Source organism: Cryptomeria japonica, chromosome 3, assembly GCF_030272615.1.
Source record: "Cryptomeria japonica chromosome 3, Sugi_1.0, whole genome shotgun sequence".
NCBI lineage: Eukaryota > Viridiplantae > Streptophyta > Pinopsida > Cupressales > Cupressaceae > Cryptomeria > Cryptomeria japonica.
The window spans coordinates 950,623,743-950,727,357 of NC_081407.1; the positions used below are offsets into that span (position 1 = coordinate 950,623,743).

At 35.9% G+C, this 103,615-nt stretch overlaps 1 protein-coding gene across 11 annotated transcripts; it reads left to right on the forward strand.

Moving 5' to 3' along the window:
- The first annotated feature begins 21,842 nt into the window (after positions 1 to 21,842).
- LOC131038927 (APO protein 4, mitochondrial) lies at positions 21,843 to 102,936 on the forward strand. 11 transcript variants are annotated; one of them, XM_059217035.1, is made up of 7 exons: positions 21,843 to 22,053; positions 28,652 to 28,932; positions 41,184 to 41,246; positions 84,079 to 84,839; positions 101,975 to 102,215; positions 102,313 to 102,408; positions 102,542 to 102,936. In XM_059217035.1, exons 1-5 carry the CDS (start codon positions 21,976 to 21,978, stop codon positions 102,103 to 102,105), a joined length of 1,314 nt encoding a protein of 437 aa, XP_059073018.1. In that variant the 5' UTR covers positions 21,843 to 21,975; the 3' UTR covers positions 102,106 to 102,215; positions 102,313 to 102,408; positions 102,542 to 102,936. The 11 variants fall into 11 exon arrangements, with proteins under 11 accessions (XP_059073018.1, XP_059073019.1, XP_059073021.1 ...); XM_059217036.1 differs by having other exon boundaries at positions 102,313 to 102,368; positions 102,509 to 102,936; XM_059217038.1 differs by having other exon boundaries at positions 102,036 to 102,215.
- Positions 102,937 to 103,615: the final 679 nt, after the last annotated feature.

The following is a 103,615-nucleotide window of genomic DNA, read 5'->3' on the forward strand; positions in this document are numbered from 1 at the left end:
AAATGGGCAGAATACTTAGAAACAAATATTTGACGAATAATCATAGGGAGGCAATATTCAAGGATATGGACCCTCCCAAAGGATCTAGGATCTGGAATTTCATGAAAGACTGCCACATACTCATTTCCAACAACCTGTCTTAGGACATTTACGATGGCAAATCTGTCTTGTTCTGGGAAGACTCCTGGGGGGACATCCTTCAATAGACAAACTTATGGATACCACCGAAATAAAGGAGCAATTGAAAGACCTATGGGGCTGCACGATTGTGGTTACCTGCCATGTTACGTAATTATGTAAAGGAATATATAATAATGGAGCCAAACTCGGCGGTTGGATGGAAATGGAAAGATATGCATCCTTTCATGCTGGATGATAAATTTCAAGAACTACATCAAATACTTAAATGTAGGATGATAATCTTCAGACATCGGTCGGATGAACTGATATCGTCTAAATCTAAGGATGGGCAATACAATTGTAAAGACGACTTCAAAACCATATACGATGAGGTAAGGATATGCAAGGATCACATCCCGACTAAACTATGCTAGGACAAATTATGTCTCCCAAAAGCGGGTTTCTTTGCCTGGGCTACAATTCAAGGAAGGGTTCTCACAACAAAATAATTCAAACATAGAGGATATGAAGGACCATCAATCTTCTTCTTATGTAAGGAGAATGAGGAAATGAATGATCACATCTTTACAACCTGCAATTACTCACATAAATGTTGGTATTGGTTGATGGCCCAACTGTCAGGCGCTCTAATTCCCTCCCTAATGGAGTGGTTCAAAGGTTGGCCGATCATCAAGAGAAATAGTGTGTTCCACGACTTATGGACTTGCAGTCCAGCTATAGTCATCTGGGAGATTTGGAAGGAGAGGAATAAGAGAATATTTAAGGATACATAAATGCAGGTGGAAAATCTCATAGCAAAGATAGAAGCCTCCATCACTGAAATAACCAACAACAAGAATTTGACTATCCCACAACATGATAAGATATTTACAGACCGGGATAACTTTATTAGAAAGAAGTGGAATGGAATTAAGATCCCTCCCTTCGTCGGGAAGGAAGGCACATATAAAATTGTTGTGAGGAAAGCATGTAAATGGCAACCCCTGAGGAATGGGTGGTATAAACTCAATTTTGATGGAGCATCCAAAGGAAACCCAGGGTTGGCAGGGGCAGGTTGTATAATACGTTTGGACAATGGTAGTTGTACTGGCTCTAAATCCATACACTTAGGACATTGCACTAATAATATCGCAAAAATATTTGGCCTAATAGAAGGATTAAACCTATGTAGACAATTGAAAATATCCAAATTAAAAATTGAAGGTGACTCAACCATTATAATTAATGCAATTAGAACCAGGAAAATGCCAAATTGGGAACTTAAATGCCTCTTGGACAAAGCTCTATCATTATTAGAAAGCTTCTCAAATTACACAATAAACCATATATACAGAGAGGCTAACTCATTGGCGGATAATTTAGCCAATATAGGGGGAAATGGAGTAAATAGAACTATGACCAACATCCTCGTATACTCAGAATAGGATAAATGCCCTAACACAGGTAGCCGGATGCATCCTACACATATACCCAGAAAGTCAGATGTACCCTTATTTTCTCCTTCATTATTCTGAGCAGATCTTAGTATTTATTTATATACATCCTCTACTCTCATATTTTCATATACATTCTTTACTCTCATATTTTCATCCTCATGCTCTCATCGTATGTATGTATATATATGTATGTACATATATATATATGTACTATATGTATGTATATATATGTACATATATATATGTACTATATGTATGTATGTGTGTACATATATATGTGTATGTATATATATACATATATATGTACCTATATATATACATCTGTGTGTGTGTGTGTGTGTCTATATATATATATATGTGTGTGTGTATGTATATATATACATATATATGTACCTATATATATACATCTATGTGTGTGTGTGTGTGTCTATATATATATATATATATATATATACGTATATATGTATACATACAAATTATGTATTTATGTATATATATATGTATACATACATATATATGTATACATACATTTGTATGTATACATATATATATATACATATACATATATATGTATGTACACACACACACACACACATATATACATATATATACATACATATACATATATACATAAAGACACACACACACATGTATACATGTATATATTATGTGTGTGTATATATATATGTATATATGTATATACATATATACATATATATACGTATATACATATATATATATACACATATATATATATATGTACATATGCATATGCATATGTACATATACGTACATATATGTACATATACATATGCATATGTACATATACATATGTATATGTACATATACATATGTACATATACATATGTATATATACATATAGATATATATGTATATGTACATATGATATATATATATATCTATATGTATATATACATATGTACATATACATATATATATATATGTATGTATATATGTATATATGTACATACATCTATATATATATGTAAAGCGGAAAATCGAACCCTAGATGTTCCCCCACTCCAAGGAGAGAGAAAGGAGGTCACTAGGATTGACGGTTTTCACTTAGGAGAGACTTTACATTCAAAAGAGGGGTTGAAACCCACAAGATCCAATCTCACACAATGCAAGACTGGATTCTAAATGAGTTTCAAGGGTTAAGACATCAAGGATACCCTCTTTTGTAAAGAATGTAGATAGAATGATTGAACTAGGAATGCATGTAAAGTAAGAAAGATTCGCTTATAAACGGAGATAGGGACACGGGATGAAGCTGCGGACCTGAAATAGCAGTAAAATGTCGAGAAAATGCTGTCCTGCAAATTTGAGCGAAAGTTGACGGGACGATGGCGCCCGGAGTGCACACGATCCTCCGAAAAATCCGCGGAACGAAGGGGGATCTGTTCGTCTCTGCACAAGGATTCCAGATCTTCAATTACAGTGGCGTACCTGCAACCTACACACAAAAAAGAGAGGACGATTGGGGGGTTAGGGATTAGGGGTTTGCCTTTAGGTCAAACCCCGGTTTTGGAATTAACCAAGAAATGAGAATGTTGTAAATGTAAATGTTTGTAATGTAATCAAGTATTGATACCTTGTTGTAAGAATGTTTGTATTCTTACATGCGAAGGTGTAATGATGTTGTATGTTGTATGTGATCTCTCTTCAATGGTTGAATCCTTGTCTTGAATGCAACACCTAGCCTTGAATGGAGACTTAGAATGCTCAATTTCTTGAAGGAATGCTTGAATGCTTGAATGTTTGAATGTTTGAATGTTTGCCTATCGCTTCCGCCTCTTGCACACATATGTTTTTCCTCTCTCCTTCTGGGAGGGGAAATGTAGTTTATATACTTGTCAATTAGGGTTAGGAGACTGATTTTTCCGATCTTAGGCCGACCCAGGAACATTATTTTCCAAATTGCAAACTTGAAGACCCGATGCCCAACAAGAGACCGGGCCCAAAATAGGGCCAGGGACCAGGGCGCTGGGCGCCATGGTCCTGAGGGACCAGAGCGCTAGGCGCCATGGTCCCACCTCCCGAGACAGCAGGGTGCAAGGAGGATCAGGCCAAGGTGCAGAAATATGCAGTTTTTGATGTCGCAAACAGGTTTCGGGGTCTCCATTCAGGTTCAACGTTGCGCCGCCATTGTGAAGACCCAAATGTAGTCGAAATTGCCAGTGTCGCAATTTTAGGATGCTACATTTAGCCCCCACTTTAGCGGGAGTATAAGCGTACGCCCATACTTCCAGTAAAGTACAAGGAAACAACATTGAAAGACTTTCACCACGTCAAGGAGGCAAGATACACCAAGCCCCCAGTGGACTAAGGATCTTACGACTTCAATTGACAAAGTAAAAGGGAAGATTATGAGGGAGAACCATGACTGTCAGTAGTAAGGTTCCCTCACTATGAGTCATGCAAGAAAAATACCAAAAATTTTCAAGGCAAAGCTAAATTCGCCAAGAAATTTTCAAGTATCTTGAAGAGATATGAATGGAGTGTATGCCCCCCTACGTTAAAGCAATCGCACATGCCTCATCGGGGGTGATTGCTTTAAGGTAGTGATACATATAAGAAATGAGAAGGGAAAGGAGCACGTTATCACAAGGATTTAGCCCCCAAGTGTGAGATAAGCCCAAGGATAATAGACACAAAACACAAAGCACGAGGTGACTTCGCTTTCCTTGGGGTCAGTATGCTGTATGATAATTCATGTATATCATATGTATGTATGCATAATTGTTCTTCATTCCCCAATCAAGGAAGGTCACCTAGAAGAAGGGAACACATGTGTCTTTTGAGTCAACATGAGAGAGACCAAAAGAGATCTCAATGCTTTGCATCATCCTCAAGTAGAAAACACTAAGGACAACAAATAGAAGAATGAGAATAACACATAGAAGAAGTAACAAAAGAGATCAAGAGAGGAGGAGAGAGTCTGCTATGCTAATGAAACTAGTCTAGCACGCCATCTACCCCCCGATCTTGCTGTTCAATATTTCGGGAAGGCAGGAAACACACTAGAGGAGGAACATCCAACACAACAGATGGAGCTATCACAAGATCCAAACAAGGGCTATGTTCATGTTCCAAGCCACGTCGTTCTTGTCTAGGAGCTAGGATAAGTGCTTTAGAAAATTCGTTAGATAAATGGTTATCAACATCAACATATTCATATTCACTATCAGAAGAAAGATGAGTAACATTTTCATCCTGAATAACATTTTCATCTATATCATCATCAAGATTTATAAAAATAGGATCTTTAACTCGCACAGGATCAAGACCATCATGCATCTTATGTTTAGGAGATTTTGGCTCAATTTTCAGCTGAGGAGAAAATGGAATAATACTAGCTGAAGGTGTTTTTGGGGATTGCAAAGTTTGAGAAGTAGCTGTCTGAGCTCTAAGACGACGCTTTCGTCGGCGTTCACGTGCAGAACGATTTCATCTAGTCTTAGTAGGAAGTTGAGAAGATTGAGGAGGAGGAATGTTCTCATCCTTATCACTTGGGTGTTTAGGTTGTGGTCTCTTAGGTTGAATAATAGGAGAAGAGGGAGGTCTCTTCTCTCTATAAGAGGAAGGAGGAGGAACTACTCCATATAAAGGAGGAATATTTGGTTTAGGAAGGAGACCAAGTCCATCATGACGAGGAGGTATAGGTCTACCTTTAGAAAGTTTATTAGTCATAGACATAGTCACATCCATAGGGATGGGTTGGGAATCTTCTTGAGGAAAGACATTAGTTTTATCTTTCAAAGGAAGAACTTCCTTCTCGAGAATGATAGGAATATCAAGTTTGGGTGTTCTAGGTTCACTTAGAGATAGGATCATATCTTTTTTCCACTTTTGATAAGATTTGAAAAGATGATCACTTCGCGGTGGAAGCGATTGAAATTGTTTAGGCAAAAAATAATCAATAGGAACGCTAGAAGTTCTTTCAGCTGGTTTAAAGAGACTACGATTGATAGTAACAACTTCACCATTATGGGGAAATTTCAAACACTTGTGAATAGGAGAAGCAATAGCTTTCATGGAAGATAGCCAAGGATAGCCTAGCTTCACACGAAATTGTTCGGACGATGGAATCATAGCAAAGTCCACATCAAGGGGTTTGTTATGGACCTCAATAGGTAATGTAATAGAACCAATTGCAGGAGAAGAAAATGCATCAAATAATTTCACAACCACATTTGTTTTGTCATAGATCACTTGATTCAATTGCAAAGTAAAAAGAAATTCTTCAATAATGACATTAACCATACAAGAAGGATCAATAAGCACTCCACGACAAGGTGTATTCTTGACTTTTGCAACTATATATAAAGGACCATTAGGTGCCTTGATAGTTTCACTGGAATCAAATGTGAGGGAAGGTTCTTTAGGGAGTTTCTGTTGTTCTACAAAGTTAATCACATTCGGAGTCATAGACACAAGACTATCAGGTGAGAAAGAGGAATCATTAGTCTCAATCACATTAGAGGTATGAGAAGGTAATGGATCAGTAAAAATCTTAAGATTTTGGTTAGGAGGAGCTACAGATGTGTTGCCTTTATCATTCACACCAGAAATAGAGATAGTATTATTATCAATCAAATCTTGAATTTTACCCTTTAAAGCAAAACATTTTTCGGTATCATGCCCAGGTTGATGATGAAATTGACAAAAAGATTTGTTATCAAAATAGGGTGAATTAATCTTTGTAGGATCTATTTGCTTTATAGGAGTGAGGGTAAGCACATTTTGTTCCAATAACTTATTCATAATACTATGCAATGATTCATTCAAAGGAGTAAACTTTCTTTCTTTTTTGAAAAACTTAGAAATAGGAGGCACACCTGATGCTGCATTCACATTGTTGTTGATGATGCTTTCATTGAACTTAATGACCTCTCTGTTCGGTTTAAACTTCCCAAATGGTTGTTGACTACTATCACCCTTATCGCTCGGAGCCATAGGATTTGCTTGTTCCATTTGACTCACAGTCAGTTGATAATTGTGAAGAGTTGCGCACAACTGTTGGAAAGAAGTAAACTCAGAAAACAAAAGTTTTTCTCTAATATCTTTTTGTAAATTAGAAATAAAGATTCTTTGAATATCATTGTCAGGTACTGGAAAAGAAATTTGAGCATACAAATGCTTATATCTACCAATGAAATCAATCACTTTTTCTTTAACACCTTGTTTACAATGCATTAAATCAATCAAAGTAACTTTAGGACCTATATTGTTTTGAAATTGTTGAATAAAAGCATTTGCAAGTTGTTGGAAAGAAGTAATAGAATAAGAAGGCAATGAGCAATACCATTGCAGAGCTTTATCTCTTAATGTTCTAGTAAACAGTTTTGCAAGCAACCTTTGGTCATGAGCAAAACCAGTACATATTGTTTGAAAGGTCTTAACATGTGTTAGAGGATCACCTTTACCATTATAAAGCTCCAATTGCGGGATTTCAACATGCTTAGGGGGGATAGCTCAAACAATGTCAAGAGAAAGTGGGCTCGCAACATCAAATGTGGGCACACTAGACTTAGATTGATTCATAGAGGCAATTTGTTGTTGTAAAGAAGAGACAGTTTGTGCAAGATTGTTAATGGTCGCTTCAGTCGAAGAGTTCATATTAGACATGTTAGATTGTGATGGAGGTATTATGTTATTGAAAGAAGGTATTGATTGAGAGTAAGGTGGTGGGACACTATGATAGTTAGTCATAGGAGATGATTGGAAAGGAGGAACACTACAAGGAGGAATGGAAGGGTTAAATGAATTGCCCCCTTGCGTCATGTTCATTTGTGGAGATGTAATAGGGACACTCATTGAAGGAATGAATGAGGAAGTCGGATTGAATGAAGGGAGAGGGTTGATTGAAGAAGAGGGATTGCCCCCATGACTAGTGATCATAGGTGGAATGTTTTGTATTGAAGTAGTCATTATGTTTGATGTGAAAGTAGGTATACTAGCAATAGAAGTTGTCAAAGGAATAGAATGATTGTCTTGAGTAGGAGGTTGTGTATAACCTAAAGTTTTGGCACAACTCTTCATAGGCATCACATTCAAATCCACAATGTGTGCAATACCACGCAAAATATCAATTCCATTCTTATCACTTTGAACCATACGTTTTAGACCCTTAATTAATGAAAGAGCTTCACTATCGGGGTATTCTTGAGACATCCATTGCTGAAAATCATCAAATTGGTTATCCAATTTCGAAAGTTGTTCTACAGGAACCTCATGGAGAGCTTCTTCATCATTAAGAGGATCAGAGGAATTACCCATGTCCTCGTTAAAAAGGCCATTCAAATTAGGTTCCATCTCCTCGGTAATTAAACCTTGGAAGGACTTAATTGTAAGGCTTCGTCTAACGGGAATAGTGTAAGTAGGGCTTATTGTTGTAAAACTCATGCACTAAAGAGAGAGAGAAGATTTTGAATTTAGAAGTAGGAAATTTCAATAAAATCAGCCAATCTCCTGAATTTAAGCTGTTAAATGCAATCAGGACAATCTCCCGAAATTTCAGAAAAAATGTCGGGGACCGTGGCGAACGGAGTGCACACGGTCCTCGCAACTTTTTTCGAAATTTTCAGAGATGAAAGTTATGATGATTTTAAAGCTAATCTGAAAAAATTGAGTGATTTTACGATCTGTAGATAGGCCAAATTAAAGTTGCAATCTCAAAATTAAACCCTACCAAGATTGTTGAAAAATGCAAAATTTGAATCTTGAAAAAGAGAGGGAAACTGAAATTTTGAATTTTATGATTTTAGAGGGAATACTGAAAGCAATGCAAGCTTTGAAATTTAAAAGTTGACTCGATTTCATGCAAAATTCAAATTTGAAAGTGGAAATCAAAGTTGCTGCAATTAAACACTTAATTTCAAAAGTCACAAACTGCAAGAATTTGAATAAAACACTGAAATTTCGAATGAATGCCAACACACTTTTCAGATTTAGGACTGTAAGAAACACAATTTTAACACAAATTTCAATTTCAACAATTTTTGAATGATTATAAGCCCTAATCCAAGCCATCACTAGACCAACTTTGACTTTAATTTTGAAAGTGTTAGAATTAATGAAACTAGCCAAGATTCTGGATTTTAGCAGAAAAATACAGTAAGATCTAGCTCCCAAAATTTCAGAAAAAATGTCGGGGACGATGACGCTCGGGGTGCACACGATCCTCGCAACTTTTTTCAAAATTTTCAGGGATGAGAGATATTGTGATTTTGTTGCGGAATCCAAAGTTACAGCCGATTTGGAGGTGTTTTGATAAGTGAAATCATCAGTCAAAGGTTGAATCAAGAGGGTTTTAAAAATTAGGGTTTTGACACTTAACCACTTAATTTTCAGAATTAAAGCACAAATATGAATTGATAATTTGCAATAGAAGGGTAGATCTGAAACAAGCATTAACAATTAAACATTTCACAAGCTCAATTACTAAAAAGAAAATTTAGGGTTTTTATGCAATTAACCTCTAAAATTTGCAAAAGATCAAACATGGAAATGTACTTAAGGAAGCCAAAATTCTTTTTTTCAGATCTAACCATGAATAATCAGAATTAGGATGTTCATGTCGGGTTCACCAAAATGTAAAGCGAAAAATCGAACCCTAGATGTTCCCCCACTCCAAGGAGAGAGAAAGGAGGTCACTAGGATTGACGGTTTTCACTTAGGAGAGACTTTACATTCAAAAGAGGGGTTGAAACCCACAAGATCCAATCTCACACAATGCAAGACTGGATTCTAAATGAGTTTCAAGGGTTAAGACATCAAGGACACCCTCTTTTGTAAAGAATGTAGATAGAATGATTGAACTAGGAATGCATGTAAAGTAAGAAAGATTCGCTTATAAACGGAGATAGGGACACGAGATGAAGCTGCGGACCTGAAATTAGCAGTAAAATGTCGAGACGATGCTGTCCTGCAAATTTGAGTGAAAGTTGACAGGACGATGGCGCCCAGAGTGCACACGGTCCTCCGAAAAATCCGCGAAACGAAGGGAGATCTGTTCGTCTCTGCACAAGGATTCCAGATCTTCAATTACAGCCGCGTACCTGCAACCTACACACAGAAAAGAGAGGACGATTGGGGGGTTAGGGATTAGGGGTTTGCCTTTAGGTCAAACCCCGGTTTTGGAATTAACCAAGAAATGAGAATGTTGTAAATGTAAATGTTTGTAATGTAATCAAGTACTGATACCTTGTTGTAAGAATGTTTGTATTCTTACATGCGAAGGTGTAATGATGTTGTATGTTGTATGTGATCTCCTCTTCAATGGTTGAATCCTTGTCTTGAATGCAACACCTAGCCTTGAATGGAGACTTAGAATGCTCAATTGCTTGAAGGAATGCTTGAATGCTTGAATGTTTGAATGTTTGAATGTTTGCCTATCGCTTCCGCCTCTTGCACACATATGTTTTTCCTCTCTCCTTCTGGGAGGGGAAATGTAGTTTATATACTTGTCAATTAGGGTTAGGAGACTGATTTTTCCGATCTTAGGCCGACCCAAGAACATTATTTTCCAAATTGCAAACTTGAAGACCCGATGCCCAACAAGAGATCGGGCCCAAAATAGGGCCAGGGACCAGGGCGCTGGGCGCCATGGTCCTGAGGGACCAGAGCACTAGGCGCCATGGTCCCACCTCCTGGGACAGCAAGGTGCAAGGAGGATCAGGCCAAGGTGCAGAAATATGCAGTTTTTGATGTCGCAAACAGGTTTCGGGGTCTCCATTTAGGTTCAACGTTGCGCCGCCATCGTGAAGACCCAAATGTAGTCGAAATTGCCAGTGTCGCAATTTTAGGACGTTACAATATATATGTACCTATATATATATATATGTACATACATATATATATGTACCTATATATATATATATATATGTACATACATATATATATGTACACACACACATATGCATATATATATATATACATATATGTACATATATATATACATATATATATGTACATATGTACATGTACATATATATATGTACATATATATATGTATACGTACATATATGTATATATGTACATATATATGTATGTATACATGTATATATATGTGTGTGTGTATACATATGCATGTGTATATACATATGTATGTGTATACACATATGCATATACACTTACATATGTATATACACACATATATATATACATATATGTATATGTATATACACATGTATACATGTTTGCTTGATGCAAGACCTTATTATATATGTTTGTCTTTTATCCCTTCTTATATATATTTCACCCTTTGCTTTCCCTCTGGTTATTATCATATTCATTTACTCGTGTCGCCAGAATGGATGGTCATCATTAATAGTTACCTAACTACAAATTCTAGAAACGATCCATCCTGGCAACCTAGTCACGAATACTTGCCAAACTCACCCAATAATTATTGTCCTTGTCTATCATGAGATGAAGAGCCACTCATGGTAGGATAGCATATCTCTTAGCTATGGATTCTATTGATTAATCCCTGAAACGAGTGCCAAAGTTTGTCATTAAAGGCCTTATATATCTAGAGGCGGTATTACCACTCTAACATATCGAACTGTCTTCAACAATGGATTTTGGTATTTGCTTGTGTCTGGATAAACGAGAGATGACCTTTGTTGGAGAGATCTCTAAGAAATGCTGGACAAAAATTCTAAGATTGGAGGATGATTTGGTCATCCATGCGACCAAGAGAATTCTGGGTGATGAGCTCCTAAACATAGAACATAGGAAACGAGTAAACAATGACACCCCTGTTGGTTTCACAACCATTCTACTCACAATAGGAGAGGACAAGGTAATTGCAGCTTCATTATGCAGGCTAATCTTTAACAATAAATACTTGGTTAATCTTGAGATGACCATTAATTGTGTAGATGACAAACTCCTTATCCCTTATCCGGAGGACTATGTTAGGGTCTCAAAGGCTATTGATAAGGGTGAGATACTCATAATAGACTTAAAGAGACCCATTCTCATGATCAAGGACCATAAATCCTTTTTACATCGGAAACCAGATATAAGGAGGAATATCAAATTCCTCAAGCAATGGCTTAGTGTGGTAAAAGAGCCAAAAGGAGAGTGGTGGGTAGACTATATGATCGATGAGGGTTGGGTATCGATGCAGGTCAAAAACCCCAATGTCATGGGTGCTTCAAAGATATAGGCTTCTGGAACGAAAGTCGTAGAAGAAAAAGAGGAATAATGGTATCCTCACATCAAGGCATTTTCAACCGGGGAAGGCTCAGGCTTTGGCTTGGGCATAAGAATGGCGGGACTGATCCATATTTAGTTAGGGATGAACCTTTATAGTTAGTTGTGTCATATATAGGCATGACACACTTAAATTGGACTGACTTGAGCTATAATATTATAAGTTGGTATAGTTATGTCACGAAATTCTTATAGTTTATAGTTTATAGACTTTAAGCCTAATCTTCGATTCTGTTTTCATTTAGATAAATGAGGATGTCCTGTTATGTCCTCGGTTATGCTCTCTCTTGAACTTCTCCACCCACTAATATATATAATGATACTTATATTGATTTCATTTTGATAACTGGGGATGTCCTGTTATGTCCTTGGAGTGATTATAGTTTTAGTTTCTGCCATATTCTTCTGGGTGCTTTTCCTTTCTCACATCATACATCGATGCATATATTCGAATGGTAGTACTCATGTCTTTACATATAGATATAATTTCTCATGTATGGCACTTTCTGTGTGGCTCTCCATGGCTACAATTACTCTCAGTATGTAGGCGTAGTTAGAACCATTGTGCTTCAGCCTGTACCATGGAATTAACATACCTAGTGATGCTCTGCAAAATGGGCAACCTTAGACTAAAGTTTGTGGTCGTATAACACACAAAAACACAAGAAACCGTTAGTGTTAATCAACCAAAAACAAGTCTAAGTAGGCATGCCAAGAGAGACACTAAAAACAATGTAAAGCATTTAACTATGAATTTAAATGCAACAAGGCATCTCCAAATGCCTTCTACCATGCTCTTAGCTCCTTCTCCCTTGTTCCTCTCCTCTCCAAGTTCTAAATTAGTGTAGCTCTCATCAGCTTTTTGCACTATGGATGCTTATGGAAGTTCAAGATTGTAGATGATTATGAAAAGTATGCCAATGCAAGCTTAATAACCAAATAAGGATGAGTTATCTAAATGCTATTTGTTAATTTTAACCAAAAGAGCGAATATGAGTAAGATATGCTAAATGCTCTCTAAAATTCTCTATAACTTAGATGCATACAAGTTTTCAGGATCTGGATTATGAAGAAATGGGCTCTATTTATAGAAAAAAAGAGCAATGGATGGTTGAGATTGAGTAATCTCAACAAGGGTCGGGATTGAATGATATTCAATCCATCCGAGGGCTTTCAACCCAATCCCAGGATGACAAGTGTCAACATGAGAGGGGTTGAGAGGAGAGGGAATAAGCATTAAATGCTTGACATGACCTGAGAGTTAACTTGGGAGTTAAGGTCAAGGTTGGGTTGAGTGAATAATTTCTTTATTCAAAGAATAAAGCTTTTATCCAATGGATAAACTCTTGTGCAAAGGTTAAATGGATAACCATGGTCAAAGCAATAGATGCTTGAGGAGACACATGAGTCACACGAGGGTTGAGTTAGGGGTTAACCATAAATGGTCATGTAAGAGCCATAAGTGGTTTGGAAGACTTTAGAAGTTAAATTGTTGAACACACAAAGCATTAAATGCTTTTCAAAGACTTTGAAGTTTTTGAGAAGTGACTCCAAGTTGCTTAGAAATGTGACAATAATTAGGGGATGGATTAGGTTAATTAGGAAGGGTTTAGAAGAATCTAGAAGGGGGTTTAGGAGTGCAAGTGGATTTGGTGGGTGAGGAAAAATAGGATTTTAATTAAAATAAAATAAATTTATTTCAACTTGTGGTTGCAACTTGCATTTGTAGGAAAATGGAAGTGGAGGGGGGGGGGGAATAAATGATTTAAATAAATGTTTTATTTAATTTATTTAAAAGAGGAAAGAGGATTAAATAGAATTTATTCATTTAGTTGATTGTGAATTTGGTTTAATGAATTAATTAAAATAAATTGAATAATTTATTTAATTAATAGGAGAATGTTTGAAGATGAATTAATTAAATATTAATTTAATTAACTGATGGCTAAAGAATTTTTAATCAAATAAATAGCAAATATTCATTTAATTAAAATGGACATATTTATGTGACTACACCTGGTTTATTAAGCTTTTCGTTGATTCTTCTCTCTCAAGTTACTCCACTGATTATATTTTTCGAGTGGCAATATTAAGGTACTAACATTGAAAACAAGATAGATGGAAGATGTCGGCTTGAGATGTGCAGGTTGCAGGTAGTCAAGCTTTGTAAGCTTGGTAGTGCCAGAGATGGAGGGGTTGGGGGAGATTGCCTATCTTGACACGAGTTGATGTATTTCTCCCCATTATAATACATATATATTTTCATGTATCAACAACCCAAAAGGGCAACTACATGTATGGTTTCAACATAATATGTAAAGAAGAATTTTCTCCTATTGTCCACATGGATGGATAAGGGGATGCTTTGTAATTATTTAAGTTTTCATTTTCGGGGCTAGACTAGAGGTTTTCTCTATCCAACTCTTTCCTACTAGTGTCCCTAGTGAGCTGGGCTGTATTAGGTCTTTGAAAATAAAAAAAATTATTTGGCTTTGGCCGTTTACCAATAAAATAAAAAAATAAGGTTATTTTAATTATTTTAAGTTGTTTAATTTAATTCATTGTTTTATTTACACTAATTTAAATAAAATATAGTATATATTTTATTGATTTCTATTTATATATATATAGTGTAATATTATAAATTTTTAAATATTTAATTTGAGAACTCTTATTATAATTGGTTGACCGGATTAAGGTTATTTAAAGTGTTTTTATTACAATAATACACATGCAATTTATTTTAGTATAAGTTATATAATTTATTTTAATTTAAGTTATTTAATTTAGTTTTGTTTAAATCATTCAATTTCATGCACTAATAACTGGATATAGTAGAATAAAATTAAATATTAAACTAATTCTAACTTGTTACAATACCAAATATGCAATTTATTTTCATTTAAGTTATTTAATTTCATTTTATTTATTTATTTTAATGTATATACTAGATTTTATTTAAATTAATGTAAATAAAATTATTAATAAAATTAAACAATTTTAAATAATTAAAATTAAATTAAAATAACTTAAATTAAAATAAATTAAATAACTTTAATCAAGTGTTAAAATATGAAATATTTATATATTCAATGATAAAGTATGAGGTGCAATTAAAGTCAATGATAGATGATGTTTTTAATTTAATTTTGGTTAAATTTGAACGAGCAGTAAAAAAATTGTTAATCTAAATGTTTCATGTGAGGTTTTCAAACTTGTAGTTGTACATACTGAAGAGAACAATGAATATCAAACAATATATCTCATTGATGGATATAAAACAAGGCCTACTTCTATGGAAGATGTCTCATTGCTTGATACGGTTAGATCATGGATATATAATCCTAAACGAAAAAAGAGACAACAAATGAGAGAAAAGGCAAAGTGCATCTAATATTGCTAGAGTTATCCCTAGGTTTGTATCTATTCCTCCACGAGACTCAGATAAATGAATTGACTTCTGTTTCTCAGAGTTATTATTATACAAACCATTTCATGACATAGAAAGAGATATTTGTCATGATAACGACTCCATAATAGCAATGTGGAAGTCACTCAACTATAATCCTTGGCTTGTGTAGCAAACAACAATAGTAGAAAATGTTGAAAATACCAATGATTCTGAAATTGAAGGCAATGAACCTATTCAAAAGAATACCACAGAGCATGAATGGGAAATTTTATCTAGATTGCATCAAGGTCAAAATATACATGTTTTTGAAATAGATATGTTGGGTAGAAGAGAGATTGATAGACATATAGATTGGTCTCACGAATATCAAGGTGAAGAGTACATATTTCAAACAATCAATTTCATAAGCAGTAGGAGAGATCATGAATGTCTCATACATTATGATATACCGCGTCGCATCAACTACACAACCCTCAGTACTAAAGAAAGAAAGGAAATCAACATAATTATGGCACACTACCATACACATCAAGATGGAGAACCTTTATTCATGATAATACAAGGAACAACATGAACAAGAAAGTCATATCTAATTGGTGGCATTAGTCAAGCTCTTGAAAATGCAACAATGCCATGTCATTCTCCCCTTCTACTACTTGCACCAACATGAGTTGCAGGATTCAGTAAAGAGGCCTCTATAGTCCATTCAAAATTAAGAATCTCAGTATGAGATTTTGCTTAGTTAGAAGGAACAAGACTTACAATTTTTCAAGAAGATATAACACATATCAAATACAATTTGATTGATGAAGTGAGCTTCATTGGTCAAAACATGTTAGAAAAGATAGATTCTTGCCTTCGACAAGCATTCCTACAAAATGCATTCCCACAAAATGCACACATAAGTGTTGCAGATAGACCTTTTATTATGACTAATGAAGATAATTATTTCATATAATATTTAATATAATTCATATCTACAACATTTATATAATATTACTCCACAGTTTTAAAATACATTTTGTCAATCATCTTTCAGGTATATCTATGATTTTGGTGGGAGATTTGGGCCAATTGCCTCCAGTCAATGATATACTAGAATATGACAACAACCAACGAGCAAAGTTATTATGGGACGAATTCAAAACTATGGTTACATTAGACAAGATGGAGAAAACAACCAACAACAAAGATTTCGTCAACTTTTGACAAATCTAAGATCTATGTGCAAATCCAAAAATAGATGACTGGAGGTTGCTTATGACGAGAACCCCAAGTAGCATAGATGTTGTGCAAGTAATGTTGAGTTTGAGAATACTGTCCATTTGTTCTCCACAAATGAAAATGTTCATAATCATAACAAAAAAAATGCTATATTCTTTGAAACATCCTATTGCACAGAGTCTTGCAACAAAAGTAGGAAGCGTACATCAAACATAAGATTTTTCTAATGATGAACTTGATCTAGAGATTTTAATCAGTGAGAATTCAAGAGTGATGTTGACTTCAAATATTTGGATACAAGTAGGACTTGTAAATGGAGCTCTAGGATATATTCGAAAGATTATCTATAAACCAGAAAGTTCTCCACCTGAACCACCAAAATATGTCATGGTTGAATTTGACAATATTCGGGAATACCATTTGACAATCATCATCCAAATAAAATTCCAGTAACAACACTACAAAGCGGCAAAACACTTCAATTACCATTAAGATTGGCAAGGGCACTAACAATACATAAATTTCAAGGGTTGACTCTATCAAAAGTCATAATTGATATAAGACCACGAGAAAGAACAAGATTAACATTTGTGGTAGTGTCTCATGTGAAGTCTTTGGAAGGTCTCTGAATAATGTTAGCATTCACATTTGATCATTATGAAAAAATGGAAAAAAGGTAGACAAATTGCAAAGCGAAAGGCCAAATAAAATAGATTAAAATATTTAGAATATAATTGATGCAATATATCCTTCTTCAAATAATATGAAATAAATTATCATTAACAAATGTGTGATTTTCAACCATGATTATAATTGCTAAAATCCTTGTATTGCTTCTCCATTTGTAATTTTTACAAAACTATCTACACATTCTCATTATATATATATATATATATATATATATATATATATATATATATATATATATATATATATATATATATATATATATATATATATATATATATATATATATATATATATATATAAAACAATAATTAGTCTTAATGGATTTTTTTTCCATGGTGAAGAGTTCAATAGAAATATAAAAATATAAAAATACAAAAGTATAGTAATATCTCAATAATACTTTGATATTGATTAATATATACAATTTAATTAATATCTTAATAATAATTTAATATTAAAGTATCATTTTTTTTGTTATGTTACATATATGTTGTTCTATTCTATTTCCTATTTAACTACATATATTTACTTCAAATGAAGAAAGTTTCAAAATATGTAAGATTTTCTAAATATACATCATGCAACCTTGCATCATTTTTTTTGTTATGATAAGAGAAATGCTAGATATATGTTGCTCTACTTTATTTCCTATTTAACAACATACATTTACTTCAAATGAAGAAAATTTCTATAAATTTATCTAATTACCCCACCTTAACATATATTGCCTTTAAGTTTAAAATATTCATATTCTACTATTCAATATTGATTTAAAAGCTAAAAATAATTTCATTGCAAGTAAGAAAAATGTCACATAATGCACATGCATGAGCATCCAATTGGTTGAAAAAGTACCACTACCGTCTTCCACTTAATGCCATCCTTTGTATAGAGGAATTAAGTGTCCGCAACCGGTTGAGAGAAAAAATGATCAATAGAATGGACAAAAATGGACCAAAGAATAATCAAAGAAAATTTGATAATTATGTTTTATACTTAAACTTTCTCTATGGTTCCAAGGTGAACATGAAGTTAGCTGTAAAATTTTATAAGTAAAATTTTATAATCTACAAATTGAGATTATAAATTTACGTGGCTGGCTAATTTCTCAATACCACGAGCTTCGAGACTTTTACCTTGCTCAATGTATATGGAAGGTCACTATTAGGCTAATAGTGACAATAAAAAAACACAACCTATCTGAACAACTTAGTATGAAGTTCATGAGATTTCTTAAGGGACAATCATGAATTAGTTTTCACATAGGACCACTTGAAAAATGGTTGCTTGTCACTCTTAAGTTTAATTTTTCAATTAGATTCACAATTCATCAACTCATGCCATCATTCAGGTTGTTACATGCTCACTATGGGATACCTACATTATATGCTGTGAAGTCCAACATAAGAATCAAAGTTCAGGATCTTCTTCATGATATTGAAAATGAAGAGATATTACTAGTGCATAAATGGTTAACAAAGTAAAACTTGATACAAATTTTGAAAACCTATTTACACATTGTATCTATGACTAAATTCAATGATTATAATATAGTACAGATGTTTAATATTTATTACTACTCTGTGAATGATAAGTCAAGTGAATTTTTTCTCCTTTTTAAAATATCATTTTGATAAATGATTCCAAAATTTTTAATTTGCATAATATTTTACAAATGTTGTTATTATACCTCTAAAAAGTATGATATTGATTTTATCTCATTTTAATTATCATTAATTCAAATTTAACCAAAATTAAATTAAAAACATCATCTATCATTGAATTTAATTGAACCTCATACTTTATCATTGAATATATAAGTATTTCATATTTTGAAACTTTATATCTCTTGGTGTACTTTACTTAGATATCTAAAAATATAGGTAAGCTAGTTATTATTAAATTCTTTCGAATTTAATTAGGCGATAATTTTTTGAATTAATGTTTCAAATCACATTATAATCCATAAAAAAGAAAAAAAATAAACCAAGAGGTCCCTTGAAATATTACCCTAAACCTAATTGAGTCCAAATCCTAAAATAAATCGATACTTAACTCTAACACTAAACCAAATAAGATCCTAACCCTCAACCAAATTTAATTGTAACCCTAATCCTCAATTGAACTCTAACCCTATCTTAATTACATATTGAACCTAATTAAACTTTAACCCTAAACATGAACCAAAATCTACCTTAAACCTAACACTAAATCAAATTGAATCTTAACCCTAAACCTAACTAAACAATAAATCAATATTAACCCCAACCCTAACCCTAATCCTAATCAGATCAAATTGAATCTTAACACAAAACCACTTTGAACCTTAATCCTATCCCAAATTGAACCCTAACATTAAACTGAATGGAACCCTAAGCCAAATTCTATTCAAAATCAAATTAAAACTTAACCTATACCAAATTTAGCTCAAACCCTAAATCAAATTAAACCCAAATCTTTAGGTGATGGAGAATCGTATTGAAAATATAGAAATAATTGACCTTGAAAAACAAATTAAACTTTAAACCAGATTGAATGCTAACCTTAACTCTAAACCAAATTACACATCAAACCAAATTGAACCCTAACCTTAACACTTAACCCAATTGAACCGTAACTCTAAACCTTGAATTGAACCCTATACTAACCCAATTTTAATGATTTTTTAAATTAAATGACAACCTTAATTAGTGTCTTATTAAACGATTTCATTTGTGATTAATATGTCATCATTACATATTTTTAAACTAATAGAATCTAATCCATCATAAATCTTAAACCACATTAATTGTTGAGCTTAACACCAAACAAAATTGAACCTTAATACTAAACCAAATTGAACCCTCACTCTAAATCCGAACACAAATTGCACTCTTGCGCTTATAAAACCTTAACATAAATTAAACACTAACCTTGAACCAAATTGAACATTAAATTGAACTATAATGCTAAATCTTAAAACCATCATCATCAAGCTTATCTACTTTAAGGTTTAGAGTATTTAGCTTTCTAAAATCTACTCTCATGTTGGATGAATTTTTAGAGTCATTGTAAGATTCAATCAAGTAATATTAATAAAAAAATACAATCACGTTATAAATGAAATGATATAATATTTAATTTTGTATTTGATATGATTGAATCATGAATTAAGATTGATTAATTATTATAATCAAATTTATAATACAATTATAATAATGATAAGAAAAAAACATAGAGCATAGTGATTAATCAGTTAAGTTTGATTAATTATTCATTTGAAATTAATATTTTATTAGGTTCTATTGTTAAGTTGTAGGTTTTATTACATTCAATTTCTTGCATGTATATCTATCTTGCAAATAAGATTTCAATGTCTCATCAATTAATTAAATACAATATGTTCTTTATATTTGTTTTAATTGTTTGTTCCTACCAACAGGCAGGATACATATGCATCCGTTCGATGCATTTTCCCTTTTTAACTGCCCAATCATTTTCCAGAGTTTTAAAAATTTGAGTGTCATTCTATAGTTTTTATATTTATGTATATTTAAATGATTTAAATAAAATTATTTGTCTGTTTTCTTATTGGCTAATAGGAGTAACAGTAGTGTAAAAATTATATTTATTTGCTTTTATTTAAAAATAATAATAAGTTTCCAAACTTTAGACATTTACTTCAATTATTTGTTCTTGCCATTATCTTGGTTTACGTTCCAATTGCTCCATGTGGGACTCGGTAATTCCATACCTTACATAAATGCATTTAACTCTCATTAATAACCAAAACATACTTCATCTATAAAATGAAGCCACCTCTATTCCATTTGTATTATAGTTAAATTTATAATAAATTTTTTTATTTTCATAATTTTTTACTAATAATTAAATTATATTTAATAATTATTATATTTTAAAAAGAAATTAACCAATATAAATATTTGATTTTTTATTATATTCTTTTTAAAAATATTTATTTTAAATTTTTTAATAGATTGTATTTCATTTTTTTACTTTTTAAAATTTAGTTTTACTAATAATTTTAAATTCAAATTTTATTTTGTATATTTTTAAAATGTTCTGTTTGGAGTATAGTTCAATTTTATAATATTTTATAATTTGTTAATATTGATTTTATTAATTTATTATTTTTTAATTTTCATCTTTTTTTTTTTTTTGGTAGGTAATAGGGCGAAGCCGATTATTATTATTATTATGTTTGATTGGATGTGAGAACCCATTGTTTTAACCAATTAAGCTCAACCCCTTGGACTAATTTTCATCTTTATTAAGAATTGTGGTTCAAAAATAATTATAGTCAATTTTAACATCTATTTTAATTATTTAAAAATGAATAATTAGGAAGTAACAATTTGTAATTTTATAATTTTTTTTTTAACAATTGAAAGATTAAATTTATAAATAAGTTTATTCTATATATCCATTTACAAATATTCCAATGTATATATTGACATGATAACTCAATCAACATATTATATAAATTTTGTAATAAATTTTTAATTTTAATTGAATTATGGATAAAATTTTAAAACATTATTTTTTATATTTCTCTCTCGCTCTAGTCGACTCTTTGAGTTCTTGTTTTAAATAGTAAATCCTATCATTTATTTATTTTTATGAATGTTAAAAGATTTAATAATCACATTTTTAAAATGTGCATATGATATAGACAAATTTTATATGCTGTCCAGTGAACATGCTTTTATTTGCATTTCTGTGACACTCAAAAATTATGGAGACATATGTTGGGTATGTTCCCTTCCATCTCGACGGGACCTTTCGGAGAAGTGTGTTGCCCACTCTGCGTTGGGTTGCAATAGCATGAGGGAGACAATTTTTGATGAACAAAATAGAAGATCATACATGTGTGGATTCGGATTGCAAATGCAGTATGAAACAGTAAGGGGACTCGTCTTAGTTGATAAAAGTTATTCTATGTCCTTGGTGCATATGTTGTTAATCCTTCAATCTGCTATATCAGAGGTTGATAAGGTCTCGTGCTTGCAGCTAGTGTAGTGTTGGTCCAGCATCACTCTGGATATGGTTGTAAGGGTTCAATGAATTGTTTATCACTATGACTGAATACTCTTTAACATCAAAATTCCCATTTTTATGAATATATTTGGCAAAAACCTGAGTGTTTAGTGCGAACAAATAGAAAAAATAAGGGTAGATTTTTTTGTGTTTTCAGCGAATTTTTTTTCTGAGTACAGTGTATTAGAGATTGACATCCTTGTTCGAATGAATGTTTTCTCACATTCAACTGTGCCTCTAGCGCAAACTATAGTTGAATTTGCGTACTTTTTTGAAAATTGAATTGTTGGTTTACAGGCAGCGTTAAGATTAAAATTGATATTCAAATGAATGTTTTCTCACAAACATTTTTGAGGTATAGTGCAAACTAGGGTTGGATGGGTTTATGTTCTGATGAATGTTAGTGTGACTACATATTGCTCTTAACAACAAAATCACATTCAAATGGCTCCTTTTGCTAGAATTTGTGAAATTTTCGCAATGAATTTCTGTAGGAATACAAATAAATTGAAGAATAAAATCCTCGTTAAAATGAATTTCTTCTTGCAAAAATTTGTGGAGTATAGTGCGAATCAGGCCTTGTGTGATTTGATTGATCTGTGACCATCCAATTTTAGTTAAGGATCATAAATACTGACGCATTTGATTTTATATCCAGTGATTGGCTACTTGTAATAAATAAACCCCAGGCTGTTTGTGGACCCAGGTATATTAGCACGTCCATCATATCATAACATTGAGCAGGGTTTTTATGGATTTTTGGGCAATTGGGACTTTTACACAATATTAAAAAAACAATCTATCACGTAGCAGGTATTTTATATAAGTTACACCATTTTGAAATAACTTGGTCAATTAGAAACTTGGGCTCTGTTTATATGGGCTAAGTTTTGGAAATTGGGATTTTTACACGAGTTCTACAATTTTATCTACTATGTAGTTGTTTTTTAAAATTAGCTTAGACATTTTTTGAAACAATGCACACATTGCTGTACATAGAATCATGGGTTCATATAAGTGTGTCTGTTATACCATACCCATTCTCACATTGCTAGGTGACTGTTGAAATGTGTCACAATCAAACACCTACCCTTATTCATATACTTACATACTTTTTCCCAACAACGTCATAATCATATACATCTCACTTCCTCTACCCACTCTCTCTTAGTGGAGGAACTATGTGCACATTCTACTTAGCCTCAACCTTATCTTTGTGCTAGACTACTTCACATTTGGCGCTGTGTCTGCATGCTCGGAACTCCTGCTTTGATACCACTGATGACGGGAACCCCCAATACACACCCAAATGCATACTAGATGAAGGGTTACTCTACCCAATATTCATACATAGCATATCAAAGAGAATAACTTAGAAAATTGTAAGAAATAACTTGCCTTCTATTTCAATAAAATGAAATACAAATTCTTCAATTACAAAAAATTAGCCACTCAGGCATCACAACTATGTAAGCTGGAGCTACAAGATACTCTTCTACACCCCTTAGCTACTACTCCTCTTTATCTTTGAAGAGAAGAATTCAACTCTTAATGAATAATCTCTAGCCCAAGCCTCCCTTTTATAGCATCCTTGTGCCTCTTGGAAATCCCACTTCCCCTCTTGATGAACACAACACATGCCTATCAATAAAAGCAACACATAGCCAATAGATGACCTTTCAACTTCCCTAGGAGGGCTCCTTAAAGGTGTCTTTTCAATTTTTCCAAGTGGGTGCCTAAAAAGGTGTCTTTTCCCATTTTTATATAACCATTTGGTAAAACTAAATATGAGTGCATGACTCTTTCCCTTGTTCCCATGTCCAAAAGGGTATTTTTATGATTTTAGCATTATAAATGATAGAAAAAGGTGTCTTTTCTTGAAAATTACAGTTGCCATTGAACATAGGCCACAAATGTTAAATAATTTTCACCCCCTATGTCTCCTTGGGCACTTTCCTAGGTACATGGAGACCTATATATGCTTGCATTTATTTTTAACCACCTAAACATTATAGAAAATAAAAATAACAATATTTTTTTGGGAGATGTAGGATTGTCGTACACCTCTGGATGCTCCTGTATCAATACTGCTCAACTCAGAAACAACATGCCGATATCCTCACTAAGCCTCTTGCACGTGTGAAGTTTGATACTTTTCAGGATTTTCTTATTAGTACCTTAAAGGAATGATGTAATAAGGGGGTAATGTTGGATATTTCATCATTATCCGTATAGTTTGTCCTATTTCGTGTTTATTTTATGTTTGTTATTATTTGTTTATAAACTTAGCATATTTGCATAGTTTGTTAGTGATTTGTTAAAACCGTAAGTGCTAGATAAAGCATACGGTTGCAGTCATGCTCATGTATAAATTTCCCCATAATGCAAATGAATGTACTCGATTACTTTGCAAATTCTGATATGTACTTGGATGGTAGCATTCATGTTTTGCATTGTTTGCAACATTTGTGTCAATAGTTGGTGCATTTGTTGCTGTCTTTGAATTAAGATATTGAGTTGGGCAACAAAAATCCTTTCATCTCTATCTTCCTAGTAGACTTCAAGGTTCTTTGACTAGAATGCATCCACTATTAACTTAACCCACAGTATGGTAGAGTCTAGGCTTTGATACCACTATAGTGTCCCCTTCACATGGTTTTGTACTTTTTTTTGTATTTTTTGATCTTTTTGAAAAAAGAAGCAAATTGAAACAATGAAACTATAAATTGAAAATAATTGATCAAACACTAAAATTTTCATAAGCCAAATCTGAACCAAATTTTGATAAATTCAATGGCTTGTACAAATCCTGCTCAGATCAGATTGAAACATAAGTTTGGAAGCCCTCAAAGTTTGATTTTATTTATTTTTGCAATGATTAAGAGCTAGAAATTGCTCTAAAACCAAAATCAAATTGAAATTACATTTTTCAACTCGCATAGACCTTATTGGAGTGGTACGGTTGGATGATGCAACTAGGTTATGTGCTGTAGGTTAGACCTCAAAGTGCCAAATAAGCATGTATTGACTGTCTTCATAGTTGGCGCCTGCTTATTGCTTTATCTAATAAAATAAATACATGAATTAATAATAGAGATGACAATGAAGAGTCAAATATATCTTTATTTGCACATGAAATTATTTTAGGAGGTTAGAGATGGTCAGCCAAGGATTAGAGTTGAATCGACTAGATCATACTATTCCCTTGACAAAACACAATCTATTTAAAGGACTCGATGATTGCCAAGAGGAACACAACTATCAATCGATGCTTATAACTACTCAAAGGTGACAAACAATTAATACTGACAATTCCAATATTATCAAAACATAATAATAGACATTGTATGCTGACTACATCATCCCCCTCAAAAGAAAAAGTCATCTTCCAAATGACAAGTAAACATCAAGCAATATTAGGGATGATTGTAGACGAAGACTTGTACATGGAATTGGAAGTGTACCTTGCAAACTTAGACTTATAGTCTGCTTGGCAAATCAAATGAGTGCAGCAGCTGGATGGTGCAACGCCCTTAGTGGAGTCAAGGGGCAGCGTCTTGTGGGGGTTTGAGGGTGTGGGTTATGACCTTCAGAATCACATAGATCTTCATGGCACACATCATTTTCGTGAATTTTTAAGAAGCTAAAAGAAATGACGATGGAGCTAGAAAATATATATTTTGGAGTGTTTAGCCAACATATGATGTCAACCAAGAATTGAATTGCTTGTTGTATGCTCTCCCCAAGATGATGTTCGATGTGATCGACCACTTATGAATGTTGTTTTACCATGTGTGAGTGTTGCTGTGTGATGGAGGACTGTAGTTGCTTGACAATGCCACCAAGCCATACAATGCAGAAATGGAATGTTGAATGATGCTGTACCACACTTGTGTGGGATTATGTTCCTTGGACAAGGAATTGATGCCTAGGCTGTATTGTGAGAATTTTCCTTGTCCGCCCATTTGATGAGTGTCATGGACGTACGCCTTGACTAGGCTGTATGGTATGTAATGATGAGTGGAGGAAACTGTGTGTTGAAAAAAAGAACCAGCTGGCATATGTTGGAGGTTTGTCTGTTGATGCACGTTGCTTGCCAAGCGAATTGATGCTGCCGTACAGTGTGTAGGGAAAACCATATGATGTAAGGTCACCACACACTCAAGAATCGTTGCTGTACTTCACTTGTCGATGGTGTAAAGATTGCCATACATTGGTTAAATACCCTTGACAATGGAGCTGTACATTCTGCTATATGTTGGTTGAATGCCCTCGACAATGGAGCCCTACGTTCTATGAGGGGATGATGAATGCTGAGAGTGAAATAACCATACCGTATAAGTGAAACAACCATACCGTATAAATGAAACTTTGCCATATGAGCAGAAACAGTGAAGGCCATACGATGTGGAAACATTGTCAAATGAGTGGAGATTGTGGGCATACAATGTAATCAGAAACCTATGATTCTTTGTCATTTGCCGATGCCATATGATATGAGGAAGTTGTATGGTTTGTTGTGTTCCCTTTACTGATTGAAGCCTTACTTTATGTTGCCATGCAATAAGATAATAAAGTGGTTATACCTTGTTGTGTTTGACAAACTTGTTGAAAAAGGTTCAGGTCACTGCACATGTTACAAAAGAGCCACCCAGCTTTCCCATCGTTACAATCTAAGTTGCACAGTGTATAGGCAAGATGGCAACATTGATTGTTGCTTACACGTGGATCTCCTTCAACAAATCTTTCTAGAGCACGCAAAAATTACATATGTACAATACAAAGATGACATTTCACCAATAGTGTTCTTGTTTTCTAGATTCCAAATGCATAGAATATTTACATTGTCAGTAAACAATTCCATTGTCAATGTTGTTAAGCAACGAGCTTCTTATTACTTATCTATATTAAACATGGACAAACCATACAACATTGTATATGCTTAGACTGTTTTTCTCTAAGTATGTTAACTGAAGACCATTTAGCGTAAATGTTATCCATATAATACAAATATTAATGCTACTACAAGTAATTTTTGTCAAATTTATTATATATATTGTATTTGATGTTTCTAGCTATATACATATATTATTATCGAGGAAGAAAACAATCAGGTATGCTCTGTTGAAAACAAAATTTCTTAAAAAATCATTTTGATTTTTTTCTATTCTTATTTTTTATTTCACTTTTAAAATTAACAATTTTTATATATTGTATGAGCTCTTTCTGAAATTCATTAAAGCCTATGTATTTAATTTTGTTTCATTGTTTACCATGGTCCTGTAACTCCTGTTTTCTAACCAGTGTAGTTTTATATTTCTTGGGGCTATGTGGCCTTTTGCCAGTGGGTCGCATTGATTCCATCAAACCTATATTCACATAAACTCAAGGAGTGCTATTCTCAAGCTCTCCAATGTGTAACATCCCCGTAGGGTGTGTGGCTACTAATACAAAATTTATATGGGCTACACTCAAATGAATTGTGAAGAATGAGCTGTAGCTTGTTGTTTATTGTACAATTAATGTCCATTTACTGCAAGCTTAACTTTCCTTTCTGATACTCACAATTAATACACTTTTGCATGGAGCATTAGTTTCCAGTGATCTGCCTACCCTGTCTAGTTCACTTATGTCAATAATCATAAATGGTGTTTTTATAGCCCTTTTGCCTCATTTAGGGCTTCAATTGATTTCTAGTCACTGGGACATGGCATTTGTGTTAAATTTTGACATGAATATATAATTTTCTTCACTAAAATCTGTATTTCCTCTTAAGCGAATATTGGTTTTGTTGTTTCTAGCAACCATTTATCTGAAGTCAATATTACCAACCACTTTTAATAGACTGGCCTTGATTTCTGGGAAGCATGAGATTGTTGAACTTCTGGAACACAAGTTCTCATCCGCATCATAACTGTCAAGAAAATGTATTAAGACATGTTTCTTTTTTGTTTATTTATTTTCCATAGCGCGAGAGGATGCTGGTGAAGGTTGAGGAATTTGAGTTTTCTATATATTTTATTAGTTTAGAAGTTTTAAGGTCTTTTCAATGTACACATTTCAAGCATATCCTACAATGGTGACATTCCATGAAAATGGTCGTGGAATCTAGTTTTGCATGTGCCAGTTATTTAGTTTAAAAGTCACCAAAGATTTAGTATTTGATCCACTCTCTGCATATCCTTCAATCATTTCCTTCCATGAGACAACATTTAATTAGACTTTATATTATATAGCTCATGTACTTTGACAATGGTTCCACATCTTACATGCAGATAATTGTATATTTGAGGCATTTTATTTAAGCATTCACGTACCTTGCCTATGTTTCCACATTACTAGTTTGCCTATGTTTCCGTTTTATTTAAGCATTCACTTACCTTGGCTATTATATTGTAACTCCTATATTGTGAACTATTTTGCAATATAATAGTTTTTGATAATGTAGTGTCTTTTATTGCAGATTGCAGCTGCTTTACAATTTAAAAACAAATGGTCGTACCTTCAAGGCAAGGCTCATAACTGCCTTATGTATGTAAGGTCTTATAAGTCAAAGGTAGATTACAAATCTAAGGGAGAATGGAAAAGGCTTCGTCCAATGATATTGGAAAGAATAAAACAACGTGCAAAGTATTACCCAATTCCATATATGGTTCCTATTGCTCATGAGGTCTTAAAAGCAAGAGCTGTCCTTATTGAGGGAGTATCCAAGCTTTTGAAATTAATACCTGTAAAAGCATGCCGGTGAGGTTACACACATCTGTCCACTGTTTTGCAATTGATTTGTTTGTGTCACTTTGTATGCTATTAAAGCATAAAATAATCAGTCATCTTGTGCACAATTGTTTTTTATATATTTTTCTTTTTGTAGTAATAGGAACAAATTTATTTGTTTTTAATTTCTTGAATAAACACGCCTTTAATTGTTATAAGGTAGTTTTTATAAAACTCTTGTATTTTCATGATAATAATCCATGTGTTTCTTTGATAAATAAGTGGGGTTTTATTTGGGACCATGCCCCTTGAGTGTTCCAATGGGTTTTAGAAGGTTGGATGCTCAACTCAGCCCGAGGCAACTATCAAAAGGTTATATTATTAGCTAGCTGATCCTTGTGTGCCAAAATACACTATATAAAATATGATAAATTTCATTCATAAAACATATGAAAGAGATTATACATGTTAGCATTTTAATTCACACCTTTTAGTGTGGCACAAATTGAAAGAGATGTATGGTAGAACCGTTCTTTGAATTAGAGGAGAAGCTCCTTTGTAAACAAAAACTAACATAATTTGAACAATATGTACTTGCTATTTACAATCTATAGAATGTTTTTTGGGTGGTTCGTGCACATGCTAGACAAAACTAAATGTCTATTTTTTTGGAGTTACTCGGGGCAAAGGAAATTGAACACTTCTTCTACATTAGATTGGAGATTCTCTGTTTTATGATTACATACTATAGAAAATGATCTAACACAATTTATGAACACTTACAACTTTTAAGTAAATGTAGAGACAAAAAGGTACAAGTAAAACTCGATTGGATTGACATGAATACAAACACAAAGGATTATGAATTAAGCATGTCAAACTACATACTAGGCCACAATACCTTTTTAAATAAAATCTGCAAATACAATTTCATCCAAATTCATAAGACAGTCAACTCAAAAGGCATTTACATAGTGAACACCAATTTTAGCAACAAGTGCAAATGGCATTTAGTTATAAGGTTTGTAAAACTCTACATGATAAATAAATCCAAAAGCTAATTGCAACTTCTACCCTAAGAATAGACTGTTTGCATATAATGCAAGCTTTATTACAAGATTATCCACCAATTCTAAAATTGAACTCAAGCAATCTTCAATTAGACTCCCAGTACAAATTACTACAAACTAACATTAGAACTTTCATCTCTTGCATGATAGGAGATCTAAAAATAGACTTCTAAAAATAGACAACTTCTCAAAAAGCAAGTTAGGCTAAAACTAGATACAACTAAATAGCGTTGGCTATAAATAGTTCTAGCTAAAATAGACTTCTCAGAATGTGCTCTTCTTATTAAAAAGGTGATGCCTAAAAATACCACAAGCGGCTTTGGAAACAATTTTGATGAAGCTTTTCTTTGTTTTGCTCATGATGGATCCTCCAATGAAACTCTGAAATTTTGACAATTCAATTTTGATGTCTTGAATCTGAAAACCTCTGTGTGAATTCTACCATCTATCCATTGTCAAATTTGCGAACTTGGCAACACCAAATTTCTTTGGCAATATCCTTTGATGAAAATCAAGTTATTGTATTGAAATATGTGAATGATGAATATAGGGAATAACAATTTATCAATGTTTTTGTTCTTGTAATGATTGAAATATTATTGAGGATCATTTCCAGACTTCCCTACATTGAATGTGTTGGTTGAAAATTTTGTACACTTGGGGAAATATACAAAATTGTGGTTTCAACCACAGCACGAGTAAAAACTCTCCTAATTAAGGGAAGGCTCCCGCTATCTAACTACAACTTGGAAAATAAAATAGGATGGGACAGCAATCTTTCTTTTTTTTTCAAGAAAGACAATATCCTTTTCTCTTCACAGAAAATGATAGCTATTGAATAACAACAGTAACCACTTTCAAGTGAAATAAGAGAAAGGAAATGAAGTTTCTTGAAAGCGCAGACTTCCGTCACTTCCTTCGGGACGGGACAACAATATCAAGCTCAAAGACTTGACTATTGGAAGTCCTATCTACCCTTTGCTATACTAAATTTTACAATGAATAAAAGATAATAGCTCACAGATTGAAATAATCTATTCTTTCAACACAAAGACAAGAACTAATGCAAGCTCAAAGACTTGCTGCTATTTCTTATTATACAGTAATTTTTCCTCAAGAATAGACGCAAGCTCAAAGACTTGCTGCTCCTTCAAGAGAGTTTCCTATTTTAATTAATCTTCTCTACTTGCAGCTCAAAGACTTCAAATCAGATTGGATTAAGCTCTTTTAGAAACACTTGGGATAGAAGAAATAAAAGATTCAAACTCAAACATGTAGCTCAAAGACTCAAAACTTGAGTAATCCTTATTTATTATTCTTAAAAAAACTTTCAATCCACATACATAAGCTTAAAGACTTCTTGCTGTAAATTTGGCTGAGTTTTTGCTTGCTTTCCAAAAGATAAAAATTACAATAGACCCCTCAAGTATTTATAGAAGAGGAGCCTTGAGAAAAAGGTGGGAGGATCCTAACTAACTTGAGAGATTCTCTCAACCACCAAGACTTATTCAATAACTAACTAAGACTTCAATAACTAACTAAGACTTACTCCAACTACAGTCCTAATCGAACACAACTTGTAGTTGCCTTACATGTAATTACAAAAGTGCAAGTAATGTGTAACTTGCATTTTACAAAAAATACTTTTACATGTAACTTGTCAAAACAAAATTACAAATGCATAACTAAAACTATTCTATGTGTCTAAAGACACGACTCTAACTGCATCATCCTTTGTCTGTGATGATCTTCATGTCACTTCAGGATGCTAGAACTTGAAGTATTCTGGATTGGTAAAGACATCTTGAATCGGAACGGGAACTTGCATCCTTGTCTTCTTGCTTGGGGTAGTACTAGCTTTTCAAGAGGGAACGGGCTGCCTTCCTCTTTTCATGTCATGACCATCTTTGTCTTGAAAGCATTTTATGCTCTCAACCATGAATTGTTGTTGTATTTCTTCTTTCTATCATCCTTCATTCTTGAAATTTGCTTGCAAAATAAGGTCCATGCCTTAATCCATTGATTTGGTAGATCGTGTGTGTAAACTGGACTGACAAGGGAAGAGAGAAATTGATGCAAAAATGGGCTCACAAGTGAATTTCGGGTTTTGGAAGTTGCATTACATGTGTGGGGAAAACAAGAGCATTAACTTGCAATTGTGGGGAACAAACATGCAACTTCACATGTGTAATGGATAACTACAAGTTTGAACTTGTAATTGGACCTTTAGAACTCATTTACAAGTGTTTTTTTTGGACCAATTTCGGGTTCTGGATGGCTGGCCGTAGGTAGACTTTTAATGGGGAAAATGAATGAAGGTGTGAAATGAGTGGATGAAATGGTATGTACGGATGATGAGAATGAATATGAAAAGATTTTGGGAAGATCATCTTCAAGAAAATGGGAAGAACTTTCAACATGTAATCCGGTTCTAAAAACCCCATTTTGAAAGAATGGGTATTTCTCATCTTTGAAACTTGGAATTTAAACGAAAGATGGTTAAATCTTTTATCCGTAAGGGAAGAACAATTATTTTCATCCAACTTGTAATCGGGATTTAAAATCCCGAATACAATTAAAGAGAGAAAATGGGGAAGAACAATGCAATTCTAAAATTGCTTTACAAAGGGGAAAATCTCTCTCACAAAATCTGATTTTTGGGGAAGAACCAACATATTTGAAAACAAGAAAAATGAAACAAGAAGAAAATAAGAAAACAAAAAAGACAAGAAAAATGAAACAAGAAGAAAAGAAATCTTACCTTGCTCCAAACTGAAATGCCTTCTTCAAAAAGATGATTAATCTTTGAAATAAAGAAGAATATCTCTTAAAAAAAAATTAACCGTATTCCAAAACCCTAGCCACGTTTTTGAAAAAATGCCCAAAAATGAAAAACGTGGCAGCAAATGCATGAGAAATGGCATGGAAAATGGCCAAGACTCTTTCTAACCTCAATGCCTTAGCATACCAAGCCAAAATGATTCATAAGATTGCTGATTCATGGCATTTTTAATGAAGAAAAATGTGGTTTTTTGGCAAAAACGTGTTTGCTGTTATAAACCTAAAAACCAGCAAACTTAACCTCCATGTGGCGTGAAAGGTGTCTAAAAATGCATGGAAATAGGAAGGAATCCTAAACGCCTTCTATCTCCCAAAAAATCTCCACAAAAATTTGCCTAAAATCCTCAAAAAAAACGTTTTTCCTTGCAATTCGGGTTGTTTGGAACAAATAGCAAGTTTAAAATGCATGAAACAATGAAAATCGGGTTTTTTGGAGGATATAACAAGTTTAAAATTTCACTTTTTCAACATGTTAGGCAAAATCGGGATTTTTTGACCAAATAGCAAGTTTAAAATGTCAAAAATGCACTTTATAAGCAAAATCGGGTTTTTTGGACTAAAGTGCAAGTTTTAAATTGTCACTTTTTCACTTACAAGGCAAAATCGTGATTTTTAAGACAAATAGCAAGTTTAAAATTCACTTTTTCACTTACCAAGCCAAAATCGGGATTTTTAGACAAATGACAAGTTTAAAATTGTCAAAAATGCACTTGCAAGGCAAAATCGGGTTTTTAAGAGAGGAATACAAGTTTTAATTACTTGTAAAAGGGGAAATAAAACCCCTACAATAAGTTATAACTTACTTGCACATATGTAATAGGGGTTTAAAATCCCTATTACATGTAAAAACCATTAAAGTAGGGGTTTTTGGAGAGAACTACAAGTTTACTTGTAATTTAGCCAAAAAATCCCTATTTTAACTAAACAAGACCCAAAACAATAAAAAAGATAAAAACAACAAAAGGGAAATTTAAAACAAATTACAAGTAACATCTTTTAAATAAAAGTGCACATGTATTAAGTCAAAAATTCCCCTACAAAGACCAAAACAATGAATATCATTAAAACTTGTAGTTTGAAGAAAATTCTCCACCTGCAGTCGGGATTTTAAAACCCGATTGAAGGAAAGACATAGCAAACGAACCCAGAATTCGACGAAATTCGAAACATAGTTCGAGGATGGACTGAGGATTAAGCCAATCCAAGGATTAGTCGAAATTCTGCATCGGGAAGCGTGCCATAGAGTAAATTTTTTTCCCATTTTTTCACAAAAATTTCAAGTAATGGTCCTTCATTTTTGAAAACAAAAATGAGGACAACAGAATGACACTTGACTATCAATAAATTCTCAACCATCTTATGTGAGAAAATAGGAATATGCAAAGGACCCTTGCTGTTCTGTTCTCAAAACTTTATCCTAATGACTTGTAATGCACACTTCTTGTTGGTTGCTAATACTTTTCTGATTCAAGAATGAAGTTGCACCTCTGCTGTTGCTTGCTAATAGACTGTTCTGCTGTTTACAATCCCTACTCTGCATCAATCCTTTAGCAAGAACTCACAAATCTCAATTTTGATTATCTGTTGGTATGTCTGAATTTGCTTTATTCATGACAAATGGGGAATATCAGAAAAGTCTTTAATCCTGCTGAAAAATTGAATTCCACAGCTGTTATGACAAAGTATGAAGATCACAAACATATTCTACTTCTGCCCTTAGGTTTTCCATGCAAAAATCTCACATTTACCTTTGGAATTTGTATAATTAAAACTGCTTTTATCTTAATCTGATCGAACATCTATTTAACAGTTGATTTCCTATTTTTGAAAAGTTGGTAAATGAATGCCTTTTTGTCATGTCCCCATTCAAGACCTAAGACTATTGGCAAAGACGACAATATATTCAATAGTAGCACTACCAATCATACATGAAGTTACATGAAAGTATTACTCCTTGCTTGGATCATGTATAACATAAGGACCTACTCCCAGTTGCCACAGGATAAGCAACACAAAGGGATTAGTTATCAACGTCGAAACACCATACGTTTACTAATAAGTAATAGCGGATAGATTGAATTGAGAAGGGTCTATGGTGATCACATAGTAAGCATGGTATCAGCATAAAGTGGAGGTACATGTTGTGACGTATTCACACATCGCCCCATTGCAAATGGGGACCCCTACTTTTTGCTTTTTAGGGTTAGTCTTCTTGGTTTAGTCTTTTAGGTTCTTGGCTATTAGTCTTTGCATTGAAGGGTCACCAGAGGGCTCATTAGGATAGAATGGTTTGCTTAGGTTCAAATTGGTCAGTAGGTGGTCCAGGTCAGGGTTTCTATTGAAAGTTTCCTCTTGGTTAGACCTGGGAGCTTGTTAAGACTTGATTGGGAATAGAGGGATCTTTGTACCTTGCCATGAGTCTAAGTGAAAATCCAAGGGTGGCCTTGCCTTTAAGACCTAGGACATTTAGTCATGAAAGTGATGAAGAATTTGAGCACAATTGCCAAATTCGCTCCCGACCCTTCCAAAAGGACAGGAGCGAATTTCCTTTGAATCCTCTTTTGCTCCCAGTCTAGACCTCAAAGCTTACTCCTACGCCTTGACTGAGTGAGGAATGACCTATTTTTTTGCCTATTGAACAAGTTGGAACGAGATGGGATGAGGAAATTGAACCTAAAACATGAATTTCGCTCCTGACCCTTCCAAAGGGTCCAGAGCAAATTTCTCTAAAAACCTCTCCTGCTTCTAACATGGGTTAAAATCCTTGATTCCACGCCTTGATTGAATGAAAAATGATCTATCTATGCCTTTGGAAATGAGTTGCAACCAAGTGAAATGAGGAAAAGTGAGGAATTTATGCAAAAAAGCAAAGTTTCGCTCTTGACCCTTCCAAAGGGTCCAGAGCGAAATTCCTAGATAGGTCCCGTCCTTCCAAAGGTACCTAGGCGAAATGGTTAAGATGCACTTTTGATCCAACGTTTTGAGCTAGGCATCTCCTTAAGGTGATTTGTTAGCATATCTTGAGGTGAGAAAAATGCGAATGAGGGTGAAGATAGAGTGTTTGGAAGGTATTTAAGACTAATTCCTCAAATTCGCTCCTGACCCTTCCAAAGGGTCCATAGCGAATTTCCTTATATCTCCCTTCTTGGTCCTAATTTGCCTCATAAACCTTATCCCTATGGCGTAGTTGAGAGAGTATTGATGTGTGAAACAAAGTGAAGTGATGAAAAGTTAAGGATTTGAACATAATTGCAAATTTCGCTCCTAGCCCTTCCAAAGGGTCTAGAGCAAAAACTTTTTTAAGCTCCCGACCCTTCCATAGGGTCCAGAGCGAAATTTTTTTTAAGCTCTTGACCCTTCCAAAGGGTCCAGAGCGAAATTATTTTTAAGCTCCTGACCCTTCCAAAGGGTCCAGAGCGAAATCCTCCAAATGGCTTGTTTCTTCACTAGGGACATTGAATGGTGGTCATGCATGGCAGAGAAAAGGATCAAAGATCAAGTCTAAAGCAAAGCTAAGTGCAAAAGGATGAGAATTGAGCTAAAAAGAGCAATTTCGCTCCTAACCCTTCCAAAGGGTCCAGAGCGAATTTCTCCATAAAACATTATAGCTTGCTCAAACCTACGAACTAACTCATTCCCAAGCATTTTTTGAAGGCAAAAGACTTGTTTTTGATGATTAAAGGATGAGAAATGGAGTTTTGTGAAGGAAAATCAAGCAAATTGTAAATTTCGCTCCTGACCCTTTCAAAGGGTCCAGAGCAAAATTCTTTCTAAGCTCCTGACCCTTCCAAAGGGTCCAAAGTGAAATTCTTTCTAAGCTCCTGACCCTTCCAAAGGGTCCACAGCGAAATTCCTAGAAAGACACTCTCAATTTCACCTAGTGCACTAAGGGAGCCTTGTTTTGATAGCGAATTGACTTGATGGTGATGGGAGGAGGTGTGATAGGTTAAATTCAAGGCAAAGAAAGGATGAATGGATGAAGAAATTGGGCCTAGGAAGAATTTCGCTCCTGACCCTTCCAAAGGGTCTAGAGCGAATTCTCCTAAAACACATATTTCCTCCTTGTTCAAAACAAAGTTTTGTTCCTAGGACATGGTTGAGGGGGGATGGATATATACTTGCCTTAAGAACTGAATGGAAGTGAAGGCAATGATGGATTTGAGGGTAAAAGACAAAATTCGCTCCTGACCCTTCCAAAGGGTCCAAAGCGAATTTTCATAGAATCCTCCCTTTGCTTCAAATTTGGACTAATTTTGTGCCTTGGAGCCTTAGCTAGGATGTCATCTTGCCTTTGAAAAGTGTTTTGAGGCAATGAGATGATAGAATTTGAGCTAAAATGCAAATTTCGCTCTTGACCCTTCCAAAGGGTCCAGAGCGAAATTCCTAGGAGGTCTTTTGTTTTGCCTAGGCCCTTGAATGATCCCATTGCTAAGCAATTTTTGGGAGCAAGCGACTTGTCTATACCTAGAAGGAGCACAATTATGAAGTCTAATGCCTTGAAGAATGAGTTATGATTAGGGAATTAAGTGAAATTGCTAAATTCGCTCCTGTACCTTGCAGAGGGTCCAGAGCGAATTTCATTATAGGGCCTGTCCTTCCAAGGGGTCCAGAACGAATTTCATCCTAATGCCTTCTTGTTGATGATTTAAGGTAAGAAATGCTATGTTAGAATGAATATGTCATGTATTCTTAATCATCTTTTGTTTGTTTTGCAGATCAACAAGATCGGGCTAGAAGGAAGAACAAACAACAGCGACCTATTCAAGTTCCATCATCATTTAAGACACCTCAAATGCATGGAGGAGGACTCAAGGTGCTTCTAAAGTGTTGGAAGACTTCAAGTGTTCAAGGAGTTGCAAGCTATCCTCAAGATCTTCATTCTTCCACATGGAGAAACCAGAGGATGTCAAGAAGAAAGATCTTATAAACATTTCAAGGCTATATGAGCTACCAGAGGAGGAGTGACTTGACCATGAAGGGGTTTCATCAAACGCAAGAGTGCCAAGGAAGGGTGCGCCACTCATCAAGTACATCAAGGACAAAGGAGGATCAACCAAGGCTAGTGCAAGGGTACGTTGAAGAAGCTGATGGTTTCAGAAGAGTTAATCAAAGTTAGCTTTTCATCACATTGAATATCGAGCAATACAACGTTCATTGACTAGGCAAGTGTGAGATAAGGTGGCATCCCAGTCACTGTTCCTCCAATCAGATAGGTCCACATCAGCATGTCCAGATTCAATGTACCTGACTCACCAGTGATGACTCAAACTTTGAGGCACCTACCCTTGCTTCCTATTGGTTCTCAAATATTGAATGTAATTTTCTCATTGGCTAAAGGAGTTTGTTGTAACAAACCCTAATTAGGGTTTCCATCTTGTAATCCTAGCCGTTGATTGTAAATCAATCAGAGCCATTGAATTGTAAAGAGCTCTCTATATAAAGCTCTGGCTCTTCATTTGTAAAGGTTAATAGTTAGAGATTAGTCAATAGTTAATAGTTGGTTGATAGCTAAGAGTTAGTAGCTAGAATAGTGAATAGAATAGCAATTAGAATAGAATAGGAAGAGAAGGCAAGAAATTGTTGCCTTGATTGTAAATGAATTCCATTTTCATTGAAGTTATGGTGAAATGTGTCGTTTCTTTGCAGTATGCATGGTCTCTTGTTGAATCTTCATTTTAGATGATGGTTAATTAGATTGAATGAAGGAAGTTACTGAATGCACTCGCATGGAATCTGCCCAGTCCAAACCACTAGCCTCTTGCTGATTGTAAGGGCACCCTGCGTGGCCAACTGGCATGAAATAAGCTTAATCTCGAGTCGTTACACGTCTATTGTTTATGCATTAACTTGAATGGTGATCAGTGTCTGATGGTGTAACAATTTGAACATCTTCAAAATTCCCTTAAAAGATTGCACTGAGTTGGTGTCGAATTGTTCAATCTGATGGTGAGACCCAGCCCAGTAGGACTCCATCTAGTTGTTCATCCATCTTCTTGCATTCTAGGCCTTAGATTAGATTCTCCAAACCCTGTATCTTTTGATATTTCTTTATCTTCCAGCCAGTAGATAGGACTCAAGTTCCAGCAGATTAGACGCTCAGGCAATCAAATGTAAGTCCCCTTGTGATTCCAGCATAATCACATCACACCATAAGAGCTTATCCACACGTAGAGACCCTACATAGAAGAACCTTGGAGTTGCCTCGATTGATCCTTAGGCGAAATCTTCAGCATTTGAGGAAACTTTGTTCAAGAGAGGATAAGATACCTTGGTATTTTATTCTGTGTTCGCATGTGCTTAAAAAACACATCAACAGTACACAGAAGGAGCCCTGTCAAGTTATATGCAAGATGGACACTACATTCAATACCCGATACTATCAAGTATCGCTACCAAGGATATTGACCAGTCATTGATGGAGAAACAGCGATTATAATAATAACTAAGCCCCGAACATTCTGACGTAGCTTACACATCAGCTAATAGCTGTCAAAATATGTTAAGATTCAATATCGATCATCACTATCAATACACAATCATTAGAATATAGAGATGAGCAAGGGAAGATAAAAGGATATAATTACAAACGATGATAAGTCCATCATCAGCAATCACATACTAAGAAAGATTATCAATGATAAACTAATTAAAGGGCACACTAAGTATAGAGTTGATGTTATGATGGAGAGTCATCGAGATTATGGCTGTGACTATAATACTACTGTGTAATTTGTAAAAAGGCATGTAGTAACCAAGAGAGCTATTCTATTGATGGAGTTATGAAGAATTCATAACTACGATTACAAAGTGACTAATTGGTATAACAAACTGGTACTAAGGAAGACAGCAGACATGTCTCTTGGAGACAACCCATCCTATGGTAAGATATAAAGAGGCAATCGATATCACTTCATTAGGCATCATGGTGTATGTTTATCTCTTATTTATCCTTTATTGGATCTGCTCATTTAAGCATAAACCTTTGGCGTATTTCGGTTGCATAGATCAAAAGAGAGTATTAGAGACAGCGTCATTGTTGCAAGTGCAAATCGTATACATCAGAAACAGCATCATTCTCTTGGTGCATTAATATAACTACACATCTGAAACAGCAACATATCGCTACTAGTGATATTAGTATCATATGTACATTGCATATACTCAAGTGTTAAATCAGAAATAGCAATTCATCGCTCTAGGCGATAGAAAGACATATATAGCATATTTTCCATTGTTAAATCAGACGAGGCTAACATCAGATTGAATATCAAGATCATCTTGCATAATTAATATCAGACGTGTCAGGTATAGCAGAGATAATCTCATCAGTGTGAATTGTACTAAGTGCAGATATATAGATTAGATCATCTGGCATATAGGTAATTGTTCAATCAGAGATAGCAGTGATCAACATATAATCTATATATATATTGTTCCTTGCATAATCTTATTATTGTATATATACTATTATATCAAATGCATAATTCTAAGTGTTATCATAGATCAAATTCATAGTAATAATTGAGACTTAAAGGAAAGAAGTCTCTTGCAATTGACTTTGCAAGACAGTTGTCCCAAATTCACAAGTTATTCTAAAAGGGGACATTACACTTTTTCAATATATAAACCATAACTATTAATAAAACCCTACTCAACCTCTTACAGAGTATGCTGTTGTGTATTTGTAGGCTTGATTTTTATCGTCTAAAATCCTAGTTGGTCCTACTGAAATATGCCTATGACAGTATATGTTTTCTGAAAATCTATAGTCCCTCAGACCTTTTAAGGGTGCATGCCACGACACTTGAACACATGCTTTAGAGCTTGCAAAACCATCCTTCCTTTGCTAAGTGTGTGCTTTACATAGGCATGTGTTTGTCTATAAGAAACCCATTGTCAAATTGTTTATAGAGGCATGTGCCTATGTAAATGATTTTGATTTTTGATGCTTTAAGGTCATTCTAACTTCACTGGGCACACACTTAAGTCCATGGTCATAATTATTAGCAAATAAAAGTTGCTTTTTTCCCTCTATTCACCCATGTGTCTCTGTATGATCCCGATTTTTGCAAACAAAATTCTTTTATGTCTTGTTTGTATACAAGAAACCTATGTTCTAATTTGTAAATAAAATTTTGTTTATAGAGGTGTGTGGCTGTGTAAACAATTTTAATTTTTGATGTTTTTACTTCAATTTAACTTCATCGGGCGTGCGCTTAAGTGCATGTTTATAATTTTAGCAAGTATCAACTCCCGTGTCTCTGTATGACTGCTATTTTTGCAAACAGAAGTCAATTTATGCCCTTGATAGGCATGTGATAGCATCATGATTTGGACTTCGATTTTTTTTTATGCCTTGCCTGCATGCAGGACAATCAGGTGCAATTTTTTTGGATTTGGAAAATCAGCGATCTCCTCCATCAGTGCACACTGGTATGTGTTGATGCATGAATTTTTTAAAATAAAAACTCTTGTCATTTCCCTTTTATTCTGCATGACATGTAAGTTGGCTGCAACTTTGACATGAAAATCTTGTTTGATCCTCACATAGGCATATGGTTAATTGTTGTTTCACATGATTTTATTCTTATCCAAAAGTTTCTATGCCCTTTGTAGGGTGCATGCCCTGCTGCTGAATATTCATGTTTTTATCATCACTTGAACTTGTCTTCTCCAATAGTTGGTGCACTTGACTGTTCATCTTCATATATTTGGATAAATTTTCATTTCTATGAATCCAACTTTTGTCCTTTGTCTTAAAAAACAATCACTTTGGCTTGACGAGTTTTCATAGACAAACCTCTTCATTGTTTGAAACTCATTCAAGTCTTTCAGACGCATTTCAATGATGCTGAAAGCTTTGTTTATTAACCCTACAAAGATATGAAAGAAAGATGAAAAAGAACAACATAGGACAAACAAGACTTTCAACTTGATGAAAGGTGGAATTGAACTTGATTTTTGGCATATGAAAAATCTCGCATGTTGTTGACTAGGTTTGGGGACCATGGTGTATACTTGTAGCGAAGAACTACAAAGTCTTTGATTTATAGCTTGCAGACTGGTGCTTTATTAGTTTTTGTACAAAGCCAGACTATATTTAAAATGCCTAATAGAAGATCACCCAAATGGAAAATACAACACATTACTTAAAGGGGAAACACAATACTGCATAACAATTATGCCATGAATTAAGAAACACAATATGATTTAACTTAGAAAACAAAATCATGTTTTTTACAAGTAGGAGGTAAGGGAAACAAAATGGGTTATACAAAAACCATTTTACAAGTTAGGAAAACCAAGAATTTCTCCATGTAAGCAGAGAATCTAGTGATGGTAGTGTTGACGTGTATTTTGTACACGATCATACACAGAATAAAATACCCAAAGGCATCTTATCCTCTCTTGAATAAAGTCTCTAACTGCTGAAGATTCGCATGAAGGATCAGTTAGGATGACTCCAATGTTCTTTTGGTAGGGTCTCTACGTGTGGATAAGCTCTTTATGGTATGATGTGATTTGCTGGAATCACAAGGGGACTTACATTTGGTGATTGAACTTCCGATCTGCTTTGCTGGAACACAGGCTCTGACTAACTTAGATTTGAAAAAATGGAAAAAGGATAAGGGCGAAGAGAAGATCTAATCCTAATACTAAGAATGTAGGAGCAATGATTTGATTTTTGATGAAACTCTAACTAGGTCTTGTTTTGACATCAATGGACCATCTCCACAAGGCTAGTGCGATCTTCTAAGGGAAGCTTTATGAGGTTCAAATCATCAACGCAGGCATAGACACCATCAAGTTGATGCATATCAATGAAGAAGCGACAAATTGAAATTGAGCTTAAGCTGAATGATTCCAGTTGACTACACAAGGCAAGTCTGCAATCAACAAACTGCTAGTAGTATGGATATACGAATTTCCACCATTAATCAATCACATTTCCTCCATTCATCTAATCATCTACCATCTAGGATTGAAGACTCAACAAGAAACCATGCAAATTGCAAGAAACGACACACTTCACCATTACTTCAATGAAAATGGAGTTTGTTTACAATCAATGGCAACAATTTCTTGCCTTGTCCTCCTATTCTACTCTAATTACTATTCTATCAATTTCTAACTACTCTCTATCTACTAATTGCTTTCTATTATTTACAACTCTCTCTAATTGCTAATTAGCCTTTACAAATGAAATGCCTGGGCTTATATAGTGCCCACAATACAATTTGATGGCTTAGATCAATTCAAGATCAATGGCCAAGATTCAACAATGAAAACCCTAATTAGGGTTTGTTACAACCATTACATAACATTTAATGCTTGACCAATGATAAAATTGTATTGCTTGGACACATGTCCCTTCTAGAAAAATCGACCAATGGATAGCCGGGGTAGGTACATCGGAGTTTGTGCCACCTTCCATGAGTTAAGTACATTGAATTTGGACATGCTGAGGTGGACCACACTGACTGGAGGAGTGATGACTAGGATGCCACCTCATTTGACACTTGTAGCTTGCTAGATATTCAATTTGATGTCGTTGAGAGGCTATCTTTAATTAACTCTTGTCCTAACTCCTTTTGTCCTTGATTTGCAAGATGATGATGTACCTCGCCTTGGAACGCTGGATTGAAAGAGGTCGCCCCTGTCCTGGCTTGATCGTCCCGACGAAGATCGTCCTTGATTCGGCTTGATTTTTCTTGATGAGATCTCCATTTGATGCCTACACAACATTTCAAAATTAGCAACATGATTTTGCAATGAATAACTAGATTAGAGATTAAATTTAGGAAACTTCATAATAAGTCCTTGAGTTATTATTTCCTAAAAAACGATTGAGCTTATTGAAATTCAAAATTTCAAAAATTCAAAATTTAAGCTATGACGATCAAAATTCGAAATTAAAACAAGGGATCTTGCCATACCTTACTTGAGAGCTTAACTCTAAAATGCAAAACAAAGGAATTTGCCCAAGCAAAAATCAAAATTTGAAGCCTTTGACTTGATCTTGAAGGATAATGAACGTCCTCTTTATTAATTCGCTACCCTTGGGGATATCTTTGATGTGTTCTTCAATGTCCTTGGCAAGTTCGCCTAACTTGAAACTCGAACTCCTTTGATAATGCTTGCACCTTCCCATTGAAATTCGCTCCTCCTCTTGAATGATAATTTCGCACTTCCTTTGTATACTTCAAATCGCATATGAAAGAGGATGCTTGAATAATGATTTAAAAATGAAATAAACACCTCCTTTTATAAGCGCTGACCTCTCACAATTACCTCTAGGCCAACTTTGATAAAATGAGGCAATTAAAACGATTTTAAATAAATAATAATGGCCGACGTTGACAAAATAAACCCCAGCGCTCAACTTGATTTTATAATTAATTAACTTTATGCCTTTATAATTAATTTTTTTTTTGATTTTTAATAGGCAAAATTAATTAATAAATGTTATGCGTTATTTTTTAAATGCCACTTAATTAAATTTTCAAAACCTATCGAATTTAGCATTTAAAATAAATTCAATTGTTGGTTTTGGAGCCAAAATGGGAAGATGAAAAAAAAATACAAACCTCATCGCCCTGGTCCCTGACTGAGGGACAGGAGCGATCCATCATCTTGGTCTTGATTCTTGCAATTTTAACGTTCAAAGTCCTCATCTCCACGTTGAATTTGCCACTTTCGTTGGGTCCTTCGAGCTTGAGTGTCTTGCTTATGTGAACAAATGCCTTTTATGACCATTATCGCCCTGGTCCCTTGGAGAGGGACATGAGCGATCCTAGTGTTTTCTCCTTGACCTTTGTAACAATGTTATTCTTTCATTCCACGCTTGTCCTACTTGACTTCCACAAGGCGTATGGATGTTTGAAGGATCATCGCCCTGGTCCCTTGGAGAGGGACAGGAGCGATCCTTATGTCCTGGCTCAAATTGGCAAACTTTTGATCTTTGTTTCTTGTTCATTGCCTCTTAAAGGACGTCCTTGATCTTATGTGAACTTGCTTTGACATGCATTCGAAGGAAAATGAAGGATCCTATGCAAATCGCCCTGGTCCCTTGGAGAGGGACAGGAGCGATATAGCCTCTTTGTTCGATTTGATGATCTCTCGACGTTTGAAACCTTTGTATATCATCCCCTTAAGACACCTTAGACCCTTTACCACCTCGCATGATCTTTTCTTAACGTGATTTTTTGAGAGATCTTACCACTATGATAAATATCGCTCTGGTCCCTTGGAGAGGGACAGAAGCGAACTTGAATGTCTTGGACTTGTCCTTGCTTCCATTAATTTGCCATTGTTTTCATCGTGTAAAATAAAGTCTTTTTGATCCCCTTGGACACTTGAAACGTGATCAACTTTCAAAATCTAGGCCTTTATGGAAATTTCGCTCTGGTCCCTACCTGAGGGACAGGAGCGAACTTAGGTATTTAAGTGCAAATCCTTCATTTTGGCGGTCCTTGTAACTTTGTGCTTGATTGAGATGCATCGAAACGCCTTTGCCACCCTTCACCTTGACTTGAAGTGGTCCTGAACTTAAGTGGAAGGCAAGATAATCAAAATTTCGCCCTGGTCCCTTGGTGAGGGACAGGAGCGAATTTGTACTTTCAAGCTCAACTACACTTTGCCATCTTCAAAAATTATCTTCAATGGTCTTGTTGCGCCCCATCTTATTCATCTTTGGCTTGGAAATCATTGTAACTTGGCAAGAAATTTGTCAAAAGTAAAAATCGCTCTGGTCCCTGACTGAGGGACAGGAGCGAACTTGGGCATTTGGGTCCCTTGTTGACGTTTTATAATCTTCAATTTATCTTCAACGGGTTCAATTCACCTCCTTTCTTGCCTTCGAACATAAAACTTGCTTGATCTTTGCCCAGTGCATACCCTATGAAGAATTTCGCTCTGGTCCCTCGGAGAGGGACGGGAGCTACAATAGACTTCGCCCTGGTCCCTGACTGAGGGACAGGAGCGATTTTTGCATTTTGGTTCATTTTTCTTCACAACGGCACTTCAAGTTATATTCATTTGGTAAAATGCATCTCTTTGGACTTCTTCAAATCATCAAGTCGTTAAAATCCTGTGAGGACAAAGCAATGTCAGACTTTAAGCTCCGGTCCTTCACTGAGGGACAGGAGCGAAATTTGCTCTCTAGGCCAAATCGTTACAATTTTCAAAAAAAGAAGTCTTGGCTAAGGAAGATATCATCTTACTTAATGCTATGAATAAAAGTTAATGTCCAAAAAAGGTCTAAAATTGTGCATATAAAGAAAATCGCTCTGGTCCTTCAGTGAGGGACAGGAGCGAATTTGACCTTCTAGGCAAAAACTTCATCATTTCATCGTTTTTGATCAAGTCTGGATGCTCTATCATGCTCATTTCGTCCTTCACCATGCCTTTGATGTCTCAATTTGTCCAAACAAGGTCAGGAATGACTCCACTAAGCTTTTTCGCTCTGGACCCTTGGTGAGGGACATGAGCGATTCGCCTTGGACCCTTGGAGAGGGACAGGAGCGCTTTTCGCTCTGGACCCTTAGAGAAGGACAGAAGCGAAATTTGACTTTTCGAACTCTCTATCAGGATAAATTTTATGGAATATAGCATTTAAGTATAAGAAAGAAAGTTATATTCCATATATACTTTCAGGATGTTTGAGAGTGGTTTCAGACCTCCAGGAGTTATATTGCAAAATCTAGTTTTTGGAGGTTTTTTCAGTTTCCAGACTTAGTCAAATTCAGGATCAGGACATTCCAGACTTAGCCAAATTTCAGGATCAGGACCTCACTCAAGCAGGACTTGCTATCCTATTGATCTCCCCGACAGCACTCAAAATGCAAAGGCAAACTAACAAAACCCTAAAAAACTAAAGAACAAACCCTAAAAAGCAAAAAAAAAACATGGGTCCCCATTTGCAATGGGGCGATGTGTGAAAACGTCACAACAGGTAGCACATCCTTGTAGACTCCACAAAAGATTTGTTGTGATGAAAGATTTAGGGAGATTTAGTGTTTCAATACACAAAAAAATCCTGATAAGAGTCCATCAATGCCTTGCAATTTAAAATAGTCTTCTATCTCGTTGAAATTCAACCACATTTGTTGCAAATATTTTTTATCCTTTTGAATATCTTGCAAAGTCCTTCTATAATTACACACCCTTAGGAATGATAGTCACTTCATATTGTCTCCATAACATTTTCTTGTCCTCTTCACATGTTGCTTCAATGCTTTCTACCATAAACTTATTAAGGATTTCTTACTTGTCAGACCTATGCCTTCATTGATCATAACTGGATGCATAAACTTTTCCAAATGTATATGCACTAAAACAATCAAGTCTTTGGCTGAATCCACCATAATTAAAACATTATCATACTGTGTAGCAACCTTTTTTAGCATATGTTAATTGATTACTGTTGAATGTTTGACACTTGCTTTTGCATTGATACACATGGGATCTATTGAAGATGAGGATGAATGAAACCTTAAGAGAAAATTCATTGTGCGCTTCATTGAAGACCTACTCTCAAGGTGTTGCAAAATGCAAACAACTGTCAAGGTTCAGCCTCCACATAGAATTTTTATTTGACGAGTGCCTTTAGAGCTGAAGTATCTTCAAGAACAAGAAACTATTCTTCATCTGATTTTGATATATCACGAAAAATATTGAACTCGTGGAAATAAAATTTCTTACCAATACTGCTTGGAGGAGGTTGATATCACTGAAGTGGATGAAGGTTTAGGTGAAGTCATTTCTTCATATTTGACTTATCACTTGATCACTCTTTGCAATAAAGGATTAGCTGATCTTTGTACTATTGGCTTGATTGAATCTCCTTGAAATTTGCTTAGGGTGATCATGTGATCCTCCAACTCGATTACATGTTCTTGGACATCCTTGTGTTTAGTAACATGTCTTCTTTTGAGAAAGAAAGTAGTATCAAGTGTAGAACAGCTATGAAATAGCTTAGAAAAATCTTAGAATTGGGATTTAGAGTGACAATGACCCTAGTAACTAGATGGTTGGACCTTGCATTGAACTCTCCCACAGGTTAGCTATTGTTTTTCTTGACATTTGGAAGTTGTGCAAATAAATTATGACTATCTTTAGTTGGTTTGGTGTGTGCAAGAAAATTCCTGCCCATCAACTCCCAACTAGTAATCACACCAACATCAAGATGGTGGAACCAATCAGTTGTTGCCCCTTGTAATGTTTCCACAAGCAAGTGGACTACAACATCTTTATTTGCTGCACTCAAAATTCCACATGCAGTAGTGAAGATTGAAATATGTTCATTTGGATATGGCTTCACATTACCAAAAAACTTTGGAAAATTTGTCCTTGATCCACAAGGAAGCTTATGATATTCTACAAATGCTTACAAACCCGTATGACAACAGTGTTCTACAAATGCCAACAAACCCATATGACAATAGTGTGTTGGGAGTAAGGTGTCTCAACCTCTGCAAATCCTAACATTGATTTTGCATTTACTTATTTATTATTAGCCTACAAATATCTAGTCATCTAGTGGGAGCCACAGGCTTGGTGGCATCCTACTTGGCAATGACTGTATGACACATATGTTGCACATGTGGAGGCAGGCTTCCCACTTTGAGGATCTTGACAACTGTCAGCCTATGATAGATTCTATGACATATTGGACAAGTGGCAGGAGATACCTTTTACATGGAGAAGGTGGGTGCCGAAGTCGGGTTATGATGAGCTGTAAGAGAACTAGCTAAAATTAGTCATTTATGACAGATTCTCTTACGACTGTAAGTGTTGTAAGTTATGATGGTTGTAAGATGTGTAAGAGCATCTGTCATACCTCCAAATAGTAAATTTTGGGTGCCCAACTTAGGAGGTTTGAATGGGGAATCATTTGGAGGTGTACACGTGTCATTTGCATGCTTTTTGGTGGCCAAAAAATAGGGCTAAATGCTTTGCACGACCCCATCTTGTAGCTTCATCTAGAAGCTTTCTCTTGAGTTGTATTTCTCTATAAAAGGTAGCCTTGGAGAGTAGTAGTCATGTAATGTTTGCAAGTGAAATGTTATGTTGCCGGAATTAATCCAAGTTGTGGGTTGTAGTTGTAGACTCTTGTTGAAGAAGCTAAGTCCTGATATTGTATTGTAAGAATTATGATTACTGGAATACAAAGTACCGTGCTTTTGGAGTGTGGGGTTTTTCACTCGAAAGGGCTTTCCCCACGATATATCTTGTGTTCATTGTGTTTATCTTTATGCATGTTTGTTATCTACTTGTAAATGTGTTTCTGTTTTTGTAATAGAAGATTTGTAAAGAAAATTTGCACAATCTCCCCCACTAGATTAGTGTTAGGAAGTGTTTCCGCACCTTTGCTTCCTTTCATAGTGGAGGTGGTCGATTGTTGTTGATGTGATTAATCTCTAGATTAGCCATTACTTCTAGTGGTGCTTTTTGAAGCTGAAAAATGTTCAACAAGGTTTGGTATAGTTGTAGGAGGACCTGCTTTTCGAGGAGAATGATCATGATTTGTTTTCCTTCGTGATCCAATGTAGAATGCATTATAATTAGTTGTTAGTTGTCATTCCGTAATAGAGGTGCCAAAAATTGTTAGGGTTTTAATTTTGACCTTTAAGTGCAACAAAAAACATAACAAATGTGTAGTAGAACCACTATTCAAATTAGAAGGGAAAGGTCCTTGTAAACAAAAACTAACCTAATTTGAGCAATGTGCACTTACTATTTATTATTTATATAATTATAAACTTTTCTAGGTGGGACATGCTGTAATGTCCCTTTTTGGGATTTGTCTGTACACACCATTAATCTCTAGAAATTCATGTTAGGACATTAAATATTTAGAATCCATAATAAGTATAACATTTAAAACAATATATATTCATCATTACTATCTAATTTAATACATGTATGTTATTACTATTTTGATTAAGACATATTCTTGTTGTGACGTTTTCACACATCACCCATTGCAAATGGGGACCCCTCTTTTCGCTTGTTAGCATAGGAGTTTTTAGTTCAATCATCCTTAGCTTGGCAATAATCATAGTCTTTAACCTTTGTTTGTGAGAAGGGATTGTCTTGACAATCTAGGTTAGGGTTGTTGAGCAACCTTTAGTATGTCTTAAGATTTTAAATTCTTGTCTTTAGTGTGGTCAAGTCCAGAATTCGTGAACAAATGTCTGAGCTGAGGAGTGAAGGTGAAGTTGCAAAATCTTGTCAAAGTTGTTAATGTTGTCAAAATTGCTAGAGGTTGTCAATCTTGTTAACGTTGTCAATTTGGTCATAGTTGTTAGAATGCAAGATGTTGTTACCAATGGATAGATGAGTGAGAAGTGGTGAATTTGCTTGGAATTCCGTTAGGAATTGCAAGCACAATGCCTTAAGGTCATGAACTTCAAGTCCGTATTTTTGCAGGACCTAGGTGAGGAAAAAGTATGAAAATTTTAGTATGAAAATTTGACTAAGTTAGGAGTCAATCCCCTTGCATCATGTACTTGCAACATTTTGTGCAACAGGATATCTCATATGCGCTTAAGAGGAGGGGCGATGCAAAAAGATTCTAAGTCAGGATTTTGTGCGCTTATGCATGCAACTTGCAACATCTTGTGCACCAAGACCCTCAAAATATGACCTAGCTTGTGCATGTGTATATTTCATTTGTGCCCTTGCACTAAGTTGTGCATGCATATACATGAAGTCCTCTCCAAGCATTGTTTGTGCAATAATCCCCCCAAAACCAACCTCATAAGGCAAATTGTGATTATGTAAGTGACACCTTTTGGTGGTCTCCACTTGCATTAGTGCATGTCTATGTCTTCAATGTGCTCATGCTTATGCACATACTCCCTCCAACTCCGCCCACTTGCTAAACCTGTACAAGTCTTCACTCAAGATCCGACCTCACACATGGTGCAAATCCACATTCAAAATTTGGCTAAGTGTTGCCTTAGGGTGGTCTCAATGTGCATTGTGTAGACTCATATCTCAAACCTGCCCTAGACAAAGTGCATACACAACTAGAAAATGCGCCTGAGTTGTGTATACCCAAGGTTATAATGCACTCATGTTTGTGCATTTATAATCCAAAATCCCGCCCAAGCTCTTCACAAGGTTGGCTTCAACACAAAGTTGTGCAAGCATTAGTAGCAAAGCCACCCCACAATGTGCAACCAAACAGCTCATATGTGCTCAAGCACACCTTTTGTGAACACGACTATCTCATTTGCATTCATCATATTTGTGCATATAGGAGTTGCAAATGCGCCCTCATGTTTATACATGTGTCCATCTCAAATCCGCACAACATTGTGCAAGTAAATGTCTAAAATGCGCTCAGTTTTGTGCAATAAGTAGTTTCAAATCTGCTCACTCAACTTGTGCAAATACATCCTTAAAACCTGCCAGTGTAGACAAGGGTCTCATATGTGCCCAAGAGAGAAATTAAATGAGGAAAATTCAATAAATGCAAGTCGGCCTATTAAGGGTTTTCACATTTTGTAATGTCCCTACTAGTTGGGGATCACTATCCTGCAAAAACAGATTGTTAGAATACAACAAACATATAAATATATATGTAATCTAAATTGCAATCGAACTTAAATATACGTAATTAACATAATCATAATTTTAATCTAAAAAAGGATACGAATGCCATACAAAGTATGTCCTTAGGCGGCCGTGAAGCTCGCCTTCTTGGAACCCATCTTGATTCCAAGCCCTCCAGGAAGTTGAAGGTGAATTCGACTCTTGTCTTGAATGTAATTTCTTACGCCCAAGCCATCCAAGGAAGACCATGTGTTCATTCCTTACCTTGGGTGATGCATCCCATCACCCAAGTCCTCAGAGTGGACCGGCCAGATCCATCTCCTCTTGGTTGAACTCAATCAACCAAGCCATACATATGCATATCAATAATCAATATATACTGCCCTAGGATTAGCATAATCCCTCCCTTAAACTAAGGAAGTTTCCTCCCTATAGTTTCCATCATGTGATAATATATTTTTGCCTTTCCTTAATATTTTCCTATTCCCCATTCCATATGTTTATATTCCTGATTTAGCATGTATATTTTTTTTCATATATTCCTTAAAACATTCATTAACCCATATTCACATATATTTTAACTAAGCATTGACATATATTCCTTAATAGTTGAAATCCTTTCATTAAAGCATTTATTAACATGAATATTATATATACATTAACTACATTAATTATACCCCTTCATTACCTATTTAATAGATTAATGCATTTATTATAACATTCATTATTTATATCCATTAATTACTTATATTATAATGTTAATTTTTTGTATCCCTTTTAAATACACAATAATTAACATTACTACGACCTTGCCTATATTCATTACCTCCTTAGTATATTTACCCCTTACCTGTTGGCTTGCAGCAGAATTCCCTTTTTATTCCTCTACTTCCCGTGCCTCCCTTTCTCCCTTCATTGCTGTGGCTGCTTCCCTTTAATGCCTCGCGAAGGGCTGTGACCCCCCACGATCCCCTTCCGCATGAAGGGGTGCGGTGGTAATCGCAGCCCAGGCTACGATTACCGTCACACCTTTTTGTGCGGGGTGATTCGGGGGGGCTTATTTAATTTGTTTGTTTGCTTTTTTTAAGATGTATATACATGTGTATAACGCTTCATTTTAATATTGCTTTTTAATAATAATGTTTGCCTTTTAATATATATATACATGTGTAGTAAACAACACTTCATTTGTTAGATATTTAAAATAATAACATAACACTTCTTTCATTATATGTATATATTAAATATATTACATATTAAATAATGCTTTCCTTTATTATATAAATATATTTCCTCTATTTAATATAATACTTATATTATCGTTTTAATCATGTATTTACAATAATCTTATTTACTCGATCCATATCCTTTAATATTATTACATAAATTTACATTAGGTGATAACGTGGGGGTTATCACACATTTAGTGCAAGCATACACTTCAAATGCGCCCTACTTGTGCATGAACAAGCATGATTTGTGCGTAAGAGTCTTGTGCACTTGGGTGTCTTGAATGCACCCTTACATACAACAATGAGTACGAACATACACATCAAATGTGCCTATAGGAAACATTTAGCAGGTTCAAAAGGGGCTTGGAAGGTATAAATTGTTCATTCTTACAAGTTTTTTCATCCTTGTTTGTTTTGTAGGTTGGAAGCAAGGAAGGGAGGCTTCAAGGATGATGAGAGAAGTAAGATGAAGCATATTCAAAGATGCAAAGGGGTGATGAAGAGGACTCAACCATATGAAAGTGCAAATGCAAGGATCGACATGATCAGACTTGCTAAAGAATGAAGAGGCGTAAGAGAGGATGATCAAGACAAAGTTACGTAATGGAAATGGATTTGGATTTCCAAGGGAAATCCAAGATCCAAATGGATAGTACCTCAAAGATGATTTGTCAATACAAGGAAATATCAATAGGGATAGCTTTACAGTGAAGGGCTCTACATCAAGATAGGCCACATGAAAGGAACAATTGCAACATGGAGATACCCCTACATCAAGGCAAAGAATTCAAGTCTAAAGAAAGGATCAATGCAAGGATTAAGGTGAAATGCAACACAAAGACGAAGTTCCCAAGTTAGGAGATGAAATTGCAAGAAGATCAAGCTAGATAATTTTAGAAGAGTTAATCAAAGTTAGAGAGTTGACCAGCAAAGATGATGCAATTTGGGAATATGAATCATCACATCAAGTAGTTGGAACCATGCCAAGCATCAAGAGATATTGCTTGAAGTACGTTGAGGTGGTGCCTAATCATCTTCAACCAATGAAATCACGACAAGGTGTTCAAGTACATTGAACCTAACTCATCAAAGGAGGAGCAAGTGACATGTGGCGCTTCATCAAATATTGTTCAATGTACCTAAGCTCATTTCTCATTGGTCCTTCACCTAAAAGGACTTGTATTCAAAGCATTGTAAATTTCTCATTGGTTGAAGGGAGTTAATTATAACTAACCCTAATTAGGGTTTCATCATGTAATCTCGGCCATTGATTTCAAATCAATCCTAGCCTTTGTATCGTATTTGGGATGTCTATATAAGGCATTGCCTTTTCATTTGTAAAGGTTAATAGTTGGTAGTTAGAAGTTCATAAGTAGGAAACAAGTAGAGGTAGAGTAGGAGGAGAAGAAATTGTTGCCGAACCTATGTTGGAATGAACATATGAATTGAAGTTATGGTGGATTCTTGTGTGTTATCTCAATGTATTGCATGGTTTCTACTTCTCAAGTTTAGATTTCTGAATTAGTTGAATGGAAGATCTTATTGTTGATTAATGGTGAAACCTACATGTTCATACCATTTGGAATTTGTTGATTGCAAATTGTAGTGCATGGTTAGACTGAACTTATATAAAAGCTTAATTTCAATTGCTTTGTGCTCATTGTTCATGGTGTTGGTGTGCATAAGTGATATGAAAATCATTCACTTACCCTTGGGAGTTTGCACCATCTTTGTGTAGTTGTTTCCTCATGGCGAAACAAAGCTTGAAATGGTTTCATCGAGTCAACGCTTTTCTTACATCCATAGGTGTTAGCTTAGATTTCCTATCCCTTTATTCCTTTTGTCTTTTATTTTCCAAGTCAATTAGATTCCACATTCCAGCTAGGATTCATAAACGCAATTCCCTTTGTGATTACCATCATTATCACATCAAATACACTAAGTCTATCTAGAATTTAAAGTCGATTGTTCGCAATTTAAACCTTGGAATTGCCTTATTTGATCATATTCTTTAGCATATGAGGTTTCTTTGTTCAAGAGAGTATTCTATTCTATGCTCGAGGTGTCCTAAAAAACACATCAACAATTCCTATAGTCAATTGTACTAGGAATTCACTAGGAATATTTGCATATCATAATCTCAAGGATAGTTGTCCTTGTATTGTGAGAGCATGGGTGGATTCCCTATCCATCCATCTCGGGGTGGTGTACTTGAGAAGACCCTCAAGCGTAGGGGCATGATTGGATTCTTGATCCTCAACATCTCTTGGCCCATGAACGTGGGAGGATTTTAGGTCCCTCCCATCCCTCAATCTATTTTGGAGGTTGACCGTCCTCCTCGATCAAGCCCAAGAGCACACATTCGCCTCCTAGCCCACAAGCATGACAAGACCTCCAATCCATTCATGTTGGGGTGGTGTGCTTGATAAGACATATGAATACTGCCTTCCTCAACAAGCCTAGGAGCCTCATTCACTTCCCAACCCACAAGCATGGCATGTTATCCAATTGATCCATCTCAAGGTAGCGTACTTGATAAGACTTATGAAGAATGTCTTCCTCAACAAGCCTAGGAGCACTCATTTGCCTCCCAGCCTACGAGCATGGTAGAAACTCCAATCCATCCATCTTGGGATGGCGTACTTGATGAAGAATGGATGGTACTTCAACTCTTGTGAACTCAAAAGGCTGGTTGTCCATCCTATTTGCAAGATATTACTATAAATTCAAAATAGATTGCTTAAAGGAAATTTGCTATAATTAATGTTAATAAATACTTCTTATAATCCTGAATAATCTTATTAAATGTTCCTTGAGCAACGTACTAGAATTATATATATATATATGTATAATATTGCTGGTTATATTTAGCCTTTATGATTCACTGATCAATTCACTAAATATTGTAATGGCTGATCATCTCCTTTCATGAACTTTCTCTTTGATTTGCATCCAATTATCCAATTGCTCAAATGATGATTGATCCTCTTAAAAGAATTCAACGGCAACCCAACTTGCTGATGGTATGATTTCTCATTATCATCATTTCTTGAAGGATTGATGAGTGGATTGCTTAATTGATACTTAATGAATGTTAACCAGCTTGAACAATTCTCTTAAAAGGATTCAATCCAACTCGCTGATTGGTTGATTTCTCTTTATCATCATTTCTTGAAGGATTGATGAGTGGATTTCTTAAATGATACTTAATGATACCATTAGAGTACAAAGCATCACAAATGGTATATTTATTTTTCAGAAAGTGTTTTGACTTCATGGACTGCCCAGGAATATTGTTAGTGGTTGTGATGGCAGATTTCTTAGTGCATTTTGGCGGGAATTATTCCATCTGGTTGGCATCGAACTAACTCCTAGCACGAACCCCAGACCGATGTTCAAACTGAAATAGTGAACAAATGGGTTGAGGGGTATATGTGCAACTATGTTGCACAACAAATGGCATGGACGTGCTGGCTGCATTTAGGAGAGCATTGCTACAATTCTACCTTTCATGTGTTGATAGGAATGTCCCCATTCAAAGCTCTATGTGGATATGATGCTCCTTCATTCGTTGATATGGCATTTGGTGATAGTAGGGTTCCGAAAGCCAAGGATTGGATACAAGAAAGCCAAGATATCCTCAAGTCACTTAAGGATAATCTCCATCATGTTGAAAACCAACAAAAGATGTATGCAGACAAACGCAAGATTAAGCGTAGTTTTGATGCAAATGATATGGTTTTCTTACGCCTCCAACCTTACAAACAGTCTTCATTGGAAAGAAGTGGCGCCGAAAAGTTGAAATGACGTTACTGTAGGCCCTCCAAAATTAAATGAAGAGTTGGGAAAGTTGCATATGAGTTGGAGTTACCTGAAGGCAATAAGATACACAACATATTTCATGTATCATGCCTTAAAAAGGCATTAGGACAACACATTTCGGTATCTTTAGAGCTTCCTCTGTTAGATGAAAGGCAAGTTGGTGTTGGAACCTTGTGAAATTTTGTAAGTTTGAGAGTAGAAACTTAGAAGCCGAACTATCAGAGAATATTTGGTTCGATGGAAAGATTTGCCAATAGAGGATGCTACCTAGGAAGGAGATCAGATACTACAACACCTGCAGTTGCAGTTGCTTGTGGACAAGTAAAGTCAGGAAGGGGGGATTGTAATGTCCCTTTTCCACGAGAAAAGTTAGTAAAAAGGAGTTATATTAACTATTTAATATTATTGCTTTAAATGAAAATTATTAAAGTAATATTAAATAATTAATTAATGTGACTTTAGAGCAAATTAATTAAAGTACAAATAAAACATAACTATTTGGGAAATAGTTGGAACTGATTATTATTTGTTTTGATTGGTAAAGTTTATTTATTTATATTAATATATCGAGATTTAACCGGGCCCGAACCAGGTGGCACTACATCTAGGGAGCCACCTCCCCTGACCAACAAGGCACCATAGTGTAGGACCCATTAACAGGTCAATAATCACATACAGACTTTCACTCCACCCCTATCATGTGAGTGGAGAATCATATTAAAGGACCCTTCCTCCTTAACTCTCGTTTCTCTCTTTCTCTTTACCTCTGTCCATCCTTCCTCTTTACATAGATACTGGAAATTGTGAGAAAACCTTGATTGACTTGATATGAACACATATACAAAGGATAATGAATTAAGCATGAACTGCATTCAAAACCACAATACTTCCTCTAATAAAATCTACAATACAAAGCTTGCATTAATTATTATTTCTTACCCAACTCACAATACAATTAACTCAAAACTCAATAACTTACTATTAGGAATCTAAGTGCAAATGACAGTTATTTATAAAGTACACAAATTTTACACGAGAAATAAACCCATAAGCTAATTGTAATTCCTACCTTAAGAACATATTACTTGCATGCAATGCAAGCCTTATTACAAAATTGTATTTACTAATTCTGAAACTAGACTTAGGTAATCTTCATTTACATTCTCGGTACAAAGTAATAAAAACTAACATTGAAACAATCATCTCTTGCATGATAAGAGATCCTAAAATAGATGATTCCTTTAATTTACATTAAACTAAAACTGGAGACAAATAAAAATAGTGCAGAATATAAATAGCTTTAGCTAAAAATAGATTTTTTAGAATGTGCTTTACTTCTTGGAAATGGTAATGCCAGAAAAAAAAAAAAATCTGGCCATAAATAGGATGGGCTAAAAATTGTGAAAATGTACAAGTGGCTCTAAAGACAATTCTGATGATTTTGGTGAGGCATGTCTCTGTTTTGCTCATGGTGGATTCTTCAACAAACCTCTGAAAATTTGACAATCTGACTTTGATGTCTTGAATCTGAAAACCTTCCTCTGTGAATTCCAAAATCTATCCCTTGTCAACTTTGTGAACCTTGCAACAGAAAACTTCTTTGGCAATATGCTTCAATGAAATCAAGTTATTGTATTGAAATGCCTGAATGAAGAATGGCAGGAATAACAACTTCTCATTGTTTGTTCTTGTAATGATTGAAATATTATTGAGGATTGCTTCCACAGTTACCTGCACTGAATAGTACTCTCCAATGACTATTAATAATTTCTAAACTGTCTTATGTATGCTAACTTTTGTTACAAGACTGGATGACTATGTCAATTATAACTCATATAGAAATATGCAAAGGACTCGTGCTATTCTGTTCTCAAAATTGTACCCTGAAGTCTTGGAATGTTCACCCATTGTTGGTCGTTTAAGACCCTGCTGATGCAAGAATGAAGTTGCACCTCTGCTGGTTTTTGCCAAAAGATTGTTCTATTGATTACAAACCTTACTTCGCATCAAACTTTTTACTGAAACTCACAACTCTGAATTCTTTGTTTTGAATATCTGCTAGTATGTCTGAACACTTGCTGTAATTCATGAGAAATCAAGAACATTGGAAATGTCCTTAATCCTGCTGAAATAATGAATGCCACAGCTGTTATGACGAAGTATGAAGATCACAAAACATCTAATTCCGCCCTTGGTCATCCATACAAATATCTCACTTTTTACCTGTTGAGTTTGCAAACTTAAAGCTGCTTTTATTTCACTCTGGTTGGACAACTATTAAAAGTTTGATTTTCTATTTTTGAAAAGTTCACACTTGATAAATGGATGTCTTTTTCTATATATAAATCACAAATATTAATAAAATCCTAGTTGGCCCCTGCTGAAATGTGATTATGACTGCATATATTTTCGTAAGTTCTATAATCCCTCTTAAGGGTGCATGGCACAATTGAAATACATTTTTTAAAGCTTTCGAAACCATCCTTCCTCTGCTAAGTGTGCTGTTTATTGTACTTCGAACTTGAGATTTGAACTTGTTTTTTCCTCCACATTGGGGCGCATGTGTACATGCAAATCCTTTTTAAATTTTCTGACTTCTTTTCCCTTTACATAAGTGTATGTTTGTCTGTAAGAAAACCATTTTCAAATTTGGAAATAAATTTATTTTTGAGGCCTGTGTCTACAGTCAATGTAAATGATTTCGATCTTTGATGCATTGACCTTAATTTAACTTCACTAGGGATGCACTCTACTTTCTGGTTGCAATTTTTATCAAATAGAACTAATTTTCCTAGTATTCATCGACACGTGTCTTTTTATGGCTGCGATTTCATCAAATAAAATTCTGTTTTATGCCGTAAACAAACTCACAACAACATAGGCATGATTTAGGCTTAGAAAATTTTGTTTGTTATGGCCTAGGTGCGTGAGGGATGATATATTAGAATACTACTTTATTATTTTATTATTAATGCTCAATATTGTAAACTTAGTGTAAATATCTTAATAAGATCTTGCTCGATCTTATTGGCAGTTTCTTTTTAGAAACTTGCCCTCTTGTAATTCTTTGTAATCCTATTTATTGAGCGTTTGCTCATTGTTAATATACATTCAATTTTTTACCAATTACTTGCGTAATATTAGAGCCTAAATAAAGAATTTGTGAATTTTTTTATGAGATTTTTCGGGCCTCTTGGTTTTGCTGTAGATTTTCGAAATTTTTTTCGTTTTCAAAAGTTCATTTTTTTTAAATCTTCTATTTTTTGAGGTTGTTAAGGACTGTATTGATGCCGTGTAACAAGATTCTTCCTGTTTGCGTCTGTCTGGTGAGGGTTTTCGGCATTTTTCGGCGTGGTACATACCCGCCATTTTTTTCTGCAACCTGCAACTTGGTCAAACTCGCGTTTTTTGACTTTCGGCTAGGGTTTTGACCCTCCAGATTCAGTCGAATTTTTTTTTTGAGCACAGATTCGTGGTGGGTTTTTCAAGATCTCAACTGGGTCGTCGTCAAAATTTTTTTGGGTGCCTCAATTTTCGTGCCTCGATTTTCGAGCCAACGGATCCAAATTCCAATAGTAGATTCTTTCTGGGTTTTTTGCAAGGATTGTTGGGTTGTCTTCGGATTTTTCTGGGTCAGTTGGAATTTTTTTCTTGAAATTCGTGCCTGTCGTACTTCATTTTAAAAAGTTTGTACCTGCATCTGCCTTTGTTTCTGCATTGGGATTCAAATTTTTTGAATTCCGTGCTAGCGCCTCTCCTTAGTTTTTTTGTTTTCTGTGCATTGGGAAACGTGCAAGATGGCGTCATTGACCAACTTGATGTTGGAAGGCAGTCAACGATTTAATGGGAAAAATTATAACACCTGGAAGCAGCGCATGCTGACTATTTTTGAATATCGCCGCCTGGATAATCTTGTTTTGGGCACGGAGTCCCGTCCTCAAACACCTGGAGCTGACTAGGACAAGTTTGATGACCGCAATCGAGAAGCTGTTATGCTTCTCAAGCTCTCTGTTATAGATGACTAGCTACCTCAGATTGCTTCCGGCAAGTCAACTGCAGAAATCTGGAAGCATCTGAAGGAGTTGCATGAGACATCCGACAAGAGTCGAGCCTTTTTTCAGAAGAATCAGCTGTTCTCCATTATGATGGATGAACGCATGTCCTTACAGGAGCATCTTACAAAGATTACGGACATTCGAGATCAGCTCGAAGCTATTGGTCGGCAAATGGAGGAAGAGGATATGGTAGTCATTACTCTGAAAAGTCTACCAAAACCGTATGAGCACTTTATAGAGACTCTCAACATTACTTCTACTAATGTTGATCTGAAATTTCTAGAGTTATGCACCAAACTTCTGCAGCAGGATCGTTGGAAACAACAGTTTGGTAGCGGTGCTACTTCAGCCTCCTCAGAACATGCCTTTGTTGCCAAATCCTTTCACAAGGATAAAGGCAAATCCAAGTCATCCCAGTCCTTTCAGCAGAAGGGCTCTTCTCAGTCTCAGGATGGTTCCAAGAAAAAGAAGGTGCAATGCAATTATTGTCACAAATTTGGTCATATGATCAAAGATTGCTGTACCAGATTGGCTTCCGAGCAGCGAAAGCAGGGAGGGTCTCAGCCTGAAGCCAATGTTGCTGAGCACACAGAGTAGAAAGAGTTTGCCTTTTATGCCTTCATGGCTAAAAGACCTGCAGATCATGTGAAGTCTTCTGCCTGGTACATTGATTATGGTGCTTCTCGTCATTTCACTCACAGGAGTGACTGGTTTGTTGAGTTCTCCCCCTACACTGATTCAGTTATTTTTGGAGGTGGTGAAGAGTACACTGTTGTCGGCAAGGGCAACGTTCAGATACAGTCTGGAGGGAGGAATCTCATATTCCTCAATGTGTACTATGTTCCTGGTATGGAACATAACCTCCTTTCTGTCAGTCAGATTACACGACATTCTCCTCAGTTGGATGTCATTTTCAGTACACATAAGTGCTCGATTGTTGATCGTGCTTCTAGCACTACTGCAGCTGTGGGCATTGAGGATCATGGTCTATATAGACTTGTGGATACAGGCGATTCTCTTGAACATGCCTTCGCAGCTAAATCTTCTTCTATCAGCAGTCTCTGGCATCAGCGATATGGTCACCTGAACATTCATTATCTTGCACAGCTTGTTCGGGAAGACTTAGTACATGGTCTACCTCATATTCAGACTCAAAATCATCGCGTTTGTGAAGCTTACCAGGCTGGGAAACAGCACCGGACACCGTTCAAGGATGGTGACTCATGGCGAGCCTCTAAGGTACTGCAGCTGGTCTACGTTGATGTATGTGGTCCTATGAATACTACTTATGTTACTGGGTGTAGGTATTTCTTGCTCTTCGTTGATGATTTCAGTCGTAAAATGTGGGTGTATTTCCTTAAGCACAAATCAGATGTGTTTATTGTATTTCAGAAATTTAAGGCCTTAGTAGAAAAAGAGTCTAGTTCTTCTATTATTACTCTTAGGTCTGATAATGGGGGGGAGTTTTGTTCTTCTTCTTTCTCTACTTTTTGTGATACACATGGCATAAAATGTCAGTTAACCACACTATACACCCCTCAGCAAAACAACGTTGTAGAACGTCGTAACTGCACCATTACAGAAATGGCTAGGTCTATGATAGAACATAGAAACGTTCCTAAGAAATATTGAGTAGAAGCAGTGTTCACAACAGTCTGTCTTCTTAATAGGTCACCCACTCATGCTGTTAAAAATAAGACTCCTGAGGAAGCATGGTCTGGTCGCAAACCTAGGATCAGCCATTTGAAAGTTTTTGGCTCTTTAGCTTATGTGTGGATTCCTGATGCCAAGCGCACTAAGTTGGATTCCAAGAGTCAGAAGCTCATGTTTACAAGGTACAGTGACAACCATAAGGCTTACCGACTGATTGATGTAGATTCAGATCGTCTTGTCTTTAGTCGTGATGTTGTCTTTGATGAATAACGAGGACCATTTCAGCTTTCCTCGTCTCAGCAGCATTTTGAGGATCAGCCTTTGAAGGCTTCTGACTTGTATCTGTCTTCCATTCGGTTCACCTGATGGGAGGGATGATGTAGATTCTGTATTTGATGATGCACTACCTGAGTTTCCTCCGCTCCGGAAGATGCTCATCTTCCTCCTCCTCCTGATCCTAATTCGCTTCCTCTTCCAGTTATTCCTCGTGCTCCTGATGTTGGCACATCTACTCTTCGGCCTAAATGGTGGGCTAAGACCATCAGCGATCTTCGTCCTGATGAGCTCATTGAGGGTAGAGCTTCCAGAAATAAGGGCAAACAGCAAAACACAGTTAATTTTGCTCTTATGGCTAACATCCACACTATCTATGAGCCTCAAACATATGCAGAGGCCAAAGGGATTCCAGAGTGGGAACAAGTAATGGATGTTGAGTTCCAAAGTCTTCAGAAGAATCACACCTGGGTTCTTTCAGATCTTCCTCCAGGGAAGAAACCCATTAGTTGTAAATGGGTATGTAAGGTCAAGTACAATGCAGATGGTACCTTAGATAAATATAAGGCTAGATTAGTTGCTCGAGGATTCACACAGCGTGAAGGCATTGACTATGAGGAGACTTTTGCTCCTACTGCCAAGATGAGTACTATTCGTCTTCTTCTCGCCATTGCAGCTCAGTATGGTTGGAAAGTCCATCAGATGGACGTGAAGAGTGCCTTCGTCAATGGTGAATTGCAGGAAGAAGTCTACATGACGCAGCCTCCTGGTTTCAAGGTCGCCGGTTCAGAACCCCAAGTGTGTAGACTCCGGAAAGCACTCCATGGACTTAAACAGGCTCCTCGAGCATGGTACATAAAAATTGATCAGTACTTGGTTGCTCATGGCTTTCAACGTAGTCCTTCAGACAGTAATATGTATATCAAACACTCTGGTAATGATATTCTCTTTCTTGTTGTCTATGTGGATGACTTGATCATTACTGGGAATTCAACACATTTGATTTCAGAAATCAAACAGGATTTGTGCAACACTTTTTATATGACAGATTTAGGACTTCTTCATCATTGTTTGGGTGTTGAGGTTTGGCAGACTGATAGCAGCATCTTCCTTTCTCAGTTTAAGTATGCCAGAAGATTGCTTGACAGGTTTCGAATGCAGTTTTGCAAACCTACTTCCACACCTATGGAGACTGGTCTGAAATTGTCAGCCAAGTCGGATTCTCCTCTTGTAGATGAAACACAATTCAAGCAACTAGTGGGCAGTCTCATCTATCTCACTGCCACTAGACCTGACCTCAGTTTTGCAGTGAGCTACATCTCACGCTTCATGACAGCCCCCAGGGCTGATCATTGGGTAGCAGCGAAGTGTGTCCTGCATTATGTGAAAGGCACCTCGGATTATGGACTTCTTTACACTAGGAGTGATGATCCTAGACTCAGTGGGTTCACAGATTCAGATTGGGCAGACTCAGTTGATGACAGGAAATCAACCTCTGGATATGTGTTCAGTTTGGGATCTGGTGCAGTCACCTGGACTAGTAAGTAGCAGCAGGCAGTGGCTGTCTCTTCGACAGAAGTAGAGTATAGAGGAGCTGTTAAGGCAGCTTGTGAGGCAGTTTGGCTTCGCCGGATGCTTGGAGATATGCAAATATTTCAAGCAGGTTCGACTCCCTTGTTTTCGGACAATTAGGGAGTTCTCAAACTTGCCAAGAATCCAATCTTCCATGAAAGAACCAAACATATAGAACTTCATTGTCACTACATTCGGCAGTTGGTTGAAGATGGATCCATTCAGTTGCTGTATGTTCCTACCTCAGAGCAATCAACATATATTTTCACCAAACCCCTCAGTCCAGATAAGTTTGTAAAATTCAGGGGGTCTATTGGTGTAGTTGATAGATTGAGCATTAAGGGAGGGTATTAGAATAATACTTTATTATTTTATTATTAATGCTCAATATTGTAAACTTAGTGTAAATATCTTAATAAGATCTTGCTCGATCTTATTGGCAGTTTCTTTTTAGAAACTTAAAGAAACTTGCCCTCTTGCAATTCTTTGTAATCCTATTTATTGAGCATTTGCTCATTGTTAATATACATTCAATTTTTTACCAATTACTTGCGTAATATGATATGCAATTTGTTCTTTTCATTTCAAAAATCTGCTTTCCTCCATAGGTCTGCACTTGTAAATGTTGATGTGCGAGTTCTTTGAAAAAATAAAAAATTCTACAATTCCCTTTTATGTTAGCTTGTGTTTCCCATCCTCAGGTCCATGTCAAGCCCTACTGTCACATCATCCACAATGTATACCACTTGTTAACTACCTCCTCATCATCACTGGCTGAGTAGAGAATGGTCTGCCTTGCCACCTCTTTTTTCTTTTCCTCTGCCTTTGCCTCTTCACCTCTCCCTGTCCAACTATTCCTTTGTGGGTGAATTTTCATATAAAGCTCAAGAAATTAGCTTCTTGCCTCAAAATTCAGCAAGGGGGAATTTATGGAACTTCTTGTCAAAGGTTCAAACCCTAGCTAAAGGAGGTTGCTTCCTCGACTCCCTATTCTTCAACAAAACATCCATTATTCAAACATAAAGATCCTAATCAAAGGATGCTCCTGGCAAGTTGGAAACAAATTTGTCTATCATAAAGGAGTTCATCCTCTTCACCCCATTGCTAGGGGTTCATTTATACTTTTCCAGTAAACTCTTCACCAGTTCTGATTTTGATTTCTCCACAATGTAGAATTATAGTTACTTAGCAGACAGTGGCCCATCAAAAGAAGTATCTCCTTTCGTTGATCTTTGAATTTCGGAAATGGAATGCGCATGCATTATCTTATAATTTGTAAAACATCCAATTTCAGTAGCGTATTCATCTATTTTGGATGTGAGAACGTGCGGAACAAAAAATATCATTTTTTTTATATTGAAATTAGTTTACAAAAATCAGAAGTACACTATGTGGAGCTGCTTCTCCTGATCATTACAAAGCTAATCACCATAAACTGAGGCAAAAAAATAAACGAGTCTTTAGTTCCTAGATACTAAAATCATCGAAGTAAAGCCATTTTTATTGCTGGGAGTTTATAGCTTTGCTATTACAGTCAGTGTGAACACTGTCCTCAGTTCCAAGAGGAGGCCATAGCATCCTTGCTTCAACCTCCTTGAATCTAGACAAAACAGTAGGCTTCATCTTTTCTCTGGTACTTTCTTTGACCTCTGGTTTAGCTATCTTTCTTCCTTCTAGGTACTTGTTGAAGTTATTTCTCCCTTGAGGGAAGAAATGAGCAGATTTCACTTCTGATTTGTAAACTAATGTCGTTCCTTCTTTGAGCAGGATCATAAAATGATCTTTAGGTATCTTCATCGTAACTGAGACCTGCAACATGATTGCCAAGTAGGTGAGTTCACTATAACTCAGTAAAGTGCCTTCTTTTGCTCTGAAATACCTCTTCTTTCCTCCTCTTTCATAGAAACCAAAAAATTTCATTAGACAAGGCAAGCCAAAACTTTTTCAATTCAGCATCAAAGACTTCCACATAACTAGCAAGAATCTCATGCCAAGAAAAACCATTAGGATCATTCCAATTAACAGGCTGACCTACAAACAAGGAACACAGAGCAAGAGCATAGTTGCACTCAAAAAAGTTATGTTCACAAGTTTCTGGGAGAGAGCAAAAATCACAAGTACCAATAGACAATCCATACTTGTGCAAAACTGGGCCATCAGCGAGCTTTTCCAAAATCAAGAGCCAATGAAAATAGGTTTTCTTGGGTTCAAAGTTGTTATGCCACAAGTGATTAAATTTTTTGGACCATTTAGTGTCAGGCTAGGATAATTGCCAGACAGAGTTAAGCCAGCTATTTACCTCTCCTGAGCCAATCAACATATTATAAATTTTGTTTACTAAAACAAGAGTCAGTTTAGAGCCATTCTGCCACTTGACTCTAGCTGTAGGGTCTGTATTTTTTATCAACTTTCCAGGGAACTAGTCCCCCACACCATTACAGAGTATAGAGTATGTTTTCTTGTGAGATTCTGGTAATCCATACTTAGATCTCAGCTTATCCTAAGAGCCCATAGTGCCATTAAACAATAGGTCTTCGGTCTTCCATTGTTTTCACCTCAAGGGAGTTCCAGATGCTAGCCGAGCACCCTTGTGAGAGGGCCAAGAATTTGCCAATTGAGGTGATGTTCCACCAAATGGATCTATTAGCAATCACATAGGGAGCAGATCTGTCCAAGGCACTACCATTAATAATTAGGTGCTTAACTTGAGTCCGAGCCTTCCATAGTGTAGTAAAGATAGGTGAACCAAAAACTTTAACCTCAAACTTCCCTAACAATTTGTCGCAGATATGGAGATATTGCCACATTTTACGCTTTTTTGGTCTAGATAGTTCTAAGTTGTTCCTTAGCAAAACCTCCTATGTTTCTTCGCCCTCAATTGCTTTAAAAATCCATCTAGAAGCAAGAGCTTCTCCTTGCAATCTCAAGTCTTTCAGACCAAGCCCACCCTGCTTTTTTGGAAAACAACACCAATTCCAATTGACACTGTTGAAATATCCATGTTGAAAAATAGTATCAACCATAGGTTGTGCTATTACAGATCAGTGATTATATTGGTCTGTCATTTTTTCACAGCACCATTCTATGCCCCGTTCTCTTTTAGTTCTAAATTTTGTTATATCATATTTGTGACTCGCTTGTCATTTCTCCCATATGATTTGTTCTTATGATTAAAAATGGTTTGCATGTAAAAGAAAAATTTGATGAATTGAAGCAAAATAGTTTGGACTTTGAAGCAAATTTGGGTGAGATAAAAACTTGATTAGATTATTAGTAAGTTCAGTACCTCTTGGAATAAAATATCAAGTATGCAATCTGTTGATGTGTTTTTTAGCACAATCGAACACAGAATAAAATACTAAAAGTATTCTGTCCTCGCTTGATCAAAATATTCTTGGATGCTGAATTATATGATCAACCAAGACAACTCTAAGGTAGGGTTCACACTAAAAGGAAGTGATGAGAAATCAAGGATTCCACAACATGAAGTCAAGAGCGACACCAAGGAATGACAAGATTAAGATCATGAATAAGGGAAGATCAACCATCATCATCACATTGAGCAAATTGAATAATGTTGAGTATCAAGAGATATTGTTCAAACACTTTGTGTTGATCTATCAAGTCTACAAGTGCAAACTGAGGTGGCATGCTAGTCACCACTCAACCAATTAAGAGATTCCACGTCAGCATGTCCAGATGCAATGCACTGGACTCATCTTATGAAGACATAAACTTTGAGATACCTACCCCCATTATCTATTGGTTCACATTCAATATTGAACCTAAATGTAATTTTCTCATTGGTCAGAGGGAGTTGTTTTAACAAACCCTAATTAGGGTTTCCATCTTGTAATCTTGGCCATTGATTTGTGAATCAATCTGAGCCATTCATTGTAAAGAGCTATCTATATAAGGCTCAGTTTTCTCATTTGTAAAGAGTTAACAATGAATAGCATGTCATAGAGAATAGATAGATTAGAAATTAGAAGTTAGAGTAGAATAGGAGAAGGCAAATATTGTTGCCAAAATCTTGTTGTAAAGAGCATATAATTTCATTGAAGCTAGGGTAAATTTGATGTGTTATTTCAACATGCTGCATGGTCTCTACTTCTCAATTCATTTGATTTCATTTTGTTTAGTTGAATGAAAGAGTTCTATGCATAATCAATGGTGAAATTCATATAGCCATACCGCTAGCAATTTTCTGATCTTAAGTTTGCCTTGTGTGGTCAACTTGAATCCTTAAATGAGCTTAACTTCAATTGCTATTCGTACCTTGATGGTATCCTTCTTGTTGATAGTGATTTGAACTTTATTTTTGCTCTCCTTAGAAGATTGCACTAAGCTTTGTAGAGTTGTTGCTTTGCATGTCGAAGCAAGGCTTAGTTGAATTTCACTCAATCGTTCATTGTCTCTTGCATTCTTAGGAGTAGTATAGTCTTCTCAAACCCTATCTCTTTTGTCATTTTATTTTCCAAGCAAGAAGTTAGAATCTAAGTTCCAGCAACATCCAAATGTTCAACATTCAAGTATCAATGTAAGCCCCCTTGGATTACTAGCAACTACATCGACCAATTGAGCTATCCACACGTCAAGACCTGACCATAGAAACCTTGGAGTCATCTTGGTTGATCATTTAACTTAGCATCCAAGAGTTTTGATCAAGAGAGGATAAAATACCAAAGTATTTTATTCTGTGTTTGAAGTGCATAAAAAACACATCAACAAAATCAGTGCTAGGAGGAGGGCTGATAGCAAACACATGGATGTGAACTCTTGAACAGGTGAATCCAAGGGAAGATTAGTGGAGAATCATCCTCAACGATAAACAAAGTCATCATAAAAGGAAGGTGATCGCTGGGTTGTCAATTGGACTTGCAAAGGAAGGAAGCATTTCACGCAAGCTGGAACCAATTGAGCTTTCAAGCTAAATTTGAGATATGTTAGATCTCTCTTATCTCAAAAATTCAAAAAAAAAAAGTTGAAAAGTTGAAAATCCAAAAAAAAAAGTAAAAAAATTCAAAAATCCAAAAAATAAAAATAAATCAGAAAATTCAAAAAAGAAAGGTCAATGGAGTGAAACATCATCAATATGAACAAGTTGATATTCTTCAACTTTGGTGGAGACTGAATGCACAACTTTACCCACGAAGATTGTCCGAGTTTGCATCAGCAGGACAATGTAGAATCCACGAAACAAATGAGCATGAAGAGAGATGCATTGCTTGACTTTCTTGTCAAGGATGGAATCGGCAGTATAAGGAAAAATCTTCTTTTGGGATCCCAAGTTAGAGGCAAAATCAGGCAATTTCAATATCCCAGAGATCAATGATCCTCTTTCAAGATTCTTAGGGATGATCGAAAGTCAACTTGTTTGGAATGGTGAACTGCATTTAGAAAGCGTACTACTACCATTGTGTTGTAGGATTCATAATGCACCCCACCCTGAATTTACTTGCTCATTATGTGAAATGGGCATCAACCAAGTCAGATATCAGTTTGGATTGCCAACCTTATCCAAGGAAGAGTGTATCATGAGTAGATCTTGGAATGCATACCTTGCAATTGAATTTAGAAGAACACAAGAACAAGACATTGCTACACCGTCTGATAGTGAAGGAAGCCGATTGCAAGTTGATGATACAAGTTCACCGGATGGTGAATGCATTGCAGTGGATAGCTTTCCATACCATACACTTAAAAAGGGGCATGTTGGAATGCAGGTTGAGGAAACAATTGAGAATAATCAAACTGGTGGGATAGTGGTAAATGATGATCAATGTGTCAATACGGCAATTAAGGAAGAAAATGATTCACATCCATTCCCAAAGGAGGAATTCCTTGAGGAATTTTCAATCATGCTACAAAAGGAGATCCTTGAGAATGAAATGCAAGAAGTTTCAAGTAGCAGCCTTGAAGGAAAAAACAATCATATTGAAATGTCGAACAAAGAATTGCAAGTTATCACAAGCAAGCCCAAGTGTGAAGAACAATGTGAGGGGGTGCTCAAAGACATCATCATCATCATGCTATTCGAGGGGGCGCTGAAAGATCTTATGGAGGAAGTACAAGAGGATTCATTGCCGACATTGTTCCAAGATAAGCGAGTTACTGCAAGAAAATAGTACGAACGTGAGTAGTTAGGATGCCACAATTGAAGGTAACCTTGTGTCTAAGCAATTTGAGATAACAATGGAAAACATTCAAGTCACCAATATGATAGCAAGTGAAGATCAATGCTTGGAGACACTAAGACATGAAGCTCTACAAAACATAGATACTTGTGAAGATCACCAGGAAATTGAGAAGGAAAACATAGTTGAAAGCACAAGTGACTTGGAGGATCATCTTGATTTGCTACCACCTGATGCTTCACCATTCCAAGAACTAGGAAATGGACATTTACCATCTATTCAAGGGGAAATTGTCCTTGGTAGACAATCATCCTTACAAGAAGAAGAAGAATCAAATGAAGGATTTCAAGCCGTCCTAAAGGAAGAACTTTCAGGCATCCTTGAAGGTGAACAAATGGAGCTAGAGAGCGAAGGACACTTAGAGGTGGTGTTTCCATCAATGTCAGTATTTAAGCAATAACCAAAGATTTTTTTTGAAGATCAATCACTCAAGGAGACCCTCATTTTTGAAGATATGCTCATGGAATTTCATAAGGATGCTTGGTTTATGCAAGATATTGAGCTTGTTGTCTCCATAGAAGTAAAATGTGTTGAGCTATTCGAAGGGGTGCTAAGTTTATTTCAAGAAGAACCTGCAAGTGAGAATCAACATATCATGGATGCTTGTGGAATGGTACATCACCAATGGTGACCTCCAGAGGTGGTTGATGACCCTTCTTCTTGTGATGTGAAGGTGGAGAGCATGCAATTTCTATTGGATCCCGAAACATGCCAGGTTGTCTCTTTCCCTGCTCTTAATTTTGAATGCTATGAATTTGATTATCGGAGTTTTGGGAAAACAAGTTGTATATGGATAGATCATGGACCTAATGAATTACCTCAATTGCTTATCTTGCATGAGGAGATGATTGAATATGAGAGTTGCCTTGTTAGAGTCTACTTTTCCGTGCTTAAGGATGAATTTGCCCGATTGTGAACTATCACTTTTGCCATGCTCATGTTGCACAACTTGAGAAATCATGTAAAGTCATGTAAATATTTCGCTTCTTTGAGTCGTATCCGCCCTAGGAGTCTTGTATATAGCTTTAGAGTAGGTTTTCCTTTCGCGTGTTTTAGTTAGAAGTCTTATTGAGCCAGGTTGTTAATTTGCCTTGAGTCATTTGACTCATGATTTTGAGTGGCTCAGGTAGTTTAGTTGTTTGCTTTCTTTAGCCTAGTTTGCTTCGCTTTAGTTTTAGTTTGCTTTTGAGTTAGTCGGTTTGCTTAGTTTAGATGTCCTAAGTGAGGGCCCTTTGTTTGTGAAACAGGTGTTTGTGTTGATTCGACACACGATGGCTCATTTTAGATCTTATGTTTGGTCCATTTCTTAGATATCTATTTATGAAGTGCTTTTGAATCTGAGGTTGTTCCTCTCCGACTTTATCATTTGGTTAGGACTTGTACTTGACTCGGAAGGGGATCACTTTCTGTGTCTTGATACCGACATCTTTCAATTACTATATTTTACACACAATCAAATTTTTCTAAGTCATTGTGGTTTCCTAGGTGAAGTCGTGGCTAGTGAAAAATCTAAAATCTTGCTTTAGCGCCACTATAATTCTCAAACCCAAGTGAGATTCATTGCTTACGAGCCAAATTGCAAAGTGTGGAAATATGTGAAAATAAAGCAATATCAAAAGAGAATGAAAACATGAGAAAAAAAAAATTAAGGAAAAGAAAAAATGAATGAAAATGAAATTTCAAAGTGTTTGGCTTTGGGAATATGCGAGTAACTCCATCGGGGCTATGGACGTTTGGCTAGCAATGGAGCAATATTCGTGAGATTATAGCGATAACCTCATCGGGGCTATAGATGCTCGTCGACAGTGAGGCTCTATCCAGGATGTTTATGGAGTATGGACAACTACATAGCTATTCATGACGGATCCTAGTGGTCACGATGTTCTGGTGAGCCAGAATGAATACATTTGCACACACATGGGTAATCAAAGACAAAGTGCCTTGATCTGGTTTGGGATTCTTCCTCCACCTTGAGTATGTTTTCTAGTCTCTCAATAAGTTGGGTTGAATTTTCTGGAGATTTTAAGTGTAGATTGGGTATTTATCTTTGAAATGTTCAGGAACATTTATTCAAGGTGGCGCTAGATGTTGTGACGTTTTCACACATCACCCCATCTTAGATGAGGACCCCCCATTTTTTTTTTGCTTTCTAACAGTATAGGTTAATTGATTAAGTGGCTAGCAGTTCAAGTTAGGCTCCAAATCAGAAGTCTTGCGGCTTGCCTTAGGATACGATTAAAGAGCTCATTTACAAGTTAGAGGGCATTAGGGTTTGAGATGGTAACAATTAGGATTTTTAAAGTGAAAATTGAACAAGGCATCCATTTGCTCTAAAAGAATGATCTTGATGAAGTGTGTGCTTAGCAAGAGGGTTTTGTGAAAATGAAGCCTTAAAGACCGAAACCCTAAAAGGCCGCCCTAGTTGATTGAATGCAATTGATCCTCCAAGTGCCACCACCTTAAAGCCAAATTTGGGCAATTTCAAATAAGTGAGAAGGTTTCAAGTCATCAACTTTGTACAAATGAAGACAAAATCACTGATTGACAATGTGAGAATTGATGCTAAGGAGAGATGAAAACATGTTAGTCAATTTCTATTTTGTGGGCCTAAAAGTCTGATTTGTTTTGGTGAATGAAAGCAAGTGAAATTCGATCTTCCAAATGACTTTAGTACGAATGAAGCTCAAAAGACTGATTCACTTTGAGGGGGTAAGGCAATCAAAGGTTGACCAATTTGATCATCTACTACGAATGAACCTTGAAATGCCAATATGATTGAGGTATGAATGACCTTGCAAAAGCCGCCAACATCAGATTTGAATTTGACAAAGAGAAGTTAAATGAATGAACACAAAATTGCCAATCCACTTTGATGGAGCAAAGTAATTAAAACTTGATCACTCAAATCAATTTAGTACAAATGAACTCCAAATGGTCGACTTAGCAAGGAAAATTTTGTTCATGCAAAAATGAAAAATGCTTTTCACCAAATGTCCTTGGTACAAATGAAGCCTCAAATGCCGTCTCATCAAGTCTGACTTAGGCAAAATGAAATTGTTACAAATGAAATGCAAAATGCCGAACTACAAACGAAGCCTCAAAAGCCGCCCAAGTTCAAGTTAGTGCAAATGAAACCCAAAATGCCGTCACATCAAATGTAAGGATTAATACCAAATGATAGTACAAATGAAGATCAAAATGACGAAGTGCAAAGGAATGAGAAAATACCAATCAAGTTTGCTAATGCAATTGCAAGTACAAATGAAGGTCTAAAAACCGATCAAGGCTTAAAGTACAAATGAAGAGTCTAAGACCGATTTGATTATAAGTGCAATTGAAGATGCAAATGCCAATCAAGCCTTGTAGTATGAATGAAAGAGAAATGACTGATTGAATTGAGGAATATTACAAAGGCAAAATAATAAGTGCAATTGAAGGTGCAAATGCCGATCAAGATCTTGAACTACGAATGGAGGAGAAAAGGCCAATTGGATTAATGAATGTTACAAAGGCAAAGTCATAATATAATTGAAATGAGAAAATCCGAAATGCAAAGGAGAGTGTGAATGCCGCCTAGATCATGGTACAAAAGACATGAAAAATACCAATTAGGCTATACAAATGAAGGCTATAATACTGATTTGATGTTGCAAACGAAGGGAGAAATGTCGCCAAGAGTCTAATACAAATGAAGGTTAAAATGCCGACATTTCTCTAAACACCATCAAGCAAACAAATTTGATAAATTGACTGACATGAAGAAAAGCGCCCAGCAATAACAATAAAACACTTTATTCATAAGTTTTAAGTTGGCCTATATAGGAGAGAAGATGCACCCTTTCATCAAGGAGGGTATTTCTAATTCATTTAGTCATCTTTCAAAACAATCCAGTGAACAAAGTCTGATCTGCACTTCAAGAAGGCTAATTGCATCACAAGGCAGGTTTTTGGAAGCGAATTTCATTGAGATAGTGATTTGACAACTATTTTGATCATTGGATTTGATCAAAATACTTTTAAGAAGGCGATGTTGATTAAGTGAAGGTTTGAAGATCAAGTTGAAGGCAAATAAGGGACATCATTCTTTGAAAATTCACGTAGCATTAGAATTGAAAATAACTTGGAAATCGGAGATACAAACTTAATTCACAAATCAAACCTAAAATAGTCATTTCCAAGAGTAGTGAGGTCTGTTATATATACATTCTTTAGAAGTTTTCAAGTATTGCTCCTCATTTGTAGTAATTCCTTAAGAAATTTCTTTGTTCTTGCAGGATTGATACAATGTAAAGAAGTCAAGACTCCAAAGTGTAAAGGAAAGACCGTACAATCATACCTAGGCAAATCAGCATTGTGAACAGTTCATCATGTTCAAGGGTTCATCAAATGTCAAGGATCAACATCAAAAGTCAAGATGGAGACGAATAACATCAGCATGAAGGACTTAGGTTCAGCAACAAGACAACATCAAGGCAGGGTTCGCACTAAAAGGAATTGATGAGAAATCAAGGATTCCACAACATGAAGTTATGAACGACACCAAGGAATGATAAGATTAAGATCATGAATAAGGGAAGATCAACCATCATCATCACATTGAGCAAATTGAATAATGTTGAGTATCAAAAGATACTGTTCAAACACTTTGTGTTGATCTATCAAGTCTACAAGTGCAAACTGAGGTGGCATCCTAGTCACCACTCAACCAATCAAGAGATTTCATGTCAGCATGTCCAGATGTAATGCACTTGACTCATCTTATGGAGACACAAACTTTGAGATACCTACCCCCATTTTCTATTGGTTCACATTCAATATTGAACCTAAATGTAATTTTCTCATTGGTTAGAGGGAGTTGTTTTAACAAACCTTAATTAGGGTTTCAGTCTTGTAATCCTGGCCATTGATTTGTGAATCAATCTGATCCATTCATTGTAAAGAGCTATCTATATAAGGTTCAACTTTCTCATTTGTAAAGAGTTAACAATGAATAGCAAGTCAATAGAGAATAGACAGATTAGAAATTAGAAGTTAGAGTAGAATAGGAGAAGACAAAGATTGTTGCCAAAATCTTGTTGTAAAGAGCATATAATTTCATTGAAGCTAGGGTGAATTTTGTTAATGCATGATAGCTCCGGTAAGATAAATGATTGAATGAGAGATAAATGAAGTCTCTCATTCAATCATTTATCATATCGATAACTATGATAAAACCTTCAAGCAATTAATTCCTCTTTGATAGCCATTCTACATTTGCATATAAATAACCTATTCATTGATAATCATACTATATATTTTGTTTATGTTCATCGATTACTAAATCTTGCATTTCAATTTATATCAATTAACATAAATTAATGATAAATAAATGAGTAATGAAAATACCGATTAATATCGGGTTGCATATAATATATCGGGTGGCCTAATAATAAAGGCTACCGATAGTTATCGGGTGTTAAGCCTACACCGATTGTCATCGGTTGTTAAGGCTAACATGCCAATAACTATCGGCTGTTAACATTGTGCGAACACCGATAGACTTTGGTTGTTATAATAACTCCACACCGATTGACATTAACGTTGAAACATGCATTTGTTTAGTATAAACAAAGAGGCACGATCAAGTAATGTCTTGATCGGTCATGACCGATCAAGGCATTGCTTGATCATACCCCATTTGTTAATACTTATATTGAGTGGCATTTGTGAGATAGTACATAGAAAAATATTAAATGCTCCTCTCACCTGCCACAAACAAGAAGATAGTCAGATTCATACATTAAGGCAATAAGATATAAAACAAGATTATTTAATAGAATATAACTTGCATATTGAATGTAAATTGAACATCATTTACATGGTATCAGAGCTATAGTTAAATCGAACCTGAGGCTGTTCAATTTTACGTAAAATTCAAATCGAGTATATATTCAACATCACAATCCTATCAATGGATAGCGCTATCAGATTTGAAGACAGACTCGCAGGGGGTGACGACTTTTCCGCATGGAAATTCAGAATTCAAATGATTCTGAAAGAAAACAAAGCTGAATCATTTGTAAAGACTGAAACTAAAGAATCTGAGACTGAACCTGATCAAGTAATTTGGAGAGAAGGAAATGATAATACTATCAAAATCATAGTTAATGGGGTAAGGAACAATATTATGCCCATTATAAAGAAACACGAAACAACCTTCAACATCTTCAAAGCACTTGAAGACGCTTTTGAGATATCCAATGCCAGTAGAACCTTGGCTCTAAAAAGAGAGATAAATCATATAGCCATGATAAAAGGAGAATCAGTCAATGCCTACTTCATGCGAATATCTACCTTAAGGGATGAACTGGCAACCCTTGGATATGAGATCCAAAGCAGAGAATTAACCCTCATTGCTTCAGATGGGTTGCCTAGTATTTGGGAAACGTTCGTCCAAGGCATCAGTGCAAGGGATAACTTTCCAAAATTCAATAGGCTAAAGGCTGACTGTCTCTAAGAGGAATCAAGGCAAAATAAGAAAGGGATCAAACAAAAGAATATAGATGAAGATCTTCAAGTTCTAAATACGAACTCAAACAAAAAGGGCAAACAAAAGCATTCAGAAAGAGAAAAGGTCGTCGCGGCAATAACTCCTTCAAGAAGGACCTCTCTCAAATTCAGTGTTATAGATGTGACAAATTTGGGCACTATGTTGCCAAATGTCTAGAAAGAGCTAAACAAGCCACATTTGCCAAAACAGGAAAAACAAAAAGGGAAGAGGACTCCGAGAAGTATGTGCTCTATTCAGCACTCACAAATCAAGCATCAAACAAAGTGAACTCCTGGGTGATCGACAGTGGCTCATCGAGACACATCACAGGATTCAGAGAAGTACTAGACTCCATGAAAGAGGAGAATGATGAGGAGGTAACCATCGGAGATGACTCTACACACCCTGTCAAAGGAATTGGAAACTGCACCATCAAACTAAAGTCAGGTGTATTATTACAACTTAGAGAAGTGCTATATGTTCCAGGCATTAAGAGGAATTTTGTCTCAATATCAGCACTGGAGGACAATGGATACATAATAACCTTCATGGACAACAAAGTGTTGGCTTGGCCAAAGAACTCATCCATCAAGAAAGCTAAAACAATCGGTCAAAGACAAGGCTACTTGTATGAGCTATGCATAGAGCCCAACTTAGCCCTAATTCATGAAACTACAGATGCCAATGAAATCTGGCATAGAAGACTAGGCCACCTAAATTTTAGAGCTTTATCATCAATGGAAGACCTTGTCACAGGTCTACCTAAGCTAAAGCAATATCATTTAGGGGCATGCACAGGATGTGCCCTAGGTAAAAGTCAAAGTTACCTCGAGTTTCCGAGACAGGGACGGCAGGGGACGACGGGACGTGTTTCCGGGACGGCAAATTTTTTTGCCAAATTTGGGGACGGCGGGGGACGGCTATATAAAATATAGGAAAAATTTAAAATATATAGAAAATTTCAAAATTCTAAATGTTCATATGAAAACATGGATAAAGCATGCATACATACATTATATTCATATGAAAACAATAAAACATGGATATAGCATGTGTATGATACTATGAAAAGTTGAAAACATTTTAGAATGTAAATTCTGAACATACAACATTGTTAATACTCAATAGACAATATGGAATTATGCATTCATAAATCAAAATTTCAATTCATTCACATTGTCAATATGCATATCAATAGATTGGAGGTTAAATTTTCCCTACTTCTATCGATGCAATTTTCCCCCATATTTTTCAACGAGGGTTTGGGGGCAGTGCCCCCAAGGTGGGGTCAAGGGGTAGCGCCCCTTGCGCTCTCTCCAAGGAAAACTTATTCTTTAATAAAGGCGTTGGGTGTTATTTTTCTATTGACTCGCCGAGTTTGGTGATTTTCTAATCTTTGTGTCAAAATGCCCAAAGGCTACACTGCTGCCATATAGTTTCATTGTCAAAATTATGAATTAAATTAATAAATTTAAAATTTAATTAATGTTATCTTTTAATTTTTTTTATTTTTAATAACAATTTGAATTAATAAGGGGCCTATATTAGAAAATTTAAATAAAAAATTGAAAATACAACTTTTTTAATTTTTTTAATTTTTTTAAGGGCCTTAGATATGGGGGATGTCTGGCCGTCCTCGGGACGGATTGGGGACGTCCCAGCCGTCCCAGCCGTCCCCGGGACGTATGGACGTCCCCTCAAAATATAGGGCAATATGGGGACGGGGGGAAACGTCCCCTAGCCGTCCCCAAGTCCCCGAAACGTCCTCGGGACGAGGACGGTGGTTTTCAGGTTGGGGACGCGTCCTCGGGTAACTCTGGTAAAAATACTAAGGGTGCTTTTCGGAGTAGTACTAGGAAAACAAGTAAAATCTTAGAGTTAATTCATCTGATGTATGTGGACCTATGTCTGTAAATTCATTGGGGGGATTTCTATATTATGTAATAGTTATTGATGACTACTCTAGGAAAACTTGGATCTACTTTCTGAAATGTAAAGAATTAGAAGAGATCCTTAACAAGTTTAAAGAATTCAAATCACTAACAGAAAATTACTCAGGAAACAAAATTAAAACCCTAAGAACTGATAATGTGGGGGAATACACATCAGAATTATTTAAAGAGTTTTGTAAAAATTCAGGGATTAAGAGGGAGTTAACAATACTCTACAACCCTCAACAAAATGGGATAGCGAAAAGAAAAATTAGGACAATCATTGAAGCTGCCAAATCTATGATTCTTGATCAGACTCTAAATATCAGTCTTTGGGCAGAAGCAACTAGCACTGTTGTATATATTCAAAACAGACGTCCTCACTCTCATCTTGAAGATAAGACCCCTGAGGAAGTCTTTACTAAAACAAAACCGGATAGAAGCCACCTTAGGATTTTTGGATGCCCTGTCTATATTCATGTACCTAAGGAGAAAAGATTAAAATTAGAACTTTCTGGAAAAAGGGGAATCTTTGTAGGGTATAGTGAAACCTCCAAAGCCTACATGATATATATACTTGGTCAAAAGAATATTGAACTAAGTAGGGATGTGATCTTTGAAGAAAACTTAGCCTTCAAAAGAGCCCAAAGTTCTCTAGATCTTGAAGTCTATATCCCCAACCCTAGCTTAGATAGAGATCCTACTCCTGAGCTTCAAAGGGAGAATCTTGAGGAAACTATGAGTGAAACTCAAAGTCCACTTAGAAAAAACCTCAAGAAAAGACCACTATGGGCCACCAAACCTGTAGAAGAAGCTCAGAAATTTGTTGCTCCCTTGGGAACCTTCAGAGAAAGCAAAAGGCCTAATAAATTCACTAGCTATGTTGCCCTTATGAATTATCTCTCTAAAGCTGAACCAAACAATGTATTAGATGCACTTGAACATCAAGTATGGAAGGATGCTATGTCTGAAGAGTATCGGTCCATTATGAAAAATGATGTTTGGGAGATTGTTCCTAGGCCAACCAAGAAATCTGTGGTTTCATCTAAATGGCTTTTCAAGATCAAACATGCTGCAGACGACAGTATTGAAAAACACAAGGTCAGATTTGTAGCCAGAGGCTTCTCACAAAGGGAAGGAATAGATTATGAAGAAACTTTTGCACCTGTTGCCACGTATACATCAGTAAGAGCTGTATTAGCCATTGCAGCAACAAAAGGGTGGAAGGTACACCAAATGGATGTTAAGACAACTTTTCTAAATGGTGAGATCTCAGAAGAAGTCTACCTAGAGCAACTTGAAGGTTTTGAAATTCATGATGCAGAGTCTCATGTGTGTAGACTCAAGAAAGCTCTCTATGGGCTCAAACAGGCTCCCAAGGCTTGGTATGAAAGAATTGACACCTATCTCTCAGGACTAGGCTTCTCCAAAAATGATGCAGATCCTAATCTCTACTACAAAAGAAATAAAGGTGATATGCTAATATTGATTTTATATGTTGATGACTTATTAATCACAAGAAATGATCACCTTATAGATCAATGCAAGAATGATCTATCCAAAGAATTTGATATGAAGGACTTAGGACTCCTTCATTACTTCCTAGGATTGGAAGTATGGCAGAATTCTGACAACATTATACTAAACCAAGGAAAGTACACCTTGGATATTTTGAAGAGATTCGGAATGCTAAACTGTAGACCCATGACCTCTCCTATGGAAACCAACTTACATAAACTTAAAGAAGTAGCAGCAGAGTCACAACCCACTGATCCTACTCAATACAGACAGATGATTGGGTCCCTGATGTCCCTGGTAAATTTACTTCCTAGGATTGGAAGTATGGCAGAATTCTGACAACATTATACTAAACCAAGGAAAGTACACCTTGGATATTTTGAAGAGATTCGGAATGCTAAACTGTAGACCCATGACCTCTCCTATGGAAACCAACTTACATAAACTTAAAGAAGCAGCAGCAGAGTCACAACCCACTGATCCTACTCAATACAGACAGATGATTGGGTCCCTGATGTCCCTGGTAAATACAAGACCAGATATCTGTTATGCAGTTAATGCTCTAAGTTAGTTTATGTGTGAACCGAAGGAGATACACCTCGTTGCAGTAAAACACATTATGAGATACCTACAAGGTACCCTAAACCTTGGTTTCAAATATGAGAAAGTTGATATAGACCTACACGGATTTACAGATTTAGATTGGGCTGGAAGTGTGACAGATAGGAAAAGCACTTCAGGGTGTTGCTTCAGTCTAGGTTCAGCTATGATATCTTGGATCACTAGGAAGCAGTCTTCTGTAGCTCAAAGCTCCATCGAGGCAGAATACATTGCAGCTTCTATGGCTGCCCGAGAGGCAATATGGCTTAGGAAGTTGCTTGTGGGGTTGTTGGAGAACCTATGAAACCCACTGTTATACACTATGACAACCAGTGCTGCATAAAACTTTCAGTAAACCCAGTGTTTCATGACAGATCCAAGCATATTGAAATTCCATACCACTATGTGCGAGATATGGTAGATAGGAATGCAATCCAACTGGAATATGTTTGTACAGGAGATCAAACTGCAAACATTTTGACCAAACCTCTTTCCAGAGTGAAGGTTGATCACTTCAGAAAGGGTTTAGGTATGATAGAAAGGTAATTTGCTTTATAATCTATATTTGCATACCTATAAGATGTTTAATGTGTAAACCTCTTTGTCATGATAGGACAATTTTTGGATTCTATCCCCTGGGTTCATATCTAAGAGGTGACGATCTCTCAAGATAGTGAACACTTGTATGGGGACATTATAAGGTGACGATCTTATAATGTCCAAACCAGTTATCATGTTGGATCTCTGGTGTGTCATGGATGTGCCATGGTTGTGTTGTGATAAAACATTTGTATAAAATGTTAGTGCACATATCACAACTTGGATAAGATGAGAAATTAATCTTTCTTATATGATTATCCTTAAGTATTGCGTGTGTAGGCAATACTGATATCACATGCTTAGGTGATATCCTGTCAATCACAAGATTGATGTGATGGACTTCAGTATCACGTGTTTAGGTGATACTTCATATCATATGATTAGGTGGTATGATTTCCTAAGAATGTCTAAAATGCTAACTATCAATTGAATTGTGATGCTTGAATATATTGTCTACATTCATCTTACCTAGCTAAGAGGGAGTGTTAATGCATGATAGCTTCTGTAAGATAAATGATTGAATGAGAGATAAATCAAGTCTCTCATTCAATCATTTATCATATCGATAACTATGATAAAACCTTCAAGCAATTAATTCCTCTTTGATAGCCATTCTAAATTTGCATATAAATAACCTATTCATTTATAATTTTACTATATATTTTGTTTATGTTCATCGATTACTAAATCTTGCATTTCAATTTATATCGATTAACATAAATTAATGATAAATAAATGATTAATGAAAATACCAATTAATATCGGGTTGCATATAATATATCGGGTGGCTTAATAATAAAGGCTACCGATAGTTATCGGGTGTTAAGCCTACACCCATAGTTATCGGTTGTTAAGGCTAACATGCCGATAACTATCGGCTGTTAACATTGTGCGAACACTGATAGACATCGGTTGTTATAATAACTCCACACCGATTGACATTAACGTTGAAACATGCATTTGTTTAGTATAAACAAAGAGGCACGATCAAGTAATGCCTTGATCGGTCATGATAACTCCACACCGATTGACATTAACGTTGAAACATGCATTTGTTTAGTATAAACAAAGAGGCACGATCAAGTAATGTCTTGATCGGTCATGACCGATCAAGGCATTGCTTGATCGTACCCCATTTGTTAATACTTATATTGAGTGGCATTCGTGAGATAGGACATAGAAAATATTAAATGCTCCTCTCACCTACCACAAACAAGAAGATAGTCAGATTCATACATTAAGGCAATAAGATATAAAACAAGATTATTTAATAGAATATAACTTGCATATTGAATGTAAATTGAACATCATTTACAAATTTGATGTGTTATTTCAACAAGTTGCATGGTCTCTACTTCCAATTCATTTGCTTTCATGTTGTTTAGTTCAATGAAAGAGTTCTATGCATAATCAATGGTGAAATTCATATACATGTACCACTAACAATTTGCTGATTGTAAGTTTGCCTTGTGTGGTCAACTGGAATCCTTAAATGAGCTTAACTTTAATTGCTATTTGTACCTTGATATGCATCACCTTGATGGTATCCTTGTTGTTGATAGTGATTTGAACATTATCTTTGCTCTTCTTAGAAGATCGCACTAAGCTTTGTAGAGTTGTTGCTTTGCATGTCGAAGCAAGGCTTTGTCGAATTTCACTTAATCGTTTATTGTCTCTTGAATTCTTAGGAGTAGTATAGTCTTCTCAAACCCTATCTCTTTTGCCATTTTATTTTCCAAGCAAGAAGTTAGAATCTAAGTTCCAGCAACATCCAAACGTTCAACATTCAAGTATCAACGTAAATCCCCTTGGATTACCAGCAATCACATCGACCAATTGAGCTATCCACACGTCAAGACCTGACCATAGAAACCTTGGAGTCATCTTGGTTGATCATTTAACTTAGCATCCAAGAGATTTTGATCAAGAGAGGATATAATACTTTTGGTATTTTATTTTGTGTTTGAAGTGCATAAAAAACACATCTACACAATTCCCCATTTCCGACCCTAGAATGATGCGTAAATTGACATGATGACAAGAAATGATTTATAAGATGTTCAATTTTCTGTCTCCTTCCTATTTTTAGTTGGTTGTATTAGTTTTCTCTTCATGTGGAGGGGAATGGTTTGATCCAGGGCTGTTCCTTTTATCTGATTAGTGGTTGTTGGCTTAGTGGCTTACTCTTATGTTACTTGTTGCTAGTAATGTGGCCGTGCAAGTACCTTTTTTGCAATCCATGTTGATTTTGTGGTTCTCAGCATGGATGCATGTTAGGATGCCTTCAACTTAACTATGAATGTATTATAATTTAAGATGATATGGCCATATATTGCCTTGAGCTTAACTATGAATCTACATGTTAGTTGTGAACCATTGCTTGTTGTCACTCTCTTTTGTACACTTTGTCTTAAATTGTACCTTTTCATTTGGTTCTTTCTTAGTACTATTGATTAGTCATATGGGGTCTGTATTGTTCTGTATCCTGCTGCACTAAAATAAATATTTTGACTTTCCTAGATGCCTATGGATATTATTTTCATTGCTTTTATTTTCCTTATGTTCATATTAAGCTTATATCTCTCTGTGGAGGAACACATAATTTCCTTAACAGAATGAGTTTTAGTGACTTCTTAGTTGCCTATTACCAAATTTTACATACACTGTACCAAATGGATTAAAAAAACATCATAACATGAGTTTTATTTGAAATGTGCAGGCATTGTTCGGAAGTATTTGTTGGCCACACGGGACATCATATTCTGACATGTCGAGGTCCTAAGCATGGAGCCAGGAATTTGATGCATGTGTGGATGGAAGGAAATATCGATGATATAGTTGTTCCATTAGAAGCCTTTCATCTCTATGATATGTTTCAAGATGTAATAAAGCATGACAATCGGTTTGACTTTGATAGAGTTCCTGCTATTATGGAGCTTTGCATTCAAGCAGGAGTTAACCTTCCTGAACATCCAACAAAAAGAATCAGTCACTTCCATAACATGGATTGTGGAAGAAATTTTCAATCATCAGATCACCTATTGGAAGATGTAAGTGAAGCTTCAGTAAACGCAAAGCTAGTAGAATCCTCCTCTTTTCCAGAGGAGCTTGGTGCTTTGGCCGAAAAGACACTGCAGGCTTGGGAGACAATGAGGTTGGGGACTAAGAAACTCATGTTTGTTTATCCTGTGAAAGTTTGCAAATATTGCCCTGAAGTGCATGTTGGTCCGTCTGGACATAAAGCTAGGCTGTGTGGGATATTTAAATATGAGTCTTACAGAAGGCATCATATGTGGAAAACTGCAGATTTAGATGATTTCATACCACCAAGGTATGTTTGGCATAAACACGAACAGGATCCTGTTCCACTTTTAGATGAAGGAAGAGGATTCTATGGTCATGCACCTGCAGTTGTGGAGATGTGTGTGCAAGCTGGGGCAGTGATACCTCGCAAATATCACCGCCAAATGAAAATAAATGGTATGCATAAACTTGTGTCAGTTATCTTTATTACATGTACATGTTCTTCATGTCCCACTGCCCAGCTGTCCATTGTCTATGACACTTCATCTGATTTGAATGTTCTCATTTATTTCAGAATGTTTTAGAGTTATAGAGATGTATTAAATATTGTAGGGTATATATAAGAATGCATTGATGGATATCAGTTATTACATCTGTATGAAGGTATACAATTGATTAAAAGCAACATAATAAGATGTAAAATTCAGGGTAGATATACATGCTTGAGTAAGACATTAATATTAACATTATCAGAAAATATATCTTGAAGATATTAGTCAGCTTTATGCCCCGCCAGCTAGTAGCCAAATTAGAAACTGATAACTTAAAAATAAAAAGATATGGTAGAGTTTATCTGTTGTGCTGATAGTTTCTTAATATTCTGTTCAATGGAAAGTTACCAGATACAAATATGGGTAGGATATGGCATACGTACTCTCTTTCTCTCTTAACCCAGAAATCTCTCTCTCTCTCTCTCTCTCTCTCTCTCTCTCTCTCTCTCTCTCAACGTTGAAATGTGAGGAAATAACATGGCAAAAGTTGTGAGGAAATAAAATGGTGGTAGGGGCCCTTGGATTTCTTAGTGTCCTCTTGCAAAAATGTCGTGGGAAATCACTGTTTTCAAATTTCAACTATGGCTTCATAGCTCTCAACTAAGAAAGCTATTCTCCAAGAAAAAGAGGTGGCCTCACGTGGCAGTGTGTACTCTAATGAGAGCTTCAAGCTCATCCTTCGAGGGCCAAGAGCTATTTTAGCCACCCCATGTGAGCTACTCTTTCTCAAAACTGACTTAGACAAGCTTTTGTAGAAGTTAACATGAGCAAATATCAATCTATTTCCCAAACACCCTAGAAGCATATGCTTCTCTAGGGCAATCAGAGTGTTCTTTAGTGTTTTACAACTTGGAATCCTTTGCTTGTGTCTATTGTATCCTTATTGAGACGACCCCATCCACCCTTCTTGTTCACATCATTTGACCTCATTTCGGTCATGTGTCATTTTTGTGCCTCAGTTGTGTTTGGAACTGTCTAATCACTATAAAAAGTCTTGTCATTAGCATTAACATGCAGGTACAAATGAAAAGCAGAAGTGGAAGAAATTGATGAAGTTTGAGCTTGAAAATTGGAAGAATACAATCCACCACTTGGTGAGTATTCATAGGGCATAATATAGATTTTAGATCTTAGCATAGGATTCATTTTACTAATCTATTCTTTTATTATATTTGATTTCATCCCATTTAAAAGTTAAAAGTCAAAAGTCCAAAGTAAGATTTAGTTGTTAACAGGTTAGCTTAAGTTAGCTAATCGTTGGTTTGTTCTGGTTCTTAGTTTCTATTCTTCTAATTTTCACTTCACGTTGAGATTTGGAAGATATTCTCAAATCCTATAATTTTGACATAGTTATAACTTATGCATGCCTATATATTTATGTAAATGTTCCTCACAAATTAATCGAAGTTATTGGAATTAAGTTTGCAGCTTGGTCTCCTTCATGTGGAAATTGATCTCTGATTGCTGTTCTGCTTGATTAGATATCACTACTAAAACCTGCTAGTGCACTATCCACGAAGCTCCATTGGTGTGCTGAAAAGTTAAAAATCAAATTTTTTCAATTTTGATGCAAATTTGCATGCAGGATGGGTTTTTTAACCTGAGTTTGCTGGTGTAAATGGATTTTGGAAAAAGTCAGTGTAAAGACCCCTTTCAATTTGACCTTGGATTCTTTACTCAATCACACTTATACAGTTATACCTGATTATTGCATATGTTTCAGGTCTTCTGTTTATGTGTTTCAGATTGATGTGTCTTGCATGCTTAATGGAAGTGTAACAATAGTAACTAGTGCAGATTAAAGTAACAGAGATAGAGCATATAATATAAGCATTATAGAAGAACCAAACACTACAGAAACAATATGAAACTCTGACCTTTTTCAGCATCAGCAAATAAATTGTTCAGAGATTTTACACTTACTTCAATATCAGTGTACATTCGATATCAGAGAGCATTAATGCTCAGCGTTGCAAATCGCTGACATTAATGAATACTACCATGTATTACAAACCAATCCACGTCCAAGAAAAATTCACAGTGAGGATGATTTCTTATGCTACAGATCCAAACAGCCACCAACTTAGAGTTCATGCCATGGAGTGAGGTGCTGCGCCTAAGGGAGGTAGATATTCCCATCTGGGGTAACCCACATGCCTGAATGCTGCTCACACCTTCCAAACAAGGCATCACAACAAAATAAGGGTTCATATCAATGAGTAACCATATGCCATATCTTCCAAGAAGTCGCACCAATGATATGAAGTCCCACAACCCAAAGGACTTGTGCTTAGGAAAGAAGAAGCCGCACATAGCAAATACCCATCAATATATAAAGTTCATGCCATAGTGTGGAGGCTTGTGCTTAGAGTAGGAGGGCCACGATTACAATAGGTGAAAAGGCTAGCATTCAAACTCCATGTCGAACAAGAATATAATAACATTAACTAAACTTCAACAAGAATGGTGTCCACATTCTCCTCCAATAATATCTATAACAAAGCCATCATCTGCAAATTTGTCTCCAAAGGAGACTTGAAAAATTTTAAGCAATCAACTGTACTGTGAAATACCTAACTGATATCTCCAATTTTGGCTAGGGTAGGATAGTTTTATTACTGAAATCAACAATCCCTTAGGGTTTTCGTCCTTAAGTAAAAACTAAAAAGATTCAAGAAGCGCTCCAAACCCAAATAACAAAATAACCAAGCATATCCCAAATGAAGCCCAAGCTACTCTTTTATAACCACCAAAGAAGCTTCTGGACACTTTTTAGGTTTTCGCTTTTCCCTCGCTTTATTTTAAATTTGAGCTTAGGGACATAATAAAGCAGCAACTTTATTAAAATATCACTTGAATAACCATTAAAGGCACTTTATACACTTTGTTTAATTAATTAAATAATATTACCCTTATAATTTACTTTTGATGGATAATATTAAATAATTAAAATTATTAATTCCCTTTATCCCAACTATAGCCTACAATAATTAAATAGGCTAATAAGTCCTCTATTAGTGACTATCCGGAAGGGGACATTACAGTTAGCCAAATTCAAGTGGCACCAAAACTTTCACGGGCATCTTGTATCAAGCAAAATCAAAAAAGGAAAGAGAAATGTAAATGAAATCACTTTTGATGCAAAAGTGCATTGTTTGAACTTTGTACATTTTGGCAAAAAAGTGCCCAAAGTGCCATGAAAGGCCAAAATGGCCGTAAATTGTGCTTACGGACTTCTATTTTGTTTCATTTGAAGCGATGGAAATTTCTTGTTGATGACTACAAGATGGTGAAAATGAAATTCAACAAGAATGAAAAATGTAAAAATGGTGTGAAAGCACACTTGGTTGGCAACTTGTACAAAATGTGCAAAATACTGCATTAGTGTGTTGGCTTGCCAAAGTGCCACAAAAATGTGCTGGTGTTACTCTGAAATGGTTTGTGATGTTCTTTCTCCTACCTAGATCTATTGTGTTCGATTAATGACTTGGGTAGTATATGTATAGTTGCTATTTACGAGGTTTAAAAAATGTCTTGTATTTGGCCTTGGTGGGCAAGTATCTCTTGGATGATCCATAATAGAAGAGCTAGCTAGGACACCAACATGTACACTTTGTACTATAACATTACTCTTTAAGGGTAAAATAAATACTTATCTGTAATGTCCCCTTCTCACTGATGTTCTTTTAGTGGTCCATTAGCCTATTCCTGAGACCCGTAGGCTAGGTGGAATGAGTAATCAAGGTCTAGCATCGATGAAACGAGGACTTACTATTTTTAGTAAGTCAGGGGATGACCGTTCTGGTGCCATTGTCCGACTGAGCACTCCTTGCTTTGCCTCTGGACGCGATCATCATATTTTTCTGAGCATTAATTCTTGACTTACTATTTTTAGTAAGTGGCTGGGTGGCACATTTCTATTTTTGGCAGTAGACAGGGGTCTGAATTCTGCAGCAGTTTGTGGTCGTCTGGGCTCAGTTTCATCTTGGAGGTGATAATAATCAGTGCGGGAGACATTTGCAACATAATTAAATATTATTTCCTTTCCTAAGGTTAATATTTAATTAATCTATTTATTGGCTACTGGTTTATTAAATTTGGGATTAATGCCTGTTTAATCCTAAGTTTGAGCGAAATTCAGTTGTTTTATGGGATGTGAAATATTTTTAAAAGGGATATTATTTCACTTTACATCGCCATTTTTGTCCCTAAGTGTCCAACGTGGATCCTCCCCCTTCTTGGGCATGAGTTTTGACTTAGGAGAATGGGCGCTACACTTGGGTCCACATGTAAGTGGAAATGAAATTCAAATGCAAGCATGGAATTTGGAGGGATGTCATTTGAATTTGATGAATGAAGTTATAAATATGAGGCTTGGGTTTCCATTTGGTTCATCTTGAAAATCTGTAATGTTATGCTGCCGGATTGGCGACAGAACTTGAGGCTTCGGAGTGCGTCTCCCTAGTGCTACCTGGTTTCGTACTTGAAATACAGTACCTAGTTGTGCCTTGTATTCCTCTACCGCTTTCAGAGCTTTGCCATTGACATCTTGGTGTTGCAACGATTCTGTACTTGCTGGTTTTGCCTGTGGCTGAAGCATATTTTTGCTCACATCTCTCTGCTGGAGCGTCTGACGGTTATGGGTATCAATCCTATCTTCCTTCCCAGCACTGGCGAATGAGTTTGTAAGTTTTTTAGCACGTTTGTTTGAGTTTTGAATTAATTATGCAAAATCGAAATTCCTAGGCTAGGCATGGGTTTTTTGCCTTGCATTGGGATGCGTGCAAAATAAATAAGGGTCTTTTTGGGGTGTTGTTTCAATTGGTTAGCATTGCATATGTTGTACGGTGGGTTTGGGACTGGTTTGAGCTAAATCAGATGTAAAATGAGGGAGATGAATATTTTGGCATTTATCTGGACTGCTGGTCTGTTTTCCCAGCCTGCAGATTTGGTTGTAACAGAAATTTATTTCTTACTATAGAAATCTGCATTACTCTCCTTCTATCATTTCTATTATTGTAAGGTTAGGTAGTAGTACTACTAACCAGTTCTCTCTTTGTAATTCTCAACCCGCTCCATAAGTGGAAGACGCTGGCTTGCCGCCTAATATGCAATAATTTGTAATTTTCAGTCCTCCCGTTGAATAAGTGGTCGAGTGATAAGTTCAATGTTTTTGGTCCTCCCGCTGAAATATGTGGTAGAGTGATTGTTAATGTAATGTCCTCCCGCTGATATACGCGGTAGAGTGATTGAACTTTTGTTTCTTGTAATCTCTCCCTTGGTCGGTTCACCGCCAAGAAGTTTAGTTTCTATCCTGCTGGATAAGCAGTAGGGGATGGCTTGCCGCCCATGCAATTGTAATTTTTAGTTGGTTTATTGATGCTGACGATCCCCGGAACACCGTATGCTCTCACCCTCCCAGTCTGGGCGCTCGGTGAACAAAAGGTGGAAGGGTTCCCTTTCAGTTGTTTTGCTTATTACTCTAACCTTAACGGGTTAATTGTTGTGGATGAATTGCTATTGGCTTGAAAAAAAACAAAAAAAAATTAGTGGGATATTACATTATCCCATTGTATGCAAATTTCTTAAGCATGGAGGACAAAAAAATTCTTTATTCAAAAACAAACAATTTCTCTTAAGCATGGATGAGATAAAAAATAATTTGTTATTAAAAAATAGACAAATTCTGTTTTTGCAGTTATGTAACTCAATAAAGACAATTCCATCAATAGAGCTTTCTAGACAAGCAAACAATTCTACGTCCATTGGATGTAAACATGCAAATGGTAGTCTTGTCCTCATGGCTTGAAGATCCAAAATCCAATGCCAAAGCAAATGACATTTCTTTGGATGATTTTAAATTCTAATTCATTGTACAAGTTTCCCAATTTCACAATCTATTTTGTGCTACAATTTCCCAATTTCATGAAGAATTAGGAATGACATCCTTCTTAGCGGGGAGAAAGTGAACATCACTTTAATTTAGCCCTAATATGTTGTGCTCATTACTAGTTTAGTGTTAAATTTTTAGTAACTACTAAACTGAAGAGATTCCCTTGAGATATTCTTGAAGGAGGTTCCTTCTTGTTGCTAAGGTTTTATTTTTTGGAAGAGTTTATTCTCTACAAAGAAATTCTTCTTGAGTTTTAATCAATACATTCCACCTGTTTTTTGGAACAAGTACGATATTTTCTTCTCCTATCAATGGAAAATTTACTCAGCCTTTTTACCTTGTACATAACATGGTTGAAGCATAAAGGCATATTTTATTATGCATTGAAATCATCGTTTCAATGTGTATAGAGTGGTTTGCCCCTTCCTATCATCGATGGTCATCCAAAAACTACATCGTAATCTTTATATTCTAGATAACTAACTAAGTTGTCGGTTCGGGTTCGAGCACCAGTTTGGGTTCGTTAGTACAAAAACACAGACACACACACACACACACACATATATATATGCAGCCTATAAGCATGAATTAAGATTAGCATGTCACATAACATCATATAAACAACAAAACCAATATAAACTTGTAATCATAGCATCATGATCATACCATCATAGCATCATATACATCAAGTTTAATATCAAAATGACAAAATATTCAAGTATCATTGTTTCAACTTTAAAAAATTTAAAGTTTAATCATCAAATGGATTCTCTAATTCATCAACATCCTCATTCTCATCCTCTTGATCATTGACGTTGACAATAGATGATTCAATGCCAATGCCACTTGCACTATAAGTTTGCTTGCTATTTGAGTCATCAAATGCAACAAGCTGAGAAGTAAAAACATTCAAATCAATATGCTTTGGCTCTATATCCCACATTTTCATCTCCCCTTGCTTGTAGTCATGTTGCTTGCGTGAAAGAAGAAGTAGGTTGGAATGCACATATACTAAATTCTCCGCTCTTTTTTATTGCAATCTATTGCGCTTTATTGAGTGGATGAAATAGTATGCGCTCCAATTTCTTTTTGATGCAGATGAACTAGCAACCTATGAAGACAAAGTAAACATTTGAAGTTATAAATTTATAACATTAAAAATTACTAACAACCTATGAAGGGGACACCACTATGACATTGATCAAGGGAATATTTTTAGAATCTTTCCACCCATCTGAAACAATTGATACACTTGTCTGAACCCATGAATCCCTTATGGGCTTCAATGCATCTTCAACCCTCTTCACCTCTTTTCCCAATAAGGTTCCACGTACCTTCTCATAACTTGGGCCCTTATACCCTCTTGAAGCTTCATTAACACTTTTCAACATCTTCTTCCAATATGGGGAGCGAACAACATTGAAAGCCAACCCATTTGCATATATACATCTTGCTACATCTTGGTCAGCAATGTCTCGACTCTCATTTTGAAATGTGGTTTCTAAACGCCCTTTGATCTATTGTGTGTAATGGGTGCTTCACTTTTAGGCGCAGTTGTGGAAAAGAAGGGGTGTTTTTTTACTACAACATTGGGACTAGATGGGGGTTGCATTCCTTTTTTTTTTTTTTTTTTTTGGAGCGGTTTGATTCAATCTACGGGCTTCTCTCTCTTCTGCTACCTCATGCTCCCTAATATATTCAACACCGTCTCATCTGGTATATGCACACCATCTTTTCTAGGGCATTTTTTGATGCCTCTTCCTAGTATTCCACAAAAAATGGTGTACCACCTGAAAATATGAACTATTATGCTCGTTACCACATCCTTGGCATCTCCAACGGAACCCCCACCTCTTGGAAGCGGTCTTATAATGTCAACATACTTCCATAGGGGAGAATTTGGATCATTTCTTTGTTTTGATTGTTCATTTGTGCCAATGGAGGAAGAGGTAGATGCCATTCTAGTTCCTATGGCAAGAAATAATATGAACACATCCAAAAACTGTTAATTTTGTAACGTCGGTCGTACTATTTCACGCTTCCGATATATATATATATATATTTGATTACATATACTAATATGTTAACGTTAACTAATGATAAATAAAACCAAAGTTAACTTATCGCGTTTGACCAACGGTTACACTGTTCATGGTATCAGGTGGTAAAGCGATTCTCAAACAAGTCGCACTCCTTTCGATCGGGTAAGCAAATAGTGACTAGTTTATATACTGTGGTGAGAGGTACGTAGGGAAAAGATGTGTCTTCCCACGTGGGAAGACATATCTCTTCACTACGTAACCCCTCATCCACTTATATAGCATGCTTACATTGAGGAGGATGCACACACCGAAATTGATAAGTGTGGTGCATCTTTAAAACACGCTATAGCAGATAAAATACAACTTTCAGATCATATCTCCATCTCTTCTATTTTGATCACAAAATTTTGAAAGAACTTAACAAAAACAAAAACAAAATAATGAAAAACAAATAATGTTTCATGTTTGACAATTTGTGAAACAAAAATGGTTGAAACAAATGTTCAAAAACCTACCTCTTTCAGCCAATGGGGAGCTTGCAAATGTGTGGAAATGATGCTGCAACACTTGTTGAAGCTTCAAAAATTAGTCTTCAATTCCTCCTATTTGATGTTGGAAGCCAAACTTTTTTCAACCTTTCTTCAACCTGCTAGAAAAAAACCGATGTTTGCAACACAAATGAGGAGAAATGATCTAAATTTATGTTTTAAAACTCACTTTTAAGGTTTTATTTTTATTTTTTAAGTGGCGAATTTGAAAAAATTATAAATTTTTGCAAAAAAAGGTTAACTTTTGGGCCGCTGGACGCCCGGGTTTGATATGGTCCGAACCAGCCCTCCCAATCACAGACCCTAGCCAGACCCACAAGCCGACCGGACTAGGAACCGAACCAAGACTCAACCGGACCGGTACTAGGGGCCTAGGGGGGTGTGTTAGGATTCCCAAAGATACTGAGAGGGGGGGGTGAATCAGTATCTGACCGGTAATAATATTTTCTTAACTTATAACATGAAAAGCATATTAAAACTGTGTACCGGTAAACCAGATTTAATGCAGCAAATAAGAATAACAACCACAACATGAAAAGCACACCATAACACAATATTTTAACGAGGAAATCTGGTGTGGGAAAAACCTCGGTGGGATTTGTGACCCACAATATTCGCGGCCAATAAGAGAATATTACTGCTACAATAGGGGCCTGCACATGCAGGAAGGCCAAGTGCCTAGAGCTCACTGCTCAATTATAGAAGAAGTCACACTGACTTACAAAAATGGATTATCCTAATCCAATGTCTTGTACTGCTTCAGATTAGCATCTGCTATGCCAAATTCAGTACCAGTTTAAGCTCTGCTACATACATAGACCCTTAACCAATAATTCGCATATTAGGTTTGCTACCTTCTATTCATATTTCGCAATGTATCATATTCTAAATGATCTACAATGATCTCATACATATATGAGTCATATTACAATCCACCATGTCGGCTTACAAAAGATTTTACAATTAATTACAAATTACATTTATACAAAATTGATGTCGGCCAGGGTGTCGGTATTCTTCCTTTTCGATGCCAGTGTTCTGTATGCTGGTGTAGAGTCTGCTGGTGCCGGTGCCTGTAGAGTCTGCTGGTGCCGGTGCCTGTAGAGTCTGCCTGCTGATATCATATGATTGTAAGGTTGCCATCAATAACAATACCTTCAATCACCTACAATATCTCATTGGAGTGTGCATTTGCCAACAATCTCCCCCTTTGGCATTGATGGCAACACTCATGAGAAAAACCAAAAAGTGTCCAAAAAGGTGTCCAAAAAGAATCTGTCTACCAAAATTGTCTTACCAAAACTGTGTGCTCCCCCTAAGTTGATGATGTCCTGTTCAGATCATTTTTCTCATCATACTACTCCCCCCTTTGACATCAATGACAAAGGTTGTCATTCGCTGTCAGTGGAGTCCTGCCTAGATTCTTGTAACCGGTGGGTTACAATCGAAAAAATATTTGTCAAAACCAAATTTAAGCTATCACTGAATCTTTTGCTGTCTTTTAATGCCTCTTGTGTTCTCTGCATTGTACCGGTGAGTATGTGCATTTGCTCTTCCGGTGTCTTAAGTCCGGGAACCAGAGCCTCAGATATTTCTTTTGTCAAAGAAATGAGGTAATCTAGTTTGGGACCAAGTCTAGATTTTAAGCTCTTTGCTTTATCCTTTATTCTCTCTTTGTCCTTCTCTAACTTCTCAATTTTCTCTTCTAGCTCTGCCATTTTCTTTTCTATCTCCAAAAATGAATCCGATGTACCTATCAGATTGTCAGCAATATTGTTAATCTTATCTTGTGCTTTGCTGATTTCCTTGTCTAGATCTTCTATTAGAATATTTGTTTTACAAGAGTCTCTATACAGTTTCTTGAAATCAAAAATTGTCTCTCCAAGTTCTGGTAATAAGGTGTCTATTTTCTCCTTGTTCTTCTTTACAATTTCCTCAAAGAATTTATCTTTTTCCTTAATCATTCTCTCCTTAAATGTATCCTCATTTATTTGATCAACTGTCAAAATGTTGCCGGTGATGAACTTAGACAATGTGTCTAGTTGACCTAAAGAATCTTTATTATCCACTATGCATTTAGGTGCTACCAGTTTAAGAATAGGGATTGTATCATCTATAGCCTTATAGGCTTGTGCATTGCACTCTGTGATCTTCTTTATTGAATCCAATAAGACCTCTGTCACATTTGTAGGTCGGAATTCTGCTATGGAAGTACCAGATGTCTGTCCAACTGTTCTCACAATATCCATACTGCCGGTTGTAGTAATCACCTTGCTTGATTCGACCTCTGGTAGGTCAGTCTGTGTTTACATTTCTACAAACAAAGGTTTGGGCTTTTCAGTTTTGGCCGATGGCACTGTTTCTGTCTAAACTTGTGTCTCAACCTGCTTCTGTTCCGGTTTTTCAATCTATATCTCAGAAGGTTTTTCTGAGCTCTCAATAGCCGGTTTCTCAATCTGTGTCTCTGTATGCACTTCCGGTTTCTCTGTTTGTACCTCTGCACTGTCCATTGCCGGTTCTCCTGATTGTTTTTCAGTTTTATCTACCGGTTTCTCTAATGGTTTACTAGTGGTGTCCTCTGCCAGTTGCTCTGTCTGAGTAGGTTTTTCTGTGCTTGTTTTTACTGTATCATTAACCTTAACCTCAACATCTGCAGCCGGTGACTCAGTAGTCACTTCTTCCTTCTTATCCTCAGTGGTTTCTCTGTTCACCACAACATTTACTTCTTGAGTATCTATATTTACAGTGTACAAAATTTCAGATTTAGGATTAGTATCCTCTAGTGGAGTCTCCATACTCTCAGTGGCCGGTTGATTGTCTGTAGTATCTACCGGTGGAGTATCCAAAGGAGGTGGGAGCACATTATCAGTTATTTTCAGGCTTGGAGGTCCACCTACCTTACCTTTCCCCTTATCCCTGTCCTTTTGGTATACTCTGATAGTTTTGGGTCTTAGTAACTCTTCTTGTTTCTCTTTTTCTACAAAGAATATATCCCATGCATCTGATGTTTCCTCAGAGACTTCATTCACTCTACCTGCATTAGTGTTACATGCTGGTGAGCAGTTGAAAATACTGTCCGGTTAGCTTCACTGATTAATTTGTCTATCTCATCAGGTGAGTTAACTGGATGCACTGCATGTAGTTTTTCAATTTTTATTTTCTTATCCAGCTCAACAATGGCTACCCTTCTAGCTTCTAGTCTTCTCTACAGATCATTTGGTATCTCATCAACAATTTCCATCAAAAAATTCTTTATATATCCAAGTGTAAAATTACACTGTTCTCTATGCTTTCTTTGTCATCGGTAGATAATGTGTTGTACAGTTTGCTAATGTTTTTCAACTTTCCATCTTCAGTTATTTCACTTAAGAGTTTATCCAGTGGAGCAATATCTTGTTTTACCTTCTTCTTCTTCTTAGGAGTCAACTTCTTCATTGGAGGCCTCACTACCTGTTGCTTTTGCCCTTTTTTCCTGGGTGTAGGTGAGGGTACCGGTGAGGGTTTTCTTTTCCTTTCTACCCTTTTAAATACCGCTGGCATATTACTCTTAGGGGAGGTTCCAACCGGTGAAAGATGAGCTTCCGGTTGAAATCCTTCCAACTCACTTTCTTTTATACCAGTTTGTTTCAAAACATCTTCCTTAATTGCCTTTGCCTGTCGGGTTCCTTTCCTTACTGTTTCTTCAACTTTCTTATCCCCTTTCCTAGACTGAATTCCACTTTCTATTGTTTCAGCATTTCCAAAGGCTTTCTCAGTGGGTTCCTTTGGTGCTTCAAGGAGGGCTTTTGCATAAGTTTCAATAATGTTATCATCTGTCTCATAACCCATTTCAGTTACCCAGATAGTTCTAGGGACAACTGCCTCCATCCAGATTTCATCTTTCTTGATTACAAAACAAATTTCTTTCTGATATTTGTCCACAATAGCCTGTGACAGTCTTATCCTTGTCTTCATTCGAGCTTTTAGTGCTTGAAAATGTTCATTTAAGTTTTTTCCCCGTTATCTCCCATGTTGTTTAATAGATCCAATAGTTGCTTTCCTATCGGTATATCAAAGCCAAAATCTCTTCTACCAATACCGGGTACTTGTTTAGTTATGTACAGCATTAGACAAACAAGCAAATATCCAAATCTAAAGGTTCCGTTCTTATCTCCTTTAATCTTTTTTAGATTGTCTATCAATTCATCTTTGAGCCATTCACACACATCTATTCTAGCACTATCATTAACCATGTCATATGCACTTTTAATACATAGGCTAGAAACTGAGTTCAACCTATTTGCATGTGTAGCCTTGTAGCCTAAAATCATACTAACAAATCTGACATTGATGTCTTTTACATCATTTACCCTTTGAGACCTTTAGTCAAAAGTTGCACCAGTTAAATCCATCACTGTGTCATTTGAGACTCTTTTGGTTCTGTTAGGTCTGCTACCGGTGGAAGGTAACCCTATTACTGCTTTAACGGCTTCCTTGGTGATTTTATGGATTGAATCCAACCAGAAGAATTCACCATGAACTCTGCTTAGCACAATTCTTATAATATCCTCAAGAAAATCAGGAATGCTAAGAATATCCACAAAGCCTAAGGTTTCTACTATCTTGTGTTCTGGCTTGACATTACCATCTTCATCACAAATCACAGTGCTATACATGTTTTTGATCTCATTATCACCTAATTCCTCTATATGACAATGTATGTATATCCTAGGGTCTTCAGCATATACTACTCCCTTAGGAATTTGAAAAAATGCACCTATGCTATCATCTTTCTTCGCAATTTCGGGAACCAGTTTGAATACGGGTCTAGGGCGCTTAACAACCTCAATCACAGTAGGGTTTGCAATAAATTCAGGAGTGGATGAAGAAGCCATAGTTATAAATACCTCAATCTGTCTTAAGGATGAATGCTTTGATGAACTGCTTCACTTCTTCGCTAAGGATGCCTTTGTTCGTGAATTTTCGCACTCTTCAAAGATTTGAATGCTCGGTGAATGAAAAAGGAGCCAAAACACTTGCTTTATAATGTTCTTTTCTCCAACTACCACATTTAATGCTTGCCGGTTAAGTCACAACTTAACTCATCTGCCAGTATAGAAGTAATTCGACTTCTTACTATCAACTGAGGGTATAATAGCATGTTTTTCAATTTGTTGCTAAACCCCCAAAGGATTTTCCTTCAGTTAGATGAAGAGTCTCCTGCCGGTGGAGTGTTACTCTGATCTACCAGTGGAGGGGTATTCCCATCAACATTTTGATCTGACTTTCTGATCCATTGTTTTGAGAATTCTTGCTTTACCTCTTCAACCTTTTCTTTACCTTTCAAGCTAGGACCTTTGTTATTTGCCGGTGGGGACTTGCTTCTACAAAATTTTGCAATATGTCCAATTTTGTTACAAGCATAACAAGTCACATTGTTTTTCTGAATAGCTTTCCCATATCCTATGCCGGTATGTGTTCTGCATTGATTAGATAGATGTCCAAATCTTCCACAAACATAACATCTTACATTCATTCTGCAATTTTCTGAGTTATGACCAACTTTGTTGCATTTAGAACATTGATCGGTGGGTGTATTAGTGTTCTAATAATTTCTAGATCTACACTGATTTGCTCTATGACCATACTTGTTATAGTTAAAGCATTTCCCATTGAATTTGTAAGCATTAGGTTGTTTTACCGGTTTACTATGATCATGATTGTCTGCAGTACCGAAGCTTTCACCAGTTTCAAAGCCAAGGCCATTTGTATCACCATTAGGTTTCTGATTCTTCAGCGTGTCAACAAGTTCTTCTGAACTTTTCTTGAATTTCTTTTTGTGTTGATTTGCAGTAGTCAGTTCATTCTCCAAGATTCCTTTCTGTCTCATGAGTTCAGTTCTGTCATTTTGTGTGTGCATCAAATCTATCTTCAACAAATCATTTTCATGACTGAGTCTTGTGTTTTCATTTCCGACATCATTTAGTCTTCTAGTCAAGTCATCTTCATTCTTCTTTCTGTCTTCAATTTCCTTACAAAATATCATAGTCATATCTTGCATCTCATTTTTCATTGTACAGTTATCTTGTCTCAGTTGGTTCACCAGATCATTAAGAGTTTCCTTTTCATCTTCCTCTCTTTGCATCTTCTCACAAAGTTCTCTTCTTTTATTTCTTGCTATGGTGAAATTTTCTTTAAGTCCTCGAATAATATCCTGAGCAGCCTTCAGATCATCTTCAAGTTTGATATTCTTTACTTTTTCTACATCATAGTCTGAAAGAGCTGTTTCCAATTGTTTTCTCAAGTTTTCCATCTCTACCGATGTCAAGATCTTCAAGCTGTTAGGCTTCTGAAAATAGAGGACCAGACTCTGATACCAATTGTTAGGATTCCCAAAGATACTGAGAGGGGGGGTGAATCAGTATCTGACCGGTAATAATATTTTCTTTACTTATAACATGAAAAACATATTAAACTGTGTACCGGTAAACCAGAAATAATGCAGCAAATAAGAATAACAACCACAACATGAAAAGCACACCATAACACAATATTTTAACGAGGAAACCCGGTGTGGGAAAAACCTCGGTGGGATTTGTGACCCACAATATTTGCTTATTGGCCAATAAGAGAATATTACTGCTACAATAGGGGCTTGCACATGCAGGAAGGCCAAGTGCCTAGAGCTCACTGTTCAATTACAAAAGAAGTCACATTGACTTACAAAAATGGATTATACTAATCCAATGTCTTGTACTGCTTCAGATTAGCATTTGCTATGCCAGATTCAGTACCGGTTTAAGCTCTGCTACATAGATAAACCCTTAACCAATAATTTGCATATTAGGTCTGCTACCTTCTATTCATATTTCACAATGTATCATATTCTAAATGATCTACAATGATCTCATACATATATGAGTCATATTACAATCTGCCATGTCGGCTTACAAAAGATTTTACAATTAATTACAAAATACATTTATACAAAATTGATGTCGGCCAGGGTGCCGATATTCTTCCTTTTCGGTGCCAATGTTCTGTATGCTGGTGCCGGTGCCTGTGTCTGCCTGCCGGTATCATATGATTGTAAGATTGTCATCAATGACAATACCTTCAATCACCTACAATATCTCATTGGAGTGTGCATTTGCCAACAGGGTGAACCCTGCAACTTAGATAACTAATAATAAAATTGCTTGACTTCTGAAAGAATTGTCAACTCATCAGTTATAGAGCTTCCATTTCTTGGCAATCCAATGAATAGTGGCTTGATAAGAGGGTAAAAAATGTTAAGTTTTGGTGATCAGATTATATTTACAAAATTATTTGACAATGAATTAATTTCGCACCTTAAGATAGTCTTTACACAGTTCAAACTATGAGTTTGATCTGCTCTATTAATGATGATCTGCTGGTAGACAGAGAAATCACGTCACAAGAGAGCTCAATCTGATTGTTGTTTGTATAATGCAGACTGGGAGATGACAGAGAGTTCACAGAACACGGGATATGATCTGCAGAGTAGTACGTGATCTGTCTGGGTCTTCAATTCGATGTATTGCTTATCCGAACTGCTGATGATGTTGAATAAAATCTGATATGTTAAATGTGTGATTGTATTTTCTATATTTTATGTCTTCTTATTATCAATCTGTTAATAGAGGGAGAGACCAATCCTATATATTCAATAAGATGTTGTTCCAAACATCACATCTTATTTCAAATATCACGCCTCTCCCCTCAGATCGGTTATGCATTAAACAACACATCTAATGACTAATAGTTAGTTAATACGTATTATCATTGAATCAATTCACATATCAATCTGTTAATAGAGGGAGAGACCGATCCTATATATTCAATAAGATGTCTGTTCCAAACATCACGTCTTATTTCAAATATCACGCCTCTCCCCTCAGATCGGTTATGCATTAAACAACATGTCTAATGACTAATAGTTAGTTAATACGTATTATCATTGAATCAATTCACATATCAATCGATTCATTTAGAATATATTTTAATTATTATTTTATCCTAACTAATCGGTGAAACTAAATTGTCTAAGGCCGATTAGGCCAATTAGACAATTTAGTTGTCTAAATCGGCTTAGTAACATACTGACCGAAGATATCACTTCAACAAAAAATGCTTGAATCTGTATTGTGTGATTTTGACCATGTCTTTTTGAAATTATTTCAGGAGATCAGATATTCATTTTCACATCCTTAAAGTGTGTCCACATACTGACGACTTTCGGAAACTATCTTCAGTTGAGGGAATATCTGTAAATGTTTCCATCAATTTGACAGCATACATGATGCATTTCCTCTTGTTTACAGAAACATGCCCTAAATTTCTACTTTTCCTTAGTAATATCTGTTCCTACAATCCATATTTCTACTTTTCCTTAGTTTCTAAGAACTTTTTCCAATTGTTTGTGCAACATAAAATTTCAAATGTTATCTGCCAAAGGTTCCAGTTTAAAGTTTACCTTGATTATCTGTCATTCTATCCCTTTCAGAAAATTCTACTCTTCAGGCTTGGGAAGTTTTTTATCTTCTTTATTGTGCAGAAATTATTGAGGGCTTACCTTTGTCCTTCTTGGGCATATTCTGGTGTCTGGGGCTTCCCAGTCTCTGGTCCAGACGAAAAGAGAGATGTAATGCATTCACCTCGGGGAAATCACAGAAGCTACAGATTTAAGGAAATGATGTCATCATTCAGATCTGTTTTTAATCTAAGGATAATCTAAATGATTTGCACTATTTATTCACTTGCGAAATAGCTTTTGGCCATGAAAAACATTCACGCAAGTAAGCAGAGTTACTTATTAGACATTACATATGAAATTTTCATTGTTTACAGTGTGGATCATTGTTTGTTAGTAATTTATTCTTTAATATCTGTCAGATCACTTGGAGCGTGCCATATCTGAATATTGATACAAGATGTCGTTCAATTCAAGGGTAAGAAATGTTAAATGCTAGATTCTCATGCCATTCCAGGGTGAGTTCCAGATTGTTCCTCTTCTTGATAGTAAATTGAATCAATTTATCTTAATCGTCAGCTACTTCTGATTCTTAGAATTTGGCTTTAATATGAACAGATTTTGATCACAAGGCTTTGTCCTTAATGACAGGCAACTAAAGGCTTTTGATCATTTATCCAGTTATTGCTATTCAGGAGTTGACTAAATGCCTTCATATTGGAAATCATTGTGAATTCATGTGACCAATGAAGGTGCGGTGGTGTAGCTTGGATGGTATGATAGTAGATGTCTATGATAGGAGCTTAAATTATACTAGCTTTGTGATCCCAAATTTTTCTTAGTATTTTGTACATTATATGTGTTTTTAAAAAAAATGAATGTCTAATATCAATTTTGTACATTTCTCATTGTAAATGACTTGCTCTAATTGTCTCTAGAGATATAATGTTTGAGAGTGCAATAGTAATCATTTAAAATCTTGATGAATAAAGAAATAATGTAGGAGTTCTCAAGAACTTTACATATCTATTCACTTATCTTTTAAATATCCTTTATTTCTCAGTTTTTGAGGATCTTGCAAATTCTGTCTCAACAGAAAGTGTATGGAAATTCCATCTCCTTTTCTAGCTTAGTTATTCATTGGTAAAGTTAAATGCCTTTAGTTTGTGACACGAGAGTCATGCCACATGTTTACCAGAATTAGGGGCTACCTTATAGTGTGAGGGGGCTTTGAACCTGGGTCACATTCTTAAACGTGCCTTTATTTTTTTAGATTACAGCAGTCCCTTTGATAACATTCTATGTCTCTTAAGAATATCAGAAGAGTTTAAATATAAAGATGGCAATACAAATAGCGATCGTTTTGAAAACGTCCCAACCCACACCAACTTTTGTGCTCGAAGTCCTACAAAATAATGTGTAAGTAGCAATTACATTATCCAAGCCAAGGGAAAGTAGAAGCCACCCATAGAACCTTGCCTTATCTTGAATGACATTTTCTATATATTCTTTTCATTGATTCTTACTCGCTGATCTTTGACTTTTAAATCTAGCTATGTGAAGTAGGAATGTTGATGTTGGTCTAACAAATTATCAATCTGATGTTCTTGATGGTTATCTTATTGTTGAAGGCCTAATAATCAATACAGATCCTTGGTGAACTATCTTTTTAGGCACAATAAGAGAACTATAGATATGTGTCATAATGGATTATACTTTGGTGTA

Coding starts and splice junctions, on each gene's coding strand:
- LOC131038927 (XM_059217035.1), top strand. CDS start 21,976: ATGAGGGAGACAATTTTTGATGAACAAAATAGAAGATCATACATGTGT. Junction 22,054..28,651: donor TGCAAATGCAGTATGAAACA/GTAAGGGGACTC, acceptor CTTTTATTGCAG/ATTGCAGCTGCTTTACAATT. Junction 28,933..41,183: donor ATACCTGTAAAAGCATGCCG/GTGAGGTTACAC, acceptor GCCTGCATGCAG/GACAATCAGGTGCAATTTTT.